This window comes from Rhinolophus ferrumequinum, chromosome 24 (assembly GCF_004115265.2).
Source record: "Rhinolophus ferrumequinum isolate MPI-CBG mRhiFer1 chromosome 24, mRhiFer1_v1.p, whole genome shotgun sequence".
Classification (NCBI taxonomy): Eukaryota; Metazoa; Chordata; class Mammalia; order Chiroptera; family Rhinolophidae; genus Rhinolophus; species Rhinolophus ferrumequinum.
Window position 1 is genome coordinate 10,110,278 of NC_046307.1, and position 129,079 is coordinate 10,239,356.

General features: G+C 47.5%; 3 protein-coding genes, 1 non-coding gene and 1 pseudogene across 9 annotated transcripts; 2 read left to right on the plus strand and 3 right to left on the minus strand.

Annotated features, from left to right (window-relative positions):
- The first annotated feature begins 29,445 nt into the window (after window positions 1-29,445).
- TCF7 (transcription factor 7) lies at window positions 29,446-61,154 on the plus strand. Of its 6 annotated transcripts, XM_033096956.1 has the most exons (12): window positions 29,446-29,706; window positions 29,821-29,848; window positions 30,030-30,096; window positions 30,609-30,733; window positions 51,640-51,751; window positions 52,561-52,648; window positions 54,081-54,173; window positions 55,331-55,450; window positions 55,902-56,064; window positions 56,167-56,274; window positions 56,881-56,929; window positions 59,500-59,717. In XM_033096956.1, exons 1-12 carry the CDS (start codon window positions 29,597-29,599, stop codon window positions 59,577-59,579), a joined length of 1,143 nt encoding a protein of 380 aa, XP_032952847.1. In that variant the 5' UTR covers window positions 29,446-29,596; the 3' UTR covers window positions 59,580-59,717. The 6 variants fall into 6 exon arrangements, with proteins under 6 accessions (XP_032952847.1, XP_032952844.1, XP_032952845.1 ...); XM_033096953.1 differs by having other exon boundaries at window positions 29,446-29,848; XM_033096954.1 differs by having other exon boundaries at window positions 29,446-29,848; window positions 59,477-59,642.
- Window positions 61,155-68,898: 7,744 nt separating this feature from the next.
- SKP1 (S-phase kinase associated protein 1) lies at window positions 68,899-84,112 on the minus strand. The gene is made up of 6 exons (XM_033096946.1): window positions 83,958-84,112; window positions 81,105-81,201; window positions 75,709-75,782; window positions 72,525-72,668; window positions 70,698-70,838; window positions 68,899-70,086 (listed from the first exon to the last, which is right to left on the minus strand). Exons 2-6 carry the CDS (start codon window positions 81,199-81,201, stop codon window positions 70,051-70,053), a joined length of 492 nt encoding a protein of 163 aa, XP_032952837.1. The 5' UTR covers window positions 83,958-84,112; the 3' UTR covers window positions 68,899-70,050.
- A 13,395-nt stretch (window positions 84,113-97,507) lies between these two features.
- On the minus strand, window positions 97,508-121,511 carry PPP2CA (protein phosphatase 2 catalytic subunit alpha). Its single transcript, XM_033096238.1, has 7 exons — window positions 120,950-121,511; window positions 105,315-105,524; window positions 101,829-102,002; window positions 101,185-101,274; window positions 100,494-100,655; window positions 99,146-99,264; window positions 97,508-98,636 (listed from the first exon to the last, which is right to left on the minus strand). The coding sequence occupies exons 1-7, from the start codon at window positions 121,049-121,051 to the stop codon at window positions 98,564-98,566; spliced, it is 930 nt and encodes a 309-aa protein (XP_032952129.1). The 5' UTR covers window positions 121,052-121,511; the 3' UTR covers window positions 97,508-98,563.
- Window positions 103,302-103,403, plus strand: LOC117017151 (U6 spliceosomal RNA). Its single transcript, XR_004422025.1, has one exon. It is a non-coding gene; the product is annotated as a U6 spliceosomal RNA (small nuclear RNA).
- Window positions 109,142-109,728, minus strand: LOC117016688 (60S ribosomal protein L17-like; annotated as a pseudogene).
- Window positions 121,512-129,079: the final 7,568 nt, after the last annotated feature.

The window sequence follows — 129,079 nt, forward strand, 5'->3', positions numbered from 1 at the left end:
AAACCAGACAGGAGCCTGCAGCATGTCTGGCCCAGGGAAGAAGATAGAGGTGATATTTGCTGAGCCTGGAACCTAAAGGATACGGTATTCAAGTAAAAGGTGTCGCATTTGTCTGGGGACATATTACATTTCAATCTAGATCAGTTGAGCCAACCTGTATGAAAGGCCCACTAGGTGCTTGGCCAGAAGCTCCCTTTGTTTACAGAGCCATAGATGAGCCAGGTCATTCTCACAGCTGCACAGTGTTCTCTGTTGGGCCTTCCTAGGTGAGGACGCTCTGGCTGAGGCGTCTGCTGCCGGTGGGACCCCAAAGGCCAGTGACACTCCAGACTTTCACCCCAAGAAACCCACTCCACAAGAGAGCCCAGAGGCCAGAATAGAAAGAGACAAATAAAGTCTGTTGTTGACATAAGAGGAAAAACCAGGCTTCCTGTTTGAACTCAGGCAGGTACTGGAAGCTGTGAGTAATGTAGAATCTTGGCCTGCCCTGAAGGCGGCCTGCGGTGGGGGCTTCTCACAATTGCTGTGAAGACTGGCTTTGAATCACTCACTTGCAGGGGCCTGCGGGCTCTGTAGAAAAGACCGCTGCATCCACCCAGGCAGGCCACAGGGTGGGAGACAATAACTCACGCTGCTCACTGTGCTCCATCACCCTCGATAAGCACCCAACCTCGGATACTGAGGTTATTTATTCTCAAGTTACAGTGCCCACTCGCCGTGGCTCCCAAATGCCAGACCATTCCCAGGCCCTTGGAGCCTGGGATTGTCCCCTTTGGTCCCTCTTGGGGTCAGGCCAGTGCAAGAAGCCGTGGGGCTGGGGACCCACTCTGGACTGGGACTGCTGGCCTGCACGACACCAACTCCTTGTGGGACCTGAAGCAGGGTCCTTGACCTCTCCTAGCCCCAGGCCCCTCGCTGAAAAGGGAACTCATATTAGAAAAAAAATCTGCCAGCCATCTACAGAGGTAAAAATGTAAGACACTGGACTAACACCGTATCTCATTTAAGCCTTGCAACAATATTCCCAGGTCACGGTCAAGGAAACCATCCTATCCTAAAATGCATATAGTTTTCAACTTTATTGAGCTTTAATTGCACTATACTATACGACACATATTTAAAGTGTACAGTTAATAATTGTGACGTGTTTACAGCCACGCAATCCTTACCACAATCAACACAGCAAACACTCCTGTTGCCCCCAAAATTTCCTCTTGCCTCTTTGTAATTCATGGTTCCCTCCTTCCACGCCAGGCCCAGGCACCTGCTTGCTGTCCCTATAGATTCCTTTACATTTTCTAGAGTTTCGTATACATCCAATCACACATTATGGGCTCTCTTTTGTCTGGATTTTCTCATTCATCGTGATTATTGCGAGATTTATCCTTGGCGTTGCCTATAGCAGTGGTTCATTCCTTTTGATTGCTGAGTACTATTCCACTGCATGCAATGCAGGGTACCACAATTTGTTTATCCATTTGCTTATTGGCAGACATTTGGATTGTTTCCGGAATGGGCCTATTACAAAACAAGTTGCTGTAAATATTTGCATACAAATTATTGTGTGCGTAGGTTTTCAGTTCTCTCCGGTAGGTATGCAGGCGTAGATGTTTAGGTCATTCTAAATAGATATTTGTGTAACCTTTTTAAGAAACTCCCACATTATTACACAAAGGGGTTTTCTAGTCCCATCCGCAGTACAGCTGCTTCACCTGCTCCCCAATATAGCCGGTACGGTCAGTTTGGGGGTGGTTGTTTTTTTAAGCCATTCTGATGAACATGGTGGTGGTATCTCATTGTGATTTTAATTTGCATCTCCCTGATGACGGATAATAGACGGCTTCTTTCCAAGTGCTTATCGGCCATTCGTATATTTCTTTTTGTGAAGTGTCTATACAACTCTGAACGTCTCTGAAACGGAGATACCGCTTCCAATTGGTGGCTTCGTGTAGTTTAACTGGAAGGGAGTGTTTCTGCTGTCTTGGTGGGACCTTACGAAGGACGGAGTCTTAGCTTCACGAAAGCCACTTACTCTGGGTCACACTGTGGATGGGGGACAGAGTGTCCAAACTTGACCTTGCGCTTTTAAGCAGCACGTCATGCGACATGGTTAGAGGGGTCAGGACCAAGTTTGTGGTCAGGACCAAGTTTGAGAAAAATAAACTGGGTCATCCCACGGCACTGCTGTGGTCTAAGTGCTCGGCCAGAGAGTCCTGGAACGGTCAGCAGCCGGCCTGTGGCACCACCTGGAAGGAGAAGCGGGCCCCAGCTTGTGGGCCCCATTTGGCCTTGGCCCTCCTCGGTAGCAGGTATCTTCCTTCTCTGAGTCTTCAATTAGCAAGGGCTTACCAAGACAAACTATATGCCAGCAGGTGTGTGGAGGGGATGGCAATGAAAAGGATGCAGCCTCTGACCTGCAGGACTCAGAGCCCAGAGAGGGAGACAAGAGAAACCCATGGAACACTTACTCAGAAGAGGCTGGGAGCCCTCAGACAAGGAAGGGGTGGTCCCCAAGTGCTTTGTGAGTGGGATAAAGATACCAGTGTCAAGTGATGCATACAGTCTTTTTCAGGTCTTAAGGTTTAAATCCTGGCTCCAGACCTTACCAGCTTTGTGACCTCAGGCATGTGGCTTAACCCTCCGAGCCTCAGTGTCTCCATCTGCTAAATGGGAGATAAATGGTGTTACAAAGGGTATTGCTATTTCCATTTTATAGATGAGGAAACAGAGAGGATTAAATAAGAAAATGTCTGTACAGCACTTGGCTCAAGGGAGGGTTCTTTAGTCTGGGCTTTAAGGATATCTAGGAATTCAGTTGGCAGGAGGAACGGGGGATCCCAGGAGGGGAACCTGTGTGATCCAAGGCAGGGTGTGCAGACACATAGGAAAGCGGCTGAGGGGGAAAGAGCCTGCTAGAGAATGATTCCCTGCCTCCACCTTGGAAAGCGCATCTCCTGGGATGCTGCCAGGAGTTCTGTGTGGGGCTCAGGGCCCAGCAACTGGACCTGCACATGCTAAGGAGGCCCAGAAGGCTAGGCACTCAAGCCAGATCCTGAAGCTCTGGCCCACATCTCAGTTCCCTCCAGGATGGTACAGGTGGGATCCCTGACTGAAGGGGTTCCTACAAGATGGTCCAGAAATCCCCACAGGTCTGCTCAGGTCCTGGCCAGGGTTCCTATGTCTAGCCACTTCATCTTTCTGTACCTCAATTTCTCCATCTCTCAAATGGGGATATGAAAACATGGCATGCCTCCCTGCCCACCTCACAGAGCTGTGGCCGAGATCAAATGAACTACTAAAAGGTATGTGAAAGTACTTCGAAACCTGTAAGATGCTATGCTTATGCAAATCCAAGGTAATTCATAGAATCACAAAAATCACGGACTGTAATGCATGGCAGGTATCCTAAAGAGCTATTACTATGATACCTGCATTTTTCTGATGATGAAACTGAGGCCCAGAGAGGCAAAGTTATTCACCTAAAGTCACAGAGCTGGTAAGCCACATTCAAGTCTTAGTTTTTCTGATTCAAGCCAACTCTAATCCCTCTGCCTCACAGGCTGGGGATCTCTGGGGTCCTTGGGCCCAAGGCAAAGCTAAGAAGGAAGTCAAGAGCCAAGATGGAATCTCCTAAGAGACTTGGGAAGCCACTGATTTCAGTCTAAAGCTTAGAGGTCTTTGAAAATGCCCGGTCTCAATTATGGGACCGCCACCGCAAACCCCTCCCTTGGTCTTGGGGTATTTTCTGCCATTGTTGCTGTAGTCACTCTTTCCTTATCTGTAAAATGGGTATCATTCATTACAGGGGTTTGTGCTGGCCACCATATTGATGCCAACCTTCTGCTGAGGATGGGAGATGAGATAACAGACGTAAGGTGTGTTGAAAAAACAACAACCGACGCTTATGCAACACACGGGCCTGTTCCTATGGTGCTGTAATGACTCCAAGTAGGGCCAGCCCTTGGTAGATTCCAGACATTGATGAGCAAACAGAAGAGCTTCAACTCAACCGCAGGAGATGCAGTAGCTGATGACCCCAGGACCTCCAGACCTCCCCAGGAGAGCATCGAAGGACCCAGGCTCTCTGGGCCACTTGACATCAGCCTCACAGAGTCTTTTCAATAAAGGAAAACTGGCGGGCATGAATGCACGGATTCTCAGCAACTGTCACCACGGGGAAAAGTGCTGTTTCTAGGACATTGCCCACCATCCTCTCCTCTCACAAAACGCCCTTCTGATCAGTGCCTGCTTTTCTCTCTCTCTCTTTTTTTTCTTTTTTTCAAAATCTCTAATACAGGCAGCAGAGAGGAGAATTTCACAGACTCAGCATATTCCTATTTCACTTCTCATAAGTTCGAGCGCCCGATTTTCCCTTGTGACGTGCATCCTAGTGGTAAGCACGAGGTACAGTGAGTGGTTTTGAAGGCAGTTCCTTATCGTGGAGCGTTATCTGGGCCATCAAAGTACACTTTAAGAAAAAAGCAGTTTCAACATCAAACTTGAAGGTTTGACTGTTAAAAGCAAGAGCCGGGACAAAGCGACCACAGCTTTTATCGCACATTCACGAGGGCGGCATGCGGTGGGAATACTATATATTTTGGGCCTGCTGCTGAGAATGCCTCCATGGCCTTTGAACAAAAAACAAACCATGCTATGGAAATTGCCGGTAATTGTCTTTACCTACAGTTTCATAGGGCGCACACCGGGCTTGCGGTTGTGGGTGCCGTTTCATGCTGGGGTTTGCATCCCCTACTCAGTGTGGCACAAAGAATGGAACAGATCAGGGCCTCAGATCTGCGTGCACCTGTGGTCTCTGCAAGGAGGTAAAGTGGATTGCCACGAGATAAGGCAACAATGGAAAGTTTCTCACCTGAAAGGTCTGTGGAGGAGCCAGAAGGCCTGGGCGCCTTGGGGAGACTCACCTGGCCCCAGAAACGGGAAGAGTGGAGGGAGCCAGTTCCTCCCACCTAGGAACCCCCACACCCCTCTTCATTTTCTCCACCGTTTCTTCAATATCAACATTGAGGGATCCGTCTTACCCATGAACAGCAATACCTGCCTTCATCTAGTAGTACTCCTTGAAGAAAATAAAAAGAGCAAACAGAACTTTGAAGATCAGAGACTTTTCTCTTTTTTCAAAAAACATGCATATTCTAAAGATAGGCCCTCGGTTCACAGTGAAGGGACTCCAGGGCATCCCTCCGAGGGCTGTATTGCCAGGGCAGGCCTCCTGCCAGAAGCCACCCAGTGGCCATCCACCAAGGTCCGCTGGCCCATTTACTCAGCCTGCGGGCTGTTCCTGCAGGAACCCAGGAGAGGAAGTCCAAGCAGCTCTGATAGTTCCCGACCTGACAAGGAACAAGGTGGAATCTCTCTGAACCAGGGAACTCATTCATCACTGGAGCCCAGTACTAGGCTAGGCCCAGGGGGCCCAGGGGCCACTGAGAAGGGGACACCACAGGCCCCTGAGCTTCCAGGCTTTCTAGGGGTCAGGAAGACCCCTAGCCTGTGACTCCATCAGGACCAAGGAAGACCTGGGCCTGAACCATATTCAGTGGGACAACTGGGAGCGGACTGACCATGGACATAGGGGAAGGGAAGGAGAGAGCATTCCAGGGACCTATGGGTGATAGTGAGATGGAGAGAAGAGGCCAACTGGGGAGGGCAGGGAGTGACATGCCCAGTTGTTCAATCCCCTTCTGCTTTTGTTTTCTTAACCTTTTCTAGGATGAGGACTAACACATTCAGAAAAGTACATAAAGCATAAATGTACAGCTCAATGAATTATTCGCATGACACTCCTGCAGCCTCCTCCAGGATCAAGGAGTAGAACAGGGCCTACCTCCGAGAAACGCCCCACGCCCCACCTTTCCTCCTCCCTTCTCACTAAAGGTACGCCAACTTTTAGAGTAATCACTTCCAACTTTAGTTTTATCCCCTAAGCTTACCTGCCCTAACACCACAGAACTGTTTTGCCTGGTTTTGAACTATATACGAATGGAATCAAGCATATGGATTCTTTCAGTTTCTTTCACTCAACAGCACATGTTTAACATCCAGCCATGTTGCTGTGTGGACCTTTGGTTCATTCATCTTCACTGCAGCCTGCCTCCTGGCCTACCTTGGTGCACTGCCTCTGGGTTTGCAAGAATCAGCGCCTGAAGGAGCTCAGAGCCCTCACTTCCCTGAACCAGCCTAGGGCACCAGGCCTCCCACAATGTTTGGGGCCTTGCCCAGACTCAGTTGTCTCCAGCTGGCTTTGCTCTGTGGGGACGGGCAAGGACAAAGAGCAGTATTCTCCCAACTGCTTCCGCAGAGCTTCCCATGGGGGCACACTGGAGGCTGGGTGGACTCACAACAGAGGCTCACCCCAGCCTCAGCACAGACGCCTGGCGAGGGCAGTGATCCATGGCTGCCCTGCCATCTCGGAAAACCAGCTGGGCACTGGAAACAAACAATAAACCCAGGCACATCCCAAATGAGAAGCAGGTGGCTTCCTGGGACCAGATTTCTTAACATTCCGTCCTCTCAGTTTACCCCTTCTCCAATGTGGTTCCCATTTGAAGGAGTCTGAGCCTTTGGAGACTATAACCCATATGAAAAATGATATAAATTATAGCTCACCATCATAGCCTGACTGTTTGGGATCTTGGCATAAACATTAAGGAAGGGCCACCCTGATTATAAGGTAGAGGCACTGGGGAGAGGTGGGGAGGGCTGAGCAGCCCCCCAACATGCCTCTCACTGCTCCCATCTGGGTCCGGGGAGTAGCCAGTTCACCTCTCCAAGGCACCTTTGAAAATGAGGCTCAACAGAAGTTAGCGAGGCAGGCTCCAAAGTGCGGGGAGCATGAACAGGTCATCTCCTGTCTCATCAAGCTCCCCTCCCCTCCCCGCCACGCATCTCCCATCGTGCCCCATGTTCAGGCCCAGCTAGCGCCGAGCTTTTGCCCATGCTACTGAGCCATCTTCTCACCTACTCAAGTTTTACCCTTCCCAGACCGCAGGAGCTACTCTAATTCTCCATGGACCATTCCTGGGCCGCTGTTTCAGAGACGCACTGATGTCCTGCCCCCAAACGCCTGGCATTCCTCCTCCTCCTCCTCCGAACCACACCAATTAGCCCTGATTACAGAATGCATGCATTGTTCTCTAACGGTTTCATGTGTGCAAGTCCCAAATCCCCAGATGGGGAATGGCAGTGGGGTGGGTGTGGGGTGCAGACTGGCCAAACCTCTGCTCCTCTCTAGGCCTCAGTATTCCCGTCTCGGAAAGATGGAGCCAGACAGGCCAGGCATCCCCGCCCCTTGGTCCTGAAGTGTATGGCCTGGGGGCTCCGATCTTCAGGAAAGAGAAGTGATATGGCCTCTCCTCCCACACTCAGCCTCCTTCCTCAGGCCCTCTGCTGCTGGGAACCCACTCCCACCGACCCCCAGCTGGAGGTCGCAGTTCTTGGTCTCCACCAGCCCACCCCCTGCCACCGAAAGGCAGCATTGGGGCAAACACCCTAAACCACTGAGTGCTTCTAAAAATATGGTGTTTTTGTCAGAGAGCAACCTTCCACTTCCTTCAGACTTTGATCTCCACGCAACCCACGGAGGAGAAGACACACTGACAATAACAGTTGAAAGCCTTCATCTTCCTTTGGGGGCTACCTCTCAAGGACTTTGAATCCCCAACTGTGCGGTGGTACCCCATAGACCTACTGAGCATGCTCAGATCCATCTGCCGTTGGCTCAGGGATGGAAGACTGACACAGCTGCCCCTGGGTGGGTCTGTGGTCAAGGAGAAAAGTCCAGGACAGAGAGGCTGCCAGGGCACAAATTGGCCATGGGACCCTCTGCAGGTTTATAAGGCTATTTACTGTCTAAACTCAAGAGAAAATTAATGCTACAGGATAGGGCGGAATAAATAACTGCTCAAGTACAGAAATGGGCTGGGGAAAAAAGAATGGAGAGGTTAATACCAGCATGGAGCTCAGACAGAGTAGGCACTCAATAAATATTGGTTGAACTTTCAATGAATGTTTCTGTTTGGTGAGATCAGGAAAGTTAATTCCACAGCCTTGCGAGCTGGGCCTTGGAAGGATGCTGATGGATGGGAATGGAGAAGTAAGGGATCTCCTAGCAAAGGAACAGCATGGGTAAAGGCTCAGCCACATACTGAATAAGAAACACACGCATTCACACCATATTTGGCAGAAACAGAGCTATGGAAACTCTCCCACTAGCTCTGCAGACACATGAGCTGTTGCTACCCTGCCGGAAACACAGGTACAGGCAGAAAGAACAGGGACGGTGATAAAATGATCATCTCTGAGCACCAACTGTATGCCAGGCACTGTTCTCAGCACTAGACATGCAGGCCTTTGCAACAGACCTGAGCTGTCTCACTCGCCTTTATTTTTCCTTCAGGAAAACAGCCTCAGAGAGGGGAAGTCCTTTAGCCCCAGATTAGTGACAGAGCTGGATTTGAACTCAGGAAGCCCAGCTCCTGATCGATCAGGTTGAGGCCCCTGTGCAGGCTCATGCAGTGCTCGCCGCGGAAGACCCAGGCCTTCCTACTGGGTCAGGTGTCCAGCGAATAACCCCAGTGCCCACTGACTCAGGCTTCTAGGGGCCAAGCACTCTGTGCTTGTTTCCCCATTTAGTGTCCCCGCAAGCCTTGATCGAGGTGCTGGCATTAGTTACCAAAACCAGATGAAGAAACTGAGGCTCAGAGCAGCTAACTCACATAGTTAGTAAGTGTCAGAGTGGGGATTTGAACTCAGCTCCATCTGATCCCCAATCCTGTGCCCCTAACTTCTCAGCAGCCTCTCTGGGTTTCACCCCCCCACCTGGGAATTCCAGACTGTGAGTAATTCAAACATGTCTGAAAAAGTCAGAATCACTATAATTTCCTAAAGACCTTAATAGAGGCAGATCTTACTTCAAAACAAACAAAAAAATCTATCAGCAAAATTGCCAAGGGGGCTCTGAGTCACTGTCTTGGGCTTCTCTCTGTTTGGGAGAGGGAGCTGTGTGTGAGAGGGCTCCCGGACAGGGGGCAGGCTGAGAAGACCAAGGTTGGGGTCCTGGCTTTGCCCCTCCCGTGCTGTTCCATCCTGGGATAATTTCTTGACCTTTCTGGGTCCGTTTCCTCATCTAGAAGATGTGCAGGTTTCTCTGGGTGATCTCCAGCACTGATTCTAGATCCTTCCATTCAGGCCAGTTTCCTCCACCGACCCCCACTGGCCCCCCACCCGGAAGGGACAGAGGTACTGTATTTATACCATGGATACACAGTTCCATAAATTCACTCCCGGGCCTTAGGTTACCACAGATTTTCATTCAAGCCTTCTTTCTTGGTTATGGCCTTTGCCTCTTCTTGGGAACCCGTAGAACTGCTGGAATTTCCTTGTTTGATGATTCACAGCTTTGATCAGCATGTTCCAAAGACACCCGCAGCAAAGGCCTCTTTTGAGCTAATGCACAGTCATCCTTCCAAGGGATAAAGGTGATTTATGGATTCCTGACTCTGCGTCATACATCTACTAGCATTCTGCCGTAGTTGGGAACGACCGCTGCCCTGGCCCTTGGCAAGCCTGAATGTAGGTGTGACTCATCGGAGCACAGGTGCAGCTCACTTGATAGAGCTGGATATGATCCTGAAAAGTTAGATATAAATGGAACCTGTTTCAAATGCCCTGGGGGAAGCCATTATCTTCTGTGGTGGGTAAGATCACTGCCTATTTTTAATCACATTGGCTTTTCATGTATTGGGAAGTACTGAAGCATGGTGAGGAGGGTGTGCGTGGTGACAACACTGACATGTTTGTGTGTGTGTCCGCAATGTGACCACATGTGTCCCATGTAAGTGGTGCACTCCGAGTTGTGCCATAGTTGCCCTACATGTGTGTACAGTGTGTCCACAAGGACATAGGCCAGGCCATGGGACTCCAGGCTGGGGCAGGCTGCCCATACACTGGGCAGAGCTGAGAATCCCATCTCAGCCCAAGCCCTACAGACCTGTAATTTCCCAGGTGGCTGGCGATGCTTTTTCACGGGGCCTGCGCAGACCTCCCAGATGTGACTTCAGACTCCTCAGAGTGGGCAGAAGGAAGCTTTCAGATTTCCCGTCAATGCTCCTCATATCAGACTCAAGCAGTGGGCTTGGAAGGAGAGCATAAGCCTCCATGCAGGGCAGAGACCTGCACCCACAGACATGTGGGAGGAGTAGGGGTGAAGGCCCTGCTTCCTACTACACAGAGATGACTGAGCCTTCCCCCAAGAGAGAGACAGCTGCTGGGCCACAACCTTACAGAGACAGACAGAAAGTGACCACGGCAACCCCTCTCCTTTTGGTCATTCCCTATTCTGGGAAGCCTCTGAAAGTCCCCCAGCTGGAATCCCCTGCCTGCCTCACCTGAGGATAACTGTTCCTTTCCCGCAATCCACAGCTCTAACTCCATCATGGTGCCCCACAGACCAGGGTTGTGGGATCGCGGACTGTCTGGGCCAGTGGTGGGGGGTGGGCTGCAGCCACCCCACCACTTGACTCAAAGCAGAGGTGTACGGGGCTGAGCACCACCTCATCACATCAATCACGAAGCGTTTCCAGTTGGAGCTCTTGGATTCTTTCTGCTGGGCTGCAAGCCCAGCCAGCTCTAGGCCCCAACGTGGCTACATGGGCAGATGGAGGGAGCACCTGACAGAGACCTGCCCCACATCTCCTCTCTTCTCACCAGAGTCCAGCTCAGAGCCCAGAGCAAGGACAGAGAGCTTCTCCCAGTCCAAACTCTGTAGTCAGTCAATGCGGAAGAAAATGGAAAAGACATGAAATGGGGCAGCTGCCTCTGCGCTCCCCACCAGGAGGCCTATGTCCCCGCGCCTTACCGCTAATGGGCCGAGCGGGGAGGAGCTGCCCCAGCCCCACAACTGTCATGTCCGGGGCAGAGCATACAGTGATGGGGCCTCCCAAGGCCACCGCTGGGTTCCTGCCTAGGCCGGGAAGGGCTGGGACAACACAAGCCCACACAGAGCGTAGCCCGGGCTCTAGCCCAAGTGCAAATGGGTCTGGGTCACCGTTTGTAAGTAGTGCACTAGTGTGAGTGTGAGTCAGTCCCCACAGCAGATCACCTCTGGGTGAATGACCACATCGATCCCTGGACCCTTAAAGCTTCAGAATGAGATCCTGGTGAGCTTCACACACGCTTCCAGGCCCTCCAGCCAGCCACTGCTGAAGAGGGGTGCTTCCAATGGGGCTCAGAAAGAGGTACAGTAGAGTAGATATGGAGATGAGGGGAAACATTCACTGTGCAAGTTACAAAACAGCATACTGTGGGGCCTCGATTCCATGCAAAAGCAAAAATGCATATATATGCATGGAAAAGAAGGTCTAGAAAGAAGTACACCAAAAGCTGGATACAGGAATTATAGATTATTTTTATCTTACTGTCTACAGTGACTATGTATTATGTTTTAACTCAGCTGTTCTCAACTGAGAGTAATTCTGTTCCCAGGGGGCCATTTGGCAACACCTGGAGACACTTTTGGTGTGACAACAGCGGGGAGAGGGTGCATGTGATGCTGGCATCTAGTAGCTAGAGGTCAGTGATGTTGCCAAATGTTCTACAATGCACAGGAAAGCCCTCACAACAAAGGATTATCCAGCTGAAAACATCCATAGTACCAAGATGGAGAAACCCTGAGAAAAACACCAGAATTTACTCTAACAGAGAGACAGTGCTGGAGAGGCATGAGGCACTGCCAGCAGATTTAGCCTGTCCCTCAGCCTAAGTGGCAATCCCTTCTCACCCACCTCACCATGTTTGGATAGATAGTTACGGGCTCGCCAGCAGGTGAAGGGAAGCCTGGCCAAAGGGCTTGCAGCGCCCTCTCAGGAAGCTGTGAATTTCCTGGGACCCAGCCCCTAACTGGAGGTTCATGGCCCCCAGCTCATATCCCACCAGCATCTCCAGTTGCACCTCTTCCAAAACACAACCCTATCTAATAAAAGGACATCAACACAGATGAGTGCTGACTGTCAGGACCCTAACGTGGCTGTAATCAATGAGACCCCCATGTTCTCAAACATCCTGTTCCCAACATTTTGACAATGTCATCTGTTTTCTTTTGGAAGGAAACGCAGGTTGGATTGATTAAGAAATACAATCATTATTCAACCTCAGAACTTGGTTTCGAAATTAATTTGCAATAAAAGAACAAGTCCATCCTAAATAACCTAATTATATGTTAAGGGCTCAGAATGGAAAACATTCAGGAACACAAAAGGGCCAACCAAGCTCATTAGCTCTGTTTTGCTTCTAAAGCATCTCTATGGCAACTCACTAAGGGTCCAAGGGGGAAAGGCTTTTAAAATCAAATCATTAAGAACTTTAGCCAGAACAGCCACAACACAAAACTCTTTTAAATAAATCTTCAGATGATGAAACGGTGAGCGTGTGTTTCCAGTCGCAGCTGGGCTCAGGCACAGGGAAGCCACCCCTCACCGGAAGCCCACAGCCTACCTGTTGGTCATTCCGCAGGCTGGAGGGTGCTTGCTCCCTGCCAATCTCCACACCCACATCCATGGTGGAGGGGCTGCTGGGGACTGGGCCTGGTGGTACTTCTCGGGGCCGATGGGGGAGACGGGAGCAGAGTATGTGCTTGCGCAGAACGGGGCCAGCAGTCACTGAAAGAGGCCGTTGTCCCATTTTTCTGGCAACTATGGTTCCGGTTCTTGGGGTTTTTCCCACTGGGCGCTGCCCAGGACAGGTCTTGCCAACAGAAGGATTTCTGTCTCTCGAACCAATCCTCTGCCAGCCTCTGACGCTGCTCCTGTCTCACCCTCCCAGCCCCTGCGCCTGGAAAGGTGGTGGTGCCCTGTGTGGTCCTGACCACCAGCCCCATCTTCATCGCTTGAAGATCCTTGTCCCCAGGGTTCTGAAGTTTCCCGCATGAGCTTGTCCTGGTCGTGTTCTTGGAACTATCTGCAGCCTGCACAAGTAAGGAGTCAAGGTCATGGTGAGCAGAGCCAGCCCACCCTCACCCCTGGGGGCTGGTCCAGAGAGGCTGAAGCAAAGGGAAGGCAGTAAAGTCCAAAGGGGCCAAGTTTCAGTCCATCGGGGACAGGAAAAGAACACAGCCAGGCTGCACTGGACTCAAAGTTATATCTGAAGGCCTGTGATTCTGGAGTCTAGGTCCACTCAGGGGCAGTGGTGGGAGAACCAGGCCAGACTCCAGGCTCAGATCCTGCAGGGTGACAAGCCAGGAAGTTGGGCACTGCTGGGGCAGTCCCGGTGGGGGCTGTCAGGGCTGGGGAAACTTTGCCCTTACCCCTTTAGTTCTTCTGTATGGTCGAGTAATTCAAATGACATATAGCAGATTAACAGGAGAAAATCAAATTTTAATAAGTGCGCGCAGAGAATTCACATAAGCATGGAAATTCCAAAGACAAGCAAAATTGAGTACGTATGTCATTTTGGACAATGGAGAAAAGTTGGGAACGGGATCTTAGATTTCACAAGTGAAAATGGGTGATACACATGTAGCAGAGAGCGTGGCAAACAAATCCCCCAGTAGGCAACTCAGAAACAATGAGGTGCGGGGAAATCTAGCTGACAGGCCCGGTTGGGGTCTTCCTGTCTAATGCTAAGGTGAAAATGGATTATGCTAAGGTGCCCTTCCTGCGCCAGGTTTTTCTATCTGAATCTCTTTAAGAAGAAAAGGGGAGGTAAAAAAAAAACCTCTTCCTGAGTTTTAATCGATTTCAGTTCTAAATAATCTGCACGACAGGGTGCCACATTCTGGGGATACCCACGCCTGACCCCCACAGGGGTCAAACTCAGTCACAGGGGAGAAACAGAGCTTCAGGAAGAGAAGACGGTGGGAGGGGAATGGAGGGGCGGGCGGAGGAGGGAAAGTAGACAGGTAGACAAGAAAGACAGAACTCGTTGAAACTATCAGTTCAGGGCCTGGTGTGCCTCAGGTAAGCCCAGACTCTTTCGTGAAGAACTTTCGGGGGACTGTACTTTAAGCCACCAGAAAAAGCCATCCTCTGGGTGGGCCTGGCTGGGGACGGTTCTGGCCAGCCTCTGGTAGCCATAGAATGGCCCCTGGATGAGACCGGTCCTTTAATGTCACAGAAGTTAAGCCCTCCTGCTTCTCAGGAATATGGTGAGGAAGTTGGGGCCCATGGGGTCCCTGTCACCCCCGTTCTTTTCATTTCCCCATTGGCTCGTCTTCTCATCTGAGCAGCCTGGCACAGCCTGGGTGGAACAGGGCATCATATCTGGGGTGTCTCCAGGGGCTCTGCCAGGAGTCAGCCATTCCCACTCACCTTCCTGGCTTCACCAGAATCTGTGGTGCAGGCCCAGGGGAGGTTGAGGCCAAGTGAGAAGGGAGCTGCCTCACATCTCCCAGGCCTAGCTGGTACATGCAGCCTGGCCTCTGGGCTGACCCTGGGCCCATCCGGCAGGCCCTGCATGCCCAGTCCTGTGCAGACGCCACAGGTGGGGAAAACAGAAGCAGCACGATGCTTTTAATTATTAATGTAGATTTGCAGCCCTACCCACTTGTCACAAGAATTTGAGGCCCCTCAGAGAGTAGGGGAGAACTAAGGGCCAAGGGGTACAGACCCCAGCAGTGTCCAGGCAGGTTTCTAGGAGGAGGAGAAGGTGGCAATGGATCTGTGGGAAGCCACAGATCTCCCTGGGGATGAGCTGGGTTGAGCATTTTCTGGAAGGCTCAACCAGACCAGCCAGAGCCAAGTCCCCTTCACATCTTACCCAGCCACTGGGCTTCCAGGGCACCCCCTTATTTGCATATTGCTTGCATTCTATTTGGTATGATGCAAAGGATGGAAAATCACCTCCAACACTGGGCCCCAAAATTACAGTCCCTAATGCTTTGCTCCCATGGCTGCAGCACCCATAGCAGAAAGTAGGTCCTGCGCACGGTCTGGGCCTCCTGCTTAGAATGGCAGCTGCCGTGAAGGTGGTGGCAGCAGCAAACACAGGCCTCACAAAACAAGAGACTTTCACATGTGACTCACACACCAAGGGCCAGAAGCAAAATTACAGTGTGAAAGCCAGAGCCCGCTGAGTCTTCTCTGGGGAACCCCCTTCAGCTCCCTCTCCATTTCAGTCCTTTCAAAAGTCCTGGCATGGCCCAGCACTCTGGAACCTTCCAAGCAAGTGCCATGCTTTCCCAGCCATGGTGGGCAGGGGCCATGCCACCCAGGCTGGGCCCCTTCACACTGTCTCCTGGGGCTCTAGCTCTGGGAAAGTACATCTAAGCAGAGAAATAGGCAGAAGAGGACTGATCCCAGGGGGAGCCCAGCTGGGACGGAGGAGTAGTTGCTGCCTTCCAGGCCCCACAGCTGTTTCATGCCCATCTTTTCCCAGCCTGGCTCCCTCCTTCCAATCCATCCTGTGAGTTATCCCATATTCTTCCAATAAATTCCTATTCTGCCCAAGACCACCAAAGCTGACTTTTGTTACTTCCAAGCAGTAATCCCAAATGACACATGCCCCACAATGGCAGGATGCCCTGAAGTCCTTAGCAAAGGCCACCCCAGGGTTTTCTGCCACCCCCAGCAGACCAGCCTGGCTCCAAATCCGCTCCTGTCAGCCACCAGCGCCCTGACCTCAGGGAGGCCGGTCCTCTCTGAGTCCATAGTTTCCCCACCTGTAAAATGAAGTTGTCAGTTAAGAAACATAGGATTGAGATAAAGATTAAATGAGACAAGTGAGAGCTGCCATATCAGTGGGGACACAGCAAACCTTCATTTCCTTGAACTGTCATATTTCTTTGCAATTATGCTGACTTTTGATTGATTCTTCTGATTGCTTTATCTCACTATTATTTTGATTGTTATTGTTAGAAGCAAATATAACCTGGTACACTCATGCATTATCCTGTGAAGCAGCAAAGCAGTCGTTATTAGTCCTCACTTTCCTGAGAGGGAAACTGAGGCCCAGCAAGAGTGATTTAGAGGGTGGGCTCCCAAGTCAGATGCCCTGGGTTCAAATCCCTTCCCCAGCACTAAGAAGCTGTGTGACCTTGGGCCTAGTTACTTGTCTTCTCAGAGTCTCTGGTCTGTAAAATGGTGAGCTCCTATTTCATGGGCTGGGTGTTAGAGAACACCAAGGAATTGTTATTCACTTTTTTTTGGATGTGATGATGGCTTTGTGGATATGTAAGAAAATGTCCTTATTTCTAGAAATACACACTAAAGCATGCAAGGGTGAAATGACATGATGTCTGGGATTCTTTTTAAAATACTTCATTGAAAAGAGAGAAAATGTCAACTGTCATTGAAAAATAAAGAGAGAAAGGAATTAAGGAAAAAGGAAAGAAAAAATTAGAAAGAAAGAAAGAAAGAAAGAAAGAAAGAAAGAAAGAAAGAAAGAAAGAAAGAAAGAAAAAGAAAGGAAGGAAAAAGAAAAAGGAAGGAAGGGAGGGAAGGACAGAGGGAAGGAGAAGTGAAACAATCATGGCAAAATCCTGATAATTGTGAAAGTGGGATGATGGGATATATGTGGGTTTATCATACTATTCTCTCCATCTTTGTTTGCAATTTTTCATTTGAAAAAATGTAAAAAGACCCCCTGCCTCATAGCACTATTGTGAGGCACTCAGCAAACACGGGCCAGCACGGTCTCTGCCATTACCGTCTTTTTTATCCTGTCAGCCTGAGCAGCTGAGCCAGAGTAGAGCGGGAACTCCAGTCACTCACTCTCAGGGACACCTTTGCACTGCCCCTCACTGTGGGGCCTCACCAGCTGTGTGTCACAGCTCTGTCACCGACACTGAAGGTGGGGCTTGAGCATGAAGCTCAGGAATGACTGGAGGCTGCCAGGCTGTCATGAAGCCTGTCATCCCCTGTAGAACTCCCGCGAGAGACTGTTCTACAAGACCCTCGTCTGAGGCTCCGTTGAACCCGCACATCTGGCCCCCAGGCCTGCTTCAGAGCCCAGGTGAGAACCCTGTCACAGCTCCCTGATAACAGAGGGAGATGAATCTTGCCAGTGAGATCCTCTAGTATGCAGTGGTAGCAGCTGTAGGGGAGGCAGGGACCCAGTGCCCCAGTATTGCCCTCCGTTCTTCCCATCCCTGAAATTCAGGCACAGCCTCTTCCAGAGCCAGCCACCAGGGGGTGCCTGTGCGCAGCCCCTGCTGCTCTCCTGCGGAATCAGGTCCTCCCCAGTACTGAGCCACCTGGTCCCCCGGGGCCAGGGCAGTGAAGGAGTGAACTGCTTGTAATGGAGCAATATCCCAAGCCTCACCTGGACCCAAAGTTTTTATTTCCACCTGCATTTTTAAAAATAACATTACATGGTTTATATATTTATTTTTATTGCAAAAGCAATACACTAAATGGGTGCTTTGGATTTTTGTCTTTGTTTTGCTGCATGTTTCAAGATTTCCTGAACTTAGGGCACATGGCTCCTAAATTCTTTAGGCTATGGAGTAGAGGATGGAGCTCAAATGGACTGTGATACCCAGGCAGGTTCCTGCCTCTGCAGGCCTGCATGTTTGGGGGTCCTGGCAATATCCTGAGCTCTAGCAGTCAGGCTTTCTGGGGTACTCAGGGCTGGTCAGAGGGGGATCACCCCCAACCTTTCTCCACAAGGCTCCCCAACTCCGTGTCTCCCATTGCACTTGCTCTTCAGTGTGCAACTTGGGCCTCTCTTCCGGGGACTCTTCTTCACCACTGTGGTCCTCACTGCTCTCCTCTGATGAGGAGAAAACTCTGAGATGTTCTAAAGTAAATTACAGCGGGCCAGAAGGTGGAAGGAAGACACAAGAAGGGGTTAACCAGTTAACAACTGCAGGGCCAAACCAACAAAAGACTGCTTACATTCCTGAGTGTACTTGGAACTTTGAATTAACTTCCAGGTGGCTATTTCCTCGGTTATCTAAAAGAGAATAGCCAGGCAGTCACTGAGCCCCAGGGGCCACTGCATCCTGGATATGCATGAATTTTCAGGACTGGTGCCCACAACTAATCCTAAAGAGCAAACACTTACGGACTCTGCACCTTCCAGAACCAGCCCCTTTATCTATAGCCAATGTCAATTATTTCAAAACAACTCTTAAAACAAAAAAATTTTTAACTTCCAGGACTGCAAGTCTTTTTAAAAGAAAGGGTTTATTAGGCGATTGTGAGCAAAAAAAAAAAAGAAGATGGTCTCGGGGCCTGGAGTCTAAACCACCAGCAGCAGGATGACTAGGTAGGAAAGACAACATGTCATCTCGGAGTTTTGCAAGCGTTTTTATAATCACGTAGGGGGAGAAAGATGTAAGGCATTCTGAAAGGATTTACAGAAGCTAGAGAGACAGGGGAAGGGAGAAGGTGAAGCGGAAAGTCCCCCGTTAGGCGCAGAAGAAGTGTCGCCCTGTGGATTAGCTGTGGGCCGCAGACTGGGAAGTTCATGTGCAAATCAGAAGCGGAGGCTCCTGGGGTTCCATGGCGCCTGGCTGTTCTCTCTTTTGGATAATCGCAGAAACAGCCCCCTGGAAATTAATCCTGACTTCTAACAGGTATCCAGGAGTGTGAGCAGTGTTTTGTCACAGCTGGTCCACAGCTATTTGTCTGTCTCTTTCTCTCACTCTCCAGCCAGTGTAATTTTAATTTAGAATATCTCAGAAATTTTTCTTGTCACAACTTACACCTTTCTCCCCCCACCTCCCACTTGGTGTATACAGGAGCCAGTCAATTTAAGGACAGTGGATATCTTTGTCTTTTCCATCTAGCCCTGCTGCTGCTCGTTTAGACTTCTTGCCCAGGACCTAGTCCTTTTTCTTGCTAGTATATGGGCCAATAAACCCTTTCTTTTAAAAAGGCTTTTAGCCATGGAAGTTAAGTTTTTTGTTGGACGCCTCCCTCTGAGGGCCTGTACAACGCAGACTCTGCCATCCTGGGCATTTAATGACTCCAGGCCCTTGTCCATACAGTGTAATTCTCTAACTTGCCATGACGCTCACCCCATCTCTGGGGCTCTGGCACCAGCTGTGGATCAAGCAGCCCAGCCCTCCCTGTGCCAGCATCACAGCTCAGCTCTAGACGAGCCTTCAAGCTGGTACCCGGGGCACCTTTGGGACTTTCTGTGGGTACAAAGGAAAGGCCAAGATAGCATTTCCCACGCTGGGGTGCAAGTGCATTGTGGGTCTCTCTCATGTACAAGTCCCAGAAACCAAAGGGGTTTTAAGTGCTTTTCCCCTACAGATCTGAATCTCATCTTCTAGCACAAAACGTTAGAGCTCAGCCACACAAACATGAGTAGTTTAGGGACTAGCCAGGTCTCAACACTACTATTTTGTAGGAGGAGGAACTGGGGACTTCTGACCTTCCCCAGTTTGAGGTCCTGAGTGCAGAGCTCAGCTGGAGTCAGGGAGCATCTCTCTGGCTCCAAGGAGGAGGCAGGAATTCAAGTTAACCTCCGAGAGCCTGATGGTTCTCAGCTCTGCAGACCTGCCCTCCCAGAAACCAATCGGAAGCACTGGCTCCACAGTCAGGATGGAAGGGCTCTCCCAGCCCCAAGGCTGTGACCAGGAATCCATTATAAGGAACCAGCCTGCTGCAACTGAAGAAATCCCCCCACCCAAACCAGAGGGGCTGTAAATTTCAGAAGGGGAGTTTGGGGCCACAGACCTAGGCCCAAAATGAATCAGGATAAGCAGAAGGGTGAGCATCTGCCATGTTTCCCAGGGTACTACAGGCCCCAAGAAGTGAGGTGACTTATTTGGCAAAAGGGAGCTTGGATGTGCAGGGCTAGAGGCACCAAAGCTCCCACTTAGAACAGGAAAAAGCATCTCCAGTTCAGAGGGGCAAGACCTGTCTCCCCGGATGCTACCCTCAGAGCGCGGCCCACGCTGGGGGCCCCTTAGGCCTGCTGGGGGCAAGGCCAGGGAGACCAGGGATGTAAGGGAAGTTGCTTTTAAACCAGCTCCCAACTCCTGTTTTAGGATCTTCCAAAACCATGGGCTGAGAGAAAAAGAGAAAAGAGGGAGAGGAAAGAAGTTCTAAAATTACAAACAAAAGGCGAAGCTTGACCAGAAGGGGAAACCCTTCAAGATGTCAGTAATAATAGAGCAGTGAACAAAAAATAAAAACAGCAAAGCTGACAAAGAAAACCGCAGTCGTCAGCAGAGGCCCACCAGAGACCCAAAGGTACAGAGAAGCACTTTCACCTCTGCAGAATGGAGGCCAGCTCAACAGATTCTAGGACAGTTCCAGAGGCTGGAGAGTGAGAAGGGGGCATCCCCAGAAGCTCTCTGGTGCTTTGTATCCAGGAAACAGAGTGCTATTCCCTGCAATGAGGCAGAGCTCCGCTGCCCTACCTTTGGGACAGTAACTTGGACTCACCTCTCTGACAGAGAGCTCCTAAGGGCATGGATCTGTCTATCCTGGCTCCCAGGAGAGACTGGGGGAGAACCTGCTTCCTGAATAAATGACCTCAGCATCCCTAAGCACTTCTCCCCCATCAGAAGCCCTGGGGCTATGACGCTGTCCCCCTGGTAGCCAAAAACACTACCTCCCCTGACCATTTCTGAGGAGCACTTCTTTGCTGAAGGAGGCCATGGGAGGCCTCCACCATCCTGGGGTTCCTTCTGTCCCTTCACTGAAGGGGAGACATCTCTGTGGACGGCAGAGCTAGAGTTCATTTGGAGCCCCAAGACCAGAGTTTGAGCTATGTGACCTTGGGCAAGTCACTTCCTCTCTCTGAGCCGCAGTTTCCTCGTCTGTAAGATGGGGTTAAAAGACCTACCTCTCGGGGTTGTCAGGAGGATCAGATGAGATAACAGATGGCGAGCTTTGTAAATAGTAAAGTGCAATGCAAGTGTCTGAAGACGTCCTTGGGTCCACACATATTTATTAAACATCCACTTTCTGCCAGGTCCTGGCTCAGCTCAGGGAACACAGTTGGGAGCAAGATGGAGGGGTCCTGCTCTGAGAGAAGAGGAGACGGCAGTGAGCTGGACACTCTAGGCCCACAGTCCATCCACACCCAGAGAGACTGTGTGGGGAACCCAGGTCTCCCAGCTCCTTTCCCTTGTCCCTGGAGGCTGTCTGGGGGTGGCCAGCTCCTTCAGCAGTGTCACCGCCAAGGCAAACACAGCCAGCCCAGAACTCTGGCTGCTTCCTGGACCCTACATGGAGATTACTCAGCTGGAGAATGCAGGGCTGCAATTTGTAATCCGAGTCACCCAGCAACATTTCCACAAATTAGTCAGAGAAATCTCTCCCAGGCAGCCAAAGAGAGGGGGCTTCCAGCCTGAGCAAGTGAGGGTGGGGCTTCTCTGACCCCCTCCTACCTGCTGATCTGTCCTCACCCTGCTTTCATGGGCACTTGACCTCCCTAGAGGGGCTGCAAACCCCTGGGACTAGAGTTGAGTGGTTGAGAGCTCAGGTCCAGGAGGCAGACCATCCTGAGTTTAAGTCTTTCACCAGCTGTGTGACCTTGGGCAAGGAACTTGACCTTCTCAGATTCACTTCCCTAATAATAGTATTTTCAACCTCATTACGCTTTTGTGAAAACTGAAGGTGATGATGTAAAGTCCCTTGTATATTACTAGGCCAGGCATAGGTAAGTTGCTCAATTAATTTTTGTCTATTTAACAAATACTTACATGGTACTTACTATGGACCACAAACTTTTCCAAATATTTTACAAACAATAACTGACTTAATCTTTACAAGAACCCAATGAGGTAGGTATTATTGTCATTCAATGTTACAGATGAGAAAACTAAAGCCCAGAGAAGTTAAGTGACTTGCCCAAAGTCACAGAGCTACCTAGTGGCAGAGCCAAAATTGAAACCCACGCTCTCTCCTCTGCTGCTTCTTCCCATGTTTCTCCTTTTAGCCCCTGGTTTTAGAAGTTGAAGCAAGTGAGGGGAGGCTAATTTGACAAGAAGCCCTCTCCCACCTCCAATCTCTGTCCTCCCTGACCCCAGCAGGCCTGAACGGGTGCCCGGCCACCGAACGGGCTCAGGCTCCATGCTGCTAGCCTTTGCATGAAGCTCCTTCCCCCAAAAGGCGATGTTATTAGCCTCCCTTGAGGTCAGCCTCTTGCAGCAATCCTTCCCTCAAACCTCCAGCCCCAATTTGGAGCCAGAGATGTCCAAGCCTGTGCCTTCACACTCACCTCAGAGCCTGCAGCGGCTCAACTGGGCCAAGTGAGGGGCAGAGCTGCACAGGAAGCCCAAGAGACTGCCCTCAGCCTCGGAAGAGCCTAGAGGGTAGTAACCCCCTCACCAGCTTCCCTGCCTCGGGAGCCTCCAGCCTCTGCTCACACACCTCTGGTAACAGGGAGCTCACTGCCTCTGTCAGCACACTGGGCGGGCCACGGTTGGCCAGCTCTGACTGGTAGACGGGCTTCCTCAAGCCAAGATGAAATCTCTCCGTGTAATTTCCTCCCATTAGTTCTGTCTCTGCCCCCAGGCCCCAAAGTCCAGCCGGCTCCCTCCGGCCTACAGACATCTGGAGATGGCCATCTCTTGGCAGAAGGAGTCTCCACTTGGGCTGAATGTTTGGTGGCCTCAGCCTAGTCTCAAAAGGCAGGTTCCTGGTGCGTTTCCCATCCTGGTCTCTGCTCTCCACCCACGACTAACAAGACGGCAGGATGGTAGAGACAGGCTCTTCTACGCACTTCTAAGGGCCTGCTCCCGAGCACATCCTTGCTGGCTGGTAACAATAATAATTGACACTGCTTGCCACTTAGCTAGTACCTACTCTGTACTAAACACCGCGCTCAGTACTGTACTAGCAGGAACTCATCCCATCCTCCCAGCTCTTTGAGCAAAGTATTATTTTTGCTCCCAGTTAACAGATGAGGAACCAAAGGCTCTAGGAGGGAGGTAACTGGCCCAAGTTCCCACCCACAATGAGTAAGTGGAGAAGCCCCAGTTCACACACAGGCTGTGATTTCCAAGTTCAGCTCTTGACCATCAGTTGACAAAGACAGCAGTCAAGGGACAGGAGACTCACTCACAGGAAGCAGAGACCAAACAGCTCAGGATGTTGAGTGGCTCCAATTCTAAAGGAGATGGGAGTCTGGAAGGGAGAGAGATCCCTGTGGATGTGAGCAGGTGGCAAGGCTTCCTGAAGGAGGGGGAGCTCAGATATGAGCCTTGACAAAACAAGGCTTCTCAGACACTGCAGAATTTCCAAGTAACAGACCAATGGGAATAGCCCTCCGTAGCTTGAGGAACTGGGTTGAGCTGGACCTTTCCACAAGCACTCCATCCCATGGGCAGCAGGCATCTATGAAGCACCACATTGTACGTGGTCCCTGTGAGCACTCGGCAAGGGCACAGGTGGAGTTTCCATCGTCCCAAGAAGTTGAGCACCCAGCAGGGCAGGGCTGAAGCCTGGCTTGAGCTGTGACAGTCAGTTTGGGTTTCAACTATTGGTGACTTCCTCCATATCAGGGACAGAAATTGGAATATATGTTGGATAAGGTCTGCACCTCCCTGCCTCCTGAAACTGGGGATACCAGCATCCTCCCAGAAGATGTTCAGAGAAACCACGTTCTTTGGAAAACCACATATGGAAACATAGTTTTATGGTCAAATAAGTTTGGGAGACACTAGGCTGAAGGAAGCTAGATGGGATTTCTCGGGTGCAGGACTTCTTAGAGTCTTTCCTGGCTGTGTACATTGGGATCTGGCACAGGTCCTCTTCAAGTCCTCCCTGCCCCCCATGCCTAGTTGCTTCTTTCCCCACTGACCCAGCTGCTAGAAACAAGAGGAGGCATTCTCCATGGGGTACTTAGCAGGAAAGCCTTGAAGCCCAGTGCAAGATGGTGAGTTATGCACCCAGGAGGTAGTCTGTTCTAGGAGAAGGGCAAATAGGGAAAGCCAGTGTCTGGGGATGGGGTACTTAGAAGGAATTCTCTCAGGTGGCAGGTGGTGGGGGGACTGTAGGAATTGGGACACGACAATGTGCCATTCTAGGCAAGGCTCATAGATGGCCAAACTCTCCCCCAGAATCCCGATTCACCCAGGACCCAGAGACCGTACGGGGTCAAAGTCTACCATAACCCAGAGTGTGGCTACTGTCCCACCTGATGAAGGCCCCATCCTCTTAAATTTTACTTGCCTCCTGGGCTGAACTTCTTCCACCAGGAAGCCCTCCTTGACTGCCACGTTGCATACCATGACCTGCATACAATAGCCATGTTTCTGAACCCCTGGCTCCTGAAATGTTTATCTGGCCTGATGTCCCCCACAAGATGACAAGTTCCTTGAAAGCAGGTACTAAGCCTGCTGCCTCCTCCCTGGATCCTAAGTGATCACTTCTGTGAATGATTCTCCCATCCATCCATCCATCTATCCAGTCAACTGTCCAAAAATTTCTGAGCACTGCAGTTTTCCAGCTCTATGCCAGGCCCTAGGGATAAGCAGCAAAACTTTACAGCCCTGTCTCAAGAAAAGATCTCTCGTGGTCCTTTCCTATGTAAATGTGTCTGGGGCTGTCCCCACATCCCAAACAGGAGCGCATGTGACCACATTCCTCTGCTAAACTGCAGGAAACTTCCACATGGACACTGGGACTCAGTGTCCCCCACTTCCTATTGCATTTGTCTCTTGTGTCTCACCTCTGGTCTCATGGCTGGGCTCCTCACTGCATCCCTGGAACTAGGTAAGGAGCACTGGGCCCAGAGAAGACAGAGGACTTACTTGCATTCAACCAGCAGGCCAATCGTGGAGTGTGGAGCAGGATATAGGCCTCCCACTACTGAACTCTGGGGAGATCAGGGTGCCTTGGTAGCGAGGTGCTTCGCACACAGCAGCCACTCCTGGCTTGCCTTTGCTGCTGACACCTTGGTCCCTTTGACTCCAGATCCTTTCCTGTGGGAATCCACGGTCATTTATTCCTCCTGGTGAGTAAATCCCAGCCCCATTCATTGGGAACAGTGGCTGGCACAATGTGGGAAATTAACTCATGGGAAATTGTCATAGCAAGGCCCCTGAAGCTGTGGGGCAGCTCTCTTTGTATGTAATCTTACCACAACTACCCCTTAAGTCAATTTGGCCAAACTTCCTGGGGGTTTCATCGGGAATAGCTAGCATCTAGCTTTATTACTAAATTTTTGTTTTGAGAGCAATCCTTGGTTACTGCACGAAATTGGAGAGGGGGAGGGGAGAGAACCCACAGAAGATTACAAAGAAGAAAGAAACGATCCCACATCTTTCTTGCTTCATCTTAAGGCAGCTTGCCTCATCCATGACCCCGAGCGGTCACCTCACAGCAATTGTGTGTCTCCGCCATTCTCAGGCCAGAGCCACCCACAGGCACACACACGGACACACACACACGAACATGCAGCAAAACTACCGTCTCCAGACAGTAAACTGTGTTTCTAGTAACAAACCACAGGCTGCCTCTAGGATGTGTGACCAGGCTTTGCCCTGAGACACAAGGCTCCATGGGAAGTGTTCCTGCTCCAGCCGGCAGCCCAGCCTCCAGGCAGCGTTTGGCAAGCCCCAACAGGATTCCAGGCAGGCTGGCAGGCAGGAAGAGACGCCACTCCGAACCTCTCCCCGTTGTAATTTACCAAATCCATCTGGGGCTCCTTTGAGCCGTTTTCTGGAAATGCCACCTTTCAAGGGTCTCCCTGTTAGGGAAGGTCAGAGTTCACGTGGGCCTTTCATGTTAAAGGAACTTGAAAGAAAATGTATATTTTCAGCCTTAGCTGTGATTAAGTGAGCTCAAGCCATGAGAACACTTAGATGATTTACATGACGTTACATGAAGAGCCAATTAGCCTAACAACTTCCGAAAAATTTCTAGCTCAAGAGCACCCATTTATTAGAGCGCTTGGAATGTGCCAGGCATTGCACTAAGCTCTTTCCTAGGATACGTGGTTCATCTCAACCTTGCTCCTGCGAGGCAGGTTCAGTGTGATACTCATTTTACTTACAAGGAAGTAGAGCCTCAAAGAGGGTCAGTGATTTGTCTGGGGTCCTCCAGCCAGTAAGTGGTAGGGCAGGGACGAAATCTCAGGTCTGCCTAAATCCAAAGCTGGGGCTCTCTTGCTCCAACCCTCAACCCTCTGGAGCTCTTTGAGCTGCATCCAGCATCTGAGGACAGCATATTTGCATGAAGACGAAGCCTTGTTAAATCTCCAGCTCTGACCTGGGCTGCATAAGTTCAGAAGACTCTGGGGCCTCCCTGCCGCTGGCCCTGGTCCCAAAACTCCATGGTCACCTCCAAGGGGGTAGCCACAGCAGGTCTTACTCACCACTCCATGGAAGAACCCCAGGGCCTATTGTCTCGGTATGGGATCTGAGTCAGTACCCAGAGCAGGCAGTCTAGGGTGGGCCCAGGGGAGAGATGGTACAGACTGAGCTCGGTCTGACTCAGGGGAGATGCTCTGAGCCCTCTCACCCAGCAAAGGGCTTGAGCCACCCTATACAGACCAGCCAGTGAGATGCTCCAATCCTCCTGGTGGCTCCTCCATGCAGCATGAGCCACCCAGAAAGTCAGAACTCTATTAGTGAGACACTCATCAGCATTTGTCTGCAAAATCCACAAAGTAGATAAGGACCCCCTCTGAAATTGTAGAGGACACAGTGGAACTCTAGAGTCTAATAGTTTAAGTATGGGCTCAGGAGTCAGACTGCCTGGGTTTGGAATTCAGATACCCTCGTTTCCAAGCTGTGAGACTTTGGGTGACTCATTCAATCTCTGCGAGCGTAAATGGGGACAATAATCCCTACGTCATAGGATTGGTTTGATGACTAAATGAGATAATGTGTGTGAAGCTCTTGACATGATGCCTGGTACACAGTAATCTCTCAGTAATATGAAGTCATTGTGAGGATGATGATGATGATAGAATCAGTGCTAACTAGACAAGGGGCTGCTGCAGGGCTGCACCTGCCTTTTGGGGACAAGCCTTATCTCCTTTTCCTCTTTATCTCTCCAAGCTCTACAGAGCCTTCCAGGCTCAAAGTCCGCCTCCTCCAGGAAGCCAACCTGACCACTCTAGCCCCATTGATCTCGCCATTATCTGAGCTCCTTCTGCCCATGGTCTGTATAGACTAATCTAGCAACAAACTTGACTCTAATGATTTCTCAGCTTTTCAAGCAGCCAATGCTCCTGGAGTGGCCTCCTCTGCCCCTCCCCTCTCCATAGCCTGAGGTTTAGGTACAGGGTGGATGCCCCCTCAGCAGGCTTTCAGGCTGATTTTAGCGTGGCTGTGGATGTCTGAGACTCAGCCTGTCTCTCTCGCTCCCTGACCCCTCCTCACACTCCTATTCTCCTGACTCACCTGCCCCCCCATCTGTGATTCCACCCAGCAGGGCAAGAGGTGGGGGCCATGACTCCATAGGGCAGTGGTTCCCAGACTTTGGAATTTCAGTCCTATAAAATGTCCAAAGAAATTTGGGCGTTGGAGAATGAACAGAGAGTGGCCAATTTTTTCTTTAGCCAAATAAGAACGTAAAAAAAAAAATTTTTTTTTAAATCAATTCTCACCATCATTGCAGTAAAGAAAAGCTGTTTTCACACCAATAAAACAGAAAGTTCATAATGTCTGATTAAAGGTTAATACTGTATCCTGAGAAAATTTAGCCTTCTTGAGAAAAACAAACCTCACTGTCACCCTGTCTTCTTTCCTTCCTCCATGGGCTGGAGAAAACTTCAGCCCGCACTAGTCATGAATCTGGGGACCTTTGTCCTGGAGGAGGCTCCTGATAAGCTGGGGTCACCCTCAAATGCAGGAGGACCCCCAAAACCTTTGGATTAGGCAGATCCGCATTTCCACTCAGCTTTCCCAGAGGAGGCTCTTCTGGAAGTCAGAACTTAAAACCTCAGGGGTTGAGGTGGGGAAAGGTCGTGGGTCCCTCCTCCTGTACCCTCTTCCCTCCCGACTCTGCCAAGTCTAGCAGGAGTCCTCCCCCCTCCCCAAGGGCTGAGGTGAGACTGAGCAGCAAGCTCACACCAGGCAAGGAGAGGAGGGGGGACCTAACAGGCAGGGTCTTCCCCACATCTCCATCGCCATATTGAGCGTTAGTGCTCACCACCCCCCTCAGCTCCCTGAAGGGAGGAAAAGAGGGCACTCCAGCCCTGAGGTGGGGGGCCGAGGCGCCCCGCTGGGCTGGCGCAGATAGGATCTGAACGCGGAGAAGGACGGCCTTGGCTCTTTGATCCGCAGCCAGCCAGGCTGGACCTGGACCCAGAGGGGCGGCGTGGCCCTCTTCCGTTTGGCTTTGCACCGCAGCCAGGGGTCCTTGTGCTACTCTGAGCCGGAGAAGCATCCAAGACACGGTTCCTTCCCAAATACCTTCTGCCCCAATTGCTCTCGGGAGAGAAGGGAATGTCTACACAGAATCCAGCACAGAAACTTGCTGGGGGCTGCGGTTTGCTGCACTGCGATCCAGAGGGGCGGGTGTCTCTCTCCTAGATGTTGAGCCGAGGCCAAGCATGCTGTGGAGGCCTGCGTGGACTTGACCCCAGGTGCCTTAGAGATGCAGTGGAAGCTGGCCCAGATTCCCGCGCTCCGCCGGCTGTGCACCCTGCATCCCGGATTTTGAGAGCCCCCCCACCCCCATCCCCGCACCAGGCTTGGAGTCAATGGGCTCTTCGGGAATGCGACTTCCTGTGTTGTTGCTTCGCACGACCCACCCCTCTTCCGAAACCCGCAGCCCACCTGTCTGCCCGAAGCCTGGCATCCCGGGGCCACAGGTTCTAGGCGTGGAATTGAGTTGGGAGAGTCGTGGGATGGGGAGGGCGTGACCCCATGGGGCGGCGGGGTCCTTCCTCCCCGTCCACTTGGCTGTTCGCACCTCGGAGCCGCCACATGGCTGAGAGGCCCTCGTGGATGTGTGCTGTATGAGCCCGGCATGCAACAGGCGCTCAATAAATGTGTGACGAGTATACGCTTGAGTTCGCGCTGTGAGTGGGCAGCCAGGAAAGAGGTCTTAGATTGGCTTAAGGCTGGAGAATAGGGCTTTGAGGGGACCTAACCTGCCAATCTGTGGTTTGGGCACAGCCTCCGAGCAGCCCCAAGCTCTAGGAGGCTCCCAGCTCCCAGCCCAGGACGTACTGGGCCCGGAGATAGACACAGTTCACACCTTGTCTCCTGTTCCAAATCGGCTCAAGAGCCTAGGGGACCTGCACTCTCCGCAGTTGGGGTTGAAACCTGGGCGCGGGGCGGGAATCACTAGGTGAGGAAGGGGATTCGCGATCTCCTTTAAAGTTCCAGCATTTCAGGAGAAAGATGATGCCTTTTAGGCTCGTCCAACGCATCACTGAGGTAACGCAAGGGAGAGCGAGCCCTTTAAGACGATGCCCACTGGGCGCGTCGTGGCTTCTCCCTAGAGAGGAGGGGCGGGGCGACTTGGCCCCGCCCATCGTCCGGGCCCGCCCCCGGCGTCCCCGCCCCGCCCCCCGCACTCAGCGGCGGCGCCTTTGATGTTACGACCAGCCAGCTCTGGGAGCCGCTGAGCCTGGCGCCCGCGCCCCGCGCCCGCAGCCCGCCCAGGCGGAGTCAGCCCGCGCTCCGGGCTCGGAGGTCCGGACTCCGGGCTCGCCACCTCCTGGGCCGGCTTCGCGCCCCTCACTCCCGTGCCCCGCGCCTCCGCGGGCGGAGCGCACCATGCCGCAACTGGACTCGGGCGGGGGCGGCGCGGGCGGCGGCGACGACCTCGGCGCGCCGGACGAGCTGCTGGCCTTCCAGGACGAGGGCGAGGAGCAGGACGACAAGAGCCGCGACAACGCCGCGGGCCCCGAGCGCGACCTGGCCGAGCTCAAGTCGTCGCTGGTCAATGAGTCCGAGGGTGCGGCCGGCGGCGCCGGGGTCCCGGGGTCCGGCGCAGGGGCCCGCGGCGAGGCCGAGGTCGGGGCGGAGGTGAGCGCCGGCCTGCGCACCGCTCCTCCCCTCTGGCCGCCGCTCGGGCCTCGGCTCGCGCTGACCCCCCCTTCCCTCCCGCGGCTCTCGGAGTCTCCATCCCGCAGAACCCCTCCTGGCCCTGGCCCCCAGCCCCCAGCTTTCCCTGCGCCCCTCACGGCCCCTGTGTATCTCCCCGCAGGCACTCGGGCGGGAACATACTTCGCAGAGACTTTTCCCCGACAAACTTCCAGAACCTCTGGAGGACGGTGAGTTTCTGCACCGCCTGGCTCCCCTCCACCCCCAAGGGCCCGGCCTCCATGGGAGGGAGGGGGCCGAGGTGCTGCCTCCCCAACAACTACAGCTCCAGGAGGCGGTAAAACCGAGGGGGTGGGAGTGTGGGGGGCGGGTTTCCCGGGCGCCGCCGGGCTCGAGTCACTTCCGGTGCCCTGACCTTTATAGGAGTAAACAGACCCCCGCCATCTCCGCCTCCCCTCCTGCCCAGGTGACTGACTAATCCCCTGTCTTGAGGAGAAAGCGTTGGCGGAGGTTCCTTGGCCGCCTGGCAGGGTGGGAGTCAAGCAGGGGCCGCTTGGGAGAGGCCTGGATTCAGGGTTCTTGGGCAAAACCTGGCACTGCTTGCACCCCCAGCCCATACCTTCTCAAGTCACCAACTTGACGGCGTCCCCTTAGCAATTCTTATTTTTTTCTCTCGAGAGCAGACAGCCTTTAGCCCGAGTCGCCCGGGCTGGCGTGTCTGACCCAGCTGTGGTTTTTCCAGGCCTGAAGGCCCCTGAGTGCGCCAGCGGCATGTACAAAGACACCGTCTACTCTGCCTTCAATCTGCTCATGCACTACCCACCCCCCTCCGGAGCAGGGCAGCACCCCCAGCCGCAGCCCCCACTGGTAAGTGGCCCCAGCAGCCCAGCCCGCCTTGTGGCTGCTGCCTCCTTGACCAGGTACGTGAGGCGTGGGCACGAAGTGACTTTTGCCTACAGCAAAATCGATGCGTGAGAACTCCGCTCTGGTCTCTGTTCCCATTGGTGCGCAAGGGGAGCTGAACCAGAGTACCTCGCTGAAGGCAGGAGGGAGGCCCCAGGGCGCCCGCTAGCTGTAGGGGTGTCCTGTCTTCCCAGCTTGCTCACAAGCAGGTGCAGGCCCCGTCCTGGTGCTAGGTGATGCTGGGGTGGGGTCTTCTCGGAGAACTTTTGAGATGAAACCACATCACCCCCACGCTCCCGAAGGTGGCGGTGGGTAGTGTGGTCCCAGCTGTGAGTTTTGTAGTTGGCCCTCTCCCAAAAGGCCAATGCCCCAAGCGTTGGTGCTTGGAGGAACCGCCAGAAAAGCTGATGGACTTCAGCTCTCCTGGGGGTGGGCGAGAAACATGCTCTGCTTGTTCTATCCTTATTGGCATGACTACACCCTTGTCAGAGAAAGACGCTGAACATGTATGGAAAGTGGGTTTTTATGAAGCTGGCTTGGTCTCAAACGCACCAAGAAGGGTTTGCAGAGGTGTTTCAAATCAATATGTTGTTAAGGGGCCTGTTTAATGAATTTGCAAATTAAGTATGTTGAAGTACCCAGTGCTTTGTAACGATGTCATGATCGTTACAAACTATGCTTTTCTGCCCATTGGTGCAGTTGACCCCAAGTGTGAAGGGCCTATTCTGAGTGCTTTGGAGCAGTAAAGCTGCACTGAAACAAAATTCAGATTAGTGTTTCAGATTGTCTTCAGGTGGCCCAAGTTGGGGGTGAGGTGAGAGCTCCTAGAGTACATAAAAGGTTTGGGGGAGTCTGGTGGGTGGTGTTGGATGCAAATGTAGGCCCAGTGCAGGTAGGAGACTCACATGGCTAGTGGTGGGGTCACCCAGAGGGAGGAGGGTGACTGCCAGACTGTTCCCAATCCGGAGTGAGGAGGGTTGATTCTGAGAGCTGTTTCATGCCGAATTTAGTGGGAAGTGAGAAGACATTGAGGCTTCTCTCCAGAGACCCAGGATGGAAAGCCTGGTAGACTGCTGACTCAGGAAATGAGGGCCTTGCCCTTTGGACCCTCATTTTCTCATTTGTAGAAGGAGCATGCTGAATGAGTGTTCTGTTCATCTGACTTTCTGCTTTTGATTGGCTCCATCTATGAGGTGTTTGCTTCCTTCCAAGTCTGTTGGGAGAGGGTTTGTCCACTGACCTTTCCACTTAATGGAGTAGCTCTCCCCAGAGACCTCCACTCCAGATGTTTAACAAAGATGCTTCTTGGGCCCCCTACAAAAAGTAAACCCTTCTATTTGGGGCCAAGTTGACAGGACCCACCACGGCCAAACTACTGGCAGGTGAGTTGCTTGCTGGTCGGGCTGAGAGCACTGTGATAGCCGTGACAAACCAAAGGCCTGGGCCCAAGAACAGGCTGAGCAGGGCAGGCTCCCTTCCAGCTTCACAGTGGTGCAGGAAAAGCAGTGTTTCTGAGTTCCTTTCATGGCGTGGGCAAGTGGTGGGAGAGAGCCCAGAGAGGGACAGCCTCATTCTCTAGGGGTGTGGTGATGGGACCATTTGGCGTCTTCACTCACACTGGTCAAAGAGGAGGCGGATGGAGGACCAACTCCAGCCCTCAGGAAAGGGGAGAGGGGCAGCGACACGGCCACAGCACCGTTCCCCTGGCCTGGATCATATATTTGTTCCTAGCTTTGGGGTCTTGCTCACACTACAGCGGGTGCATTTCTACGTGTCGCACCATCTCCTATGAGGGCGAATCCCCCGATCCTCCTCCCCAGCCAGCTGCAGCCTCCCACTGCCTGGTTTCTGGGAACACAGGACAGGCTCTGGCACTGACTTTCTGTGCCCTGGTGCCAGCTGCTCCAGTGGGTGGTGACAAGGACAGAGGCAAGGGCCTAAGTTGGGGTGACACTGGGTGGGGAAGATATGCATGAATGTAGCAGAGCCTCTTTTAAGCAAACTCGATAGTTATAAGCAAATAGCAAGTAAGAACGGTTGCCTGTGTTATCCGAAGAGTTGTAACGTTTAAAATGCGGTTGGGTTTTAAAAAGCAAAATTGATTGATCCCATGCTTTGGGAGCACATTTATCGTGGGATTCAAGGTTCATGTGTCTGAAATCAAAAAGGATAACTCTTAACGTGGGTCAGAAGCCCCTTGCCGCGGCTCTGAGGAGGTTTTCTCCAAAAGCTGGGCTTTCCTGAACCTGTTTTCAGGGCACAGATGATTCGCTGCCCAGCCCCTGGCCATGGGCCTTAGAACTGGGCCTCTGAGAAAATCCAAATGGTCAGCAGTTGTGCTGAGGAACTCAAGGTCAACGGCTTCCCTGGACAGTGGGGGAAACCCATGGCGGGACCGGCTCTGTCCACGTGTGGGAGGAATGCCCCATGTGGCGACCACATTGGGCCCCTCAGAACGGCCATACTCAAACCTAGCCAGGAGCAACGGGCCAAGTGACAGCCTCACAACTGCCACTAAGCAGAGGCCGATTTTCTTTTCCAAAAAGTTTGTTTCTTTTTGGTACTTGGCTTCTTATAAACTCTCTTTGGGGAAGGGGAGTTAGGTCAAAGTTTATTTCATGGCTGATGTTTGTCAGGCATCTTATGTGGGCTTGCGGACGGTTACTGGTAGGGCAGTAGCCCCTCCTGCTTTTGGTTTGGTTTGGTTTGGTTTGGTTTTGTTTGCTCTGAAACCTGGGTGGGGATGGGGTGGGGAGGTGGGCAGTGGGCTGGTTCTGGGCAAGACTTTGAGGGGCTTTAGGGATGAGTAAGACATCGCTTTTTAGGGAAACCCAGGCTCTTGGATATGCAGGACTGACGGTTTGCAAATCCTCGTCTCAAAAAGAATATGAGGCCATGTCGCTCTTCTGGTCCCTCTTTTGGGCTCCACTTGGAACCTGTGGTCTGGAAGGCTGCTGAGCCTTTTACCATTTAGTTGAAATGTCGGGATCAGCAAATCCATAGAGACAGATCACAGATGAGTGGATGCCAGGGGCTGAGAGAAGAGGGGACTGGGGAGTGACTGCTGCTGTCTATAGGGTTTCTTTTTGGGGTGATGAATAGGTTCTGGAGGACAGTGGGGAAAGTTGTACAACCTTGTAAATATACTGAAAGCCACTGTATTGTACACTTTATAATGGTGAATTTTATGGTATGTGAATTACATCGCAGTATTTAAAAAAAAAAAAAGGCTGAGCCTTTGACTCTTGTAGGCACTTGGGCCTGTTTCCCTTTGTCTGACAGCCTTCCTGCTGCCGGGGTGTGCCCCAAGCGAGGGGTCAGGTATCAGCTCCAGGGTAGGGGAGACCAGTTGAATCATTGGACTCATGCTGGGGCTCCTGGCCATGGGCTTATGTCACCTGACTCCAAGGTGTGAGGTCCAGATGAGGGCTGTGCCACCAGCCCTGGAGGACAGGAGGTGAGGGTCTGAGCAAGACTCAGAGGAAGGAAGTGCTGCTGACGCATGGCCAGCCTATCCAGGGAGCTCTGCAGAGATGCACCACCCAGCCGCCACAGTCCTCCACCCTCAGAGAACGCCGCACGGCCTTGCTGACAAGGGTTGGTGACAGTTGCTCCCCAGCCCTGGTTGGAGTGAAGCTTGTTAGAAGGGAGGCTGGCACAGGCTGGGCACCCAGCTGGACCAGAACCAGCCTCTGCCTCAGATTCCTTCCTGGCCAGAGGAGTGGAGTCACAGAAGGTCTGGCTGGGGGTGTCCTGGGCAGAGCTGGCCTGGGCCTGGGCTGTGGAAGCGGGTCTGCTGAGCAGCTCCTGAAGGTGCAGTTGTCCGACAGCTGCAGACGGGCCTGGCAGGCACTGGGCTCCCCTCCAAACATCCCAAGTCGTCCACTTCTCCACTTCAGTCACCACCCCCAAACCCAAGCATCGCCATGCCTCACCCAGATGGCAGTAACAGCCTCCTCTAGGCTCCCTCTACCTTGGTCTGCATCCTGACCTCTACCCTAACCCCCAATCCAGGCTCCACGGAGCAGCCAAATGGGTCCTATAAAAGCATAAAGCAGATCCCATCTCCCTGCTGATTAACTCCTGCAATGGCTTCCCACTGCTCTTGGAGTGAAGTCCAAACCACTCAGCACAGCCCGAGTGCCTGGGTGGCCAGCCCTCCCTGTCGGCACCATACTCATCCTCTCTCCCTCAAGAGCAGCCACCAGTGTCGTGATGCGCTTCACAGCCAACAAGAGTCTTTCCTACCTCAGCACCTTTGCCCTCGTCTCCTCAGCTGGGAATTCTCTTACCCCAGCTCTTCACATGGCCGCCACCTTCTCATTCCTTATTCAGGGCTTAATTCACATGTCACTTCCTCAGAGAGACCTGAGCATCCGAGTGGTACCCTCTGTCGAGCCCCTGGGCCTTGGCTGCCTCGGCCGCCCTGGCAGCTCTTCAGGCCAAGCAGTTGGCACTGCTGTATGATGCACTTGCCATGCTTAGACCAAAGGTAGCCCGTCTGTCAGAAGTTACCTGTGAGCCGTAGTGTCCTCATCTGCACAGGGGGAGTGGTGAGCCCTCCTTCCAGAGTCTGAGTGAGGACAGGAGGTGCCCAGGAAGGTGCTGGCATGGCCTGGACTCGGGGTGGGGCTTTGGCCATGGCCGGTCCTTTCTCCCTTGCTGTCCTGGCTCCTCCGGGGCCATTGGTAGGCCCGCGTGGACTCCCATGCTGGGGGCTTACGCTGTTTTGTAAGAAAAAAAAAGGGAAGAGACCCGTGTGGTCATTGGCCTGTGAGCCATCCTAAGACCTTCGCTCACGCAGCCTGTACGCAGCCCTCGTGTCTTGCCCGTGCTTCCTTCGGTGTGAGGGTGCGTGTTTGCAGCGCACCCCCGACTGCCCACGGACAGCTTCTGGCTTTATCCCTCTTGTTGACTGTATCCCTCATGTGGCTTCCAGTTTGCTCACAGGTTGCCGGCTCTACCAGTGGGAATGATGCTCGGTACAAATCAGTCCTCAGCTGCCATTTTACTTCTTTTCCTGGAGCACAGTGTTCAAGGAGAATTACGGGGTCAGGAGGGAGGCAGACTTGCAGCATTGGCTTCCCTGCAGCCCAGTTTACTGCGGGGTCTGTGCAAGCCTGGGCCTGGCCAACGTGGACTTCCCTCTCTTGTTCATTTAGTAGGTTTGTGGTGGCAGTGGGGCTTAGAAGTTCCTTTGACTTGCGTTCTTTTTTGATTTGGGAGGCTGCGTGATACTGGCTGCGGTATTTGGAAAGTCTGCAGCCCGCCTCAGCAGCGCCCAAGGTGGGACGTGAGTGCCCCCTCGATGCCTTACAGGGCCAGGAAAGCACGAGGAGGGAGGCTTATCCTGCAGACCTCTGCCCCACCCTGTCCCCAGGGGCTGCAGTTTTCGGGCCACTTGCCTACTCCTCTAACTCAGCAGGGTAGAAGGGCTGAAAGCCCTGGGTTGGTCACTAGGACCCAGGTATTCTTCCCCTGGCCCTACCAGGGTTTCACCAAGCCAGCTTCCACAGCTGTCAAATGGGGGCATTCATACCATCTCTGCCCACCTTCCCAGGTGCCCCAAGAGGCAGGTGTGAAGTTGGGGAGGGCTTGGTGGCCCTCCCCAAGGCTGCCAGCAGCCCATGCCTTCCTGGGTCTCCTGAGACCCCACCCCACCCCTGCAAGAAACGAGGTTTAGCTGAGCTTTAAGAATGGACTACAGAGGCCCTGGCTTCACGTCGAACAACCGATGAGGTGAAGCTCGACCAGGGTGGGCAGAGCCCCGCGGAGGGGCAGGGGAGCCAGTGTGCTGAGCCTCCCCCGGCACTGCAGTCCTGAAGCCATGCAGTCACACTCCCTCGTACCTTGTGACTGGCTGCTTCCTGCCACTGTGTACAAACAAGACTCCGTTGGAGGAAACAGGTGTTTTATCAGGTCACAGGGCCCTCCTCCCCCAACAGCAGTGCCCAGATCCTCGGGTAACAGCCCTCCTTCTGCAGGTGGGGACAGTAAGACTAGTGCAGGAAAGGGACTTGTCCAAGGCCCCTTAGAGGGATGGAAGGTCCACCCTCAAACACCGTATCTGCCAGTCCTTGGCTGAGTGAGTGGCCCTGGGTAAGTTTCTTAAGCCCTGTGGGCCTTAGTTTCCTTATCCATCTGAAAGTGAGGCTAATGAGGGTTCCTTCCTCCTTGGTTACTGTGGAATGGACTGAGATAGTGTATGTGAAGTCCCTGGCACATAGTAGGTGCTTCCTGAGTGGAAGCCCCTGTGTAAGTGGCCCTTGTGAAGGACGCCGAGCCAAGTGGGCAGAGTGCTCCTGAAGCCGAGGCTGAACTGGAGCCCGTCATGCGCCCCCCCCTCAGCCAGTCAGCGTCTTTTGCCTGCTAAACCCAGAATCCTGGGTCCAGATCCTGCTGGCATTTACTGAGCTCCCCACACGCACTCGGGTGCTTGGCCCTGGCTCAGCACAGAGAGGGCGACCACCTCTGCCCTCCCAGGGCTGTCCTGGCAGGCGAGGCAGAGACTCCGGGAGGCTCAGAGTTGACTTTGAGGTTCTGCCCAAGTTTGATAAAGGCGCTGAGGAGGGAGAGAGGCCAGTGGGGAGAGGGCAGCCAGGAAGGCTTCCTGAAAGGGGAGGTCTGTGCAGGTGCGAGTGGTAGAATGCTCTAGGTGTGCAGGAACAGCTTGAGCAGAGGGGTGAGGCAGGTATCAGTGTGTTCTTGGTCACTGGAAGGGCAGCCTGAAGCGCAGGTCTGTCAGGGGCACGAGGTGAGGCTGGAGAAGGGGGGCCAGCACCGGGGCCCAGCATGTGACCCTCGTGCACAGGCCGTGCTGGTTGCGGAGCCTGGGAGGGGCTCGTGGGCACATGCAGGGTGTGGGCAGCACAATGGGCAGGGGGTGCCCACCAGCAGATGGTTTCAGTTGGACATGGAGGGCCAGGCAGGCAGAGCTTGCGGCTAGAACAGGGTGGACGCTAGGAGGTGCAGGGGTGATTGGAGCAGTACAAGGGGGTGGGCTTCGGGGAGACCTGAGCGCTGGCGTGTGAGAGGCAGCAGTGCCTCAGAAATGGAAGTTTCCGTTGCGTATAATTTCATTTGACTCGCAGTCTCTCTCTCTCCAGGGTCCTAAGTCCAGGGTTTTGGCCCCGTTTACTGAGGGGAACTGAACCCCAGTGGTCAGCCAGGATGCAGAGAGCGCCTCTCTCATGGGCGTGTCTCTAGCAGGACTCCCAGGTCCCAGGAGTCTGGGGAGGGCGTCTCTGAGAACCCAGGGCCTTGTTAGCTTCTTCCTTCAGGCCGCCCTCCGCTCGCTGACCTATGGTGCTGGGGTTTCGGACCTGGGTGCCGCCTCCCTCCCTTAAAAAGGTGTGGCCCGCATCAGCCTTGGCGCGCAGGAAGTCTCTGAGCTGCAGCTGGGTAGGTTTGTTCTGATCAGAGGTTTTGGCCCTTTCTGGTCCTGTGGAACATGGGGCTCCCCTTGGCTCAGTCCCCTGGTGGGTGGAGAGACTGTCCCTTGCTCGATAGGGGCCCTGACCTGGTGTGGGGCTGAGAAGGGCGTGAGTCCGGCCCTCTCCTCTGGGGAGGCGGCCCGGGTAGCCTGTCCCACCCATGGAGACTGCTTGCCTGGGTTGTGTCAGCAGACATGGCTTTAAAGCCCAGAGGGAGGCTGGTGACACACAGCCTTCATGCCATGGCCAACTCCACAGCCAGAGAGCTGCCCCGAGATCCGAGGAAGCCAAATAAGCTTCCCCCTGTCCCCCTCACTCTCCCATTAAAGCAACCAACTCTTTTTCTCCAAGGACAAGAGAGCTGTCTGGGCCCCACACTGTTTGTTTCCAAAGGACGGGTGTGCGGCAGTGGCTGCAGGCATGGCTGGGCAGGCTGTGGCCCCAGGGAGCAGTGGGCAGTGGGGTTTGCATACGTAGGGCTGCACGTCTGTGCTGGCCTAGCCGGGGTTGGCAATTTGCCTCTTCCTTGAAAACCCTGTTTGCGTCTGAGGCCAGGGTCACAACGGAAAAGGAAGCCAGGGCACTAGGGCCACCTCTCTGGCTGTATGACCTTGAGCAAATCTGTTAACCTCTCTAGGTCCCAGTTTCCCCCTCTAAAGTGGGGGTGGGGCCCCCGGCCCTGGAGGGTCTCAGGTTCAGTTAGTATTGGCTGGAGGGGCCTGCTGCTTGGCTGGGCCTCAGGTGGGCTTGCTGGGCATTGCAAGGGGTGCTTCAGGGCCATCCTCCTCATCAGGGAAGGAGGGACAGGTGACAGGAGTCCAGGCTCAGGGTATTCTGACTAACTCTGACCTGGCTCTGGTGGCAGCAGGCCCAGCCTCTCTGTCTGCTGGGCCGCCATCTGAAACGCATTACAGATGCTTTGTAAACTCCACATCATTCGGCCACATGAAAGCCTGGGATCTAAAAATAGCCACTCCCAGAAGACGCCCCGCATTGGTGAGGCTCAACTGACCTCTGCACGCACACCCACCGCCAGGCCACCTCCCTTGCCAGGGAGCCCCAACTGGCAGCACCACACCCACCCACCCTCCCAGCGTGGGCAGCCACTGCCTGGGGCCACTTTATCTGAGCACAGATCTCATCTAGCTGGTCAGAGCTTCAGGCCCCAAGGCCTTACCCAGGGCAGCCTGTCTGGAGGAGCCAGGAGGAGGCAGCCGAGGGTGATTGGTGGCCCCAAGGACTGTCTCCCCAGTGCCGTCCAAGCCTGGAATGCCCAGGGGATGGAAGCTCATGGGAAGCCACTGGAGCCATCTTACCATGAGGACACGGGGCCCTGTGGAGGGGGAGCAGGAAAAGCGGCCTCGGCTCCGGTCAGATGCTGGACAGCAGGGCCACTGGCTGATGTGCTGGTGTGAGAAGGGCAGGGGCTTGCCCAGGACCCGGTGGTGGCGGTGGAGCGCCCGCCCAGCAGGAAGGGAGGGCGGCTGTGGGCGGCCAGGCTGCTAGGCTTGACTCTTTGCCCTGCTTTCTGTGGGTTCCTTCTCCCTATGGTCTCCATGACCAACTGCAAACCACTCTTTGCCCTAAAAATAAACATGCTTATGGGATTGGGGGAAGCTTTGTAGCTATCAAAGGAAATAATAGGGTGTTTAAGAAAATTACATTGCGTTTTAAATAACCAGCATGAAAGTCATTAAGTTTGAAGTTTCATTCAAATCAGATGGCTCTGTGGCTGGCCCGGTGGCCAGGCAGGCAGAGGGTGGGTGGGCCCTCGGGGACGCTGAGAGAGGCAGCCCGGGGAGAGCTTTGCAGCAGCACTGAGGTCTCTGGTGGGGACAGCCGGGGGTCCAGGCGGCGTGGCCACTGAGTGTGTGCCAGGCTGCGGCAGCCACCCCAGAGCTTGCTGGCAGGCTTTGAATCAGTGTGCAGCCCAGGAGCCACCCAGCTGTGGTGGGCAACCCCATGGGTGGGGCTGGGGGGTGACCACAGTCCACAGGGTGTGGGGACAGATGAAGCTGGGATGGCTTAGGCCGCAGGGTTTATGGCCATGTTGAGGTGTGGTTTCAAGGATGCTGTTTCAGATCAAAAGGGCTGGCGAGGATGTGCAGGGCCTGGGCCACATGTGTCCCCACATGTGTCCTCTTCAGTGCTGGAATCGCAGTGCCCAGCATAGGGCACGACACACGGTAGGTGCTCAGGAAACAACTGTTGAAAGAGGCACAGCCACAGCAGTAGTGCATGTGTCTAGAACTTCGAGTGCCAGGCCCCCTGTGCCAGGGGCTTTTAATTCCAATACCAAGATCCTTACAAGAAGCCAAGGAAGTAGATACTTGTAGTGCTCTTCTTTTGCAGACGGGGAAACTGAGACTTAGAGCGGTTAATCTAGAATGTGCGAGTACCTGGCAGAGTCAGGACTTGGACTCAGGTCTGTTTGACCTCAAAGCCCACGCTCCTCACTGGTCTGGCCCTTTGCTCTTGAATGTGTGGAGACGGGCACTACAGGCGGAGAAGCTGAGCGTTACCCCACTCCTGTTGGATTTATGAGCTGGATCCCGCTGGAATCCTCTGGCTCCAAGGAAAGACTCGGCCCTCACTACCCCGCTGGGTGTGGCCTCATAGTTCTGGGCCTGGGTCAGGGCTGGACCCTTTCCTCACTGGACGCCTGGCCCTGGTGAGAGCCATCCCAGGGCCAGAAAGTTTGTGTTTCTTGGTTGGAGGCAGGAACCAGGGTTTCTAGAATAAACGTTACCTGGAAAAGTGTTTATAAATGACATTTAAGATTGAATCAGGTTTGATACATGACAAAGACAGCACCCGGTCCTAGCTTAGCTCAGAGCTCACTGTTGGACCTCTCTGGGAAGGTGCCCTCCGCTGTGTGTTCTTGGGTGGGGTTAGAGGGTTTTCTAGGCCCTGAGTCACTGAGAACGGCTGGACTGGGGAAGCCCAGGGCTCCCCCGAGTGTGCCCCCTGCCGCACTCCCACCAATGGGAAAGCTGTTTGGGAATCAGAGCTGCCCCTGGGCATTTCAAGAGCAGTTTCTCTTTGTATCATTGCCCTCCTCTGCCTCCTGCCCCCTGCCTCTGGTCATCGAGGGCCAGTCAGGAGCTCAGCAGTTGGGCCCAACAGCAGTCGGGCAGCAGTCCAGAGGCATCCGGGGGCCAGTGGCCCCAGCTTGACAGAAAGGCTGGCTTTCCTGAAAAGCCTTGGTCTAGGGACATGCTTGCCTTTGTCATTATGAACTCACTTAATCCTGACATCAGTGCCATGAGATGTGGACATTGTGCAGATGGGGCCCCTGAGGCACGGAGAAACTGGCACCTTCTAAGTGCTGGAAGAGGGACTTGAACCCAGGCCTTTACCTCTGTTCCCTGCCTTTACCACCAGGCTACCTTGCTGCTTAGGCAACATGTGTCCACCCGTTTTTGATAAAAGGGGTTTTAGAGCTACAGCTGGGTCCCTTTGGCTTCCTCACCCCATCCCTCCCCACACCTCACCCCTAGGAATTTGGCATTTTGCCCTCTCCCTTGTATTTTTATACTGTTACACCCAGGTGTATATCTGGAAGAGCTGTTTGGTGTGGTTTGGGGACCCCTACCTCAGCCTCGCTAGTAGGCTCTACTCTAGCAAGAGGGCCCCTGTGGCAGTTGGAGCAGCCCTGCCCTCCCCGCTTACACTGGGCTGAGGGGCTGGGCTGGGAGCTCGCTGGGGCCTGAAGCCTCCAGCAGCTCCTTTCCACTCCTTGCCCTCATTCCCTTCAGCTAAACCATTGGACTGAGTCCAGGCTGAGCCCCAAGGGCCTGAACTGGCAGTAGCTGCACGGGTTAGATCCATATGAGCGTCCCATGACCCCAAGCCAGAAGTGTCCTCCTGGGGCTGGTACAGGCAGCTGGACAGACCAGGTGACTCAGGGACCCCGTCTTGTCTTTGCTACTCTGAAGCTGGCAGGAATGCAGTGCCCAGACGGGGGATGAGATCTCCAAGTCACTCCCTCCCACCCTCGCGCCATTGCTGACCATCAGCCTCCACCCCTCTGGGCCCTGGCAAGGCTGTCCCAGCTCTCATTCCTAGGTGGCACTCTTACCCTTTTAGACAAGCCCTGGGGAGAGCCACCCCGCTGCCAGTGGCTGTCTCGTCCCTGCTTCTCACACGTGGAAGGGGAGAGCACGGGCCAGACCCTGCAGGAAGATGACCTCTCAGGTTTCCTTTAGTCATTTAGGACTGAGAACCCAAATCCCCTCCTATGAGCACGGGGAGAAGGCACCCTTCACATAGGGCTAGGTGGGGGTCAGAGCCACGTTCTTGGCAGGGTGTTGCTGGCAAAATTGGTGATCCCAAGTCTCCAGTGGCCTGGAGAGCCAGTGTAGGAGAGAGAGGAATTGGGAGACCATGTGGCTCCTGGGCCTCACCTGTGTCCATGTTGGCACACTGCCAGCTGGCCTGGGAGGTCTGTCACCGAGTGGTCAAGATCTCTGCCCAGGAACCCAAAGGGCTAAATGCAAACCCAGATCTGGCACTACTTGCTGGGAGACCTCGAACAAGTCCTTTAACCTCTCTGAGCTTCCATTTCTTCATCTGCACACACACAACACAGACTGGTGGGGAAGGCTGGTGGGATTCCTGTGGGGGAGGGACTCTGCCATGCGCTAGGCATGCAGCAGGCTGGGGTTGGGGGGGGCTGCCATTTCTGAGTCTGCACCTCTGCCATTTTCTTCTTGCCTTTTCTACAAAGCCACATGGCTCTGCTCCCAGGGGAATAAAACCTCTAAGCCCCTCCAGTGCTTCCTTCCTCAGAGCCTTGCTTGCCCTACTGCTCTGACGTGTCCTGGACTGCCTCGTGCCTCGGGCCACGGCGGGCTCCTGGCTGGCCGGGCGCTGCGGGCGAGCTGGGTGAGTGACTGTCTCAGCAGGGGGCTCCCCCAGGCTGCTGCAGAGTCTCCAGACAGTGTGTTGTAGCATCAGCTCGCAGCTCGGCTGCATCAGCTCCCGGAAGCTTATATTTTCCTCTAAAAACATCCTGTCCTGAGGGGCGTACACCTCAAAGAGGAGGAAGGAAAACACAAACGAATGCATAGAAACCACGGGAGGCCGTGGGCCAGGCCACTCAGCTCAGTGAGGCTCAGACAGCTCCGAGGGTGCCTCGGGGCTGGGTGGGTCTAGAGCAGGCCTGTGGTTTGCCAAGGCTGCATGCAGGGACTCCGGTCCTCACCTCTGCTGTGGCAGGGCCCTGTTATCTGATGGACTGGCCACACGCACCTGGCAGGGCTCTGCGCAACCATGGCAACAGCTCTGCTGGCGGGCGGGACCAAAGCCTCCTGGTCCACGAGGGTGTGGTCCAGCCATCCCCCAGCCCTCCAGCTCGCCTGGCCATCCGGCCACAGCTCCGTGCTCTGTGGTGGGCGTCTGGCACAAGGTGTCCAGCACACTGTGGGCGGGGAGCTGGCGGGCCGTCCTCAGGAGAGCACCACGTCCTGGGCAGCAGGGCCCAGAGCGGGGGTTGGGGATAAAAGGGCATGCGCCTCGCTGGGGTAGATCTGCAGGAGCCCATAAATCGAGGCCTGCCTGACAGATAGGCGAGTCCCTTCTGAAAGGTCTGGGGGCCTGCCCGCCTCTGGGAAGTTCATCCTCATGGTCTCAGGCCTTGGGGAAGCTTCCCACTCAGCAGTGGGACAGATTCCTTAGCACTTAAGCAAGTGGTGCTTAATGGTGATGGACAGTAGACGTCGGCTCCAGACACAGAGGTCCGAGGGAGCTGTGGGGCTGCCTGATGGTCCTGTTTCAGGGAGGAGCCTGGAGGAACTCACCGAGGGCAGAGTAGACGGCCAGGGCTGGGCTCTGGATGGAGCCTGGCAATGTGGGGACCTTTTGAGCAGGGCCACTAAGCGAGGGTAGATGACACCCAGCCTGCATTATGCTCCTCCCCCATCCATGTGTGCTGGCATGGGCCTGGGTGTCTGTCTAGAAGAAGGGGTACTTTTTCTCATTAGCACAAGGGCGCCATATGAACTAGTGGTGGCCCTGGCTTTGACTGTGCTTGGTCATTCTTTTGTTTTTAATTTTTATTTATTTTAAGTGTGTTTTTCCAGGACCCATCAGCTCCAAGTCAAGTAGGTGTCTTCAATCTAGTTGTAGAGGGCGCAGCTCACAGAGGCCCATGCGGGGATTGAACCGGCAACCCTGGTGTTACGAGCACCGCGCTGTAACCAACGGAGCTAACGGGCCACCCCTGGCTGGTTATGCTGACTCCCAAACTTTGCAGGCAGGAGAAGATGGGGTAGGAGGAGACCTGGGGTGTCAGGTGCCAGGCAGGATGTCCCTGACTCCAAGCAGTGGCCCCGCCTCCTCCCCGCCTGTGTGCTGCTGTGACCCTGTGCCCAGCCCCCGCCCCAGCCCGGGTGCTGTCCAGTGCTGCCACATCTTCCCTAAACGCTGGCTCACACTGGGAGGGCCCCACCCACCTGTACTACTACACACCCAACTTTGAGAGCCCGGCTTTAATTTATGTAACAAACAGTTCAGGGTACAATCGCAGACACCTCAGGGAGGGCATGAAGACAGGTGAACAGCACAGCAAAGCCAGGTCAGTGTTAGAGCTGGTGGGCCTTAGTAGGGGACCCCTGCTCGAACAGGGAGGGCAGGAAAGGCGTCCAGAAGGAAGTCTCATTTAGGATGATGCTTGGAAGATGGATGGGACTTGGCTAAGCCGAGCGGGGGAGAGCTCTCTAGGCAGAGGGAGCAGGGCCCTCGGGGCCAGCAGCCCTCAGTGGCTGAAGCACGGAGTGAGAGGAGGGGAAAGATGAGACTGGTTCCCTGGTGTCGCTGAAGACCCCAAGAGCCCAGAAAGGGGCCCCCAGCACTGCCTTGTTGGAGGGCTGTGTGACTGCAGGCAACTTTCTCGACCTCACTTCCATCATGGTACAATGGGAAGGGTAATGCCTGCCTCGAATTGGTTGTCACACGTGGCACTTACAGGATTCAGTTTGTCACCTCCACATGTGGCAGAAAAGTAACTATCAATAGTCCACCTTCCTGTCTAGTCAGCCTCTGCCCCAGAAGGAACGTGCGGCTTGAGGTGTGGGTCTGCCACTGCTTCTGTGGGCTTGTCTCCAAGAGCCTCGCGCCAGCTCCAGAGCAGGCATCGGAAACCCCCAGGAGCCAGTAGCTGAGACACTGAAGTCAGCTCCGTGGCAGATGTGTGGGTGAGGCATGCAGGAGTTCTAGGGGCCTTCATTCCACAAGTCGTAGTGAACCTGCTGAGGACAGAATCTGGACAGGCAGCAGTGACTAACAAGCCGAGTCTGCTCTCCGGGACCCCCAGGCTGACCTCTGTGCCAAGGGGGCATCTCTGCCTGCTGGGCTGGTGGAACCCCACTCAGGTCACAGTCCTTCCCAAGGAAGTGACTGTTAGACTGAGGTCAGAATGAGAAGCCAGTCTGCAGAGAGCAGGAGGAAGTATGGAAAGTTGTGAGGAGAGGGAGAAAGGGCTGGGTAGAGGTACTAAGAAACAGAGCTGGGCACCTGGGCAGGAGAAGAGCAGGCCTGAGGCTGGGCATGGCAGGGGTGTAGCTGTGCGATGGTGAGCAGGGGAGATGTGGCCTAAGGCCCTGGGGGCCGTGTCCAGTGGTCGCCATCGGGCAGGCTCCTGGTGCCTTCAGCCCTTGCAGGCAGGGGGTGTGGCCAGAAGCCCCATCCCAAGGGTCCCAGAACCTGCTGGAGCATTTTTAGGCTCAGAGAAGCACTGGTTCTGGTAACTCTGACCAGCCAGGAGGAAGAAGGGAAGAGACTGGGTTTAGGACTGGCACTCCCTCCCCTGCTCCCCGTTTAGTTCATGAGAACCACAGGACCTTCGCAGCAGAGTGGGTGGAATCCCAGCTCTGCCGCTTACTAGCTGTGTGATCGTGGGCAAGCTATAGAACCTCTCTGTGCCTCACTTTCCTCATCTATCAAATGGGGATAGTAATTGTACCTATTTCATAGGTTCAGTTTAGGGGTATGTGAGTTAAACTCTGTAAGGTGCTCAGAACTATGCTTAGCACATGGTAAACATGCAGCTGTCATTAGCAGATGCTGCTCTCAGCCTGACACATAGTGGGAGCTCAGTAAATACATCCTGACTGAATGTGTCTGCCAACAGCGATCAAGGAGAATCCTGGTGCATGTGTGGCGGGTGGGAGCGGATGGCTGGGTTTCTCCTGGCACAGCCCCCTACCACAGGAGGCTTTCTCGGGAGAGCCTGGTCAGGCCTGACGTGCTCACCCAACCTCAGGCTTGAGGCCAGAGGAAGCAGCAACTTTCTTCGCTGGGAAAGTGTTGTGGGGCTCAAGCGCTTGGGGGTTTTCAGAGTCAACCGTCGGAGGCGAGGGAGTTTCTCTGTTGGCGGTGGCAAGGGCTCTCGGTGCACACAGCCTGCAAGCAGACCGCTGCTGCGGTCTGCAGGGAAAATGCAGACTGTGTTTATTTTTCACCTGAGCCTGCAGGAAGTGGAGGTGGGGGTGAGCAGGGGAGGCGGGGGCAGCCCAGCCAGGCCCAGGCTCAACTTCAGAGCAGAGGAGACCTACCTCAGGAGTCCCTCGTTGCCACCTCTGCTGGCCCAGCCCTGCCCTTGGGCCCCTTCCTGGCTCCAGCGTGCTCAGCAAGAGGGCATGCTGGGGCACCAGAGTGAGGGGGTTCCGGGCATGGGCTAACGAGCATACCCCGCGAGGAGGCCCACCTCTGGGACAGTAGCTTTTGGGTCGGCTTCGGGAAGAGCAGTAAGGGCAGCATGGCAGCAGGAAGGGCCGCCTCTGCTGAGACTGTAGCCCACATGGCCCCGGACTCCTAGACCCATCCTGGAGTCAGGGGGGACGAGGACGGGGCCCCGGGGTGTCTGATCAAGGAGTATGGACAGCTGTTGCGTCCTTCTTGCATTTATACATTCCCTCCACCATGCTGAGGGCACTGAGTGTCCAGCTCTGCTCAGCACTCGGCGCTCAGAGGGAAGGAAGATGACGTGGTGCCATCGAGATGCTCAGGGTCCTTTCCCTGGAGGCCGAGCACAGTCACCAGCGGGAAGGAGCGGAAGGGAGCTCCGTCCCTGGGCTCCCACACATGACCAAGCCTTAGGCGACCCCTCTCTGTTGTCTGGGCATCCTGGCCCTGGACAACCTTGTGCTCAGGCCGTAGCGTGGGACGTTCCACTGGCTGAACAGACGGCTCCCCCTGGCTGCCATCCCCAGGCACGGAGGCAGCGGGGAGGGAGGCCAAAGGGCAGCCTGCATGAACTTGAGAAGGACTGACTGGTCAGGCCCTCGGCACCCTGGCCTGGAGGCCTGGCTACCTTGCGGCCTCCAGCTGCCGGCAGGCTCTCTGCCCAACCCCTGCCCACCTGGCACCTCTCCTGTGGTTTGGCTGCAGACTCCTGTTTAATGAGACTTTTCCCCAGTTCCCAGGCAAGGCTGGTAGACAGGATGAGCCTTTTGTCCACCAGGCAACGCCCCCACCCCTCCCTATTGCCTCTGTCATATCCATACATACTAGGCCAGAGTCTAGTCTGAGCTGGATTCTGCGGTTTCCTAGGCCTAGCCTGAGCTGTGCTGCAACCTGGGGCTAACTATTACGGCCAAGAGGGTCAGCTCTAGCCCTCTCTCAGGGCTTCCTGGCCAAAACTAGCCCTCCTCAGGGAGGCTGGTTTGCTGAGAAACCTCGCTGTGGGCAGAGTGGGACTCCGGACTGCCTTCCTAGCTGGCACCTTGGACCCCAGGCTCTGTTCCTAAGACTTTCCAGGGACAGAGCTGCAGCCAGGCTTACAGCCCTGAGGTCCAGTGAGCCAGAACCAGGGCTAGATGGCAGGGCCTTCTCTGAAGCAGATTAGACTTGAAAGTCCCCTGGTCTGGAGGGACCTGTGGAGGGTGTTCACTCCACCTACTGGGCCGGGGCTCCAGGTGTTTGTGCCCTCGGGTGAGGAATGGTGGGATACCTGCTACCAGGGTCGCAGGTTTCTGAGGGAGTCCGTCTCTGACTGCCATGAAGCCTGGGCGGGGCTGCCAGTGTGCTGGGAACCTATCGGGATGAAAAGGCCCCTGAAGTTTCCAGAAAGCTTCCCACCGTCATAGGCCCTCGGCTCCTGCTCCCCAAAATTCTAGGATTACAGCAGGAGTTTTGCCTCTGTGATCAGTGAGGTAGGCATGGCTGATACTCTCATCCTCAGTTTACAAGGGGCAGACTGGCCGAGGAGCCTGTAGTGACAAGGTCAATGCAAAGGTCAGCAAGCCTAGAGCTGGGCTTCCCAACCGACTTCACATCATGGCACACTTAAAAATGATTCCTGGAGTGACTGGAGAAGGAGGCTGGAGGCTGAAGCACCCAGGGGAAGTCCTGGGCATAGCGAGCAAGGAGCAGAGGGCACGCTAACGGGGTTCGAAGTGGAGTGGGGGCCTGAGCATGTAGAGCTTTGGAGGCCCAGGTAAGGCTGCTGGCGCCTCCAGGCAGAGGCACGACATGATCTGATAGTGAGGCTGGCGGATGGAGGCCTGATGGGGTGCAGAGGGCTGCTGCATCATCCAGGTGAGAGGCGACTGCCGTGGCCCGGTGGGGGGGGACTGGGAGGGAGGAGGAAGTGGGTGGATTCTAGATATATTTTGAAAGTGGAGCCATTAAGATTTGTTGACAAATTGAATGGGTGTGAGAGAAAAAGAAAAGTCGAGGATGACTCCAAAACCTTTGAGCAACTGGAAGGATGGAGTTGCCATTAACTTTGGAAGATGGAGAGGAGTGTTTGAGGCAGGAAGTCGGAGGTTCTGCTTTGGACATGTTGAGTTCGGGTAGCATTTTAGACCTTTCAGGCGAGTTTCTGCGTGGACATTTGGAGAGGAGTTCTGGGAGAAGTGGGGGCTGGAGATACAAATGTGGAGTCTTCTGATGAAGACACTTAAAGACGTGAGCTTGGACGGGAGGAAGGGTAGAGAGCCGAGAGCCAATTTCAGGTCAAGTCAGCAAGAGGATGAGGGGAGAAGAGGCTGAAAAGGAGTAGCCTGTGAGGTTGGAGGAAAATCAGGAGAGTGTAGCATTCTGGAAGCTAAAGGAAGAAAGTTTTTCAAGGAGGAGGGAGAAATCCATTGTGTCCAAGGCTACCGAGATGTCAGGTAAAATGAAGACAGAATTGCCCACGTTGTTCAGCAATATACGAGTCACTGGGCTCCTTGACAAGTCAGCCGATGAAATGAAAGGGCAGAGACTGGCTGGGTTGGCGGGAGGACGAGAGCCGAGCACTGCAGTGAGTGCGGGCAGCTCTGCTGAGGTTTGTCATCAAGGGGGTGAGACCTGAGGTGGTAGCTCGGGGGGCATTTACAGGGGAGACAAAGGGCAGCCCGTTGGGACCCTGTGGGAAGGAGCGTGGGCTTACAGTGCAGGGCGCCGTGCCTGGCATGTGGCAGGTCCTCGGTGTATGAAGGATTCACCAGCCCGCCCCGCCTGCCAGCCACCTGCAGGCCTGAGGATCCTACACTCCACCTGCCACTGCCACGCACTCTCAACCTGTCACCGTCGCGTCAGTGCTGGGGATAAAGGAAAAGCCTGCGAGTGGCATGAGCCTCCCCAGCTTGCTCAGGCAACAGGGAAGCCACAGCACCCAAGGCCTGGGGACTCCGTGGTCCTGTCCTCGTCCTCCCCAGGCGGTGCTGCCAGAAGTGCCGGCCGCCTCCCGGCAACACCCGTGGCATACTTGTGTGCGGCCGGCACCGGAGGGCGGGGAGCACGGCGGCGCTCCCCCCGCGCCTGTGCATGGGGGCCTCTTACGTGCTCCTCCTTCATCCCCTACCCTCCGAGGAACTGAGCTCTTTGGTACTTGCCCGCTTTATCCTCACAACCACCCTGTGATCGTTTGACAAGGAAATGGATGCTCACGTATTGGAAGTCCTTGAAGGCCACACTTCGAACTAGGGTGTGCACGTGGTCGGCCCGCTCTTCCTCAAGCTCATGGTGGAGAGCCCTGCCCTCCCCAGGGCCCACAGGGCTGCCGGCCTGCCCTGCCCCAGGAGGCCAGGTGGGGGCTCCAGTCGGAAGGGAGGCCTCGGGCTCAGGAAGGGGCTGTGCTCCAACCAGGTGGAGACCAGCCGCAGAGGAGCCACCGCTATTGGGACCTCAGGCCGTCTACCTGCGGCCCAAGGGAGGCTGATTGGCCCTGGTATTACTGTAAGGTTGCTCCTGTGGGCAGACGGATGAGCAGAGGACAGAGGACGCAGTGTCAGCACCGTCCCCGGGCCTTGAGGGGAAGGGTGCAGCTTGTAGCCTAGCCTCAGCTCCCCTGGAGGCAGGAATGTGGGGAAGATGGCAGCCAGGGCTGTTGCTGGGAGCCTCCCGCCCAGCCTTCCCCGTAGCCTCACCTTGGACCCCGACAGTCAGTGCCAAGGGACCTGTGCCAGGTCTGCCACCATGAGCTGCCCCTAACCTTCCCTGGTGATAAGGGGTCATGAACCCCAGCCATTTCTCAGGAGAGGAAACTGAAGCCCAGAGATGTTCAAGAGTCTGGCTGAAGTCACCCAGTGGGAAACAACCCACTGCGAAGGATGGGAGGCGCCCAGGCCACGGCCTGCGTTACGGTCTTGCCCCACAGATGCCCTGTTTCTTTTGTGCCGTGGTTGGGAAGTCCCTGGGCTGTGCTCCCGGCCAGCAGCGTCCCCACAGAAGATAGACTTTTCTGAGTAGAAGCTGAGCCTCAGTGGTAGCTGACGTCTCCAGGTGTGCGCTGAGGACAGGCAGAGCTGGGCCTTGCCTCTGAGCAGCAACTCCCGGTGGCTGGGTCGTGGGGAGCCCCCTTCTCAGCCTGAGTCATCTCATGACAGATCCATGTGACTGGTGTGAAAAGTAAGAGTCCTGCGGTGCTAAGGAAACAGGAAGTACGGGGGCTGGGTGGGTTGGCCCTAGGGGGAGCCTGGCCCCACCTTCCCTGAGGGGGGCTCTTCCTTGTGTCAACAAATCCTATTAAGCCTGAGGGGGTACAGAGGGTCAGCTTCAAGCCCTCCAGTCGGGGGGCCAGAATGGGAAAGCTCTCCAGGCTGTTCTGGGGTAGGACATGTTCTCAGATGCCTGGGGCTAGAGGTTGTGAGCAAGCCACGGGTCTCTGAGAAATCGGGGATCTCTGAGGCTGGGAGGCAGGAAGACTTGACTGGACGGGGGAGATGTGCCTCCTGCACCGGAGTGCACACAAAACCTGAGCGGCTGTCTGTGAGGTGGGGCTGCTGGGGCAAAGTCCCGGGGGTGGGGGGGGCGGGGGGGGCGAGCTGCGCCACTGGACACGGCTGCCTTGAGGGTGCCCCCTCCCGTGAGGTCTGTGGTTTCGACTGCCCCCATTTTCCTTTGACAGTTGGGCTGCCCACACAGTTCATCGAGCTCTGCCTGTGTGCATAGCCCCAGCTCTGTCTTCCTCAGGTCTCCCCACATTCACCCACCCTTCTTGTTTTTCAGCACAATAAGGCCAGTCAGCCTGCCCATGGCGTCCCCCAACTCTCTCCTCTCTATGAACATTTCAGCAGCCCACACCCCACATCTGCACCGGCTGACATCAACCAGAAGCAAGGTACCGACCTGGGATGGGGACGAGCCCAAGGAGACCTAGCACCTAGGCGCCAAGTCCCTGGCTTCTGGCGCCAGGGGGCGGGGCCCTTTTTTACAAATTGAGAACCTGGAACTGTACAGAATCAGGTCCCCCAACATGCCAGAGAGAGGGAGTGTGGGGCCTGAGTGGACCAGAGGTCTGGGGAAGTTGTTGCCAGGTCAGTCTGAAGGCTTCCTTTGGAGGTAGGAAGCTCATTCTGAGTGACCTCCCGGTGCCAGTCCGGGAGCAGGCATCTGTGTAAAGCTGGTAGCTATAAAACTTAGAGCCTTTCCCTCCCCCAGTGAGAAAATGGAAAGTGGTGGTTGTGATGGCTGATTCACCTCAGCCTCAGGCAGTCATTCTGAAATCAGCCAATGTCGACTGTGGGAAACCTGCTGACTCAAAAGTGGGGGGAGGGGGCAAAACGCTGGCTCCACAGGCGAGGTTCCCCAGACTAGGGGGCCTGCCTCCTGCTCAGAAAGCCAGGCCAAAGCCCCCAGCAGAGAGGCCCCAGTTGCAGACTCGCAGTAGCCAAGGACGTGGTGAGGCCTTGTCCCATTCCTGAATGACTCCCACTCGGCCGCTGGCCAGCCAGTGTCCTCAGGAGGCACCCAAGCCCTCTGCCCTGGTTCCCTCGCCTGTAAATGGGGTGCTGTTATCACAGCGGGATAGTCCTGCACAAAGCAGCATGTCTGGTCCTCTCGCGCAGCGCGGGGAGGCTCTGGGATGCAGTCGCCCGCGGTTGTGGCCTCCGGGTCAGGCTAGTTCACTTACCCGGCCCCTTCCTGCAGTGCACCGGACTCTGCAGACTCCGGACCTCTCCGGCTTCTACTCTCTGACCTCAGGCAGCATGGGACAGCTCCCCCACACTGTGAGCTGGTGAGTGTGGGCTCAGTGGGAAGGGGCACCTTGCCCTGCTTGAACCCCGATACCTGCCCTTCGCGTTCCTCCTAGCATAATAAGGCCAGTTATCCTGCCCTTGGCGTCCCCCAACTCTCTCCTCTATCCTGTGCCGAGCACCCTGCTTCCAGCTTTGTAGGTGGCAGGGCGGGCCAGCCTCTAGCCACTCCCCAGGAAGCCTAACACATTGCCTTTGGGCTCCTGGTCCCAGCCCTGCCACACCTGAACTCTGTCTCAGTGTCTCGAATGGGAGAACCTTGGACTGCTCAGGGCCACCTGAGTACGTAAGGAAGAAAAGGTCGGCCTGAGCGGGGAGGTGACAGCATGAACGGCCAGGAGAGGCTATTGCTTCTCAGCCACCTGATGGGTAGAGGGATACGTCCCACTAGCCCCAGTGCCTACTGCTGGCTGGTCCCTTCCTTGGCTGAGTTGCTTGAGGGGCAGGGTCCCTCCTTGCCCCTGTTGTGCCCGCTTGAGCCCCAGCCCCTGGCTAGTCTGCTTGGACCTTGAGTCAGTAGGCCCGTCTTCGGCTGGAGTTGGGGCTCGGCAGGGCAGGCTACTTGGCCTTTTGCTCGTCAACTGCAGTGTGATCTGGGAAGGTCTCTAGTCTCTCTGGTCTGGGGCAGTCACTCAACAGCAGAAAAGCTTGGTTCCCCAGGAAGGCAGGGCAGGCCAGAGGCCCAACTTCAGGCCCCCTGCCCCATTCCACTTACCCTGTATTCATGTTCAGCTCGTCCCACCATTTCTGGATTCTCTTTGGAAAAAGCTCCACTCTGAATGCAAATCAGGACCACCCCCACAAGTACCCCTGGGACTGACATGTGCCAGGTGGGGGTCGGAGCACAGAGAAGCACTGCTGACGCTGAGCGATCCTCAGGTCCCCACCCTCAGAGCTCGGTCCGCCTCGTGCACAACCCAGGCAAGAGGAGAGCCGATTACAGGGCACCGTTACCAGTGCTTTGACTGTGGCTGTGCCCCGAGGGGCACCACATGCAGCTTGGGATCTCAAGGGCTCTCAGGAGAAAGGGTCTAGCCAAACAAGCCCTGAGGATAACCGGAGCTGCTGCAGAACAATCCCGACAGTGTCAGCAGTGGATGCAAAGGCCCTAGGGCAGGTGTCAAGCCTGTACTTCGAGGACATTTCAGGAGGCAGGCTGGAGGGGACCTGGGCCCTGCTAAGCTGGGTCCCCGGAGAATGCTGCCATTTCTGCCCCTTGAGCACCAGTACAAGCCCGTAGAGGGAAACAATGTAGCACAGGTTGCCCTCTGGTGGCAGATGCTTAGAACACACAGCGGCGGTCCAAGCAGAGGCTCATTTGCCTCTGTGCTTCAGGCCGAAGTATTCTGGGGAAGTCCTTCCCCACATCTGGCTAGTAGCCAGACTGCTAACAGCTGTCTCTCCCAACCACAGGCCCAGCCCTCCTCTCTACCCCCTGTCCCCTTCCTGCGGATATAGACAGCACTTCCCTGCCCCCACTGCAGCCCCTGGCGCCCCCTACCCCAGGTGAGTCCCCTGCCCTGCAGCCAGGCTCCTGCTTCCTGTTGCCCAGGCTTTAGTGCCCACACAGGGCCATGCCCAGGCCAGTGCTTGCCCTGTGCTAGTCGTTTGTCCATCCGTCCGTCTGTCATTCTGCAGCCCCGCGCTGCCCTGTGCCTGAGAACGAAGCCAGTGGGAGTGTAAGAGGCCTAAGCCCAGGCCACACTGTGCAGCACAGAGCAGCCAGGGGCAGTGCACGCACACGTGTGCTTGCGCTCCTGCCTCTGTCCATGTGTCAGTCTGTGCAGGTGTGTATGCACTCACCTGTCCTGCATCCCTGCTGAGGGCAGGGCCGGTCAGGACTCTACTGGGCATCCCAAGCTCCGCGCAAGCTGAGGCAGTATCTTTTACAGGTGTCTCCAATGTCTGGCCCTTCGGGGCTGACCCCACACCTGTGTAAGCAGCCTGGGGCAGAGTGGTATCCATAGAACAGCAAGAAAGGAAAGTGGGAGGTGTGTGTATACATGTCCCTTCCCTTAGCTCACTCCTGGGCTAAGTATGGAAGGAGGAATTCAGCAGCCGTTCCCTGCCCAGGGCAGGTGGTACACACACAGCACCAGCAGTTGACTGGGCCATGTGGGTGATGAAGCCCCAAGGAGGCCCCAGCCAGACCTGATGGGCCAGGAAAGCAGAGGGAACAGCAGCAGTTGGGGATGGCTGTGGGTGGGAAGTGATGGGAAATGGGAAAAGGTGGGGCTAGAAATGTCAGCAGGGATGGTCGTGCAGGGCTGGGGGCCGTGGGGGAGCTTGGACCAGCACTACTCAGGTGTTTATAAAAGGTCACTGGCTGCCGTGTGGAGAGTCCTGGAGGAGGCAAGCAGTAGAGTGAGGAAGCCCACAGGGCAGTCACAAGCTCGTGAGGCTGAGCTGGTGAGGGCGGGAGGTGACAAGGGGACAGATTCGGAAGCTATTTAGGACTTGGTAACCACCGGAATGACGTGGGTTTTTGCAATGTGTTTGTGCAGTGTGTTGGGAGCAGGTATTTGTATGCGTCTCTACTTGTATGCAGGCCAGTGGGGGGTGGTACCTGCTGACCTGTCCTGGTGTACTACGCAGGGCCTGCGTGTGTCCACAGGTCTGGCCTGGACACACCTGGCTCATGGGAACTGTCCTCCTGCCTCTAGGTTCAGCCACCCATCCCTGATGCTAGGTTCTGGCGTACCTGGTCACCCTGCAGCCATCCCCCACCCGGCCATTGTGCCTCCCTCAGGGAAGCAGGAGCTACAGCCCTATGATCGCAGCCTGTGAGTAAAACGGCCGTGGGGAGGCCGGGGGACAGGTGAGCAGACCTCAGGCTCCCGTCTGGTTGTCAGCCAGGAAACACACCGGCCCACGGCTGCTGCCTGCAAGCTCCAAGAATTGCCAGAGGCCTCTGGTCAAACTGTCTTGTGGCTCTTGCCACTGGTCACTGTTTTTTGATCCTCAGAAGCAGGAGGCAGAGGGTGGGGTAGGGAACAAGGATTTAGTTGAAGCCAGGACAGGAGGGGCTGAAGTTCTTACACAGGCTTTTCTTACTCAGCTGCAACATTCCTGTAAGGAACAATTACTTAAGTCTTCTCAGCCATTTTGGGGCTGCTAAGAAAGATTCCATGTACAAAACCCAAGCACCCATGCACTTCCACACACTAGAGGAGGGTGGTAGCATTAGCTCGGCCCTGTGACCGCTCCCAAGTGGTCTGGACGTGTGCCCCTCAGGAAGACACAGGCGGAATCCAAGGCAGAGAAGGAGGCCAAGAAGCCAACCATCAAGAAGCCGCTCAACGCCTTCATGCTGTACATGAAGGAGATGAGAGCCAAGGTCATCGCGGAGTGCACACTCAAGGAGAGCGCCGCCATCAACCAGATCCTGGGCCGCAGGGTGAGGCCGCGGGCCGAAGGGCTGGCAGGGCGGCCCGGGCTCCCTCACCCCAGTGCAGCCTGCCCACACCGACGGCCCCGTCTGCCCCCCTTCCCTCTGCAGTGGCACGCGCTGTCGCGGGAAGAGCAGGCCAAGTATTACGAGCTGGCCCGCAAGGAGAGGCAGCTGCACATGCAGCTCTACCCCGGCTGGTCGGCGCGGGACAACTATGTGAGTGGGCAGCACCGCAGGGACGGGCGGGTGGGCGCCTGCAAGATGCCATGGCCCAGGCCAGTCTCAGCAGGGCAGGCAGGCAGGACCCCTCTCCCGCAGGCACAGAGGAGGGGCAGTGGAGCAGTGGAGGGTCCAAGGCTCCCATGGCTGGCTCAGCAGAGGGCCGGCAAGGGGAGCTGCCCTGGAGGCAGCCGGCCAGGTCCCGTTTTCCACCCAGGATACACTCCCACGCAGGGCTGTTGCCCAGTATTTGATTGGGCCACATGGGCAGAAGGGGAGGAAGGAGCCTGGGATTTACCTCCTCCATTCAAAACAGAGACCAGCATGGGAAAGGGAGGGGGAGCCCCTAACTGTGATGGTTACCTAGCAAAAATTATCATCAAGAAACCCCAGCGCCAATGTTGTATGTCAATTGTAATTGAAATAAAATTTAAATAAAAAATAAAAAAACACCCCAGGGCCCCCAGGTAAGAAGGGACCATGAGCCTGCAAAGCCAAGCAGCAGCCAGGCCCGGCAGCAGGCTCTAGGTGTGCCAGCTCCTCGCTCTCGGGGGTTCCAGCGTCTGCTCCCAGACCTGAGCGTCCCCCCTTTGTTCCCTACAGGGGAAGAAGAAGAGGCGGTCTAGGGAAAAGCACCAAGAATCCAACACAGGTGAGACTTGCCCTGTCAGCAGTAGTGGAGGCTCCTCTCCAGGCCACTGCATGGCAGCACCTCTCTCGCCCAAGGGCGGCGGGGCAGATACTCAGCCACGAAACTTCAGGGCCTGGGCCCTCTGGAAACAAGGCCTGCATCTCCGAAGTCAAAAACCCACAGGAGGCACAGCTATGCTGAGTCCCTGGGAAGGCTCAATCACAGCAGTGGCGTACGGGCCTCCCGCTCCGGGCCTCCCGCACCTGCCCCACCTTAGCTAGCTCTGCTCACAGCCAGCCGGTCAGAGAAACGCAGTGAGGACCTGACTGGATGACCCTGTGCTCAGCCAGACACGGCACCTGGTTAGTTCTGTGGTGGCCGGCAGGCTGTCTGGGCCGAGGCCCATCACTCACACAGCCTCTCACCCCCACCCGCTTTTCATGGCAGTGCCAAGTCCTCTGTAGAAGACCAGGGAGCCCACACACTACTGCAAGTCTTCCTGTGGCTGAATTTCTGCCTCAACTCTGATCCACAGTCACGAGGGACTCTCAGTTATGCTGCCCCCACACATGGAAGCAGGAGGCTAGGACTGGGGCAGGGCACAGTCCTCAGCCCTTTTTCTGAGGTTGAGGAATGGACCTTACTTTCCATCCGGAAGTGTGTGCAACAGGCTTAAGCTACAGCATGAGGGGATATGGGTAAGACAGATGAGGCGTTGGCAAAAATGCAAAAAAACAAACAACACAAACACCTGGATAAAATGGCAGGGAGTTGGCAGGCAGCCCTAAGGCAGAAGAGGCTGCATCCCACAGGCCTCCCTGGGCGTGTCCGCATGGGCGGCAAGGGGCCCCACAAGCCAGAGAGGAGCCAGCCTGACAGGGTCCCCTCCCTCCCATCTCCGCCATTCTTCCCACTGCCTCTACTGCCCAGCTGGGTGTCCACCTTTCCTGATACCTTGGCTCTGGGCCCTAGGGCTCCCCCTGGGGCTGGCTGTGCCATGGAGAGGCTCTCTGCCTGTGGGGGCTGTGGAGTACCTGTGACTGGCTAACACTGATGTTACCTCTTCTTTCTGGGCCCTGCTCTGCCCTGCTGCCTGCCTGCTCGCCCTCTGCCCTGCTCTGCCCCTCTGGCATGGCCGTGAGCAGAACCTGGCTCGCCTAAGAAATGCCGTGCTCGCTTTGGCCTCAACCAGCAGACGGATTGGTGTGGTCCGTGCAGGTGGGTTTGTCCCCACCACCATCCTCCCTTTGCTTTAAGCTGCTTCCCTGACTCTGCACATGTTCTGCTGGGCCTGCAGCCCTCCTTTGCCCCCGCCGCCACCCCCAGCACACCTGCAGATTGGGGGTCAGTGCCTCCTAAGAAGGGGAATGAATACTGAACACAGCTTGTGGGGAAGATCTCTTGGGTCTAGGTGGAAGGAGGTGGGGAGAGAATGTTCTAGAGGGGAAAGGCAGACTCAGGAATATATATAGTTCTTGTGCCTAGGCTCCTCTGGTATTAACCAGGCCTAGCTGGTCCTCAGCAGACAAATCTCACACACCATTCAGGTGGCCCGAGCTTCTGCTCCCAGGTCTCAACGTCGTCATGGCCCACCAGCTCCATCACTTCAAGTTGGGAGCCTTGCTTGAGCCCTTAAATCTAAGTAAAACAAGGTGACTAGTATAGAGATACCCTGAATAACCTCAACGTCAAGTGACCACGGGACTCATGACCATGAGACCAGATGGCTGGAGAGGAAGGGAGAGGAGCAGGGCTGGCCTAGCAAAGGGCCCTCCTCAGGCACTGGAGCTGTAAACGTGTACGTTTCACCACACAACGGGAAAACGCTGGTGTATGCGAAAAGAAGGCTTATCTATCAAATGGCTAAAAGCTGCCTGTTTTAGGTTCAGGCCAAGGCCTAGTAGGGCCAAGGCTGAGGCTGCTCCAGGCAGTTAGTTCACTGACTCTAAGGAATACTTGTCCAGCCCCTCAGAGTACCCTCCATGCTCCCCGTCCAAAGGCAAAGAGGAATTTGGGGGTCGGGGGAGCAAATGTGTGTGTATATACATGATGGGAGGTAACCCTGTTCTCAGAGGAGGCTCTAATTCCACTCATGCCATACTATTCAGACAAATTGTCTAGAAAACTCTAGATGGTAAGAATGGACGAGAAGAATCACCGTCCATTTCTTCCCCCTCTCTGCCCCTAACCTACTTTTGCGCAATGAGATTGCTCAGTTCAATAAGCCACAAGCCTTGCAGACCCTAGCATTAATGCAGATCTGAGCCCCACAAACACAGGTGGAACAAAGACTCAAAAGGCCCAGATTAGGAGGAGATGGCTTCCCTGGAAAACAGGAGGCAACCTCAGGCCTAGCTCCAAAAGGTCCCTATGCCACCGTGTGGCTGTGTCAGGAACTGCACCTGTCCCACGTCTGGGCCAGGCCAAGCCAGAGTTGCAGTGCCGATTCAGGCCTGAAGGCACAAGCACATCACCAAGTCCTGGGGAGGGAAGATGTTAGCTAGGCCGGGGCAAGGACAGCATTTTTTGGTTGTGGTGTATGACTATGAATTCACCCTCTATTTACAGATAACTCTCTTCACTATTCCTAGGAGGAAAAAGAAATGCATTCGGTACTTACCCGGAGAAGGCCGCTGCCCCAGCCCCGTTCCTTCCGATGACAGTGCTCTAGGCTGCCCTGGGTCCCCACCCCCCCAGGACTCGCCCTCATACCTCCTGCTGCCCCACCTCCCCACAGCACTACTTGCTAGCCCTGCAGAGCCAGGGCCTACGTCACCAGGTCTCTCGGCCGCTCTCAGCCTTGCAGCCCCCTGGGCCCCCACAGGCCCCCCGCAATGCCCTGCAGAATACACAGATACAACAGCAGCAGTCTTGGAGCCAGGGAGCCTAGCGTGCACAGGACACCTGGCCTCCAGGAGCCCGCCCTCTGAGAAGAAGCGACAGAGCCCCAAAGCACCTGGAAACCGGCCAGGGGGCCTGTTGCCTCCCTCTCAGGGTCCAGGCGCTGGAGATTGTAGAGGTTGCACAACGTCTGCCTGAACCTGGAGCCATCAATTCAAACTGCTCCAAGTGGTGCATCAGATCTGTGTTATGTGATTAAGGGTGTCCATCCCTGCCTATGGCAGGCTGCATCTGTTCTGAGCATCTCTCTTGCTAGGCAGGTGCTCCTGCCTCTCTCTGCTTTTCTGCTGTAGGTCACAGATGGGCTGGACTGAGCCCAGTTGTTTTCCCTACCCCCACCATTACCACATCCTCCCCATAGCAGATACTTCATGGACCAAGAATGAGCTGGTTTATCAAAACGGGAGCATGGTGACAACCACAAAGCTCAAGACAATGCAGCTTCTCTTAAGGGCCTAGAGAAGCTGTCCTACAGAAAACCAGCTGCCATTTGGAAGCTGGACCAAAGGAAGCCTGCCATGTTCTCAGGACCTTGTGAGAGGAGGGGATGGAATAGATTAAGTTGAGGTCTATCACACTAGGCAACAAAATAACCTGACACGACCTTATCAGGCAAGTGTGGGTGGTGGGATGTGTGGCTCTAGTTCATCTTGGAAATCCTGAGACACCACCTAAGAAGCCCCATACCAAAGCCCCAGGCCTGTCCCCCGTGGCTATAATCAACAGTTCAAAACAGGTGTGGCCCCAAATCCAGTGTGCATCCCTCCCCGGTCTGAGAACCCTTTCCACAGCGCCATTTCCAGCTTACCCACCTCAGTGCAGCCAGCTCTTGGGCAGTTGCAAGAGGGCAGACCAAACCTCACAGAGCCAGTGTCTGATTTCCCGCATGAGCGTTATTTCCCTATGGGGCTGCAGGAAGGAAGACCATTACAACCAAAGCAAGGAGCCCAGAAACCCTCTAGTGGTAGCCCGTGGGTTTTCACCACAGCCTACTTCAACCCATTTCTGAGCCAAGCTTCAACCCTGAGCCTTAAAATCTTTTAATTTAACTTTTTTTCCTCCTCACTGTACATAGCGTGAATCCAAGGAAGAAGGGCTGTCCCTACACCCACACACCCATGGACAAAAAGCCTGTTTAGCTCTTTACCCACTGGCTTCTCAGAATCCAAAGATATTCTAAGGTAGTGTTGCAGGACGTCTTAAGAAGAAGACCATTGTAGTGTTCAAATATTTTTGTATTGTTAATGCATCATCATAGAAGAACTTTAATATGAGAATAAAGATACTTTTTACTGGTTTTCTTTTTCAAAGCTTGACCCTGGGGAGCAAGCTGTTGAACAGCAGCAGCCTGACACTACCTTCCGCCATCACAAAACTTGGGGTTTATTCTCTAGTCTGGCACGTGTCCTCCAGACTTGCAACCTACAAAAGTCGGCTACTACTCTCTCCCTGCCCCAACCCCACCCCCCCCAGCCAGGCTCAGGCAGGGAACAAGCTCCCATCCCACGCTTTGCTCTAACCCTCCCCCGCCGATCCTGACCTAACTGGTGCAGGCACAGGCCCAGTCTACCCACCCCCACCGCTCACGACAATGAGTTGGAAACCGACACCCACAGACCCTAAGACAATCCAACCAGACAAGTGCACGTGACCAATAGGCTCCATTTTCTCTGCGGGCTGAGAGAAAAGAAAACACTCCGTAAGTATACTATTAGGAAAATGAGCAAACAAGTTTTATAACCTGGTATAAAAGCCAAAAGGTGTTTTAAAGTACCCTTCCCTCCCAAAGGTACCTATTAATGCTTGAAGTATCTTCATATTTTTATACAAAGCCTGTGAAGTTTGATAATCTACAACCCACTTTTCACACAGCAGCTTGTTAAAATATACTAATTTCTTGAGACCCATTATGAATGTAAAAGGTGTCATAAAGCCACCTCAGTAGGTCAGTCAACCATTAGGTACAAATGTTGGGCAAGAACTGGATACAACAAGCAGCCACTGGCCACCATCATGCATTGTAATTTTCACAGATATTTTTTGGATTTTGTTTTCAAATATTTATAAATAAAGTCATCTTCCAGAGTAGTGTCTATTTAAAGTAGGGCACTGGAAGTTGTAATCCCAGACTTGCTTTTTTCTGGAAGAGTGCTAGAGGAGACGAGCCATTCTCTTGACATCTGTCCCATTTAAAGAATTCCGCTCTGGCTACTGGCCTAGTTGTTTCAAAAAACTACATTCTAACCAAGGCTTATGCAAGACTAGCCTGCTGCATCTGATTTGGTGTCTTATTTAGAGTACACTGGGTACCCGAACAATGCAGCCTTTGTGTATGTGAGCAGAGAAGGGGGGCTTTGGCATCATTGTTAAAATCAAACCAGCCTTTAAAAAAAACCCTGACTTCAAAGAGGAAACTGAAACTCTCCCAGATCACAGCAGCACATTCCTGTGAGGTCGCAGGGTGACGAGAGGGCAGCCCCCAATTCAACTTCAAATACCACCTCAGTCCCACCTCACTGCTAGCCAAGAACCAGTCCCGTTTTCTGAGACATAAGATAACCCAACCTCCCTTACACATTCCCAGACAACTGCAAGATTCGCTTGAAATACAGATCTTGACCCCCTGCTGCAGCTGCTCCCACTGCCGTCCTGTGCTCAGAGGACTTTGTGACGGCTCAGCCCAGCAAGTTAGCAGGCCTTCCCGAGTCTGCCAACGTGTTGCCCCCTTTCACAGGAAACCCCATGGCTAGGCTGTCTTCTGAGCTGTAACCATCTTCTGAATGGCCCAGAAACACAGCCTTTCAGTGTACAATAAGCCTGGACAGGAAGGCCACAAGTGGAGGCAAAGAGAATGGTCCTTGACGTTGTTCCAAAGGACTGGGTTTCTGCATGCATTTCTAGAAAAACAGCACAGAAGGGACACGGGTAACAAGGACTTGCCAGGCCTGTGCATCAAAGTAGACGAGACCAAAAACTGATTCATAATATAAAACAACTGAATTGGCTTTTTGGATTGAAAAGGCTGCTTTAGCATTGACTGTTTCTCAGGTCTCCTGAGAACTTTGTTCACCATGGGTCCTTGAACAGCGCCGGCCGTGCAAGCAGACCCTAGTTCCTAGGTTGTCAACTCCACCAATCCCAATGATTCCAATCTATCTTGGATCTCCAATAACTGCAGGACTCTACCTCAGGCTCCTGGGCTCCCCACTGGTCCGGAGCAGCTAAGACCTTCACTGGTCTACTTGTCCACAATGGGCAAGGTGGTCTGAGAGGAGCCCTAACTGCATGTACTCAAACAGGGACTTTTAAGACAGAACACAGATGGGGATATCTCCATAGTCAGTTCCCTAGAATAAAAGCCTAACTCAGGTCAGGAGAGATTATGAGGTTAAGGACGGGATTGGGCAGAGAGAGAACTGAAAAGGGCCCATTTTGTCCCAGGCTAGAACTATCCTGTCCGTCCCTCGTAGTCCTCATGACGAGGTCACTAGCAATACAAGGTAAGCGATATTTCAGCAGCTAGGAATTATATGGGAGACAGTTAACTAGTTCAGGGTGATACTTCAAGTTCACCAGAGGTTCTGGACCATGGACCCGGGCTTACTTTTTCATCCAGGTGTTTTCTCATTCCTTTATCTGAAGTGGTGTTCTTTCAAGCATGTGCAATCAATGTCAGGGGTAGGGGAAGAAACACGGAGGAGTAGGAATCAGGTTCCACTCCCCAAAAAGAAAAACAAAAAGCCACTCTGGACACTCCTCTTGGATACAGATTTCTGAATGTTGCTCTCTGTATTTCCACCCGTCCTGTAAGCCTGTTGGGACACAACTATCTGCAAACCATTTGAAGCAGGTAAGAGTTAGAGGTTGCTACGGTGAAATGGTTCACTCAGCATTGAAAAAACAAATGTGAATTTGCATCATACAGGTGGGAAATATTGCAAGTGAGAGCACTTTTATGGAATAGGCTGATCCTCTGAGTGAAAGAGGTTGGCATATAGCAGGTTAGAAGCTCAGTGAATACTTCGTGAAAATGTCAAGTTGAGTGGTATCAGCAGGTCATGAGAACTAGAGACGTGGAAGCAGGTATTACTGTGAGCAACTATATTCCTCCAACAAAATGGCTGTCAGTATTGGTACACAGACCAGATGCAGCTGTTAGTGCAAAATACTGCAAAACAGCAGTCATCCAAGAGTTAAACTAGCCTCAAAGTCCCACAATGGAAATCTGTCAAACAAGAATACCTTCAAGGGGTGGCTGGTTAGCTCAGTTGGTTAGAGTGTGGTGCTGGTAGCACCACGGTTGCCGGTTCAATCCCCACGTGAGCCACTCTGAGCTGCACCTTCCTTAAAAAAGAAAAAAAACCCAAACACCTTCAACACCTTCTGTCACCAAAAATGCTCATAACCACCGATCGCTCTACAGGAACGACTGAGTGCCCAAATCCTGTTTAGTTGTCCAAATGGCTCAATCTTGGGCCAAGGGACATGTTCTAAACTACTTACATCATTCTTTTTCTTGATATTTACATCCAGTTCTCTCATTCTCTCTACCCTTTGGAGATAGTGATTTTTAACAACCGTAAACAGGAAAAAGACATCAGGACTCTAGTTGTAAAACCTCCAATATTCAGAATACTTCAGTCCAGTACTTTAAAAAAGAAAAATGTTTTAGTTCAAACACTCAAAAATTGCAATGCTTGACATGGGTCTAGTCTAACGAACACTCTTCCTAGAGCATCACCAAAACTCTATCACCAATCTGGCCTAATGTCTCTTTCCAGCCTGTATTTGTCGGCAGACCTACGAACACCTAACCTTCTGCTACCAACTCCAGGCTGAGCACTGCTTCCCCGCCTCACTTGGCATCCCTTCACCCCCCAACCAAATCCAACTTGACTTTTGAAACTAAATTAGTTTCTCCTAGACCCTTCCAGCCCTGTAGCCCCCATGTGCTCATTAATCTTGTTTGGTCCAGGAACATTTTTACTAAGAGTTACTCATCCCATCCCCGCAGTATTTATGCTTTGCCTGCTTAACCATGTCTTCTATTTCCTACCAAGGAGAAGCCAGGAGCTACACTTTAGGTATTCAACCATTTCATGTGTTTTCCTTGTACTTGCATTTCTTCTCCCTTACTCTCTTCTTTCCTGCCTAAAAATCAGTTTTAATACAAAGCCACATGATTGAAGACTATCATCTTTCTAAAGCTCCCGCAACTTTGTAGAGAAAACATTTGTTTCATTTCTTCCCACTGGCATGTATACTGAGCTTCAGAAAGAGAAAAATAACAAAGATCTTCAAATGGCAGTGGTGGCAAGCAAAAGTTAAGCCTCAAAAGATGAGTAAGATTCTGATGGCAGAAGATACGTGAAGGGCAAGAGGTCTGCTGCTCTCAGCTCTCTCCTTCCTGGTGAAAGCCACCTTATGCCTGTTCAAACTGCCCTATGAAGAGCCTAGGCAACCTATAATTTTTTCTTAATTTACTCGAATCAGAAAAGACTACAGAATTGGTCAATTTTTAAGTAAATGGAGAGACCATGTGGTTTGGAATATCTGCCTGCCCTGAGTCACATGACAGCCATGGTGACTCGCTGTTGTTCCCCTCCTCCAGCGAGCTCCCAGCTAAGCTCAGTGTGACCATGACATCATGTTACGTGGCTAGAGTCCTGGCAATCCACCAAGTTACAATATAGAGCTTGCTTAATTCCAGCAGCTGGCGTGTTCAAACAGTTGTAGAATAAACCAATCACAGCTATACTGTCACTCAGGCATCTGTAACTTAAAGGGATGCCTTTGTGACCCTGGAAAAATATAAAAATTGTAAATCAATACCTACTTTGTGTGTTAAAGGTAGATTTATGAAGGCAAGCTAATGAAATACAAGCATACCTTGGAGATACTGCAGATTTGGTTCCAGAGTACCACAATAAATCAAGTAATGCAATAAAGCAAGCTGTAGTCTCTCTGTTGGTGGAAGGACCTTGCCTTCATTTTGAAAACACGCAACATTTGTGAAGTGCAATAAAGCGAAGCGCAAGCAAACAAGGTATGCTGCTATACTTCAAAAGAAGTAACTTGCTTCAACAATTTAAGAATGATTAGAATCTATTTGAGGGGGCACATCCTTAGTCCATGACAATGTTAGGGAGGAAGTAAAGGGGTTTTGTTTACTTTTCGATCACAAATGACATAGTCAATGAAAAGCTGAGAAGCCAAAGGGCTGTCACAGAGGAGTCTTGATCACCAGCAGCCCCACACTATAGGCAGCTACTATTTCCAACTTGTCCAGTCCGTGTAGGCACTGAGAGGCAGCGGCAGGTCTCCAGCCTCGCAGCATGACTTCATGCCACAGTATTAGTTTAGAATAGTTGGGAAGTGAGAGGGTGGATACCTTTGAAGACAGGTTTGGCTACTCACTTTTCCTGGGTGAGAGAGTATGAAAACTCTTGGTAGACATTAAAGAAATAGCATACAGCCAGGAAGAGGGAAAAGGTATGGCAGCCAGCTTGAAGGGCCTCCTCACACCATGCCTATGACTTATTTGGGTCCACCATATCCACAAATAGCCTATTTACTCTTAGATGAGCTGTCAGATCTCTATTAAACATAAGCGAGTTTAACATTATCAGGACTTTTGTTTAGATTATCAGGTTGTTTGTTTAAAGGCTGGGGTCATATATTGCAGCACTAGTCACAATAGCCAAGACATGGAAACTGAAATGCCCATCAGTAGACGATTGGATAAAGAAATTGTGGTACATTTATACAATGGCGTATTACTCAGCCATAAAAAAGAATGAAATCTTATCATTTGGAAAACATAGATAGACCTCGAGAATATTAAGCTAAGTGAAATAGGTCAGACTGAGAAAGACAAATACCACATGATCTCTTATATGTGGAATCTAAAGAACAGAATAAAAAGCAAACAAAACAGAAACAGACTCAGAGATATAGAGAAAAAAATGATGGTTACTAGATGCTAGGGGTGGGGACGGGGAGAAGGTGAAGGGATTAGAAAATACAAACTGGTAGTCACAATATAGTCACGGGGATACGAAATACAGTATGGGGAATATAATCAATAATGCTGTAAAGATTATGTAGGGTGCCAGATGGGTAGTGCCAGATAGGTACTGGACTTATCAGGGGGATCACTTCACAGACTGTGTAGATGCCTGACCACTGTGTTGTACACCTGAAGCTGAAGTACAATAACATGGAATGTCAACTATAATTGTGTGTTTGTGTGTGTGTGTGTGTGTGTGTGTGTGTGTGTGTGTATCATCACGGGATGTAAAGTAAAGCACAGAGAATGGAACTGTAACAGCTATATATGAAGTCAGAGCGGTAGCAGATGGGGAAGCTACCACTTTGTGAGGGGTATAAATGTCTAACTATTACGTTGCTGAAACTAAAATAAATAAATAAATAAAATAAATACTAGGGCCATAGTCTATAAAGCCAGGAAGGGAACAAAAATTTGAACTACTATATTGTCTGTCCACTCAATCTTACCTAAAGATTCCAGTAGCCTTTAAATAAGCGTAGTGAGGTTTAGTCTTGTAATAATTCTAACAATTCTTAGGGATTATACAGATCAAGAGCTAATAGTAGTGTGGAGGTTCCTCACAAAATTAAGAATAGAATTACCATATGACCCAGGAATCCCTCTCCTGGGTATCTACCCAAAAAATCTGAAAACATTTATCTGTAAAAATGTATGTGCTCCAATGTTCATTGCAGCTTTATTTACGGTGGCCAAGACATGGAAACAACCAAAGTGTCCTTCGATAGATGAATGGATAAAGAAGTTATGGTATGGAATGCAATACTATTACACAATGGAATACTATTACACAATACACAATGGAATACTATTCTGCCATAAGAAAAGATGAAATAGTGCCATTTGTGACAACATGGATGGATCTTGAGAATACAATGCTGAACGAAATAAATCAGACAGAAAAAGTCGAGAACCATATGATTTCACTGATATGTGGTATATAAAACTGAAAACAACAAAAGAACAAGACAAACAAATGAAGAGACAAAAACTCAGACACAGACAATAGTTTAGTGGTTACCAGAGGGGAAGGGGGTGGGGGGTGGTAGATGAGGGTAAAGGGGATCAAATATATGGTGATGGAAGGAGAACTGACTCCTTGTGGTGAACACACAATGTGAGATATAGATGATACAGAACTGCACACCTGAAATCTATGCAACTTTACTAACAATTGTCACCCCAGTAAATTAAAGAAAAAAAAGCTAAAAAAAAGAGCTCGTTTCCTAGAAGCTGATGCCTTCTTTCCAAACTAAACATAGCATATGCTAATAATCTTGGACTTTCAGTCAAGAGCTGTGATTGCCATGATACTGCTAGGGATACAATTGAGGTGGTTAAGCTTTTTGCAAGAGCTGACCATTATAACAGGAATTAGCTTGTGAGACACTCCAGCTAGGACTGAACTCTTGCTACCTTCCCCACTAAAACCAGGACAAATGGAAAACAAGCTTACTTCCTGGGCATAAAGGGAATCTGGGATCCACAAGTAGTCACAGGGGTTGGCAAACTTTTTATGTGAAAGGCCAGAGTAAACATTTTAGGCTTTTGGTCAAATACAGTCTCTGTGTGTATATTTTTTAACAATCCTTTTAAAATGTAAAAACCATTTTTAGACTGCAAAAAACAGGCTGCGGGCTAGATTTCACTCATACACAGGCTGTACGTAGTTTGCCATCTCTGGTGTAGACAACAAATGGGAATTCCTGTGAGACAGCATATGGGACTTTATTAAATAAGGTAGATTTGGGGCAAATAAGGGGTAAAGTAAAGGCAAACTACTGTCAAGTAATAACCTGAGCCATAACATCTCAACAGTAAACATGAAGAGAACACAATAAGGCTACATGTGAATACAAATGAGGCTGAGAAAGGAAGAAAAAAGGAAGCACAAGGAGGAAAAAACAAAAATAAAAAATTTCTGAGCTACCGTGTTTCCCCGAAAATAAGACCAGGTCTTATATTAATTTTTGCTCTAAAAGACGCATTAGGGCTTATTTTCCAGTTAGGTCTTATTTTCGGGGAAACACAGTATCTCAAGCCATCAAGAAAACTCCATTGTACTGCAGGGGAGAGGCTGGAAACAATGGCAGCGCAGTTTCAGGCGCCTAAGTACACCAGTTAAGCACCAAAGCAATGGCTCCAGTGAACCTTTCAATGACAATGAGAAGAGACAAAAGTCTGTCAGAACCCTATTGTTGTCCAGTGAGATAGGACAGGAACTGCTGAAAAGTCTTTTGCAGTTGAAGAACCATACATAAATTTAACTCATTTAATATTAAGTGAAGAGACACATTTAATACACAAAAGCAAACCGTTTACTACCTACTATGTAACTTACTTTTTATTGAAAGTATCTTGCATTCATGATGGATGCTTTCTGGGTTTTGCAACACGTTAATGTTAAAAGTTAAATTTTCTTTACATGCAAGTAGTGTAAATAGTTTTCCCCACATGGGATCACTGATTATAAAAAGACGACATACCACAAGGGTTGTCTTTTTTTAATTGAAAAGCTAACTGTCTAGTTATGTTTCCCCCTAAACCACAAACTGAGTAGTAACTGAGTCTCTAGCCAACATATTCAAAGCTGAATTAAAAATGCAAAAACAAGTCCTCAGATCCAGTTAAGGGAGTCCTACTACATATGGGCTAACCAATACCAGTGGTGCTCCAACTCCAGGAAGCTGGATGACATCCTAATAACCCCCAGTCAGAACATTTACCTCAAGAAGGCTTTTTCCAGCTTCCAAACTCATGAATAAAGATAATACGTTGTTAATTCTATTTCAGAAAACTTTTGCAAGTTGTTTTATTTACAATGCCAACTTTTAAAAGGTCACTAAACTAAAGTTAACTGGACAACAAACTAGGCAGAAATCGCTTTACAGAAAGAGGGAAAGCCCAAAATGCCACTTTCTATAGCGAACCCACAGTTCAGTTTTATTCAGAGCAAAGGAAAAAGAAACTTTTGATCATACTGGAAGAAACTCACCCATAGGTTTGGAATCTGTAACCAAACTACACATGCAATGAGGACAATATTCTGCTAATACAATTGATTTGCTGCTGCATTTGTCTACTGTTTATCTAATATTAACAATTATAAACAGAGCAGTGCAACTAGTATTTGGAACAATCCTTACAGTGTTACAGTGTCAGGCACAACTTTTCACTTCTCTTCACACCACTGGTTCTCTTTGCGTACCTAGAAGAAGAAATGGACATAAGGAAGTACCTTAAGGAGTCTTTCCTAAGACTGCTATCTAATAATTCAATAACCTATGAGGTGGGTCAGATGGAGAACTGGAAAATACGCAAAGCGAGTGGGGCAATTACATCTTCAGTCACCAGAGCCAAAAGAGCAAATTCAAATAGTTCATTCACATTATTTCAGCTGCAGCTGTGTCAACCAAATCATTCTGACCTAGTCATTCCTTTCTTCCCCATTCACTAAATTGCTCTGAAGTACCCTAGCATACAACGACCATATGGCCTGCTTTTCTGAAGTTACTTATGGCTTACATGTAAGGTACCAGGTGACAAAACTAGTAACTGCTAAGAAGTACCAAAGAGCACCTTTGGTTGAAAACTAATTGTTCTTATGCTTATAAAAAAGTATCATTTAAGTGTTTAGACTCACAGAGAGAGACCCGTCTCTAAATAAAAGAGTATTTTAGGGATACAAAAGGTACCTATTATACCTCAAGTAAAGTCAAGACTCCTTGATACAGGCACTTCTTTTCCTGTCATGTTAAGGTTTTATTCTCTTTTAAAAAGCATGTGATCAAGAACAAGCTGTGGGTAGCTGCTACCTACCTGGGCTTCCTCTTCTTCAGTGAAGTCATTTTTGATATTGAAGGTCTTGCGAATCTCCTCAGGAGTTTTCCCCTTGATCATATTGGCAACAGTCTTGCATGTAACATCAAGCAAACCCTTGATGTCTAAGTAGTTTGCAGCCTGTAAAGTGATTGTTTTCATTAAAGTATACTTGATGTTTTAAACTAAATCCAAAGTTAGTGACTGACAATCCATATCTAATTAAACTTAAAATGCTAGTTAATTTTAAGATATTAAATGGAGAAGAATAAATCGTACAAGTTGTTCTCTGAAAGGTATCTGTATGTCCTTTGTTATAGCTCTATAATATGGAGACCTTGTGCTGCCTTAAGCAAACTATATACACTACCTCAAATGTTAAAGAATGGCCACTACTGCTGTGTGTGTGTGTGTGTACACAAGCACATGCCAAATCTTGACAAAAATATTTAAAGAATTCAAACATAAGCAGTTATAGCATTACCTTTTATTGATCTTCTGAAAAAATCAGCTTTTGGTTTCTTTGATTTTTCTATTTTCCCGTTTTCAAATAATTTCTGCTCTTTACCATTCGCTTCAGGTTTAATTTAACCTTTTGATAGTTTCTTAAGGTAAAAGCTTAGATGCCTGATTTGAGACTTTTCTTCTTTTCCAATGTAAGTGTTTAATTATCAATTCCTTTCTAATACTACTATAGCTACATCTCAAAGATTTTCATGTGTTGTGTTTAATTCCATTCAGTTCAAAATACTAATTTTTATTTTGATTTCTTCGACTCGACGGTTACTGAGAAGATGTTAGTTTTTAAATATCTGCAGATTTTCCAGATAGCTTTCTGTTACTGATTGCTAAATTAGTAATTTGTGATCAGAAAACACATACAGTGGTACCTCGGTTTTCGAACATAATCAGTTCTGGAAGACCGTTTGAGTTCTGAAACATTCTAAAACAGCCCACAGCTAGGCCTCAGGATCTTGCACTCAGCGGAACCTGCGTGACATTCCGAGGCGCGTTCGAAAACCGAACTTCCGAGGCGGGTTCGAAAACCGAAGCATTTACTTTACCGAAATGTTCGTCAATGGAGATGTTCGAAAACCGAGGTACTACTGTATTTTGTGTGACTTGAATCATTTCAAACTTGAGACTTGTTTTATGGCACAGAACATGTACCTTTGTTGTATACACTTGGAAAAAATATGTATTCTGTTGTCATTAGATGTAATGTTCTATAACTATCAATTAGGACAAGTTGGTAGATAGTGTTATTCAAGTCTTCTATACCCTTACTGATTTCTCTGTCCACTTGTCTTATCAATTATTTAGAGACAGGTGTTGAAATTTCTAACTATCATTGTGGATTTGCTTATCTATTATCCTTTGAGTTCTATTGTTTTTTCTGTTTAACTTTTTGGAAATGCTGCTTTTAGGCAGATAAACTTAATAATGAACTGATCCCTTTATCATTATGCAATGCCCCTCTTTAATCCTGGTAATATTCTTTCCTCTGAAATCTACTTTATAATATAGTCACTCCAGTTTTCTTTTAATTAATTTTAGCATAATATATATTTTTCCACCCTTTAAACCTAATTCTGTCATTATATTTAAAGTGAACTTTTATCCAATGTGACAATCTCTACCTTTTAATTGTGGTATTTAGACCATTTACATTTAATGTGATTATTGATACGTAGATTTAAATACAGCACTGCAATTTGAGTTCATAGTGTTAAAATTCAATATTAATGAATTTAATAAATTTAACTCTATAAGAAGTGCTAAAGGCTCTGAACTAGAGAAATCTTATAGTATGCATTAAAAACATACCAGAATAAGCTCAAAAAGTGTTCCTTGGTCAACTTTCAGGAATTCTTGGTCCCAAACAGGGATATCATCTGTTCGCTTTTCTTTGTTCTCATCATCCTCAGGCGGTGGAGGGTCATCCTTGTGGTGGGTGCACCACTGAATGACCTACAATAACAACAAAAATTCATTCCTCTGTGGCATTTTATTCACACGGTACTCATTCCAGGGCTGGGGCCAGGTTATTCCTACACCGAGCTAAGAACTAGCTAGAAGTTGACCTGAATAATCAAGTTAGTAGCCAAGCTTGAAAAGCAAAAATGGAGCTTGAATCTTCACAACTCTAGACAGTGGAAGATCTTAGATAACAGTGAACCCTGCAGACAGATTACTATATTTGACCACATTAAAAAGCTCCTGTGCAAAAAGATACATCAAGTCAGACAGGACAAAGACTGGAAAATACCTACAACATGTACAACCAGCAACGGATTACCCTATAGAATTAAAAATCACTACAAAGAAATAAACTAAAGCTATGAACAGGCAATTTACACAAGAAATCCAAATAGTCAAATTGGAAGAAATACTCAGCATCATTAGATGCAAAACTAACACTATGGTCAGATGCAACTACTTTAGACTACCAAATTAATTAATTAATCTTAAAAACCAACAAATTATTGGCAATAGTGTGAGGGTAATGAACTCTTCCACTGGAGAGTGTCAATTAGAGTAACTCCTTTGAAAAGTAATCTAGTACTATCTAGTGAAGCTGAGTATGTACATACATTATGACCAAACAGTTCTAAATACCCAGACACATGCACAAGACTATTCAATGTAATACCAAAGCAGAAAAAGCTCAAATATTCTCTTACTAGGGGACTGAATACATTATAGTTAAAGTGTCAGGAAGCTGATCAGCTAGTCTATGTGTCCCATCACAAAGACCAAAATCAACAACAAAAGTGTTAAGCTATACAATCTAGGTAGCACGTAAATCGTTGTTTGCTATATAAGTCAACTCTTCTGTATGATCAAAATTTTTTCATAGTATAACATTGGGGGTTACTAACAATGCTGAGAGACAATGGCAGAGCCAAGGAATTATACCTCCAGGATGCAAAAAAGGGGAAAGAACTATTTCTAGAAGGAAAAGCCAAGCAGAAAGGGGCTTTAATGAAATAAACAAGAGCTTTTTAAGAAGTATTCCAGTTGTGTAAGAAAGAAACAGCAATTAGTATTTGTTTATGTAGGCATGAAAAAACTCATAAGGATATGTAAGAAATCAATGCTGATTATTATTTATGGAGGTTTCTGGTCAGATGAGAGACGAGATTTCATATCTTTTTAGTTTTGGGATCATGTGATTATTCAATACACTTCCTTTAAATATTCGTAAGTAATAGTGCAAATAGGTTAAAAAGAATAATTCTCAGAAGTGGCCCTATATCACCCAGACCATCAACTCTGACCTTTACTATCTCTTTGCTTGTTTACTGTGCTCTAGCCGCCTCAAAAGGTAGGGCATGACCTTGTCTTAGAGTCAATACACTTGCTCCTACTGCCAGAATTCTCTTCCCCCACATAGTCTTTGTTCAAAGATCACCCTCTCAGTAAGGCATTTCCTGATCATCTTTCTCTTTAAAATAATTAACTCTCCACCTACCAACCTACTTTTACATCACAGCTCTTCCATCGGACATATTCTTTATGTTGTACGTTTCCCCCACACCTTTAGAATGTAAACTCCTTAAGGACAGAGATTTTGTCTCTTTGGTTCATTGCTGTACCTCCCTCACCTAAAAATTGCCTGAGGAGGAGGCTGAAGAAAGGGGGAAGGGGGAACTGCCTGGTATTTGAATGATTGCAAGCCAAAGTCCTTTTAGAAGCATTTTACATTAGTACTATAAAATAGAACGTTAATTGCATGACAACACCCAGAAGCCAGAAAGCAGCACTAACTAGATAAATATAAAGTTTTGAAGCCATAAAAGACTATGAATTGACACGAGACAAGCAAACTGGTAGAAACTCTATATAAAACTCCTATAAAAAGCCTACTAGATTACAGAATGGATGAGCCTTGAAAACATTATGCTAAGTGATATAAGCCAGACAAAAAAGGACAAATTTTGTATGATCCCATTTATATGAGGTACCCAGAATAGTCAAATTCAGAGACAGAAAACAGAATACTGGTTACAAGGGGCTGGAGGGAGGGGGTAATGGGGAGTTTATTATTTAATGGGCGCGTAGTTTTAGCATGAGATGATGAAAAGATCTCCAGAATACCTTCAGTTCTGGAGATGGTTAATGGTGGTGATTGCACAACATTAAGTAAATGTACTTCATTTAGGCCACTGAATTGTACACTTAAAATGGTAAATTTTATGGTGTGTATATCTTACCACAATTTAAAAAAGAAAAGCACATTAGAAAGATGGGCAAAGGAAAACTGACAATGCAGAAAATATAAATGGCAAATAACACACAAAAAATGTTTAGGCTTAGAGGAAGAATTGCGTAAGTCTAGGGCAATTAAACAGACTGGTAAAATGCCAATCGTGGCAAGAGTATAGAAACATGCAGTGCAGTTGCATCTTATACCAGGGTCAAAAGAAAGCATAAGATGAAACTGTACATGGTCAATGACCTCTGAAAAACCCTTTAGGAAGGGGCCAACTGGAGTCAACCATTCCATCTCTAAGCCCAGCCAGTTTTCTCCCCAATGTGGAAACTGACTGCTGTTTTTTCAGATAAGAATCCAATTGAAATAGCTGGCTCTGTTAAGGAGCCAGGTGCCCCGAACCACTAAAATCCTATTCAATGTGGAGAGCTGTGTATGCTTAGACACAAAGTAAGGTGATCAACTGAAAAAACAAAAACAAAAGTACATCTCTTGTTCTCAAGCTCCCTTTGAGCCACACCCATTCAGTGGACATACAATACAAAACATGTCCTTTTTGCTAAGCACATACTATTATATTTCAGTAATTTAAATGTGTTAATGAAAAAGACTAGACAACTCAAATACTCAGAGCCTGGTTAAATAAACTACAACAAACATTTAGAGTCCTAATTATACTACGTAGTTTTGTTTCTTTCTTTAAAAAGGAAGCTATCACTGTATCAATATAGAAAGATCACCAGGATGTTGTTACGTGAAAAAAATACATGTTAAGTATATAGCTTGCTACCTTACCTTTTTTAATATCGCTGCATTAACATTCGGTAGAGGAACTGGGTCATCATCGCCTTCATCATCCATTCCCAAATCTAGGAAAACCAGAAGAGAGCTGCCATTATTTCCTAACTCCATTATAACAATTTGTACCAACCAGGCTAATTCTCAAACAAGTAACTTTAAGACATGTTGTCTGAAGGACTACATAAAAAGTACTTTATTAAGTTTAGTTCTTTTAACAGCATTTGAAAATTGGTGGTTCCTAACAAGTCCATGAACCACCCAAAATTAGATAAAGTTTTGAGTAACAAATATAGGAATATGGTATCAAAGAGCTGGTAATTGTGAGAAAAATGATTTAATAAAATGACTGGGCAACCATTTGGAAAAAACAAAGCCGGACCTTTATCCTTATTCTTTATACTAAACTCTCTAGATGGATTGCATTTAGAAAAATAAAACAATGACAAAGTATATTACAAGTAATAGAACCTCACACAACAGATCGTGCAGCCACTGACGAAAACAAAGCAGGCAGTTCCACACATACTTGTATAATTTCAAGATTAAAGTTTTTTAAAACCAGGTATAAAAGATGTTATCTGAACAAAAATGGGATATACTTATATATTTATATTTAAAAACGCTCCAGAAAGATACATAAGGAACTGTTAACAATATTATGTCTAGGGAAGTTAAAGAATGTGGGTTGAGACTTAGTATCAGGGCATATACCCTTTAGTGTTACTCATCACATACATATTACCTATAATTTTGAATCTACAGGTTTTTCTGGTAAAAAGGCCTAAGTTCCAGATTCTCATAGTAGCTGATGAACTCCAAACATAAAACTTAACATAAAAATCCATTGTTAAAGATTCTAAATAATGTTTTTTCAAACCAAATGGGCCTGTCCTTCACTTTCTACAAGACTACAAAGAGCTGCCAAAGAAAGTTACTTAATAGTTAAGTTAGCATGTACCAAGATTGGAGGTCAAAAGTTACTACAGTGCTATATTGACTGTAGCAGACTATCAGTTATACTGACGCGGTCAGTGTTGAGTCAAACATTTGAGTCCTTGATATATCCAGGTACTGTCCTAGGCCGTGGCGAGTCAGGAAGGAATACAGAAGGACGGGAAGAACTGTTGCAATTTTAGATAGAGTTGATCAGGGTGCCTCAATGAGAAGGTAGCATTTTAGTGAAATCTTAAAAGAGGAGAGAATACATAAGCAGAGGAAATGGCAAATGCAAATGCCTTCTAACAGGAGTGTCTGGCATATTCTAAAAACACTAAGGAACCTAGTGTTGCTAGAGTAGGATTAGCAAGGGTGAACAGACAGATAAGATCAATAATGGGGCCAATAGTAATAGGTCCTTCTGCATTTTGGCTACTGTATTAGGAAGGAAGAAGTGGTAGAGAGCAGGCGGTAAAGAGGGAAATCAATTATGGGGCTAGCAATAATCCAGGTACGAGATGGTGGCCTAGACAAGGTTTATAGCTATGGAAGAGGAAAGAAACAGCCCAATTCTATATGCACTTTGAAGATAGAGGCAATATGACCTGCCAACAGATGGGAAGTAGAATGTGAAAGGAGTCAGGGAAGACTAAGGTTTATGACATGAGGAACAAGATGGATGGAGCTGCCATTAACCGAGATGGGGGAAGGCTGTCAGAGAACTGTGATTTTGGAGGGCAGGGAATCAAGAACTCTAGTTTCCTAAGTTTGATATATCAATTAGATATTGAAGGGTAGACCAAGTGGTTAAATATGCAAATCTAAAAATCAAAAGAAGAGATGAGAACTGTAGGTAAGTTTGGGAATTGGTGTATAGGTGATTTGTAACACTATGAGTCTAGATGAGATGACCAAGGAAATGACCGAGGAGATGAACAGTGAAGAGGTCTAATGATTAAGCAAGCCCTGGAGAACTGCAGGTTTTAAAGACAGGGAGACAGAAGGCTGTGAGGTAACTAATAAGTATCCTGGAAGCTAAAAGTAGAAGAGAATGATCAACTTTCAAATGATGTCAACAGGTCTAGATAAGAAATGAAACAGATTATACACCTGACAACATGGAGGTCAATGAACTTAACATGCAGCTTCAATGGAGTATAGATTCAAAAAGTACCTTATTATTTTCCAGTATGGATGGAGTCACCTGGCTCCCTCCTTCCCACCAAGGCCTTGCCCTGATCCCATCTCTTGCCTAGAGTAAAACTATAAAATTGTAGTATCTCAACTTCGATCAACCCACTTACTTATGTTTTCCTGAACTAGTATGAGATATTTTTAATCAGAGGGGAGAGAAAAAAGTTACACTATGCAAAATACTTGGGTTTGGGGAAGATTTAGAGGAAACATAATACAAAAGACCAGTTTGTTTAGATCCAAATGTTATTTGGAAGAAGGCTTAAGTCACATTAAAAATAAGTGCCTTATGGTTGTAAAGGATTACTCCTCTAGCATTTAAACTAAGGATTTGCTTTTTCTTTTTCTTTTTTCTTTTAGGCTGAATGTACAACAGTCGTTCCTTTAAGCTATTTAGTTTCAAGGACTTCGGAAAGACACCTGTATCCTGATACCACACCCTGGACCTGAACAAATCAGTCAATCCACGTGTACACAAGCCAAGATTTCCACTTCTGATTGTCCTATAAGGGTTTTATTTTTGTTTTCTAAGTCACACACACACGCACACACGCACCATAACTAGAGATACTGCAGATGCAAAACAAGGAAAGCAGTAAGTTGCCAAATTCAATAGACTCCAGTTCTCAAGAGGCTAAAACTCTGTATAAACCATTGGTACTTAAGATAAGGCCCAAATGCTGTGGAGGAAATGAATCATTTAACTGTTGCTGTCTATCCGTCCACTTGATTAAGTGATCAAAGTTGGTGTGGAAAACCTTCAAAAGCCCTATGTTCTTACATTGGCAAATGCTTCTTTGAAGCAGCACAGGACAGATTAGTGTGCCAGGCACCTACTAAGATGAAATAAAGAACACTTTCATTGCCAAAGCAAGTATTCAGGCAGCAATTGTGCTATCAGTTTCTAAATCTTCTAGATAAAGCCTTACTCACCTGCCTTTAGGGACACTTGGATTGCTTTCACACTCTTTTATAAGTGACCATACCATAGTTCTTCATTCAACAGGTACTTGATGAACGAACAGTGACTGTGGGATGTACCAAGGGGTTTACAACTTAATAGAAATGACCTATGTAAGTTACCAGGATACAGGACTGCAAGTGCCACATGATTGGTATTAATTACCAAAAAGAATTATATGTTTAGCTTCTGTCAGCAAACTCTGAAAACAGAAGACACACTCTCTGCAATTCAGCTTCTGCTTCTACCACACCTAGTATCTGCTGCTTGAAGTCCTCTAAATTATTAACTGTGAAATCCTAAGTGACCAGTCTGCAGTATATAAATCTGATAATCACTTTGCTCACCTCAAAATGCGTCCCTCTTCCCTAGACTTCCACAAATCCTACTCCACTGACTCTCCACTTCTGACTTCTACACTCCTGCCCCAATATGGCCACCTGCCAACCTCATTTACTTCCATAGATACATATTCTCATAACCCACCATACAAAGTTAAGTCTATTATCTCTAGGAGTCGACAACTCAGGGACCCAGACCCACCCAGTCAACTGCCAACAGACTGTTACAAAGAGCTTTTGAAAGGATCTCAAACACAAACAACATGTTTAAGCTCAAAGCCATTTTCTTTCCATTCTTCTCAGACCCATTCTTTGGCTCTATCAACTACAGCATCACAATCTCATTCCACCCAAAAACCCCAACTAACAACTTCAATTTTACTTTTCTCTAGTCCTCTCTACCTCAGAATGATCTCCCAAAACATCCTAATTCTACTAGATTTGAAATATCACCTCATTAGGACTACGCACTGCAATCTCTCAACAAGCCTGAAGAATAACATCAGCCAAGATGCTCCCACAGCGCCACTTGACACACAACTTTATTAACGCAGTAATTATATCATGTGACAGCTTGTCTTGCTTGGTGTCTGTATTTCTAGTTTGTAAATCCTTCAAGGGCAAAGACCATTTCTCACTTAACTTTTCACCGGCATATACACGAGGTATGATTAAACAATACAGTGAATGTTTAAATTAAAAGAAAACTTATTACAGTAAAAAACACATTGCCATTAATTCCTCTCAAAATACGCCCCCTTGCTTCAAACACTTATGCCATCGTTCTTGCTACTTTCTGAAGGAGTGCTGGAATTCCTCTTTCGGGAGTGTCTTTAGTTGCACTGCCTCGATGTCCTGAATCACTTTGACTCTGGGGAAGAGCCAGAAGTCACACGGTGCCAGATCCAGTGAATAGGGTAGACGAGAACACACCATAATGTTTTGACAGAAATTGCCATACTATAAGTGGTATGTGACATGGAGCATTGTCATGATGGACGATGAAATAAAGACACTCATGAAAGAGGACTTCCAGAACTGCTTCAGAAAGTTGCAAGAACGATGGGGTAAGTGTGTTCAAAGTGAGGGGGAGGATTTTGAGGGGGATTAAAAACAATGTCTTTTACTGTAATAACTTTTTTCATTTAAACATTTACTGTATTTTTCTATCACACCTCGTAGCTAGTGCTTGGCACATAACTCTTAAGTATTACTTAAGTATCTATAAGCTACAGATCTTGCCTACATAAAAACATTTGATATTTGAGTAGTGAAGAACATTCTTACAAAGTTTTTTGTTTTGGGGCCCCCCCCCTTTTTTTTTTTTTACCAATTCTAGAAACTGATTTGTACGTCTCCATACACTATTTATGTCCACCAGCCCACTGATAATATTAAAAGATCTATGTTAACTAGTAAAAGGTGAAAAATGTTTAAGAGCCTGTTTTTGTACCTTACTTCTTTGTTGTGCTGCACGTACACTTTGCAGCAGTTTCAGAGGAATGACAAAATAGACAAAAGGGAAAACCTGGTTAAAAAAAACCAGATATCTACTCAGTTTACAATCTACTCAGTTTACTCCCTCTGTTGAAACAAGGTGCTCTATTTAGCTACATATGGAAGGGATCTCCTTTCCAAAGGCTTAATTTTTGTCATTAGAAATGGTGAATCTAATTCTACTTGAAACAGAAATTGGCCATTGTCTGAAGCTTGGAAATCATTTTAATAATAGCTTATGGTCTTATTTAATAAGGAAAAAAACTTCATTAATTCAGACAATGCAAAAAGGATGGCCTGTATCAAAAAATGCAATTAATATTTCAAATTAAAAAAAGGTAAATTTCACCCCTTCATACTCTTGAGAGCTTTGTTACTTGTATAAAGTTGATGTTCACAGGTTATCTCAAACTGCTTATTTCTTCCCCTTTCCCCTGACCCAGGTTTTTAAATAAACTTACCTTCCAACATGGTCTTGATAGTCACAGATTGTTTGGCAATTTCAACATCAACTTCAAATATCTCTCCATCAGAACTCTGCAACTTAATCGAAGGCATCTAAAAAAAGGAATTATATTGAATTTGAAATTTAAGAGATTACTTCTATATGGTAGTTCTATAATAGTCTGTTAGAAGCCCTCTGTAAGTTATGTTAATAAACGATAAAATCCTAAGGACCTGTAGTATATAGCCCTGTAAAAGACTATAAATGGTTATTCACAGGCTAACTAGCATACAAGTATTCTTATAACATTTTTTCAAAGTATAATTCCTAGAAACAGAAGCTTTTAAGGTCTGCCCTACTGAACTCATTACTGGTATAAATTTAAGAGTTACATTCCATACTTTTGGTGCAAAATATATGTAAAATGGACTTATTTACTCTTTTTGCCTGCCTTTCTGCTCTCACTGAATACTGACTACTCCCATTTGAACAGTTAACTGCCACAATTTACCATCTGCAAACCCGAGGGAGCTCAGTCCAAAAATACCAAAGCTATCAAATAAGATAATAATTTTCTCCTACTAAGACCTACCAGTGAAAACTGAGTTCTGATCCAAAGAGAAGATCAGGATATACTTATTTATGGTTGGATCAATGCAAGATTACATACCAGAAAATAAAAGATTTAAGAAGAAGCAGATGCCAAGCTAATTCCCTAAACCAAATAAGGAACTTAAATTTCAGAGTCCTTTTTATCTTTCATTACTGACTGTCCAGGTGTCCAAGTTTAAGATCTTCTGCCAAAATCCTCATAGTAATAACCTATTACTTGCTCCAAAAGTGTATTTATTAACTCAGATCAATTACGAATCATTGGCAAAAAGACACCTCTTATATAAAAGTTAATAAAGCAATTAACTTCAAAGGACCGGAGTTCTGGAAAAAAACAAAAACACCTCTTTAAACTTAACAGTGTTAAGCCAGCAACTTCTTAACCATCTTCAGATTCTTGGGGAGGTTAGGGGTGGGGGTAGGGCAGCAATACCTGACTAAAAAGGTTAATTCAAAACCTTTTCAAATTTCAAGTATAGATTTTAAAGGCCCGTGCTCCTGAGTTATTCATAATCCTGTGATGCCACTATTAACTTCAAAGTGGAGCATTTGGCATTTAAAACATCCATGGCACCTATTTTAGGTTCAAAGACTTAAGACTCATTAAATCAGTTAAAATATTCCTTCAGCTTTTCCCAGACAATGATCTCCATCCCCCAACAGACAAGCTGTTAGGGAAAGGAAGCAAAAAGGTAAAGCTATGTTTTAAAACGAGGCGTTGAAATATCCTGCTTTCACTCATCCATGGTTGGAAAGAATCGAATTTCACTTTTCAGTTCACAAATATGTCTGCTTCTCCATGTTGTCCAGTGCTTGCCAATAACGCAGAGGGCCCTTCCCCATGACAAGGCAATAACAAAAGATATTCCCAAAACAAGTATTTTAATGTGAGCCCAATTGTTAATCACAAAATATTCTGTTCTTTTTATGTTCTATAGTACTGGAATGAACATTCCAGAATCACAAGTCTGGCAATGCAGGTGATAAAATTACCTTTAAGCAAGACGACCATTTCATATTTCTTTCAAACTCAATAAATAGCAAGATCTGCTTAGTCATAGTTAAATTTGTGTATTAGGTTACTCTTAAGGGAGTTGAGATCTTATTAAATGGCAGGGAGGCAATCGGCTCATCTGTAATTTGATGCACTTTGTAACCCAAAACTTAATATTCCAAAAGAACTTTTTTAGTGTTATACAGCTGGAATTCCGCGCAAAATTTTTAGGTAGCAATGGACGAAATTTTGATTGACATGCTTCCAAGACCATTCCTTCAATTCTTTAGACTCCTGTCGTTGGAAATTAAATCACCCTCCATGGCTGGCATGAAGTGGATTCTATCAACATCATAAAGAAAAAAACTGTGTTTTAAGTGACCCGAAATTCTGACACCTTTTAGAAGGCAGTGAAGAAGCCTGCATTGCTCTATGACACAGATACATTCTATTGTGACGCTCTGATAAAAAATTCATGACCCCAAAACCCAAACTTTAAGTCTCCATAAAAGAGAACCAAAGCAGGACACCTGGAGTTAAGTTTTACAGAGTTAGAGTCCCTAAAAGTCACACCATACTACACAATTGTATCTACTATTATAATAGTTGTTTCAGCAAAGCCAGCCTGTGGCAAAATAATAGAAATATTCAGAAGGAGCAGGCGGCTATCTGCAAAGATTCGGCCCCAGCTCAGTTACCGAGGACCGATGACTAGTGGCGCCAGAGACAAGGGAAAGAAGATGGGAGCCAGATTCAAAATCCCCGGGACTACCACCGCCACACTCCCTCCGACACCAAAACAAACACAGACGCACCCATGCTCACGACAGCCAGGGGACCTTCCACTAAAAACCCCACCTCCACCCCCAATCTGGGGCCCCGGGGCCGACAGGCTCAACGCCAAGGGAGGCCCGGGGCCGCAGACTGGGCCTCGCAGCCGAGCTCCGCGCCGGCCGACGCTTGCTCTGTGCTAAGAAGGCCCAATCCCGGGCTCAGCTCGCACTTCTCCCGCCCGCCCGGGCGCCCAAAGGGAGTCGTGACGACGCGCGGCCAGAAGAGGCCTCGCCGAGTCGAGGGGAGGGGTGAAAGAACGGGGCCCGCCGGCAGCTCCCAGAGAACCGGGTCAGAAACGGGTTCCACCGGGCCTGAGGGCCAGGCCCAGGTGCCTGCCGCCTCGGGCAGGTCAAAGCCGCAGCGGTGCGGCCACTCAGCTGGCAATTCGCGGCGCCACCACCCATTCAACCTCGGCGAGCGGCTACTCACGATGCTCGGTCTCAACGAGACAGCGGGCCGTAGGCTGACGAGAGCGGGGCGGCGTCAGCAGACACAGAAAGGAAAAAAGGTAAAGAACAAGGCCACTCCAGCGGCGCGGCGCGGCGTCGGCCTTTATAGAGCGGCGCAGGCGCCGAGGACCCCGGGGCCCGTGGCGTCACAGCCGGCGAGGCTGGCCGCGGAGTTCGCCTGACGGCAGGCGGAGGAGACGGTGGGGAGGCGGGCCCAGGGCGCCGGAGGGGCGGGGCCGGGCGGAGGGGCGGCGGGCACGGCGCAGAGGGGGAGGGGCTTGATTTTTACCGCCACCCTCGAAAGAGCTGCCTGCGGTTCTCATAGGGAACCGGGTGTTGGATGGGTGGGGTACGCCGCGGCCTGCCAGGGTCCTTCAGGCAGGGGCTGTCCTAAGCCAAATTAAAGACCCCAGTCCTGAAAAGCCTAGAAACTACTAGTGTGTGCGCAGAGCGCAGGGGTTGGTGCTTCGAGGTGCTGCGGCTCCCTTTTCAAGACGGTGTATTGGGGCTCAAAGAAAGAAGGTAGATGGGTTTTGCAGTCACTGCTCTAAGATTCTACTCAGGGCCTCACTGTGCCCCACTGAAGCTAACATGAGTGAGCTCACTGTCCGCAATAAGCCATGAAGAGATTACCCCTTTTCTCCGTTAGATGTGAAGGAACAGGTTCCCGACGGTTCAGTGGCAGAGAGAGCCAGGATGTGATCCTCCCTACCGTCGGGTGCTCTTAACCCATATTTCTTACCAGCGATTTCCGAAGAGGCTTCCAGGCCTAAGATAACTATTGTTGCAGGGAAACCCCAAGTCGTTCAGCACACGTGTGTTGAGCCCCGTGTGTGCGCAAGGCACAGGGCTGGGGATTCGGCGGTGAGCCAGACAGCGAGGGTGCAGCCCGGGCAGAACCCCTGTGTGCGATGCCCCCTGAACGCCGTCATGGGGCCCATAGGCTGAGGCCAACTCTAAAGGAGAGGGGTTGGTCCGAAAACGCCCCCCGCACCCAGTCAGGGCCTTTACCCGCCTCTACCCTGTGCTGTTTAGGGAACATTGCCACCCCTCCCTAAGAGACTAAGGCGCCCGGCTCACCTAACCAACAGGCACGTGATGGTATTCCTGACGCCAGCAAGACAAAAGACACTTCCACACGGGGCCCCTTAAAGAAATCAGAGGCCTGCAGCTTTTCTGGGATGGGACTGGGCAGGGAGGCCAGGCAGCTTCTTGGGTTACCAGGTCTTTGTCTACAAGCTGTGGTATCCAGTGTCTGCCAGGTGCCACAGCTGATGACAGGAAGATGAAAGGACCCACAGCTCTCATCCTTTTTCTCCGTAACACAGCCCTGCCCTCAGCAGCTCGAGCTTCAGGTCTAGGCAAGGCCCACTGGAGCCCTTTGGCCCCCTCTGCCCATGGCGCACAAAGTGGCACCTTGTAAACTCTTGTTGAGCATCTTAAGTCCGACTGGGCTGTGCCAGGTCACACATCTAGCGCAAAGACCCAGCACAGGGCCTGACCTAAAGTAGGTGTATGTTTTTCCAAATTTGTCTGGGGACCTCCAGTAGTAGAATCACCCAAGAGATGCTTGTTTTTAACATGCAGATCTTACTGACTCATACATATTAGAATATGCATAGATTATCTCAAGAATGATACACAAATTGTTTGCCTCAGGGGAGGGGAACTAGGTGACTGGGGGACGGGCTGGGGTGATTTTTCACTTTATACCCTTTCCTGCCTTTTGGATTTCAATCCCTATTAATGTACCACATATGTCAAAAATGTTTCTACTTCAAAAAATAAATTGGTGTCAGGTCAGGAAAAATGCAGATTCTTTAGTCAACTCTTGATCTAATGAATCAGACTCCCCAGGGGACGGGGGCAGGTTTTTCGGCCTTTTAAACAAGTCTCCAAGGGATTCTTAAACCCAGGGGAAGCTGAAAAACCTCTGTCGTAGGGACTCAGTGATGAATCACTGCTAAGAAAGGGCCTGCAGTGTCTGTTACAGGTGACTTGTTTAGTTCCTCTCTTTCTGAATCAACCCTGCCTCCTTCAAACCCTCCACCCAGGAAAGACAAGGCAGTTGCAGGACCATGGGGTGTAGGCCAGGGACCACGCACCCCCATCCATTAACCATAATCACCAGCCCATGTCAGAAAGGACTGGCCCCCACACAGTCCCTTTGGTGTGAGGGCTAGGGGGGAAAGGGGTTCCTCTGGTTCCAGAGCTGGGCCTGAGAAAGCTGCAGTGTCTTCCTTACTTCAATCACCCCACACACCACATAATGAAAACTCCTTGTTCTACAGAGGAAGGAAATAAAACCAAAGAGAAGGGACTTTTCCAGTGTCACAGCCCTTGCAGAGCAGGGCTGAGTTTCCAACCCCAGCTATTCTTCTGCCACCACAGCCCAGATATTGAATTTTAGCCCCATTCCTCAAATGCCAGGAATATTTTCTGATTTACAACTGTTCTCAGCCTACTACCTCCAGGAAACCTAAAGGCCTTGGATTCAAGCAATCCAGGTGGGAAAATCCGGTTTTTATGGTGAATTCATTTCAGAGATGATCTTCCTTTGTAAACAGAGTTTCATTCGCTGTGAAAGGTTCACAGGAAGATTCCTATGAGGACCAGCCCTCTCAGTGCATCTAAAATGGGACTTTGCTCCCCCGGATTCAGTTCACACTCCCCTTTTCAGGCACCTACTACCCATGGGACAGACTTTGGAGTCTGGACTCGACGTGTGTTCCAGCCATAGGACAGCATGTAAGCTAAGAAGTAATACCGTCACAGATCTCTTGGCTGCATTCTGCTGCTGTGTCAACTTTCTTAGTCTTGAACTCCTGATGTGGTAAGCACAGTGACTCTGTCATGTGATCTGGGGCAAGTTATTTCTCTCTGAGCCTCACCTTCCTCCTTTTTGCCAAACGCTAAGCCTTTCACCTAAAACCAGACTACCTTATTACTCCAGAGGAGAGAGGGCTGAATGCAAAGAAAATGAGTCAAATTCTTGGATCCTGATTTGCAAAACGGACTCTTGAAACCCAAAGTTTTTAAGAGCAAGAAAAGTTTTTTGGAGCACTGAAAGCCCAAGAGGCTGAAAGACTCAGATCTTAAATTTTATACCAGCAACGGCGGAGTTAGGAAGAAGGTATGATGATGCCAGAGCCAGATTTCCAAAAGATTGGGGGCAGGGGAAAAATGAGGCAGAGAAGAGAGCACGGCAGTTAGCTATGGGGCTGGGTCTCTGAGAAGGGTCTCTCCCAGCGATATGGAGAGATTAGGACTCCTAAAAAGGTTTGGGGACTTTTTGGGAGAATTTGTTCTTTGGTCAGTGAGTAAGGTGAAAGTCTAAAGTCTCACAATGAGAAGGTATGACAGCTTTCAAGTAGAAATGACAGCTGGGTGTACCTGGACAGGTGTACCTGGGAGCATCTAAGGCTCATGCCTAATGTGTGAGGATCCCAAAGAGCATCAAAATATGTCCTGAGGCCCAACATATCATGGAAGTTGCTCAAAGGGGGTACATGGCCAGGAAGGGGCTTCTGGGATGTAATAAAGAGAGCACTAGAGCAGATGAACCAAGGCAGTCCAACTCAGAGACCATGGCACAAATGCAGACACTGTGCACAGTAAAAACCAAGGATGACAGCTCACAACCTGGTAGGGGGGAGGCCTGCCTGCCTCCCTGAGCAGTAGAGGAAGATGGATGATGACCAAGCACCAGACAACCTCCAGCCCCCTCAACCTCCCTCTCCATGCCATGACCACCCAAGCTCTGTAGAATGTAGCTGTGACCCCTGAGGGACAGAACCCTCAACTTGACTGAACATATCCCTGAAATGACTGAGTGGTCACACACTCACCTGACTGAATTCACCAAGAAGTGACCAGATTATATTTTTGCTACCAAATGGAAATAAGGACTATAGAAAGTAGGAAAATAAGAAAGCTATCATTTTGGCAGACCTGAGTTTTCCGACTTTAACATTTCATACGGCCATGGGAGCACAAGAATCATGCAGACCTGCTGCTGACACTTGCTGCTCACCTGGGTGGGATGTGTGGCTTCCCCTCTCCAGCCTCAGTCTGTTTGTCTATGGAATGGGGCACATAGCAGACCAACCTCACCAGATTTGGGTGAAAATTCATAATTTCGTCACCAGAATGGTTAAAATAAGAGAGGGACAATACCAAGTGTCGAGAAGGATGTGGAACAATTGGGACCCTCACACTTTGCTGGTGGGAATGCATTTTGACACACTTCAAAAAATTGCCAGTGTTGGGGTGGCCAGTTAGCTCAGTTGGTTACAGCGTGGTGTTGGTAGCACCAAGGTTACCAGCTCGATCCCCACATGGGCCACTGTGAGCTGTGCCCTCCTTAAAATAAATAAATAAAATGGACAAGAATGCCTAAAAAAAAAAAAAAAAGTTAAAAAAAATAATTGCCAGTGTCTACCACAGCTAAATATAGGTATAACAATGTCTCAGGAATTCCAATTCCAGGCAAATACCCAACAGGAATAAATCCTATGTCCACCAAAAGATATGTTTAAGAATGTTCACTGCAACTTTATTCATAAAAGAAAAGAACCTAGAAATAATAAATCCATCAACTGTAAAATGAAAAAGTAAACCACTGTATATTCACACAATGGAATACTAAATAGCAATGAAAAAGAAACAACACCATGAATGAATCTCACAGACGTAATGTTAAGCAAAAGAAGTTAGACACAAGAGTACTTATTGTATGAGTCCACTGAAATGAAGACCAAAAACAGGCCAAAACTAATCCGGGTTGGAGAAGATAGAATAATAGCTACCTTTGGCAGGGAGGCAGGGAAGCTTCTGGATGCTAAAAATTTTCTATCGTGATCCAGGTTGTAGTTTCACAGGTGTATGAGTATGCATATATATAAAATGACTGAGCTATAATCACATTTCTGCACTGAATGTATGTCATAACTCAATTTTTAAAAAGGGTGGCTGAAAACGTGAAAATGTATGTTGCCATTCTTAGCATGGTGCCAGTGTCAGTTCCTGAAGGAACTTCGATCCCGGTAGCCTTTCCTTCACATGGTTGCCCAACCGCTCATAGCCAAGGCTGGAGAAGTAATGGTAGATGTTGGGAGGGAAAGTGAGGGTTGTTGGAAGTCTCCTGTGCCTGCGGAGGACTTATCTGCCCGGGGCCCAGGAGTCCATCGGAGGCCTTGGACAAAGCTGCAGAAAGGACCACTCAGCTTCCTTGCTTCTACCTCAACTAGACAGTACAGCGCCTTCCCTGGTGGGCGATGAACCCACCCACGGGAAGCTCTAGGCAGAAGTGGCAACCACACCTAAACGGTAGAAGAGGAAACTTCTTGACCCATATCTGTACCCATCCCTGTCAGACAACTATGGGCGCAGGCTGGGCTGGAGGGTTGCCCATGACGCTGAGATGGGTTATGTAACCTGCCCCAGCCCATACAGCAGGGAAATGGGGAGGTGGGATTTGAACCTAGGTCTGCCTGACTCACCATAGATGAGTCCAAGATTCCCAGAAGAGCATGGCTACCCTTTGTTCCACCTCCTCTCCCAAAGGGAAAGTATCTGGGGCTACTGTAGTCTCAGAGTGGCCACGCTGGGCCCAGCAACGACGGGGGGGGGGGGGGGGGGGGACAGGGTGAGGGTGGGGGGAGACAGGGATGGGGTTGCCTTGCAGTCTGGCTCTGGTCAATTCCCAAGAACTTCCAGCACTGATTGGCTCCAGCCAGCAGATGGCGCCAGAGGGCCAGATGGCCATCCAAAGAGCCTGCCCCCTCCCTGAGATGCTTCCAGAAGCTGCCCTCTCTTCTCTCTAGGTCCCAGACGCCGGTCCAGAGCCCTAGTCAGGCCATCAGAGGCTGAATGCCAGTGCAGCTTGATCACACACCCACAATTTGACCCTGGACGTAGCCTCTGTCCCCGTGGGTCAGTCTCCCTCTGTGAAATGAAGTTCACACACAGCAAGTCCTGGCAGCAGGGGCCAAGTAGGCTCAGTCAGGAGCAGGATAGTGCAGTGCATCAAGGGCTCTTTTGCAGATGACAAAACCATGACAGGCATAACCTACTATCTCTTGCTATGTCCTCTCACCTATCTGCTCCTAGGGGTTCCAGAGGACCCCAGCACCAACATGGCATCTGGAACCAGCACACTGGGACAAAGACCAAGAGAGAGGGGCAATCTGCCTGAAAGATCCGCGGCCCAGCCTGCCACCTGGCTGCCCATGGAGCTCCAGGCCAGGCCCTGAGATGCTGAACATTCCAGGAGCCGGACTTGAGGAGACATCAGTGAGGTGCAGGTAAGTGTGATTTGAGTATACCCTATAAGCCACGTGAATGTTGAATGCCCAGTCAGGAAGGCTTATCCATCAAGGGGTTGCTGAGTAGCAAGGATTTCCCCAGGAGAATCTGAGTCCAGACCCAGCCATTGGCCCACTAACTGGCTCAGAAAGCTGCCAGTGTGGACTGTGCCAATCAATGTCAATAAATATTTATTTAGTATCCTCTCTTCCCATGTCGTAGGCAGTGGTAAACAAGACAGAAGAAGGACTTGTGCCCTCAGGAAGTTTGTCTTCTAGTGGGTTGGATGTGATTAACACAAATAGGAGAATGTTAGGTAGATGAGTACTGTGAATAAAATAAAAAGAGTTGATCTAGAAAGTGAAAGCGGGAGGGCAGGGACAAACTACATTTAAGCAGAAACCTGCTGAAGGTGGCACCAGTCATGGAAAGAGGTGGGAGAAGCATTCAAGCAGAGCGTGTGCAGAGGCTCTAAGGTAAGAATGAGCTTGGTATGTTCCAGAAACAGCAAGGTCAGCATCGTTAGAACTGAATGAGTGGAGTAGAGTGAAGAGATGAAGGCAGAGAAGCAGGTAGGGACCAAATCATGACGAGCTTTGAAGGGAGGACATCATAAGAAAGCTGGATTTTATTCTATTTGCATTTTGCAACCTCAGGAGATGGAGGGTGAGCACCAAGTGGCGTGATCTGACCTACAGTTTAGAAAGATCACTTTTGTGACTGTGGAGAATGGACTGTAGTGGGGGAAGAGGGAAGTAGTAAGATCTTTTAGGAGGCTTGAACTAGAGCAGGGGCAGTGGAGAAGAGATGTATCTGGAGGTGTAGACAAGGAACTACACATGGAGATAACTGCATGAATGGTGGTACCATTTACTGACAAGGGGAACACGTGGAGTTGGGTGGGAGATCAGGAATTCGAGATGCATGTTAAGACACTTGAGTCCTATCAAGGTGGCAGTTGGATATGTAAATTTGGTGCTTGGGAGAAGTTAGGCTAAGGATACAAATTTGGGACTCTTCAGCACAAAGAGGGAACTAGATGAGATCACCTAGGTAAAAGAGAGACAGAGAACTAAGCATTGGGTCACCCTAACATTTAAAGGACAGGAAGAATTAGCAAAGGAACTTGGGAAGCAGCAAAAAGATAAAAGGAAGACAAGCAAATCTAGTGTAATGGTAGACAAGGAAATAATTTCCAGGAAATTGTTTTGGTCAATTGCTTCAAGTGCTAAAAACTAGAACTTTAAAGTCAGAAAAATATCTACTGTAATTGGCAATGTGAAAATAACCTTGATAAAGCCGATTACTTCAGTGGAGTGGTTCAGTGAGAATGTAATACTAGAAGATGGACAGAGAACAATTGTTCTTTCAGAGTTTTGCTAAGAGCATAGAAAAGGGGCAGACACTTAAGAGGGCTGAGGTCAAAGGAGTTTGTTTTTAGGATTAAAGATACTGGAGCTATATTTGCTTGCCATTGGGAATAATCCAGTTGAGGTCGACGTTATAGGTACAGCTGCAGGAAGAGTGGTTGAGGTGTAGCAGGAAGAAGAATGAGATCTTGTCCGATTGTACTCTGAAGTATTAACAGGCAAGGTCATGAGAGTTCTAAGTCCTTGAGGGGAGTTGCTGGCAATCCGAGACCAGGTGAATCCGTCCTTTTGAAGCCTGAGAAGGAATCTCAGGAAGTGGGGTAACTGTATGGCAGTGAAGTATGGTCACTGACATTTGTATGTCAATAGCCAGGACAGCTGTGTCAATGTCTGTAGCCACGCCCTGTTGCTCAGGGGCAGGCATCAGGTTCTGGTCAGAAAATCCCAGCCAGGACCACAGATTCCCATCCAGCAGCTGCCCTCTTGCTGTCCCAGATCTCCTGAACCCAGCAGCTGAACGAAATCTCTGGGGATGTTGTCCAGTCACGGGCAGTGCTGCTCTACAAACTGTACTTGTTTTAAAATGTCATCTTGTTATAGTGTCTAATACAGATAGGTGGAAAGGTCTCAGCTCAATGTCACCTTTGCTTTTAACGCAAAGGCCAGTTCCTGCTGAACCAACACCAAGATGGACTCAGGACTTGGGTCTGTCAATTCACCCACCTACCACTTGCCTCACTCCCTCACCAGGAACCCAGACGAGAACCAAAGCAGAGCCTGGATTCTGCCAGGTTGGTGAGGGTGGGAAAGGCTTTCTGTACAAGATGTAGGCACAGAACCCGATATTGGTAAGGGTCTTCAGAAATGTGGGGGAGATGGTCAGGTGAAGGGCTAGCATGAGATTCCATTTACTATCCTTGTTAAAGCCTGAACAGCCGACTAGTTTCTAATAGTTTTGTACACAATACCAGTTTACTAAAGAGGTTAAAAAACCAAAGTTATTCTTCAGCTACAAGAATACTCCAAAACCAACTGGGCTTTCAGGGAGAAAAGGAGTTATTTCATCTAGATAGAACAGAGGGAGGTAGGGGTATGGTAAAATAGCACAGAGGATTTTGAGAGCAGTGAAGACACTCTGTATAATGGTGGACACATGTAATTACACATGTTCAAATCTTAAAATGCTCACCAAGTTAACCCTAATGCAAACTATGGACTCTGGGTGGTCATATCCATGTAGGTTCATCAGTTTTAACAAATGTACCATTCTGGTAGGGGATTGGCTGTGCATATGTGGGGTCAGGGGCCACGTGGGAAATCTCTACCTTCTCAATTTTGCTGTGAAACCAAAATTCTAAAAATAAGTTGGGATGATGGGGTGTTCCACTCCGTCAATACCTCCTTAAAAGAAATCTAACACATCTGTCAATCCAAGTCCACTGTGAAAGCTCCTTTATCCTCAGGAACAATATGTCGTTAGGCTGTGGTGGCAGGTGCTGAGTTGAAAATCATTCTCTTTATCAGCTTCCGCCTCTTTCAAATCTGTCTCATATAAATCTGGACATGCAGTGACCAGGACACTTGACTTGATCCAACTCAAGAGAACCAGTGTGCAGACCTCCCTCACCATACACACTTGACTTCCTGAAGCAAGCGGTAGGCGCGTGCGTGCACGTCAGTTTCTCTAGCCCCAAAAGCCGTGTAGGTTCCTGCCCACCCTTTGAAGGCCACTAAATACAAATTTCAGCAAACAAGAGAGAACGCTAATGCTTTTCACAAGTCAGGGACTCTGGGGTCAGACAGCCTGAATAGCGTTAACTTCCCTCCCCTTCCAAACTGTTGAGACAACTCAATAAAATAATCCATGTAAAATGCTTGACACATGGGACATGCTCAATGTGAGACATTATTCACTATTAGCTACTTCTGCCTTTTCAAGGCCTAACATCCAATGCGTATTACTCTCCCAGTCACTCTGAATTCAGTTAAACCCTTGACTGTAATGGTCGTTTCAGCACTGACCCTCACTCACAAACGCCTAGTGCACCAGAACCCTAAACTAGCTCAGTGTCAGCTGCTGCTTTCCGGACTGCAACGTTGAAATTATGTACTTCAGAAGCATCGAATCGCTTCCTCTGCATGCTAAGCTACCTCATCACATAGCCATCTGCCCTGTAGGTTGATAGCAGACATGTCCAAGTGATTCTAAGAGGTGGCTTTAACAAATAATCTCGTGAAAATCCAAGTCAGCTATCTCCATTCCCAGCCCTACTCTAAAAAGTCTTGGCTTCTGATTTCTAGAGTAGGGTTATTTTGCCTAGGATCTGAGGTCAAGTAGGACAAACCCCAGGGCCTACGCAATCATTAAGATTCTGTTTTAAGGAAGTCCAGAGCCAAAGACAAAACATGCTATATTGGCACCAAGCAGAGGCCATAACCAGGTCTCTCATCACTGTGATCATTTCAGAGGTCACGAGAGCTATTGCACTGCCACGTTAAAAATCTTGCTTCATATTTGAATGTCTAAACCCCCAGCCCTTTACAACCAGCTATGGGGAAGTAGTCAGCCGGGGCTTATGTTTCTTTGGGGTATACTTTTAGTCACAGATCACTGAAAGGATTGAAGTAAAAATGGTAGTTTTATTTGAACCAAAGTAGAAATTAATCACAGTTCTTTTGCACGTGGTGTTGGGGAAACAAAGAATTCTCAAGACCACATACGTTCCCCTCCCACTCCTCTGCCTGCTGCGTTCCACACACATCTCAGACCCTCAATGCTGTTGACAAGGGACTGACCTTGAAAGGAAAACTGGACCCAGAAAGGTAACAGAAAGGGCATACTTCACCATACTTCACAACCTGACTTTTTCCTGAGACATACTTGGACATATCTGACCTTGATGTCAGGAGACCCACCCTTGTCCAGGCTTACAAAACCAATATCCCTTGCCCCTGCCCCGTAAGTCCCACTGCCATGCTGAAGCTCTTCTGAATCTACTGCAAAATACTAAACCAAATTGGACCACTGAGTCTCCTTACAGCTCAGAAGGCATGCTAAGCCTTGAGGTAGAGACACTCCGTGGCCTTTGGCTTTCCTAAGAGCTTTAGTCAGACCTTTCCCTTTGGTCTTCCTAGGGTCTGCAGAGCAATTCTGGTCTTTGGCTGCCACCAGTGGGCACTGGACCTGCTGCTGGCTGCAGCCTAACACTGCACTAAGTCATCTCTTTGAAGAACACAGCCCATACCGTCCATTAAACACTAAATGGACTTTCCCAATGATAATACTCTGGATGGCTGAGGCTATCTCAAGAGACATTCCAAGAGGTCCAAGTAGCAAGATGAGCTACATGAAGTGGTTTGTTGCAACAGCAGCATTTTTTAGGCAGAGAAACCCTAACAGCCAGGTACTTATCCTAAAACTGTTGAGGATACAAACGATGTACAATTAAACTTCAGCCATGAGAATCTGTGGTTTGCCCTAAAACAAACAAACAAAAAGATAGTCTTTCTTTAGCATTCAATCACTAGCTATAATTATCTCCTCTTTTAGCTCCTGGGAGAGGAATTCTGGTCCAGGTATGACAAGAGATACAAATCTGGGGTTTGTGCCCAGTCTACTTACTCTTAGTTATCACTGATCTTTGTATGTTCTACTTGCAAAAAAACTGTACATTATAAATATCCATAATCCACCTTTTCCTTCCCTCGAATTTACACACCAGCTGATAAATGAACCTTGTAACCCATTTGCAGGATGGCTCTGAGACTGCAAGCCACAGTGCCTCTTCAAAAACATCTTACTTTTGTGGCAGTACCCGTGCAGTTAATTAAATATATACAATAAAAGCAGAAATAAAATGTACTTATAGTCCTAAAACAGGAGGCTTAAAAACAATAGTTGAAACAAAGACGGAGATCGTCAGGCATGTCCAAATAAAACATCTACAACGTACACAAGGTAATTCAATAGAATAAATGTATTACTGTGAAGGGAAAAAAACCCTAAGTTTAAAAAGCTAGAAATATGTCAGAGAATGTATGAGAAAAGATTGTAAGGCTCTAGTGAAAAAAAAATTTAGCTCACAGGAACAGAATGCACCTGTAAACAAACAAGCCTATTACTAAACTTTAAGGCCCATTTCTCAGAACACATTATGGTTGAAATTAAGGGACTGCTTATCATACAGGACAGCTAAAAGTCACTATTGAAACAAAGTAAGAGTCACTCGGTTTATCTTAATTATTTACCGAAACCCCAACTGTCATTATCACCACAAAACCCAATTTTCTTAAATTTGTAGTTAGAAAACTGAGCAGTTCTTAAATCAAGAATTAAAATCGCTTGGGAAATCTGGAAATACCTATGCCTGGGCCCTCCTCCAAACAATTTAAATCAAAACCTCTGTGGGCATGAAGGCTGAGAACCACAGAAATAACCATTCGTTTCTTACTAAGCTAAAGCTAAGTCTTTCTGAAAAATCTAATACTGACAGGCAACACTTGCATTTAAGACACACCTACTGCAACTGAGAAAAGGAAAAAGAGTCATTGATGTTTGCTCAGGATATTCAACTTAAGAAATGAGCACATCATTTTACCAATTCATTTTACCCGTAAGTTCCAAAGCAAACTTCTGCAAATCCCCAGTATACTCAAAATACGCATTTTTAGTGAAGTCTTTATCTTTTCCTTGAATAATCTTTTAAAAAGTTTATTATGAATATCCTGTTTTAATGTTACTAACTGAAGAATCAACAACAGCAATTATATATTTTTAAAGGAAATTACTACACTTACTAACACATTTTCTTCACCCATTTCATAATCAGGTAGGTTACTAACACTTTCTAATTTTGATGGCTGAAGACCAGACATTCTCGACAATTAGTTTAAATTCTGATAATCATTCTAAATCCAAGCCATGCTGGCCACAACTCCGCTTATGACACAAGATTTACTCTATAAAGAACATGTACCTGGATAACAGTACATGTCAATAACGAAATGTGCACTTTCCTTAGTCAATTCTGATATCACAGGACCTGAAAAAAACTGCTGCTTGGTATCTAGATCACTTGGACACTGGGTGAAAACAACAGTACATGGATAAAATATTTGTTCAGAGAGGGCATAAAGTGACAATGTAAAAGAGAGCTAGAGAGATGTATTTCTTGTGAAAGCATGAAACCGTAAAGTGAAAAACTAAGGGCTTTTTGCTTTGAACAGCCAACTCTACAAGCCATCAAAAATACTGTCAATTAGATCAGAGAAGAGGTAAAAAGTGGACCATTAAAAAAAAATATATAGTGAGTGTGTATCTCCCAAAAGGAACCTAGAAAAGAGAAATGCAAACGCTCCCTTGTCAGTTCCCAATTCAACACAGTACAAAGCAAAAAAGTTTTATTACTACACTCACATAAGTAAGGATTAAATGTCCTAAAGTTTGTCCAGATAGCTTAAGATGATCAAATATTAGTTTCCACAGGAGAATTGTTTTAACTTCCAAATCCTATTCAAAGGATAAAAGCGGGAAAACTCATTCAGTTCTTAGCACTGCCCTTCACTTTAAATGCCATTTTTGTCCTTGGGTGAACGAATGTACGTTAACACTAAGCCATGATCCGGCAATAGTTTTCTATTTTGGTTTAACTAGTATCACTTAAAGAGCTTAATACAGGATAATGCTTTAACAGCTTTCGCATCTGAGACAAGTTCAACTCTAGATCACATGACAAGTATTGTACATATATTTAAGAATTCACCAATCTGTCAATCATTTGAGAGTCCATATAACATTCATAACAATATTTATAACCATAAGCTGAACTGACTGACTGATAAATACATTAGTTTGTTAAGCTCTACCTGAAAACATGCTGTTTTATTAAATAAAAAACCGAAAAACTGAAATTTCAAGTTACATGGTTTTACAGTCAGGTCTCATGGAAGTAGCACAGACTTCCTTTCTTGCAGACAAGATAATATGCAGGAAGAACCCATGAAAAGCCACTAGCAATCGGATAAATTGTACTATCGGGACTACAAATAAATCATGAAATTCACCTGAAGAATGCCAAGGAGTTACCAGAGAGATTACGTAGTGACCTTGATTTTTATTTTTATTTACCTAGAGTTCTACAAATTCTAAGATTTATGAATTGATGTATCTTTTAAACAAACAGCACCAGTTGCCCACGGATACAATTAAAATCTGACTTTCTCAGTTCTTAGTTCGCAAGTTTATTATGAAAAACACTGCAGTGCTCTTGTGCAGTAACATCGTCTTACAGGAGGGGGAGAAAAACAGTTCTGTTCAAAACAACTCACCAGGTTCTGACAATAACAAAGAACAACATGAGGCTGAGATTTGAGAAGGGAAATAAACTTGAGTGCAGACAAATCATACAATTAAATTAAACGGTATCCCTGAAAATAAACAGAAGGATTGATTTCCAAACTCACAAGTAGAGGGGAGGCCTTGGTACTTAGTTTTAAAAATGTTCATTAAGCTCCAATGATTGTTTGCTGCTATCCTTATCTACAGTCATGCTGAGTAAAGCTATAGCTAAATGGAAGTTAAATTGTATTCACGAGGTGTTAATGTTTACATCTTATTATCTGCAGTCTCTCAGAGAAAGCAAAAGTAACTATAAATAGCGCTATGCCAGAAACTGGTTTCTTGACCAACAATGTCGCTTCAGCATGCAATGAACTGGTTCATTCTAAAGTGGTCACGGCTGTTGATGACAAGAGGCTTTGTATTTTTATATGGCACATCTTTTGGTCCGTGTGAAAACAAGTTTTTTGAATGTTAACTATTCTCTGACACTCTGGAGTTACTGTTGCTCTTCCCATTTCCATTAGGATCAATATATGGTTCATGGCAATACTGTACAAGTTTAAAATTTCATTACAGGAAGTAGTCTGGGGTGCGACGAGTAACATGTGGCTCGCCTCTGCGAGGTGCTGGATCAAACTGCAAGCTGAAAAACAAGACAATTTTGTTGTTTATACTTTAAGACACCAATGCACTGATAATCAAAATCAAGAACATAAGTCTTTCAAACTTTACACATTTTTTTCTGATCCAATTTCTGCTCGCTTCAATGTAACAGAACCTAATTGTAGCCTAACCATGCATTCATTTAACTGTAAGGGTCTTCTAGTTGCACTGCATGCCTCCTCAAAGAGCCAAGGCAATTTCAGCCAGAGAGGATATGCATTTACATACTGGGCTTCCTTCTAAGATCATTTAAAAGATGGGCTCTACTAAATAAATAAAACATGGGTTTAAAAGTTAAATAATTCATAGCAAGGGCTATGTATTACAAGTTTCTATTGATGCATTTCAAAAATACCACAGGTCTGTTGCAAAGGAAACTTAAAAAGCAAACTGGAATAGATTTAGCGTGAGTTCTTAAAACTCTTAAACCTCCCATTAAAAATATATAGTCAAGTAATGGCAACCAACTACTCAGGTATAGATACTTACAAAGAGTATTTTAGAGTATCATCAAGTTCCATGATTGCAGCTTGGTTACCACAACGGTAACAATAGTTTGGAGCACTGAAAATTGTTACTACATTCCGGTCATGGCACCAGTTATATCCCTAGAAGGAAAAGGAGATGAAAACACAATACATTTTTCTCCGTTATTTACATAGGTAAATGTGACTCCACTCAAGAGAGGGAAAAAAGAACTCCTCCTCCCTGCCCCCCAAAAGGCTTAAAAAGTATCAATGCTGATTCTGGGTGATTTAATCATTTTCTGTGTTCTGCACAACTTCAAAAATATACATGTATTTATTTTTTTCCAAATTATAAAACTAGCTTATGAAAAGAAAAGCCCTAAAAAAAACAGCACCAATCACCAAAAAATAAACTGCTTCTTAAATATGTGGCCTTCTGTAAAGAGCAGTGTCTCATCAGCCTTTCTTATTGCACTGACCCTAATGATGACCCAAGAATGAGCGAGTGTATGGCCATTCCTAGTAGAGGCAGGTAAATATGTCTAGGAGTATTTATGAGCCACAACAGCAACCTTATTAATTCTTTCCTCATCATAAGTGAAGGTCTCCAAGTTGGTCACTGCCCAAGTACAGAGATACCTCTAGGATTTCCGGCGTCATTTGCTCAGTCTATCTGAATGCATGCGTTACTTTTCAAGTATTGCTCACAAGTCTCTTTCCTTACTTTTAGCAAAGTCAGACTTTAGGACCCTAATTTTGTAAGTATGCTAAATGAGTGTTCTAAGAATTGAGCCATTTCCCCTTTTAAGTTTCTTTCAAATCACCAGTAATCCCAACATTCAAAGGACCACTTAAAGTATTTTGGTTTATTTCTTCCCAATCTCTCCTCCACACACAACATGTTAAATATGAAATAACAAAACTGAGATCATAAAATCTTACATTCCCCTCTCCTGCTCCCTGAATCTTACTGTCCCACTCCTAAATCCCAAGCAGTGTCTAGTCAGTATGAATCTGTCAGATTTATGGTGACAGAGGGAGACTAGACTTTGGGGGGTGGTAAGCACAGAGTGCAATATACAGACGATGTATTTTAGAACTGTACACTTGAAACTTACATAATGTTAGTAACTAATGTCACCCCAATAAACATAAAAAAAAAAAAGAATCTCTGAAAACGTGAACTATAAATTTCATTGTGATCAAAAGCCTGAGATTTGCATTCTAGTGTGCACCTACTGAAAAGGCTCAGGCTATAATGGCAAATACTGGAAGGAATACTTGGAATATTCTCATTAATTTAAAACTCCCTAATATCTTCCTTCACTAAGTTTACTTACAAAGCAAATCAGTTTTCAGAGAGAACGTACCTCCATCACCAGCTGGTGAGCTCTAGACACCAACGTGAGGCCATTGGCATGATTAAATGTCTCAGAAATATCTTGCCCAAAGGTGTAACCAGCTCCTCGAGGAGATATGCCCCAACCACCACGGTCATCTGGATCTGACCACAGCAAGTCACACATTGGACCCTAAAAAGCAAGTTGAGTTTTTAACTGCCTCTTGCAAAAATGGTAATACATGATTTGAGTAATTCATCAAAAGTAGCACCCTACTAAGTCACACTTTTTAAGTGGTATTTGCTGAAAACAGTAAAAGGTTTTGCAGTTAAAGTCAAATTATCTGTGTCAAATAAATAAACTATTTCCAGTTATCTTTAAGAGGAAAAGCCTCCATCAATAAGCCCCCAAAGCCACAAACCCAAACTAATTAATCGGCCTACTGTCTGCGAATGTCAGTGTTAAGCAGTCGTCTAGTAATTAAGGCAGAGGCTCTGAAGACAACAACATCCTATGTCCTAAGCCCAGTTCTACAACTGCTGTGATCATGGCAGCTTCTCTCATGTTAGCTTCTTCTGAAGAATGGGGTCGACAAGAGTGCTCAGACCACAGGGGGTCATTTTGAGAATTACACGAGAATATATGTAATGAACTAAGTTACAATTAAATTTTTCCTCTAAGTTTTCTGACATTTTATTTATTACCAAGTAAAAGTCAATACCTCATGGGGAACTTCTTGTAGGCGATCAAGTGCTCTGATGTGATCCAGTGTATCTATGGACGGTGAGAGGCCACCATGTAGACAGAAGATCTGAAAAGAGTGGTTTATAATGTTAACCTCACCTGAAAGAAACTTTAAACATTCTGGACTAATCTATAGGCAGCAGCACAAATTACTTGGCCCCACTTGTGTTTCTTAGTTCTATCACCACCAGGCTTGTCTTTGCAGGGTATATCTTTCTTCCAGCCCACGCTGAACTACTGAATATACACCCTTTCTTCCTGATAATCCATCACTATTACATGCAGACTTCACTTCAATCAGCTCCCCAAGAGAATGTTTCTCTGACCTCCCCCTCACCATAAACTATTGTCTTCCTTCTCATAGGATTCTCTTGCAATTCCTTCTATGTACTTGTCTACCTGGACCTTAATTACATCCCCAGATGTATCCAGAAGCAGTATGAAAGGATGGATGGGTTACATCTTTCATCCCTGTGGTCCAAAAGAGAGTTCAGAGCCTGACACTTCAAAAGGGCCCAAAAGGGATGTGAGTATGGAAAAATAAGTTACTGGCACTTAAATGTTAAGAAAGCAGAATATTGAAAATAATTAGCAATGTAAGTTTTAAAAGGACCTACATACCTGCCCATCCACCAAAGCAGTGAGAGGAAGATAATCAAAAAGATCTGTAAAATATTTCCAAACATTTGCATTTCCATATTTCCTTAAACACTCATCATAGAAACCATATACTTGTGTGATCTGTCTGCTCTCATGATTTCCTCGAAGAATGGTGATACGTTCACGGTAACGAACCTGAAACATCAAAATAAAAAACATGAAATGATGGCCTCCTTTAAAAACCAAATGACAATTCAACAGACTCTCTACAGGGAAATCCAGAGTTCTAATTTTGTTGAAAAAAATCCCATACTCCCACATCACATCGAACTGAAACCACACATCTATGGACATTTGTCCATGGGGTATCTGTCAACTCCATCTCAACTAAAATCAAACTCCTGCTACAACCAACTTTATATCAAGCATAATTATCAGCTATGAAACTCCACTCATGAATTTTTTTTCAGTTCAGTGATTTTTGGTAAATTTAGTTGTACAACAGTCATCGCAATCCAGTTTTAGAACATGTCCATTACCCCCAAAGATCCCTCATGCTTACTTGCAGTCACTCCCACCTCCCACTGCCAGCAACCACTGATTTACTTTCTATTAAGATTTGCTTTTTCTAGAAATGTCATATAAATGGGATCATACATGTAGTCTTTTGTGTCTGGCTTCTTTCAATTAGCAGAATATTGTCGAGGCTCATCTGTATATGAAAGAGTGGTTTTGTCCTTTTTATCAATGCACAGTGTTCCTTTGTGTGGCTATACCACCTTGTTTCTTTACTCACTCACCAGTGGGATGAACATTTGGATTGCTTGCAGATTGGGCCTATTATACATAATATTACTATATCATCTGCATGTAAGTTTTTATATGAACATATGCTTTCATTTCTCTTGGGTAGATTCCTATTTGAGTATAACTGCTGGGTCATATGGTAGGAATGTCTAACTTTTTTTTTTTTTTAATTACTACAGAGATCCTCTTTTTTTTTTTCTTTATTTTTATTGGGGAATATTGGGGAACAGTGTGCCTCTCCAGGGCCCATCAGCTCCAAGTCGTTGGCCTTCAAACCAGTTGTGGAGGGCGCAGCCAACTCACTGGCCCATGTGGGAACTGAACCGGCACCCCTGTTGTTCAGAGCTCACGCTCTAACCAACTGAGCCATCCAGCCACCCGTCTAACTTTTTTGAGAAACTTTTTTTTCAAAGTGGCTGGATCATTTTACATACCCATCAGCAATGTATGAAGGTTCTAATTTCTCCACAAATTCACTAACACTTGGTATTATCAGCCTTATTGATGACAGCCATTCTAATGGGTGCGATTGTTACTTTAATTTGCATTTCCCTGATGATTAGTGATTTTGAGCATCTTTTCATTTCATGTGCTTACTGACCATCTCTTTTTGGGTGAAATATCCAAATATTTTGTCCATTTAAAAATTATCTGTCATCTTAAGTTCTTAAAGAAATATGTAATACAGTGCTTGGCTTGACAGCACACACAGACACTGCAACGATACAAAGATTAGCATGGCCCCTGCGCAAGGATGACATGCAAATTCATGAAGTGTCCTGTGTTTTTTAAACTTAATTATACAAACGTCTAACCACTATGCTGCACACTTGAAACTAATATAAAATACTGAATGTCAACTGTAATTGAAAAATAAAAAATATATGCATATACTTTTTTCTTAATTTTTAAAGAACAAAAAAAATTTTAATTCTAATGAAGTCCAATTTACTAATTTTTTAATGGGTTGTGCTTTTGGTATATCTAAGAAATCTTTGCCTAATCCAAGATTGCAAAGATATTCTCCTATGTTTTATTCTAGAATTTCATAGCTTTAGCTCTCATATTTAGGTCTATGATTGATTTTAATCCATTTGTATGGTATGAGGTATCTAAGCTCATTTTTTGCAAATGGATATCTTACTCTTTCATCACTATTTGCTGAACTCCGCCCCCCCCCCATAACACAGACTCGTGGCTTAAACAACAGAAATATATTTCCTCACATATCTAGAGGCCAGAAGTCCAAAATCAAGATGTTGGCAGGGCTGGTTTCTTCTGAAGGCCCCTCTCCTTGGCTAGTAAATGTCCATCTTCTCCACAAGTCTTCTCATCATCTTCCCTCGGTATCTGTGTCCTAATCTCTTCTTATAAGGACACCATTCATATTGGATTAGGGCGCCCCCATAAGACCTCACATTACCTTCAATTACCTCTTTAAAGGCCCTATCTCCAAATACATTTACATTCTGAGGTACTGGGAGTTAGGACTTCAACCTATGAAATCTGGGTGGGTGTGTCTTGGGTTGGTGAGGGGAACAATTCAGCCCATCACCCCTCCAAACATGAATTCTTAAAAGTAACAGTCATTCCTTCTCTGAGCACCGGGATCCATCCCAGGCTGTAAGGACAGGTCAGCTTACAAGGATGTTTTCATAATATCTAGACTCACTGCAGAAGCTTTCCACCATTTAATCTAACTCCTTCATTTTACAGATGCAGAACAGTGACCTCCAAAAATGTTTTGCAGCACTTCACGATTCAGACCAGCAGCTTCATGAACGCATACATTATATTAATTGCCTAAAATTCAGCTCTTGCCAAAACCACATCTCACTGCTTTTCCAAATTAGAAGTCTCTGGAAGCCATTTTATCATTCTGCATATTATTTAATAAAATTTTCTCCCCCCAAAGATAGTCAAACAATTTCTTTTAAGGGAAAGGCTGACGCCTATCATCCTTAAAGTTATTCACTATTTTGTGTTTCACTTTCAGATCTTGTACATTTCCCAAAGCTGTAACTGCTGTAAAGCAACTTGCTTTCTTTAATGATCATTTCTATTGTTCTAGATTATCATGTCATGTTAATCATGTCATGTTAATGGCTGCAAACTAGTCCAGAGATAAATTCTACTTTAGATATTCACTTACTATTGAATACTTAGGTCAATTCTTTTTCAGAAATTAAAAATAATGCTATTTATGTTTTCATATAAATGAAGCTCTTTTCCTCTTGAACTTCTTCCTCAAATTTTTAATTATAGGATTACTATGTCAAAGGATACAAACAATCTGACATTTGATATGTTCTGTTGCTTTAAACACTTCAAAAGTATCTAGAAATTATATTACCTCTCCACACCACAATTTATCGAATTAAAATTTTCTATTTGACCAGCCCTCTAACATTTTTCAAATCTCATTTTTTCAAAAGAGAACACTCACTGAAGTGTTCTCTTCCTTAGAGAATAACCTTTTTATTAGATAATAACTTTTATTCTGTATCATTCCCTTACTCAGAATGAAAACAGACCCATGATTTAGAAGTCCCAAACCCAAATATGTATATTCCTAAATGTGCAGTTTTATTCTAAAACCTAACATTCAGATGGAAAAACATCACCAATTACTGGAAAAAAGAACATCCAAGAGGACTGTTTTACCCAGTTTAAAATGCCCAAAAATAAAATTGAAATTACCTTAAGAGCTACAAGCAGTGTAACTGTTTCAACTGAATAATATCCTCTGTCAACATAATCTCCCATAAACAAGTAGTTTGTGTCTGGTGATTTACCACCAATTCTAAACAGTTCCATGAGATCATGAAATTGCCCGTGCACATCTCCACACACGGTGACTGGACATCGAACCTCTTGCACATTGGATTCTTTTGTCAGGATTTCTTTAGCCTACAGATGGAGAAAAAAATAAACCAATACATCTGTATTAAACAACATTAACAAAGATATGTTTATTTACACTTCATGCAGCTTGAAGGGCAGTCTCAGTATAAGATGACGCCATGAAGAGGGCAAGATACGGCTGGATTCTACTCCATTGCCTAATCTGATACCTAGGGAAAAAATGTGTTATCAAGATGCATAGCCCTGCTCCTCTCATCAGTATGAGGAGTTTTTAGGCCCATCATTTGCCATCTAAGTAAATGCTTAAGAGATTATTATTAGCAGCTCTATAAGATCAACGAGAATGGAGCAAGACATCCAAGTACCTAGTTCTTAGCTTTAGAGTTCTAACTATAATGCTGGCACTCTAGAATTCCAGGCTACGAGGAGGTTTCTTAGTCCTGCTGGACTAAAATTAATTTTGGAGAACCTTAAAATTTTATTTGTTAATATATGTTTTACAACTTTATACCTAAATACAAACTTGTTTTACAATTGTGACTATTCAATATACATGGTTTTTATGCTAGTTTTAGAAAATTGTTTGGCAGCATATACAATCCCCCATATAATCACACATTCAAACATTACTTTTAAGGGTAACCTTTCACTTAGTACTCTTTCATTCATTCAACACACATTTATTGATCATATACCATGTGCCAGAAACTGTAAAGAGCATTGGGAGGTTAATCATTCATTTGCTGAACTACCTGAGTGATACTATGTGCCAGGCCCAGTGCTAGCCACTGGAGGTATAGTGAACAAGAAAGTTCATCCTGGACATGGTGGGGTGGTGGGTGGGGGCCCACAAACAAGTAACCAAGTAAAGGCTGAGTAACTGGCAGAGGCCACTTTAAATAAGATATCACAACAAACAAGACAGCCCATAAGCACACAGTAGAGGGGAGAGGCAGACAATAAAAACGATCATTAGAAAAGAAAGGGCCAAGTGCTGAGACATGTTCGAGTAAGCATCAGTGTTCCAGGATCACAATCCCTGGGACAGCTAGGGAAACTGCCCGAGGTCCAAAGAATGGGTGAGTTAGTTTCAGAAAGGGGACGGGAGTAGGAAATGGAAGGAGGTCCAGTACAGGCAGATGCAATTATGTGTATAAAGTCCCAGGAGTTAAGAGGAAAAGGTTAACATGGCTGAAGTATAACACGCAAGAGCAGAGAAGAGGGTGGACTGGGGTAGGGGTAGAGTGACCAACTACCCTGGTTTTAGCACTGAAAACCCAGCTTCCCAGGAGATGCCTCAGTTGTACCCAGGCAAACCACGACATTTGGTCATCCCACGTATGAAATGTAGGGGGAGAACTGGAGCATGGATATAGACTGAAGAACAAGTCTAATCGAAGTGGTATTAGAACACGGATCCACAGGCAGAACATATGATGAGTGAATGTAGAATTTTGGCGGTAGGGCCAGGGATGTGGACATCTGAGAGATGGAGTGGAGCTTAAAGGCCACTAGTATTCAGAGACCAATCCACAGACAAGTCTTACCCAGGTGGCTTCCAACACACCCCTCACCTCTGCTTCCATCTTTTTGGCCACCACCCTGGTCCCAGTCATGATGCTGTCACCGAGGTTACTGTGCTAGCCTCCACATGGAGCTCCTGTTCCATTTTCCTGCCTCTGTTTTCCATGCAACAAAGTTACAACTTAGAAAAGGCTCACCAAATTCATTGTATTCACCACTGCATACACAGCGCCTTGCTGTGAACAATACCTGAGGTGTAGGAGGCACTTCATATGTAAACAGGTCACAGCAGTAAGGAAAGATGCCTGGGATTTAGGCCGAGGACAGAAGCCTGAAAAACGGAATTTTATCCTTGAGCAAAGAGAGGGCTATTAGAGAAGGTATATAACTTCCTCAGGGAGAGCCTGATTTCAGTTAAGCCATGAAGGTCAAAGAAATTTGTTCTGAGAATGGGTTAAAGGTATTTACTTCATATATTCAACATTTACTGAGTACCCCTTCTATGTGCGACAGTCATTCCTTCTCTGAGCACAGTGTTTCAGAATGTACAGTGGGATACTAGAGGAAGGCAAAACTACAATATGGGGGTAAAAGGAACAGAACCGTTGCTAATGAGCTTTTGCTCATTGTATTTTGAGTGACAACCAAGTATGGCAAGGTTTAAGGCAGTGGTATGCAACCTTAGCCACACATTGAAAAATCACTTGGGAAGCTCTTTTTAAAAATCCAGAAGCCCAAATATATGGTGATGGAAGGAGAACTGACTCCGGGTGGTGAACACACAATGGGATTTATAGATGATGTAATACAGAATTGTACACCTGAAATCTATGTAATTTTACTAACAATCGTCACCCCAATGAAAAAAAATCCAGAAGCCCAGGCTAACTCCTCTCCCAATTAAGTAAGAAGCTCCAGTGGCAGATTCCAAACATCAGTAATTTTAAGTCTCCCCTCACCATCTCACACTGGTGCTTTCAGCAGCAGCCAATTTTAAGAACCACTATTTCCAAGTCTCCAAACATTTGAGGAACCTATTTCAGTATACTCAGCAAACACTGACATCCAAAATTAATTATTAATTTGATCTAACATTTTTAAATGTAGAAAAAAATCCAGTGTGTCTTAAAAAGAGGTATTTAAGAAATACATATAGGGGCCAGCCCGGTGGCCCAGGGGCTTGGAGCTCCATGCTCCTAGCTCCGAGGGTTACCGGTTCGATTCCCACATGGGCCAGTGGGCTCTCAATCACAAGGTTGCCAGTTCAATTCCTTGAGTCCCGCAAGGGATGGTGGGCTCTGCCCCCTACAACTAAAATTGAACACGGCACCTTGAGCTGAGCTGCCGCTGAGCTCCCAGATGGCTCAGTTGGTTGGAGCGCGTCCTCTCAACCACAAGGTTGCCGGTTCGACTCCAGCAAGGGATGGTGGGCTGTGCCCCCTGTGGCTAGCGACAGCGGCTGGACCTGGAGCTGAGCTGCACCCTCCACAACTAAGACTGAAAGGACAACAACTTGACTTGGAGAGGGGTCCTGGAAGTGCACACTGTTCCCCAATAAAGTCCTGTACCCCTTCCCCAATAAAAAAAAAAAACTTAAAAAAAAAAAGTCATTTTGAACAAGTTAAAAAAAGAAACTACATATAACCAATGTCTCTAGTGTAATTCCAGCCTCCTCTGATTTATTACTAATAAAAAGCAGATGTTCACTAGGCATATTCTATTACTAACCCTGTTTGGCACTGAATACCATATTTAGTGTTTTTAGCATCTAGTACATACATACTAACGAAAATAGCTGTGAATGTAATAAGCCCTACTTCAAAGAAATTTGCAAAAGCTATTCAGAAAGTTTTAAAAGGACAATGACATAAGAAAACAGATAATCACATACCATGTAAATCCTGCCATGATATCACTTTAATTCTACCAGAAGTTAAACTTCAAGGTACACTGACATTTGCCCACCACCAGGCTCTACATGAATGATAAACAGATGCCATTCACAACTGCCTGAAGTTCCTTATTACAATCTACTCCAAATTTCTATTCAAATTATGTAAGGAAAATTAAGCTTAAATGCTCCTTGCCTCTTTTATTTCAATTTAGACAAATCACAATGATAAATGCTGCATCTTTAATTTAATTAGCACTTATTTGATGTTGAATTTACTCCCGGGCCATAAGTTTTTGTTTCTTCAGTTTCTTCTGGGAGATCCTTTTCTTCTCTTGAGCAACCTCCTCTTCTGGCTCAGGAACAATTTGTTCTTTTGCAGTGAGGATCATCTCAGTGTGGCAGGGGGAGCTGTGTGTGGGTTAACCCGCCTGTGAGCTCTGTGAGTTCTGCGCTGCATCTTGGGAGCTTTGTTCACCTGGCTGTGCTCAATGACCAGAGAGTCTCCATCTAAACCCTTAGGTTCAGCATTACTCTCTGCATTTATAAGCATGTGCAGTAAGAATTCTGCACTCTTTTTGGACCACGGACCCCGCGTTCCAACCCCACTGTTTGGCCTATGCACACCTCCCAATTTCACCATTGTAACATCGGAATGGCACACATTGCTTCTGTAACGTGACATCCTTTAAATACTTGGTGGCTTTTCACATATGCATACCCTTGATGGCCTGGGCAGTTTCATGAGTGTTCTTAAAATGAACCCGTAGATTTGAACCTTTCGATTTACATGATTTTGGTGGGGTTCTCTGGGTCAAGCGAATAGCGAACCATTTTCAGAGGTCACCTCAGGCTGCTTTAGGGAAGAGCTAAATTTTATTTTAAAAACTATACATGTCATAGCGACACATTCTTGTAAAAAATTTTTAGTAGCAGATAAAACTAAATGTATCCTTGGACCACTCTCCACAATCCCACTCCCCCACTTGGGCAAAGTAACCACCAATAGCATTCTGATGTGTATACCCTTTCAAAACCTTGTTTACACATTTTAACACATATTATATGCCTACAGAAACTAAGTTTTCCTTTGCATATTTAAACTAGAAACAATATTGTCCAGCAGCCTGCTCTTCCTCCTAACAATATATATCTTGGAGTTCATAATGCATACTTCTAGACCTGCTTAATTTCTCCTACTGGATGTAGAGTATTCCCTAAAAGATTATAATACTTAGGGGTGGGGGTGGGGGGGAGACTGCAATGTATATCCTAGTATTTGCTCCTTTGTATACATATGCAGGCATGTCTTCTGAAAGAAGACACTATGAAGTGAACATGTTAGTGTATCTAGTAGTTTGCACTTTATGATGACACTACCAAATCGTCCTCCAAAAGGGCAAGGTCACTGTATTTATAAAGTAAACATTTTAAACTTCTAAACCAGGAAAGCCAAAGCTCACTCTTCCTTTCCTACCAAATTTCAGACCAGACAAATTATAATTAAATCCTGGAGAAAACAGCAGCACTATCAGATGCCATGAAACGTATTTTAACAACAAAAAATTCAAGCTTACAAAGAATGAGTTTAAAATATACTTTTTGGGATTTTTTTTGGTCTCAACTTACCAGCTCTCAGATAATCACTATACCAAAACACACTATCACTGAACCCCTGAACAATAAAGGCTGCAGATGTCCTTACTAAAGATTATTTTACAATCAGAAAAACTAATCATAGAAAAAGAGAGGTCTGAGAAAAGTAGTGCTATCACAAAAGTCAGGCCTTGTTAAGTTCCAGAAGCACCCAAAAGAACTCTGAAATGGGTCACCTAATGGGACCTATAATGAGTCACCTTTAGAGCCTCCAGGCTTTCATCAATCATCTGTTTCAAAGGTAGCTATACAACTTCAACTCTCTTGCTTAATACTTAAAGTAAATGGTAGAACCAGACTTTCAAGGAAACTTAAGATTAGAGTTTTTTTTATATTTTTAATAACTACCTTTTCACTCTCTGGTATTCTGACTGCTGTAATTTAAAGCCTCATGTCACCAGAATTATGCACAGAAGCAAAAAAGCAGAGCACACACACCCCAAACTTTTTTTGCTTCCCCTAAAACATTTTCCAAGCCTTCAAATGTCTCAGCTAATATAAATAACATTTGAAAAAAAATTAAGATCAAGTTTTTAAAAATACCAATTTATTAAATTTATTGGAACCCTACTGAAATTCACTCCAATGGTAAAAACTAAATGAATGAATTCAAGGAAAAAACATGTGATATAAAACTTCCTAGAACAAGGTTAAAACACAAATAGACTATTCCCTTAATAAAAGCTTATCACAAGTAACTAACAATGGGAAGTTAAAATTATCCTAAAACCCAAACAATTTGGAGAGTTACTTGAACGAAAGCAACCTTAGGGACACTAATTTATTATCAAGTCCTCTCAGCATTCTGTGTTCGAATTCAGTAATCTCACAACTTTATTTTCCAACCTACTATAAAACAATGAGGTACAAGGTGAACAATTTATATACACCTACTTAACATCCTTAGATATACGCCGTCCCTAACCACCATAAACGTGAAATTACAGAGCAGACTTAAGTTAAATCTTATAGATCATCCAAGCCAAGATTTTTCAAAAAGAAAAACATGAACCGACCACAGAATCACCAACCACTTATAAATTCATTAAGAGTACAAAATAGCAATATGATTTCTATTTAACCTGTATCATAGAAAAAAGACATGCAACATACTTACGCATTTTTATTACCATGTTTCCCCAAAAATAAGACCTAGCCAGACAATCAGCTCTAATGCGTCTTTTGGAGCAAAAATTAATATAAGACCTAGTCTTATTTTATTATAAGACCCGGTCTTATTTTACTACAAGACTGGGTCTTATATTAATTTTTGCTCCAAAAGACGCATTAGACCTGATTATCCGGCTAGATCTTATTTTCAGGGAAACATGATAAATCAAGCAAATATTTTAAAATACAATTCTTTTTATAAAAAGAAAAACATTAAAATGTTAAGTTTATTTCAGTAGTGAAACTGTAAAAATATGGCTGTCTTAATCTTACCACACCAAAAACAAAAGACTACTCTCATTTATTCGTTTTTATCCACACAGACCTCATGCTTACAATTGGTCAACATCTCATTTTGTGCCCTAACATTTCACATTCACTAACCCAATTTCCTTTAGCATTATAGTGATCATTTTAAATTATTGTATAATACCCTCCTGAACAGATCTATGATGTATTGTTCAATTAAATGATTTCCTTTAAGAAAATTTTCAACTGTAGGATTACACTATGAACATTTTTTAGTTTCATATGTACTATAAAACTGGATTATACTTTTACAGTTAGTGCTGGAATGTGAAAGAGCTGATGCATCCTAAGCAGTAAACCAGCGTCCGTTTGTTTGCTTTGCCCTTAGTTCCACTGCTCCAAACCCACCCACCAAGGACCCTGAATCTGTCCACCCTGGGCAAAGCGAGACCTTCCGGCTGGGTACCTCCTGCCCCATTTGGGCCACTGTGCACCTCCTAACAACCTCAACATGAGGTCTTCTTTTAAGCAACTGCCTTATGCAGCCAACGGGCTGAGTCTGACCACTTCTGGCATGGACTTGCTGTACCCTCGGTGGGCGACCTTGGATATGGTTTAAGAATCGAAGAGCTAGGGTGGCCGGATGGCTCAGTTGGTTAGAGCACGAGCTCTCAACAGGGCTGCCAGTTCAATTCCCGCATGGGATGGTGGGCTGTGCCCCCCGCAACTAACATTGAAAACGGCACTGGACTTGGGAGATGATGGGCCCTGGAGAACACACTGTCCCCTGATATCCACCCCCCAAAAAAGAAAAAAGAATCGAAGAGCTAAATGCCAACAGCAGCAGCAAAAAAATAGAGGTCAAAACAAAGTGGGACCTGCCCAAAAGACCTCTCCAGCTCAGGGAGTTCAGAGAGTGGAACAAGCGACTGCTCCCCCCAGCACCGCAGTCCCAGCTATTTCCAGCAGCAGCACTCCTGTGTCTGTCTGGAGTCCAGCTTCCATCTCCCCACTATCATCCCTCGTCTACCTCCTCTTCCTGCATACAGAGGTCCTATACCATGACCTATACTCAGGCTTCAGGTTATGGTCAAGGATCTGCTGGCTCAGCTTCCTACTTTAGGGGCATGGACTGTAAATCTTATCTGACCTCTATGTATCAGCTTCCTGGACCCGGAGCCACACTCAGCCCCAAGGGTACCAATGCAGTTACCAGCCACCTAAATCAGTCCCCTGCTACTCTTTCCACCTAGGGACATGGAGCCTCAGTTTTACCCAGGCATTGGTATGATGGGATGATGCTGACTCATCTTCTGATCAATGTTCCAGGAAGTATAGAAGGCAAAATGAAGGTCGTCTTTAGAGGCGCCCACCAACCTGAAATGGACAAACCCGTCTACTTGTGATCCTGTTACAGTTTTAGATCAGTGGTTTTCCTGATTCCCAAAGTGATCAACAGCATTCTAGCCATGTGCAACCTGAACACCACCAAAAACAAAAACTAAACTGTGAGGGAAAGGAAGGAATGACAAGCAGAGGTGTTCCAATGTTTTAGCCAATCCTTGGTTGAATCTTAGGAATGGACAGTGTCAAAAGCTCACTCACAATCCAGGACCAACTGTTGGTTGGCACCGAACAACTCTTCAGGGGACTGACTGTCCTAGACGCACTTTATTTAAAAGATGTTCATAAGGAGTCAGTATGGAGTGTAAGAGACAATCGGTGTGTCTTACATAAAAATGCTACATCGGTGGTCTTCAATCTGTACTACACTTCAAAACTCTGATCTCTTGTTATTGTATGCAACTTTGAACACCTCTGCAGGGGTTCTTCTGTGATTAAGTAGGTGGTAATTATAAGCAAATTCAAAGCTACTGAGTACTTATATAAAAAGATTACCTTTGGCTGGAGGTGAGCTTCATCCAAACTATAATAAAAATGTCTTGGACAAGGAGAGTGAGAGGAGAGAAACAAAAGGACACTAACTCATCTGTAATTTACTGCCAGTAAACCTAGCAGTAAAGAGATATTGGTCAATTGCTCTGACCCTGATGAATTTATAAACTGGGATCATTTTTGGTTATGCTTACAGATGTTAACCGGAAAAGTTATACATGCACAAACCTTTTCTTCCAGGATTTGGCAGATATGTATAATTATATTAAAATGGTTCTAAAACACGCGCGTGCGCACACACAAGGTCATGCGCAACTTGTTATGCAATAATAAATGGAAGAACTTACCCATTCTCAGCTATTTGAAATATAAATGTTAACTCCTAATTTAACTGGCACTTTTCATCTTGGAGTTTGAACTTTTTATTTCATGCTTATTTACTAGCACTTCTTTCTCCTCTTATATAAATTGTTCACACATGTTCTTTGAGTATTTACAGAGTTGGATAATATTCTTATGTATTTTTCTATTAAAAATCTGCTGATTAATTCTAGTATTCATTGGAATGCTAGTTCAAGTAAATTTAACATTTCATAGTCTAATCATAGTTGAGTACATCTTCTACCAATATAGCCATACAGACATAAAAGCTGGAAAAAATGCAATTTTTGAATTTTACTTTTCAGTTTAAACAGAATTGAAGACAACTTAAAAAGCAAAATAAGAACATTTTTTCAATATCCTAAGAGAATTTCATTTTGTTTCATAATGCTTTTAGAAACATAAAAAGTTTGATTTTCATAACTGCAAAAAAATATTAAAATTCATGATAAATTCGTGTACATGGCTAGATTTTTATTTTGGTATGAGACATAAAGTAGGACACATTACTGGCCCTAGAAGTAAGTGAATCTTGAATTAATTACCTTCAAAATCAAACTTTTCTTCGTATTGTCTTTAATTATATATACTGAATATACTCTATATATTCTAATAGCTTATAAAACAATTCAGTCTTTTCCAAATTAAAATCTGTATAATTATACTTCAAATAATCATCTTCACCTCTGACCAAAATGAATATAACCATTTTCTTTAAAGTCCTATGTCTCACCTGCAACACACTGGCCGCAATCTTTACCAACCAATCATGTGCATGAATTAAACATTCTCAATCATTCCTGCACAGAGGGAAAAAAGTTAATCTACTAAACTGAGAAATGTTGCTACTTACGTAACATTTCCCCGAAAATAAGACCTAGCCGGACAATCAGCTCTAATGCGTCTTTTGGAGCAAAAATGAATATAAGACCCGGTCTTATATTGTATTATATTATATAATACCTGGTCTTACAGTAAAATAAGACTGGGTCTTACATTCATTTTTGCTCCAAAAGACGCAGTAGAGCTGATTGTCCAGCTAGGTCTTATTTTCAGGGAAACACTGTTGTTTAAAAATTCTCACAACAATTAATCATGAACTACATTCACCCACGATGGGTCTGTTTCCTCCCTCATCTGTAATAGGTGACTTGGCTTAGGTCTTTAAGGTTCCTTCCGACATGAAAATTCTACTCTATCCTGAAGCATTTAAGCATTTTTATTAAAAGTCAGAGCCACCCAACAAAACAGATGGTGGGCATTACTGCTAGTGTTTACAGATGATGGGTGGCAGAGAAATAAAATGCAACTGGATCACCACTAATACAAACGTTCTAAAACCTTTCCTATCTAGAGTTCACGAATTCAACCTCCTGACTAATCTGAATCTCTGCTATTAAAGCAAAAAATAAACTAGCAAATCCTGATGATAATGCTATTTAAACAAAGCTAAATACTGAAAAAAAAAAACTAGTAAGTAATCTAACAGGGGCTTAATAAATTTTGGTTGAATGAATTCGAAAAACAAATGCACGGTTTCACATAATTAATAGCATTAATGACACTCCATAACCTTTGTCAACTACACTTTTGTATATGGCTCTGGCTAGATAAACTGTTTCCCAGGGGCACTCTAGAACAAAGGTTCTCAGCCTTCCTTCAGCCACCTCAACAACAGAAGGGTACAAATTCCAATCTGTAGTAGCAACTAAATGACTAAGGCAGAGGTGGGGACAACGAGTGCCACAGTCACTGGCCAGCTGGTCACACAGTTTAGATACACAAAACTGTCACTGCCTTGTTCATCCATTCTAAACCACAATACTATTATATAAGTAGGCAATAGTAACTTTGTATTGTGAAGAAATTAAGCAATTAACTTCAGATTATTTATTTACAGTTCTTTCAGATACCAGCCATTTACTGGCAGCCAGAACCCTCTCTACTTCAGCCCCCTCTACCACATCTGCTCCAGAAGCTGAAGGAAAAGCTGTTTAAAACACACAAAAAAAACAAAAAACAAAGAAAATCTTTCCCCTTCCCAGTTCTAGTCAAATTCTGACTTGCATTAAGCGAGTACAGGTGGAGAGGTTTTTTGAACAAGGATGGTAACGACAAATGAATAAAGAAAAAAAGTGAAAATAAGAGAAACAAAGTAGGAAAAAAGAGGGGACCCGCCACACAGAACTTTTCCTACCTCCCCTGAGCACCCGAAAAAAGAATCCTGCCCACCGTTACTTCAAGGCAAACCCAACATCCCCTGGTTTTCCTAGCGTACCTCCTCTAAACTAAACAAAGAATAATACTCCACAGGTAACTGACAAACATGACTTACAATGAAATAGGAAATAGTTGCTGCCACAAAGAGGAACACTAGATGGGTGATGCAAACATTATCCCACACACTCCACTCCTGCAGCCCCCCACCATTCCTTCTACAGCATTTCACCTTAGCCCGACTGCGAATATTTGCAGACACAGAACTCCTGACCCTGAGAAGACAAAGGAAGAGTTAGGGGATCTGTGTACCTGAATAGGACTGTTCACCTTTTTGGTGTTTCCTCAGAAGTCAACTCAAAACTAACTGTATTACTGCTTCATGCCTGGGAGATCACACAGGCACATAACTGTGGAAGCTATGAGTATAAAAAGAAAGGCATTTTACAAGCTGTAATGAACAATATAAATGTCAGTTATGCTTTAATAGAATATTTTAGAGCTCAGTCTTTGGATCATGATTTTTGCTGCTGAGAATACATACATAGAAAACAAACTGGGGTTTTCACCGCATTAATCTTATTTGAGGGGCAAATGTAGTTGGCCACATCCAAAATTGAAGAATAATTGTTTCCTCCTCCAGACAAAGTGAAATAACAGTATGTGACAGGGAGCTTTCAAGCAATCAAAATAAAATGCTTTATTTTACAGAGCTGTTGATTCTACAACTCAGTTTGGTCTCAATTCACCGGCACCTTTCATTATTAACACCACCTCATAAAAGAGAAGTGGGTCTGTGAAGCAAGACTAGACCACTGGCCTTAGGATCCATAAGCCTAGGCAATCTCAATTTGGCCCCTGCAGTCAACAACTTTACTTTCCTGAGCCTCTGGTTTCTATCTATAACTGAGGACATAACTGTCTCATAAACTTAAGGGAACTATGCATGTGAAAGTATGATGAAAACAATATTCAGTATCATGCTTCCCTGCCAACTGTTCTCAATATTAAAATTACTTTTATGGAAATAAGCCAAACAATGGTTTAAATGAACACATATACAGACTCACAAAAATATATTACCCATTTCATATAGAAATTTATCCTTGGTCAAATATTTTGCAGCTCATCCAATTAGAGGGGTTTCTTTTTTCCTTTTTTCATACTCATGTAACAAATGTTAAAACTAAGGGAAGACTTAATGACTGCATTTTATTTATAGTGCTCGTAGAGCAATGGAAAACAGCATACCTAGTTAAAGAACTCCTTTGAAAAAAATCTGGCTATCAAACAACATTCTTCACAAGTTTGGTAAGACCTGAAAGCACAAAGCCAAAAATCATATCTAAATTAAACTACTGCTGAAGTCATATAATAAAAGACTGTTTACTGTAGTTAATAAGAAAGCAAGTTGGGGTCAGCCTGTTAGCTCAGCTTGTTAGAGTACCCTGTTCTTAACAACAACGTTGCAGGTTCGATCCCCACATGGGCCACTGTGAGCTGCACCCTCCACAACTAGACTGAAACAACTACTTGACTTGGAGCTGAGGGGTTCTGGAAAAACACACTTAAATAAATAAAAGTTAAAAAAAGAAAGTTGACACTAATTTTTTCTTCCTATCTGTAGATGGAAACATACCGGTCCAGTTACAGACTGTGGAACTGTGCCTGAGACAAACTGCATTCACTTAACCACAATTTTTAAACCATCAACAAATCAAAATCATGATCCTCAACATGACACAGTATACTGCTCACACACACAACAACCTTGGCTTTGACATAAACCTTCATCACATCTGGGGGCGAGGGGCCTTGACTAGTTGATAAAATAAAAACCATGGTCACCCTTGTCTGTAAGTACACACTTGGATTCCCTGCATTTTGAACATTTACCCGTTAATTGTTGATGAACCACCACAATAGTGGCCTCTGCATTTTTTAATCACAATGACCTCTTATGCTTCAATCATTACTGTTTAAATATTTCATTCAGATCAGGCATTTTCAGGTATACAGAAGGAAGGTTTTAAAATCTTCCTTCTTTCTCATAATCAAAGAAATTATCAATTATTACCAAATAGCTATTTCCAACCAGTACCTTTTCTTTTAAAAAAGAACTATTGTACTAATGAAAAAAAAATTTCCCATCGAGATTTTCAAAATATGTAGCTTTCACCAGATGTGTTACTGACCATACAAATATTAACAGTGAAAAGAGAACTTTTGTTTTACTAGAAAGACTTGTAGAAAAGATAATTTCAAGTCATGTATGCTAACTCATCCCACATACCTAAAAAACTGCCTTCAAATTAATTTAGTTTGGGAGATTAATACCAAAAGTTGAAATATTCATGAGTTAAAAAAAGTATGAAGGCTGTGTGATATCCCCCCCAAAAGGATCCATTTCTTGGAAACCTAACTTCCAATCTTACTTCCATCTTTTTGGCTCTAAAAACTGAAATCCAGACACGCTGGATTAACAATGGAGATCCAAGAATAAATTGATTAATCTCACTACATCTTAATTTTTCAAAGACGTGGAAAACAATGAACATTTTTACCAGATGCACCAAGCTTCAGCCAATCCAAATTACCATGCAATATTATCTTCTATAGTCTCCAATACAAACCCTCTACACTACTGTGGTCCATCTACTGGTCTCCAACTAGATTCAGGCTCCTTGAGAAAATTATTCTGTGCTGCTTTCCATTCCCCTCATAAGAGTAAGCAACCTTGGATTTCAATACAAACACAAAGTACAAATTTAAAATGGAATTGTATAATTTCAGATTAGAAGAGACCCTGGAACAGATTTCTGTTTTAACTCTATTATTATAGACAAGAAAATGTGGACCAAGTGAAGTGGTTGCTCCAAGGTCAATTACTGTGGCAGAATTCTAGTGTACAGGTGGAACTTGCAGTCAGTCTTCCAATTACATCATTACTTCTCTTCCAATATTTTCTACACAAATGACTAGTCACCTACCCAACGAATGACTCAAAGTCTTCATGTAAAGCACCTAAGACCTAATAATATACACTGAATAATTTTTTAAAGCCTATTTCTGAACCTTTAAAATAAACACTATCCTCATTTGACACAGTAGAATTAAGGGTCAAGAAGCACAAGACTCAACATATTGCTACCATTACAACGAAGCTTTAATAGATAATGTGCCACCTCATCAACTAGGCGAGTTTTGTTCAGGCTTGGGATAAATAAATGTGAGTTTGAGTCACATTGCAATCTACAGTATAGTTTCCGAAAAAGCCTGTTTTAGGAGCATATACACCAAACCCATGAACCTAATTTTCACATCTAACCACAAACGAGTCAGCATAGTTGCTAATAACTCTCTTTACTAATACAAAATTCTAATACGATATCCCACAATCCTGTACTAAAAATTAAATGCTTCCAAGTTAATTTTGAAAACGGAAATTAAAATGGACTTATTAAATGGACTACAAGATTCCATTTTCAACACGGGAGATAAATTATTTAAACACTAAGCACAAAGTCTCGGATACAGGAAAGGCTCAATAGACAGCTATTATTATTAATACTATTACTACTTAAAGCCACAAAAATACAAACGAGTAACTTTTCCAAGGAAGAGCCAGGATACAAAATTTGCTGGTTTTGTTGCATTTAAAAAATAAATGGCAAAATGCCAAGCTTAGAGAAGGGTTTCACACTACCCAACTTGAGTCAGCATATAAATCAGAGACTAAACTGACACTTGATTTCCAATCCCCAAACTCCTTAGGCAGTATGTATGACTCACCAAATTCTCCATTTCTTCCAACTATGAAAAATAAGTTCTACTCCTCCCTATATTTTACCATGACCTTCGTAGACATTAGGTTAGAGGTTTATTTTTAAATTCTTAAGAAACACGCTTTAAAAAAAGTCTCTGGAAAAGACTGCTCAGTGTGTTTAGCCCCAACCACCCAGGATAGTACTAATGCTGTATGACCTTTAGACAGGTCCTGGGATCTGGCCTACAAGCTTGCTTGCCTTTTGGGGGATCCTCTAGATAGTTTTGGAGCTGAAAATTCGTCCCGAACACAAGTAAAAGGCCTCTTAGCCACCTCACAGTAGAGTCTCAAGCCCCATTCCCAGGCCGTAGAACCCAAGTCCTCTTACTCGGCTCTCAAAACCGTCCCCAACCCTGACACACAGGGTCTCAGTTCCCACAGCACCCCGCCCGACACCTAGGCCGGGAGGCTCCGAAGCCCCGGAGTTGGGTGAACGGCGCCATTTTAGGCGGCAGTGGCGGCGACATCCAATCCCTGCGCGGGAGGCAGGGGGCGCCGGGTCGCCCGGGAATCGCCGCGGGGCCGCACCAAGCCGGACGCAGGTCTGGGAGGCTCAGGGGGCCCGGGCCGGCGGCCTCCGCCATGTTGCACCCTTCCCACGGCCGCCTCTTTCCTGGCGGGCTCAACCGCGGCCGCTCCCGCAGCCGAAGTGCAGCTCACCTTCTCGCAGAGGCTCTTGACCTGGGACTCGGAGAGCTGCTTGCACTCGTTCAGCTGCTCGATCCACTGGTCCAGCTCCTTGGTGAACACCTTCTCGTCCATGATGCCACCCGCCCGAACCGGCTGCCGCTCCGCGCTACTCCCGCGCCGCCGCCCGCACACGGGCCACACGCACACGCCGCCGCCGGTTCCCGGGGTACTTGTGTGGCTACTGGAGGTTGCTCGGCGTTAGCGCTAGCTTGTTTGCTCGCCCCGCAGTGCTCAGCCACCGGCCGCTACCCTCCTCCGCTCGCTCTAGCACCGGAGCTCAGCTCTCTGTAATGGCGGCCGCCGGCGTGGTGACGTCACGCCCGGCGTCAGGAGGCGGCGGGGTGCGGAGGGGTAGCAGAGAGACCGAACGAGCTGCGCAACTGCAGAGCCAACGCTAGTCGGCCGCCAGACCGGAGTCGGGGCGGGACCAGGGCCCAAGACGCAGGCGCAATGGAGCCGGCTAGTAACAGGCACCTTCGCTTTTAGGGCGTGGTCCTCCAGAAGGGTGAGGTCCGGGGGAAGGGAGACCGAGTCCCAGCAAGCGCGGGGCTCGCAGCCTGGAACTGGGCTAATCCCAGAGCACGGTGTCCTACGCGGTGTGGGCGCGAACCTGGCGCAGGCGCAGTCCTGGCGCAGGCGCAGTCCAGACGGGAGCAGAACTCCCAGCTGCCAGAGACTTTTTCCCAAAGGTGCTGCCTTGCGGCTCTTCACCCGGCGACGGCGACCAGTTCACGGAAATGAGAATTGCGACCCCACAATTCCTCCATGGTGCAACAGCGCTGAAATTGCATAGGATTCTGGCATCTGTGACGGCGGGAAAGGGCGCCGAGTGGTAGCCCAGTTGGATGCCACCTCCGTCTCTGGGTGGCACCTTGTAATTAGGTCACTAGTAGGCGGAGGAGGGTGTACCTCCCGGGGGGAGTGCCACACGTGCATCTGACTCCCGCGGCACACACCCGTCTCGGGCCTAGGTGTCTCGTCGGGCGCGATGGCAGGGCCGAGGCTTGGGCTTCTCTCTCGACCTTGGACCTCACCTACTTTCCACACGCCCTTTGCAGCCTCGCCCGTTGTCGCCTTCCGCCACAGGTGTGCGCCCCTCCTCAGAGTCCGGTTTCTCCTGGGAATGAGAGACACTCTCCCCGTCTCTAGACACACACACACACACACACACACACACACACACACACAACACAACTGCACGCCCTAGTCTGCTTTCTAGAGGAAGGCGATAAGGAGATATCTGGACGCATAGGTCCTGACGGCAAGTGGTGGTGTTAGAAACAGCTACGATCTGTGCTTTAAAGTATTCTTGGATACTTTGCGGTCCGACTTTGGTCTGGCTATGGATCTCCTTGAGGTTTGCCATATGTTTTCACATTCCATTGTTCCTGCACTCACAGAAATACCAGGGGTGCTTAAAAAGTGTATTCATGACTTGTATTTATCTTTTGTTATTGGTATATATTATTTATAATTTTAATAGTTTTTTTCTTTCTTAAAATGTGTATACTTTTTTTTGGCACCCTCTATATTTGGCTCCGTAAAGGGCTAGCTATATGCTAGATCCCACGCCTAAGAGAGGAGTCCATGCCCTGGTGGAACTTGTATTCTCCCAACAATACTCTTAAAATGGTCTGCAGATAGATAGAAGAGAGATTACGGTGTCCACAGGATCTGAGCGAAGCTTAGCAAAGGACATTTAACCTTACAGCCCAAGGCAAGCGTTGACCCTGGTGTCCTGTCTTCCAGACTTCCTATCCCCAATAGCAGTGGACCCTGTTCCACCCAAGTGCTCAATGATGTCCTGGAGGAGGGAGCTCACTGCAGCTCTGAAGGAGAAGGCCCTAGAAGCCCAGACCAACCAATGGAGGGACTGAAAATTTTCCGTCAGCAAAGACGACCTGCCTGGCCAGGCTGACTGGCTTAGCCTTCCCAGGCTGCAAATTGCAATTCTGCTTTCCTTTTGTACCTCCCAGGAGTATGTATGCCCAAGAAAGTACCTTAGATCTACTCTCCAAAGGCTTATAATATAGTTAATTTACTAGACTGGGAAGTGTTCTGTTCGCTGAAAATCTGGCCACGTTTTGTAGTTAGTGTCCCTAAATAATAGAGGAGTAAGAGTTAATACCATGTAGAATGAATGAGGAAAAAAGTCATCACTCGGTGCCCACGATTATAAAGCCAGGTCCAGTGGGCTATCTTATTCTTCAGGTTGTCCTGTACCTTTGTGAGAACTGGTTCTGTCTCATAGGGCAAGAAGCAGACAGGCACTCAGAAAAGAGAAAGGACTTGCCCAAAGTAGTCATCAGGATTTAAATCTTCATATTCTCAAGTGCAAGATCTCAGCCTCGCTCACACAAGGATTGAAATATGGAATAGGGTCAATATGATTTCCTTTACCTGAGTTCTTTTATCTACAAAGGTGGAGGTGATGTGACTTTGGTATATTAAAAACTATTGAGCACCTTCTATGTACTAAGATTGTAATGAGTGGGTTTTTCCAAGGTGCTGTGAGCTCCTTGCTGCTCGCATTAATGTAGGTATTATTTATTTTCTCTTGATGCCGATTACTTGGTTTACTACCATCACAAAATGGAGAGAAGACATAATTATATATACTTAAAACATCCTGCCAAATAATCAGATGCCATGACTTCTTAAGCAATGAATTCTAGGAAGCCTTACTAGCATTCAAGCAGTGAAGTAAAGCATACATGATTATAAACAACATAGAACTAAATCAGAATGTCTTTTCCTTTAGAAGAAATCTAGAATGTTTTCTGATTCTGTGGAACTCAAAACAGCTAATGGATCTGAAAATTCAGTGTGATTAGTCTGGTCTTGACTAATTGGACCTGACCGTCTCAATTCTAGAGCTGAGGAATACTTGGAACAAAAAGTTAAACCAAAAAAAATTTTCCTTTTAATTTCTTGGCAAAAACCAGAGAGTGAATGAAGCAACTATGCTTTGAGAAAGAGTCTTTGCTCAGATGGCAAGTTCAGTATACAGCGAGTCGCCTATGATGTTCAAACATAGCTCTAAATAAAAATCATCTGATGGGGTGGGGTGGGAAGAAGATAAACTTGAGCAAATAACTTTATAATAGGCGCTCTAAGCCAACAGATTAAAATTAACATTAAACATGATGAAGGAATGCGATGTATCTTATCAGCCATTCTCTCTCGGTCTTCTGTTAGGTTTGTTTTGTTCCTTCCAGTTCCCTGAATTCTAAACTTACTGAGACAGAAGGGAGAACTGTGTAGGTAAGAAGCCGCTCTGGAATCAGATCGACCTGGTTTGAATTCTGGTTCTGCAACTGCCTCAGTGTGTGAAGTTTGGCAAGTTACCTAACTTTTCTGAGTCTCAGTTTTCTCATCTATAAAGTGGGGATAATTGTAACAGCCAAATAATAGGATTCTTCTGAGAATTCAATGAAGTTATAAATGTAAAACACCATATGGTATATAATAAATGTCCAGTAGGTATTAGGTAATATTCTTTTTATTTCTAAGTGGTCTCTGATTCTAAATATCCTAATGCCAGTTAGAGCCCCTTGATGCCTGCCATGAAATACGTAGTGGTTTTTGGAAACAGAAAGTAACGGTATCAAAAACATCATATAGACACAAAGCCATTGGGTGAAGTAGAAATGAGGGAGGAAATTCAAACAAAGAGAAGTAGAGGTAGATAAAAAAGAAAACCCCTCTCTTCCCTTGCCATCAAGCAAACATTTAGAAGGCTTATTATGTAGAGAGAAAATCACTGAGGAATAAATGCAAGAATTAATACAGCTCGTCGGTTTTATGCTCCTGTCAGCTCAGAATCTGTATCTGAAAGGGTGCCATATCTGCTAACATGCTCTTCGCATCTAGGCCTTCTATGCCTCAGACGTCCCAAAATAAAGACCTGAGCAATCAACATTTTAGTGGCTTGGCCCATGAGAAACCTGCCCTAATCTGGCCAACTAGACCTGCTTAACTACCAGAAGATTTCTGCACTCAGGATACACGATGGTGTTTGCAACTCATTGATATCTATCCCTGTTGCTCTCTGTTGGGATTTTCAGAAAAATTCAACTTTTTTGTCCTTTCACCTGGAATTAGAACTTTATAAGTGTGGCCAAAATTTTGTGGCCAGGAACTTGCCATAGACATACTACAGCCCTTTCCCCTAGCGACTGCAGTTTAAAGAAAAAGAGAAATGACCACGTCCCCTGCTAATGTCCTTGACATCCAGATACCATTCTCAGTTACAGAGGAAATATTTTTCTCTACTACAGGAAAAAAAACACAAAACTCTCTGGAATGGAAGGCAAAGTTCATCATTCCAGAAGGCTAGGTAAACCTTAAAAATACTGTCACCAACTTTGCACCTATCCAAAATCTTACCATAGAAGTATATTTAGTGACAATATTATTCACAGTATATTATTAAGTGAAAAAAAGTCCCTTGTCAAACAGCATGTGTGCTATAATCCTAATTTTATTAAATATGTATTATAAATATATGTTTATGAGAGGTATTAAACGTCAGTTGCTTCTGGCGAGTGGGATTGGTTTTTTATTTTCTTTTTAGTTACTTGATTCATCTGTAATGAAAACATACTGCTTTTATAATCGTGAAAAGAAAATCTTCAGAATGTCTGAGTAAACGTGACCAAGTACCTCTTAAGGGAATCACAGGCCCAAAGCACACGCAGCCAACAGTTCTGTTCAGTGTTCCACTACTCTCTGGAATATTACGCAAGGGCCCCACTTTCTTGTGAAAAGAAGTTTCACCTCTCCTGTGGCCTTCTCACATGGCCTCCTCACAAAGCATTTCAATAGAGCCTATTCTTCTGCCTTCCCTCTCCCTGAAAGCTCTTCCCCTCAGCTCAGCTGCCAGCCCCCACATTCTCCCAGACCGATGCTACACTCATCCATTCCATTCTTACTTTCACTTCTTTGCTCAGCATGTCCCTGCTCTCCAGAGAGTCCCTTGTATCTACATGACCCCTACTCGTCACTCAAGATCAGTTCAAGCCTCACACATTTTGAAGTCTTCTTTGATGACTCCAGGTCTGTCTGGATTGGGAGTGCCTAGAAGACTAGCAGGAAACCCCCAGGGTCTGGAGAAACAGCACAGAGACCTGGTACCTGTCAGAGCAGAGAGGTGTGAGTGGAGTACTTGTTGGTGAGCCCATGAGGCGTTCCCAAAAGACCCCCAGAAACACTGTGGAGGAGGGGTCTTTTACAGGGAGCCAGAGGGAAAATCTCTTTACATTTTGTTCTTTGTTTTCTAAATTATCCAGTTCACCAGTGCTCTAGCTTGACTCCAGGCAAGATTTAGAAATCAGATTCCCCAAAGCAGGTGAATTTGCAAGCATGGAGGCATCTAAGCAGTGCTTTGAAATTCATTTGCAAAGATAGAAAGATAGGGCCGTACTGCTCTCCTGACGGTGGGCGGGGAACAAACTCTCCCCTCTCAGGAGTGTTTGTTTCCTCAGCTGTTACAGGGAACACCAGACAGGGAAACCCCCTTGGTTCCCAGGTACTTGTGTGTTCATCTTTAAATTCTGATTGTGGTGGATGGTGAGGGAGTTCGGTCCACAGACAAAAGAAGGAACAGACAGTGTATGCAGAAAAGAGAAAACTGATGGGTAGTTTAGTGCTTACAGGTTGATAATTGGTTCTTAGAGGAAGGGTGCTAATCAGTTGTCTCCATCTTTGGAGGAATAAGAAAGAGGAGATGAGCCTTTGTCGGGTGGTAACTATTATAAGGTCAGCATTTATTAAGCACTTACTGTATGTCAGATACTCTTCTAAGTGCTTTACATGTATTATACCATTCATTCCTCCCGACTTATGAGGCAGGTACTATCATTCTCCTCATTTTACAGATGACGAAACTGAGGCATAAAGGGACTAAGGAACTTGTACTAGGTAAAAATAACGAGTAAGTAGAGTTGCTGGGGTTCAAACTTAGACAGTCTAGCTTCAGTGCCCAAATTCTTTAACTACTGGACAGCCTTTAGCAGCAGAACGCAAGTGATTTTCATGAAAGCACCACCCTAATCATTGGACCATCTGGCACTTTTAATGCTTAGCAATTTTCAAGGATAGAGCAGGTTGCAGCTTAGTGAGTGGCCTTTGGTCCAAGCCACCCCATCAATCCTACTCCATCCCATCCCCTCCTCCACTGTCTTCTCCTTGTACCATGCCCTTCTGTTCCCTTTTCTCCTGATATACCCTCTTTCTTTTTCTTGTCTTTCTTTCTCTCCTACTCCTTCCTCCATTTGTCCAGCCTGCTGGGATAACCAATAGGCACAATTTGGCTCCTCTTTTGGCATCAGAATAAAAAAGGCTGCTGCTGGTCCATGAGCTACACCTTCCCAAACCACCTTTCTTAGGAATGAGATCCTTCCCAATTCATAGGCTGAGCACAGGCAGGCCAGGAAGCAGAGAGAAGAAACAAAGACCAAACAATTCTGAAAACGAATTGCCCTACTCTCTCCCCACATTAGAGAATATCAGTTACCCTGACTGGTTTGTCTTGCCTGTAAGTCAAGTAAACACCACGATGTGAATAGCACTCTCTTCACTCCCAGGAACCAGGTGTAGTGTAAGGAAAAGACAGTTGGGCTCCTCCCCACTTCTGCCACCGACAATCTGTATGACTGAGCACATCCTTTCCCCTCTGTCCCCTCCAACAATGTAAAGAATGGACACTATCTGGGAATTCTCAAATTAGGATTCATGGCTAGATTCAGGGGATCCATCAAGCCCCAAAGGATAATGTATAGGAATTTTTTTTTGAATTGACATTTTCATTAATTTTAGATTCACATGCAGTGTAAGAAATAATACAGAGAGATGTCAGATTCCCAATGGTAATATCTTGCAACACAATATCAAAACGGGGATATTGATAGTGATATAATCCACCTTTCTTATTCAGATTTCCCCAGTTTTAGATGCACTCATCTGTGTGTGTGCTGGTGTGTGGGTGTTTACTGCTATACAATATGGAATTATTCTTATGCGTGTGCTTTTTTTTTTTTTTCCTGGGGAAAGGCTCTTAGCTTTCATCAGATTCTCTCCAGTATCAGAGATGCAAAAAGGGGTTGAATTCCCAGCTCGGGAATTCTAGAACATCACACTCCAAACCTCTGTAGCTTTCTGTTCCAACAACCACATTTAATTAGCGCTGCCCACATGGCAGGCATAGGGATACAGGAGCGGGGAGTGGTGACGGGGAAGCAAGGAAAACCCAAAGGTGCATAAACACAGTCCACTGCACTTATGCTCCAGCAGGGGAATGCAGACAATCTGACAGGTAAACAAATCATTTATTAAACATGTACAGAAGAGGAAATGCCTTGTTGCTTGGGGCAGCCTGGGAAGTATTTCCACAGAAGCTGATGCTTGCGCTACATCTTGAAAGATAATCCAGAATTCTTCAGCTGAGAAGAGAAGAACTAACTGTTAAAATCATTCCCTCTTAAATTATATCTATTCTAGATGTTTTGAAGAAGACATAGGAAACCATGCCTACATTTGTTTATTCTAAAATGTTAAGGTGTCAAATTCTTCAACTCCCGTGTGTTGGTGTTGAGGCCAAGGGATTTTTTCCCCCTGAGTCTATTTTCCACTGTCTTGTCCAAATTGGATACCAGATCCTGCCTGCTTAGCTTGAGAAAGGCATTTTATCTCAGGCGCCTTGATCACATCAGGGCTTATATTTAAAGCATGAGCGATGAGAAGAGACCGCAGCTAAGTTCCTGGCTCTGTCCCAACCCTAGATGCACCCAGAGCGCCCCCCTCCTCTCCCAGGGAGGCTCTGGACGCCAATACTATAGTGGTTGGTGGGAGTCAGAACTGGCCAGAGCATGAGTAAAACATCTCTGCTCTCCAATCAATTCTCCTGTCACTGGGGTCTCCTTTCCCACAAGGGCTCGTCAGAAACCCTCAGGGGCTGGGCTCAGACACCGCTCAGGGGCCTTTTTCTCTGTGGATTGCAGGTTCCACATCAGGTTATTTAGTTCCCAGTACTATTCTCAGGGAGATCATTCTCTCTGATGGAGCCATCCCACATCAGGGAGTCCAAGATCCTACTATCGG

What these genes read in the sequence shown, in the direction of transcription:
- TCF7 (XM_033096953.1), top strand. Translation starts at nt 29,597, where the DNA reads ATGCCGCAACTGGACTCGGGCGGGGGCGGCGCGGGCGGCGGCGACGAC. An exon ending in TGACATCAACCAGAAGCAAG is followed by an intron (nt 51,752 to 52,560) that starts GTACCGACCTGG and finishes CCCTTCCTGCAG; the next exon opens with TGCACCGGACTCTGCAGACT. An exon ending in CCTGGCGCCCCCTACCCCAG is followed by an intron (nt 54,174 to 55,330) that starts GTGAGTCCCCTG and finishes TCCTGCCTCTAG; the next exon opens with GTTCAGCCACCCATCCCTGA.
- SKP1 (XM_033096946.1), bottom strand. Translation starts at nt 81,201, where the DNA reads ATGCCTTCGATTAAGTTGCAGAGTTCTGATGGAGAGATATTTGAAGTT. An exon ending in TATCAAGACCATGTTGGAAG is followed by an intron (nt 75,783 to 81,104) that starts GTAAGTTTATTT and finishes TGGTTTTCCTAG; the next exon opens with ATTTGGGAATGGATGATGAA. An exon ending in CTGAAGAAGAGGAAGCCCAG is followed by an intron (nt 70,087 to 70,697) that starts GTAGGTAGCAGC and finishes TTCTTCTTCTAG; the next exon opens with GTACGCAAAGAGAACCAGTG.
- PPP2CA (XM_033096238.1), bottom strand. Translation starts at nt 121,051, where the DNA reads ATGGACGAGAAGGTGTTCACCAAGGAGCTGGACCAGTGGATCGAGCAG. An exon ending in CACTGCTTGTAGCTCTTAAG is followed by an intron (nt 102,003 to 105,314) that starts GTAATTTCAATT and finishes TTGATGTTTCAG; the next exon opens with GTTCGTTACCGTGAACGTAT. An exon ending in GATACTCTAAAATACTCTTT is followed by an intron (nt 98,637 to 99,145) that starts GTAAGTATCTAT and finishes CTTGTTTTTCAG; the next exon opens with CTTGCAGTTTGATCCAGCAC.